General features: G+C 45.6%; 1 protein-coding gene across 1 annotated transcript; it reads left to right on the top strand.

Annotated features, from left to right (window-relative positions):
• The first annotated feature begins 42,115 nt into the window (after positions 1–42,115).
• On the top strand, positions 42,116–119,529 carry GINS2 (GINS complex subunit 2). Its single transcript, XM_069636415.1, has 5 exons — positions 42,116–42,343; positions 60,534–60,648; positions 106,275–106,374; positions 107,774–107,900; positions 118,789–119,529. The coding sequence occupies exons 1-5, from the start codon at positions 42,254–42,256 to the stop codon at positions 118,912–118,914; spliced, it is 558 nt and encodes a 185-aa protein (XP_069492516.1). The 5' UTR covers positions 42,116–42,253; the 3' UTR covers positions 118,915–119,529.
• Positions 119,530–144,179: the final 24,650 nt, after the last annotated feature.

Below are 144,179 nucleotides of genomic sequence, written 5' to 3'. Positions count from 1 at the left end.
TTGTTTGGTATGCAGCTAATACGGGTTTGCGGGTCGGAATGCTACAGAACGGTAAAGGATGCCGGTATTTACATACCGGCATCGTTTTTCCCTTACCGGCATACCTCGTAATGAGGGCCTGCAACCATGTATTATAAAGAATAAATACGCCCTACTGCATATAAAAAGACATTGCTAGTCGTTCAATGCCCTTGTGACTTGCAATGAACAAGCCCAGGCGTGTGAAAGCGACTTCAATGGTTATTTGGCATAGTATAAAAACATTCACATGACATAACATATGGTGTTATGGGTACCTCATATACTATTGCTCTTACTTCCTCCTGATGCCCCTCCCTCAGAAAATCCCTGAGGCAGGGCTATCAAATCAAAGACTTGACAAGGCCTTGCGGGAGGCGCTCATTTAATCCAACTACAGGGCTCTTGCTGAAAAGGCCAGCTAGCCTGGTGGCTACTGGCACCGAGCATGCCTTCATGGACGGTGACCATGGGGTATTGAGTCAGGTGGTGCCACCTGCCCACCCTCCCCTGCAGCTTCCCAGCCCTCCACGCTCCTGCTCCGGGACCATAAACAACGTCTGTCAGAGTGAAGCCTTTTGAGTCTGTTGCTCAGCCTTGGGTTGGAACGCATACCAGGATCCCTCGCCCTATAGGAAACAGTGCCTTGACACGTGGAACGCACCAGAAACCTGCAGCAGGCGGAAGTGTGAAAACAGATGGGATTCAAACTCTTAGCGACAGCAGCAGATGGCAAAAGGCACACAGTGTATTCGCGCCATGTCACCGCCGCTTACTGAACGTCTGTCGTCGCCGTTCTCCTGCTGTCTGCCACAGGAATATGCCTCCTCGGGGAGAGGACGGAATTGTCGTTTAAGTGGAATTTCATCATTTTGCTTTTTCTTTTTTTTAAACGGTGAGCAAAATCTGGTTTATCATCTGTGAAACGGGCACTTTCGTGGACACAGGAGTAAACTGGGTACCATAAAATTGGGTAATAATAAAAGCTATTGTTGGAGCGCTTCGAAAATGATAGAATCAAGCATGAAGCTCTATATAAAACATGACATTAGTATGATCATTAAAACATAGACCCGTTTCTCAGTGACTGCGCAGGCGCAGCATTATTACACAGGTGTCCTGCATTTACCCAGGGACCAGTGGACCCCGTGAGGCAAAAAGTGGGGCACTCCTGGCCGCCCCCTCTTGACTTCTTTGCAGAAAGAAAACAATAATAGACAAACCCAACAGTTTTGGCTTTTGCCTAGGCATGGAATAGGCATTCAGGTCCGGTGCCATAACTAGGCAAGGTTTGCCTATATGTGCAAAATGTTAGAGCGTCAAAATGCTGCTTTGACTCACACCACGTTTGTGCTGTCTTGCCTTGCCTGTGATAGCACCGGCCCTGACCCTGTACACTGTCTGCAGGCTGGCGCTGGCAGAGACCAGGCCTTGCTGTGAAGGTTGGGGTCGGGTCAGGCATGTGTCACGTGTGGCAGCGCTGGCTGGCACCTGTGTATTACGAACAGAGCACCCCACGTGCCCCGCTGCTCTGTCTGTCTTCTGTGCGCCATTAGAAGTAAGTAACGGGCATCCCACAATATTCAAAGGGACGTTGTGGGGAAAGCGGTGTAGGCAGCTGCTGATCAAGAAGAGTTTCCGGCTAGTGCCTTGGCAGAAGGAGCAGATTTATCAGGTGAGACAAGCCAGCCCTTCCCCCCAGCTCTGTGTCACACCCATGCCGCTGTTGCTGTTGATACCCCTCTCTACGGTGCTTGCGCAGTTTCTGTGCATACCTGTTACTTGTAATAATGCCTCTATTCGTCCGCCAAAATGAATCTCCCCGCCCCCATTGACTAGAGTGACCAGACGTCCCGGTTTTCCCGGGACAGTCCGCGGAAATCATCCTGCGTCCCGGGGTCCCCGTAGTTTTTTCATTTTAGAAACCCCGTCCGGGGTTTGCAGGGTTGGGTGGCGACGGCAATTAAAATTGAAAATTCTTTTCATATCACTTTCCTAATTTTGAAGTTGAAGGAGTGACTCGAACCCCCAACCTTTCAGGTACAAGTCACAACACTTACTGACTGTCCCACAGAGACTGGCTTGAACAGGAGTGTACATCAAGCCAAGTGATATCAATTAGAGCAAACACTTGTGTTAAATTAACATGCCAAGATTCACAGACAAAATTGCACAAATGAGATCATATACATTTTATAGAAAGGAGAAGTGCTGGAAATATGGTTGGGGGTGGTTGTGGGGGCGTGTTGTGGGAGGGGCGGTAATTGGTGAGCTGCAATGGGGTAGTCCCTCTTTTATGTTGTTGGTCGTCCCGGTTTTTCGTTTTGGAAATCTGGTCACCCTACCATTGACCCCTCCCATCAGTGTGTACATGTTTACCCCCCTCTGGATAGTGCCCCAGTTCCCGCGTGGTGGTTGACTTGACCCCTGTACTTGGACTGGCTCCTCTGATTTGATCGTATTTTAGGCCTTTTGTGTGCAGCGGACCAGCACCCCATGCATTCCGGGACCCCATGGGCTCATGAAGCGCCCTTAAAACTGTGTTTGGAAACACCAGTGCTGATCCTTAACCAGATAAATTCCAAATCCTCAGCAGAGCAGGGATCAGAGTCCATCATATCTGTGACCTTAGGCGAAGCACCAAGGGCAGCCACACATTTTACATACGTGAGAAGGTAAGCGTCTGGTTGAGAATACACATGAGTATGGCTTTTTGACTTTGAAGGATACATGCCTACTCAGAAGGTTTGTTGGTGGGCTTTTCAGGGGTGCTTGTCTCTGGGCCAATAAGAAGTACCCGTCTTGCATTGCTCATAGTAAGTATACACAGAACACAGGAACTGGCAAGACCACCCTCAGGTGAAGAAATCACTGCAAGTCTGGCTAAAGTCATAGAGCTCACACTTTTCCACTCCCCTCATTCTGTATTAGAGGACAGCCTCAGCTGCCCAGCAGCACCTCCAAGGGCTGTCATTTGAGATTGTTGTAGTTGTGGCCTTGAAGTGATGCCTATGGAGCATCAAAAATCGAAGTAAACTTAAAAAGACATAAATAACTACCGGGAGCCTAGGCTTCCATAAATGTAGCGTCGGGAATTGCAAGACTCAGTGATTTGGTGGTGATTTACAGAGTGGCCAGTGATCACAAGTCTTCAATCGCCTGGTGATTTGTTTGGTAGCAATTTCTAAATGAGTTTGTGAGTAGTGCATTTGCTAAATGGAGGGTCTACTTTTCCAAAATAGCCACTACAACCGTTGAACAAGTATTGGCAATGCCAAAAGTTTTGACTTTTGTGTAGGATAGCGATAGGTGTTTGCCAGGTACTAACTGGCCATTATTGGCAGCTGCTGTAAAATGTTGTGAATACCTGAGCATATAACAGTAGTAGTGCCTGGCAAATGATTATTTAATATCTATTAGCAGGCCAAACCTGTTGTCTTTGGCAATGCTTCCTTTTAACAGAACATCAGTGAAGGACATGCACACTGCATATAAATCAAGTGGCTGAAGGCACACTTGGTTAACACATTTTTATTACACCAGTAGTGCATGCAAAGATCCAATAAAGCCATTAATTTGCAGAAGATTCAATTGAAATAACTCTGACAGGCATTTCAACCAAAGGTTAATGCTACTTTTTGATAAACATAGCACAAAGAGATCCCAAGAGAATGTGCTTATAGTGGGTAGAGGCAGAAAGCTGATGAATGGCGATGGGGATTAGCATGGCTATTGGCAGTTAATAGGTAGACAAATAACCAAACAACACCTACACCGTTTGTGTCCCTGAACACATCCCATCACCCTCCTAGCGGTACTCCTATGCAATAGTTTCCACATATAGGTGGTGCTTGGTATCACCTACTAGGAAAAACTAAAAATGCCAATGTCGTCTCTGTTGGCACACCAATAAGCAAACCCTGTGGCCTAAATAAACTCAATTTAAACTAACTCAACTGTTTTTGCACTCTGGTGCATCAGTGCAGAGGGTCTTCTAGGGAAAATGCCACTCCATTTTCCCGTCTTCTCAATCTGCCACTGCTTGCAAGCACAAGATCCAGAACCACCGTCCACATCCGTACATGCCTAGATTTGAGGTGTGTGCTACACAATTACAGTATTCACTGTGGTGTTTTATCAGGTGTTTCCATCAATTACATTATAGCTGCAATCCTGGTTTTTCCACTGTCGGTTTCCCAGTGTAATGGCAGGAACAAGGATGACTCTTAATCACACATGCCTTTAATAAATGTATGCTGCCGCTATGCAAAATATGGTGGCCCATTAAAGACCAGCAGACTGGTGCCTCAGAGTGGGCACACCATGCCTGGGAAAAGACTGGCCAAGGGTGGCTCCCTCCATAATCAACGTGGTGCCATCTCCCACTCTGCCACTGTTGTGATGAGGGGCTGGTTGCTAGAGTGTTTAAGTGTGTGATATTATGATCTTTTGTCTACCTTTTATTAAATATTGTGCCCTCTTGTGCCTGTCACTTTTATCTTTCAGGGTGTGTCCGAGGGATGTAATAGAGGGTTTTGGCCCTTGCATGTGGTGAGAAGAGTGGTAATATGCTACCCTCTGCTGGGAAAGACCGCACTCCTTACTTGTCACTCTGGAGGGGCGTGATTTGTTGTTCTGGTTTTGGCACCCATTGCCTTACCTGTTTACCAGGCCACTATGAACTCCTTGGCCATCCCATGGCCAGGCACGAGGCTCTGGACCTTACCGTAGCAATTGGGGTATCAGGGGTATTATGACAGAGCTATTCAGTGTGGTCATGCCTCTCATGTAGGAATGTTTCGCACAGAATTGCCTTGGGTGATTTTGGCTTGTGGGTGGCTTACCCCTCAGATGCTGTGGCAACAGCTGTAATTCACAGTGTGGGTATTATGCCAGTCTCTTGATAGTTCTGACCTATATGAGAGACACTGCATGCTACGCAAATGAGGTGGTAGGTCTCAAGTTCACTGTATCTGACATTATGTTATGGAGCTGACTTTGTTCTACTGAGAACAGACATCGACACATTATTCCTCCTTTACCTTGGAGGACAGACTCCATGACAACAGAGTGATGTGTGATCTTGTGCTTCGTGCTGGCGTCACCTTTCCAGGCCACCTCTGGAAACTTTGCCTGTAATGGATTCTGAAAGTTTCCTGGTATTCCAGTGTCCTACACATGTCGAGACATGAATTCTGACAGAAGGATCCTTGAAGCTGTAGGGCACAGAATGAGGTTGACCTGCTATTTAGAAAAAGTGTCATAAATGCACAGATTGCAGTGTGAGGGCAGAGTAAGTCAACCTGAGGACATCCTTCACAATGAGTGCTTGAGGCAGGTGGCCCTCCAGGTTCATCCTGGTTATCTCTCCACCATCTCATCATTAGTTTTGGCTATTAGGTGGAACTGAAAGTGCCACCTATAAGCTGAAACTATTGTCATGGGGAGGGATGATACAGGAGATGGGATTCAGGGAGGAAGATATTTTGGGACTTGCAATCTGTGCAGGTACACACAATTAAAGGGTTATCTTTATGAAGATAGTGACATGTTCTTAACATTAACATATCCAACAAAAGTGCATAACAAGGAGCTGGAAGTTTTGACACAATCTCCATGCCTAACTTAGTTTATTACACAACTTCTTTCAGTGTGTGTCTGAAAGTGGAGAAAGTACATTGGTGTTAAAATGAATTGTTTAAGGCTTGTATTATTTTGCATTCTGGGAATATATAGGAACCTACAAATTGAAAACCTAAAATATTTGCACCAAATAAATCTTTGCAGGTGTGTGGCCAAGTGCTTAAAAAGCACAGTGGTTTAACATCACTGCTTCACTGTTTACCCAAAGTGTGTGATCCTGGACAACAAATGTAATCTCCCTCTGGCATAACTGTGCACAGGTGTCTAGTATGTATTACAAAAATCGTTTTCCTACTGCCTGTATTGGCTTAATATAATTTACAGAAAGGATTAGATCCACATGCTCAGCATTACATTTGTTGTTGTGAGAGGTAGCCCAACGTATATGGGTAGCAACCTCGTCTGTTTCCTCCACCCTCCCATTACTGTTTTTTCCTCCCCACCACCCCTCCAGCACTATCTGAAATGTCGTCAGGCCTAGTATGATAGTCGCTTGTTTTGTTCTTCCCTTCCCTTTCTGCACCCCTCTCCCTCACCTTTTGTTTTTCTCCGGCTCTACCAGAAATGTCGTCAGGCCTAGTACGGTAGTCGCCTGTCTGTTTCCATTTCCTTCCCACTCTCCCCCTCCCTTCCTTATCTATGTCTTAGCTCTTGCACCATCTGAAATGTCGTCAGGCCGAGTACGATAGTTAATTTCACATCCTTTCTGTTCATGGCCTGTAAGAATGTGGTTGTATTTTCCCTTGATCCCTCCCTTGCCTTGAAGCGCTTTGAAACACATTGTGTATAGGCGCTATATAAATAAACGATCATATCATATCATACCCCTAATCATGCTCACACCAGATTACAGTTCACCCCTCTAGGAATTAAGGCTAAGAGTCTTTGGGCCTCATTACACGGTAGGCGGTAAGGGTTAACGGTCACCGGTAATGGTACCGGTGACCGTTAACCCTTACGCCTTACTACGAGGTCCCTTAGCGGGTTGGTGCTTTAACGCCTGCTTTTAGCAGGCGTTAAAAACCAACCCGCTAAGGGACCTTGGTGCTAATTACGGCACCGCAAATTTGCGGTACCATAATTAGCACCTTCCCCATTCCCATTATGCCCTATGGGGCAAAAATGGGAATGGGGAAGGGCAATGGTGGAAGGGAGAATTACTGCCCCGCCAACCTTGGAATAGGGCGGTAATTCCCCTTTCCACCAAGGCGGTGCCGGTATTTTACCGGCATGGACCAAGGTGCTATTAGCACCTTGGTCCACCGCCTACCATGTAATGAGGGCCTTTATCTTTCAAGGATAACAAGTTTAATCTTTGCAGAAATGCAGATGGTGGGGGGGCAAATAACTGCTCCCCAACCAGCATTCTGTCCCTCTTCCGTGGCTGGCTCCTGCAGACTGGTGCCAAGGAGGAGCCTTAAATACTGTTTAACTTGGATACTGGATACTGGCATGGCTCATCCAAAACTGCATATGAGGAAGAACCAACAGCCTAATTACCTCTCTCTTAGTTTGCTGACTGAGCCGGACCGTGGGGTGTGGTGTGCTTTATCTATTACATAGATTAAAGTACGAAGGCATGATCATGCCAAACTCTTAAGCACATTAAAACAAATTTTATTCATTGCACAAAATCTTATAATGACAAAAATAAAACAACAGGAGAAAACACATAAATTTAATTTCAATGGGTGCTTTCCACAAGGCACACACATGCAAAAATATACACCTTTTGATTAAATGATTCTCAAAAACCCGTTGTCAAGCAACAGGCAAAGTGGGGTTAGTATGTGACAGATAAGTATTGTCAAATTACTACTGTAAAGCATATCATCTTTGTTGTCATATTACAGTAATTTCCTTTCACAGGAAAAACATGATAGTAAGAGACAGCTATTATAGTCTTAATATTTGCTAGACAGATCTTTTTATGCCTAATGGATGTCTACATATGTTTCGGCTGGAGATGTATTTCGACACCATCCCTGGTGTCTCACTTTTTGGTAATATGTAATAGATTAAGCACACCAATCCTCACCGTCCGGCTCAGTCGGTAAACTAAGAGAGAGGTAATTAGGCTGTTGGTTCTTCCTCATCTGCATACACTTCCCGTTTGCAGCCTAATCCCCCTTCACCAAAAAATTGCGAGTTACCCATTAGATATCCTCATCCAAAACTGTCCTTCTTCCCTTACAAGGGATGCTGCAGTCTTCGTTCCTGCTTGGCCGGGTTTCCATTTAGGACAAACTACTTCGCATATTGCTAGCTATGCAAGAATACATTGTAGCTCCTGTTTATCATCATTTTGCTATAATAGAAACATTTATATATACACACATTTTCCCATCATACTCTACATACTTCACTCAATATACTCATATTTTATCTGGTCCAGTAATTCCCCTTAAAACCTTATTTTCTCATGATGTTGCATTGTGTGCATGAGCATGTACACTCCCCTATTCTTAGTCTGCATGGGCTTTCGATGGAGAGGAAACAGCTGCTCAGCCACTTCGTGTGCTCTGCCAGAGCTAGCCTCGGTGACGCAACACTGCATGCCCAGCGATCCATTTATAGCGCAGGCCACAGCGCAGGCCACATTCCTTGTGGCACAGAGTCGACTGCTTTTTACTGTGCTTTGAGAAAAACTAAATACACTTTAACATTTTACAAATGTGTTCAGCTAATGGTTATTTACACCTTATATTTAAATACTAACTATCTTAATTTAGTAGCTGGCCACGTCTGTGTGTGATTATTTTTGCATGAAAAAAGCTTTCTCAGTGCTCTAGTGCTTAGAGAAGTCTTGCCTAATTGTAAAGTGCTTGGGGGGTGCAGAAAGGTGCTAGCTCCTTCCCAATATTTGCTACATTATCATTGACTTGTTTAATCAACCTGTATTTATGAAACACAGAGGTTTTAATTTGACTTCCGAAACCTAACACTGAGTAAATCTGAGGGCTGGGAAAGAGCAATAGGATCCATCTACAGCAGAAGACGTGAGCAATGTGTTAGGTGGAGGTAATGGGTTTGCAGCAATCGGTAACACAATGAAGATGGTTGGTTGAGAACGGTTAGGATCTGGAGTGGAGTGGGTGGGGGAAGTGGGGGTGCGCAATCTGACAGTTTGCCTAGGGTAGCAAAATTCCGGGCACTGGCCCTTTAGGCATTTGCCAGACAGTGCCATAATCGTGCTACCTGGCCCTAAAATGACAACAGCTAGAAAATGATATGATTCCCTTGGCATACGATAGCGGATTGTGGCCAGTGCCTATCTAATACCTATACACAAGCCACAACTGTTCGTTTTGTCAATGCTTTATTTTAACAAGAGTTCAGGAGCCCAGTGCAAGGAACAGATATAAATCAAGTGACTGAAAGCACCCTTTGTTAGGACATGTTTGTTCATTCACAGCTGGATTTAAGCCATTCACTTTCAGAAGACTGTGTGGAAGGAACGCTGTCAGGCCAAAATTTGATGTTACTGCCTGATAGAACGAGCTCAAAGAGATCACAGGAGGATGTGTTTTGGCAGGTAGTGGGTGGGAATGGCCACAGGAATGAGTATCGACCTAGGTGGTTAATGGTTGGGAAAATAACCAAACGTGAAGAAGCTGTGAGTCCCTCATCACAGGCCCTCTTCCTTCTAGTTGTACTCCAGTGCAATCTTTTGATTTATAGGTGGACAACCCAATTTCCAAAACAACGGAATCCTCAAGTAGCAAACTAGAAGAGGCCTGAGCCACAAGCTCGATGGCGGCTCGCCTGGGAGGAGTTTACATGCATTTGGGAAGCATGAAGAGGGCCTGGGAAGACATGAAACTACCCGCCATGCACTATTCTTTGGCAAGGGAAGTAGTGTTACATAGTAAAGTAGTGAGAAGCATAACATTATTCGAAGGACTGCAAGGGCTGTGGGCAAGCTGAACAGGTCGCTGGTGTTGAAATAAATATTGAATTGCACAGGCAAGGTGGGCCTGGTCACCTTGGTCGGTCATCACCAAAACCTCTCAGTAAATTGGGAGTACATCCGAGTACCCACCATACATGCCTTTAGCGCGCTGCTCATATTCAACACACACTCTGCATAGGTCGTAGCAGCTACTACTATGCTCACCATAGGTTTATCCAACAGGAACCACATTCCACATATACCACATTCCACATATTGCAATGTGCCAGGCCAAGATGTGCCAAAGAACAATTGTATTGTATTTATTCCCAATGATATACACATTCACACAAACCAAACAGAAGTGTTAATGCATACACGAAAAGTGCATGAAGTGCAAGAAATCACAAAAAATACTAACAGTGCCAATGCATCATATAAAAGTTCAAATGTAAACGCTTGATGCGTATAAACATAGCAGCGTAGGTGCAATCAAGAGATGGCAAACTCACACCCCTGGATACACAACTAACCAGAGGCCACTGCTCAGCTTGGAGCTTCAAAGCATGTTATGTTGACCGGTGCCTGTAAAGCGCAATTTCACCATTCCCATGGCTTCATGGCGCACGGCAGCCGTCACCGAGGCTGCTTCCTCTCATTGCTGCTATAGTCTATGGTTTGAATGCAACCCCGCTCTTTGTTTTTTTAGTATTTTTACATATTGTATGTATGTATTGGGGGTTCATTTTGCACTCCCCTTAGAGCAAGCACTCCAGAGCAGAGATAGGAAGAGGGGAAGTGGCTCTGGGGGGATGGGAGGAAACAAGGAGGTCACATCAGCATAGGGATACTGCTGAGTGGGACTAGGGAGAGATGAGATGGGGGGGGCGAATCACAGATAAACCTGGGCAGCGCTCTAGGATACCAAACAGTTTTAACAGCAGACAGGCAAGTGCCAAATAGTGAGGCTGTTCAAGTGCAGCTAAGTGTCAACGCTAAGGCAAGTGCTTCGATTATAGATCCGGGGAGGGGAGGAGGGCCAGTCAAGTCTGCCCACTGTGACCATATTTGGAAAGTCGTTGTTTTTATCAGTGATTTCCTGAACGTTGCTTCGTTGGCCATATGGATCCTCAGGATGAACCATTCTAGAACTTGAGGCCCAGAGCAGGAATATTCCATTCACCGATTGGTTATTTTCCGAACTTGCTGATGCACGCCAGCTGTGTCATGGATGATGCCAGGGCCTTGGCTGGCATGCATGGTTTGAACATTATTAGACATGTGGATCCACTGTCTCTCCAAACCCACTGGGCAGCACATAGCACCTCGACATTGATCCTTTTCTCCACTGGACGCCAGTAGAGGGATTCAAGGCAGGGGTGGTGGGCCCTCAATTGTTTATGTCCGTGGTTAGTCTGGCTGCTCGATTCTGGATGAGTTGTTGTTGGTGGAGTATCGTAATTCCCCCATCGCAATATTATAGATAGGAGAGGTGTAAGGGTGTTCCACTGATGGGATAATGTCCTACACAAGGTAAAGCTGGCAATCACCCTTTTCCGCATAGCTTGTTGACATGAGGTTTATGGGGTAGAATTGAGTCAAAAATAACTAGCAGGTTTTTCAGTAGAAGTGGACCTATTCTAGTCAGTTAATGAAAATGGAGCACGTCAGTAGTATAAAGACCAGATAAGATGAATTCCGTTTATTTTTAATTGTGGAAGCTGGTTGTCATCCATTCTTGGATTTTTGAAACGTGAGTTATAATCAAAGCTGATAATGTTTGTTGTCAGGTCTGGGTGCATCAGATTTGAACATAATTTCCATAGCACTAGTAAGGCATTGATAATGTTTCCAGGTGGTTAACCTGGGATTAAATGCAGACATTAAATAACTACAGGGAGATGGAAGATCTCTGGAGTTGGATTCATTAACTGGAGTTAAATTGGCCAATTTTGACTGACTTAATAGAACCTGAAAGATGGAAACAAGGCTGTTCCTGCTTTTCCCAGCCCTGTGTGAAGGCAGTTTATGAGGATGAAGTCATCAAACATGCTGTATGCTTCATAGAAGTCAAAAAGGATGAGGGCTGCGGTTTGATTGTTGTCCAAGGATAATAGGTGATTTTCTCTGAAATCCAAGAGAGTAGATTTGGTGCCCCTTGAAAAGGTGAAAACAACCCGGTCACTATGACAGACCTCCTTCTACACCCCGATAAAGAAAACACACTGGTATCCCCTGAGCTGTCGTCGTCCCAATAGGCAGACCTCAGAGACTTATTGGCTCAATTCCCACAGGTACCTGCAGAGGAACCAGGGTGAGTTAAAACGTTTTCCACTGTATTAGAATACCAGCTGTGATAACAATTAACTTAAAACCGTATTGAATACCCGAGGTGAGCAGAAATATAATTGAAAAAGATGTTGAGGAAATGCCTAGAGAGGACATCATTGAACCACCAGAAAGTCCCTGGTCCTCCCCCATTGTATTGGTTATGAATCCAGATAAATCATGCCAATTTTACATTGATTTTAGAAAACCTAACCCTATATCCACATTTGATAACAACCTGATGCCTCAGATCAATGATCTAATTGAGAAACTATGCTTGACGAAGTACATATCAACTATAGGCTGGTCCCACTAAATCCATCAGACTGAGAGAAGACCACGTTTTCCACCCCTCAAGGACTGTTCACTTCCTGTTCATAGTGTTACCTTTCAGTCTGCATGGAGCACCTGCCATGTTCCAATGCCGGATGGTTAGAGTTCTAAAACCGTACACAGCATTTTGTGGGAGATATTCGGATGAAATTGTAATCCATAGCAATACTTGGCACAGCATGTTTACCATCTATATGAGATTACTAGAGATTTGAGGAGATGTGGACGAACTGGCAACCCCCAGAATTGTCACCTGGCCCAATCAGCAGTTACATATCTGGGCTTTTTTCTGGCCAATGGCCTGATCCAGCCACAGAATGAAAAAGTCAAGGCAGTCGATCAAACCCCACCACCAAAGACCAAGAGGGAACTTCGCACGTCCAGAGTTTTTTCTTTTTATTGTTATTGGTTTTACATGCAAACCATGCACAAAATAAAAAGACATTAAGTGCAATATTGCAAATTAACTGCTCAATAAAAATACATGTTATACATTAAACATTAATGCTTAAAACACCATTCAAATTTAATTGTAATAATCATATTGATCCCTGCTAAAATGATTGCCATCCTGCGGTTCCTTCTCCACCATCCTATTAAGAGACCTGTGGCGACAAGGAATGAAGAGACTGATCAAGTGGTGCCATAGTGGTTGCTATAGACGTTTATTAAATAATAAACCAAATCTATCTATCCCTAACTCTAAGGGGATTTCCCTACCTAAATTAAAGAAGCTCAGTGCTCGCCAAGAAGTCTGTGTGCATCAAAACAAAAAGGCACCATCCAGGTCACAAAGGCTCCTAATCCCTGCCACTCCAACAAAACACCATAAAGTCTAGCTACTGTTCGTAATCCAGGGGAATGACTCCCTTCTCATGGATATAAAGCATCCAAATTCCTCTCAGGTTATTCAAAGCAAAAGTTCCACAAAGGTTCTGAGTTCTCCATAACACAACATACAGTAAACAGATGTGTAAAGTTCTCGTGGGGCTAGGAGAATGTCCTTCACAGTTTTTAATAAGGTTTGTAGCTCCCTTAGGGTGGTTTTCACAACCTGTAGGTTTTGTACAATTCTTGATCTGCCCCTACTGGGAGGATGAAGCTGTTCCTGGAGTCCTTCTCGACTTTCCAGCACCCGACATGTGTGGAACTGGCCTGGGATCTGTATCACAAAATAGTTTATGGTTTTCTCAATTTCTATATAGCTAACAGTCTCATAACTTCCCTGCCACCTCCCAGGCTTGTAGGTGTTCCTGTTGCCTTCTCCCAGGTAACTCTTCACCGGTTTCGCCAGGGGTCGCGGGTCCACACTTCCTAGTTCAACTTCTTCTTTTAGTACTCATCCATATCTCTCCTCTCTCCACCTCGAGTAATTAGGGACCTCATTGGCATAGCTGTCGGACCCCTTTGTCCCACTATAACAGGTAACGCCTCCTCCACGGTTTCTTGCTCTCTCCTCAGGCCCAGCTCCAGCAGGGGGGCAAGGGAGACCAGCCCCCCCCCCCAGAGCCAGCCTCTGGCCCCCCTAGATAAAAGGCCATGTCAGTGGTGTTATACATCACTGGTAACCATGGGAGTGGGGGGTGGATGTCACAGGCCCGGCTCCAGACATTTTCATCTGGGTGGGCCAGGGTTGTGATCAGGGGGGCCTCATTCCATTGGGTGTGGGACTAGGAGTACCCTAAAAAGGTGCGGGCATAGATCCAGATTTCCCAGACATGTGATCCAGCAGATAACGACTTCCCAGATCTGCAAAAAGACATTTGCACCCCTCTATAAAAAACTGTACATACCAAAAGAGAAGCAAGGAAAATAGTGTTGCAACATCAATCTACCTATCGTCCCTTCCCATATGCTCTCCCCTTTCTGTTATATCTGATCCTCCCTCACCTTTCATCATCCAGTCACCTTCCTTCAGCCCTAACCACTGTTCCCATTTACCTCCCCTCACACCTATTCACACCAGCACCCAGCATGCCTTTCCTGGACTGGCTTGGGAGAATTGAGGGTGATGCCTCCTCCTCCTTCTCTGAGAGGACTGAGCAGTGAGGCCCCCAGTCTTTGTACCATCTCAGATGTTGTCCGCCCAACAATACCTTCCTGAGCACTGTGGCTACTCCCAGCAGGCCCCGGAGGAGATGATTGTGGTCCCTCCATCTTGTTGTGAAAGATAGACCCCCACCCCCTACAAAATTAAATTTATTTCAAACTTCTTTACATTTCAACATACCATGTCCAATCAATACAGGTAATCTTGTTGATCGTAACAATATTTCAAGCACAATAACATATCCTCCAATAACATGCACATGTGTACAATCCTCCCTTCACTCACCCATTCCACAACCCCCCTCCTTTCCAACAGAACCCCTACAGTAGTCCCATTCTGAATGTCTCCCATCAATGGTTTATGTACAAAATGACATTTTAAACACATTTTATTTGTTGTTACTTTTTTACAGCACATTTTAATTGAGCTGAGAGTGCAAGGGAGTGTTAGGGCTGTAAGGGCTGCATCAGGAGGCAGACAGTGCTGGTTGATGGGTTAGCGGCCTCCTGGTATTGCTCCTGGTGGGGCGTGCCCCTGTACATCATTGCCTGGTACATACTGTTAACATACTGTTTATAATATGCAATTGTCCATGATGACTCTTTGTTTGATGTGTTTACTTTGATTTGCTATTGAATGACACAATTGTGTTCAATAAATGTGGGCCTGATTTTTTGAAAGCTAAATATCTGTGTATGCTAATCCCTGTGCTGCCCATCCATTAAACCGTGAGTGAGGCTTTTTGGAATAGCGTATAAAGTGAACTGAATCACTTCTAGTGGCACCTCATTTTAACAGGTAAGGCATAGTGAAGTTGAAAAATATGCCCAGGTTCACACACTTTTGTCAAGTGGTAAAGCCATAATTTGAGCATAGCCTGAAATTTAGACACTTGATCACACACTTGATCACACATCTTCAGAGCTCAACTTACAAATATGTGTTGAGGTTTGGCTTTGAATACCTAAAATAATTATGGATGGCTCCCAGAATTGTTTACTACTTACACTTCTGGCATATGTTGCACGGCGCTTACTATAATTCATGCATGTCCGCTCATGCTCCCTTGTGCACCTGAAGCAGCCCTCTCTAACATCATGCGAGAAAGGGTTACATTGCGTGTTCATACTAAATAGGTCTCCAGTGTGTTCATTATCATGTTAAATTGCCACACGACGCACAAGGTGAACATTTGTACCGAGCGTTCTACAACAAAATTCTATTTCAAAGTGCCACAAGCCGAAATGGGAACGCAGGTTTGTGAAAAATAATTCAGGAACGGTAAATTACATTCATGCTCCAACTAGGCCTTGTGCCAATCATCCGTGCTAGTGCATAGTGGATGGACGGAGGAGCCTATGGGTGTACAAGTGCAGGAGGAGGGTGTTAAAATGGATTTCTAAACTCTGAACGGATGGGCAGATTTTTAGGAGGCCACCCTCGGTTCAGTGAAACAGGGTAAATTTCAGGACAAGCCAGACCAATCTAGGTAGCTTGGCAGGCGGTCAAGACTAAGGGCGTCATTACATGGAAGGCGGTAAGGGTTAACGGTCACCAGTAATGCTACCAGTGACTGTTAACCCTTACCGCCTTACTACGAGTTCCCTTTGCGGGACTCGACTTTAACGGCTGGTTTTACCAGCCGTTAAAGTAGGGTGCCGCAAAGGGACCTTTGGGGCTAATTACGGTACCGCAATCTGCGGTACCGTAATTAGCGCCTTCCCCATTCCCATTATGCCCTATGGGGGCAAAAATGGGAATGGGGAAGGGCCTTGGTGAATGGGGAATTACCGCCCCCGCTCACCTTGAAGTAGGGCGGTAATTCCACCATCCACCAATGCGGACACAGTAAAATACCGGCGGCAACCATGGAGAGTGATCAGAAGCCCACAATGAGAACACAAAGCAACGAACCACAAATTTCTCTTAGAGAAGTGTATATGAAAAATATCTATACATTTATTGTCGATTGGACCAATAGACACAAGTAAATTTTAGTTATGCGAAAACAGTTACCACACACAATACTTTACTATACAGCATATGTACAATACGTTTCCTAATGTGACAAATGAACACAGCCACAACCTGTAAAGAGAAGGGTTGGTTAACACACTAGGAGCATTAGACAATTCTTCGCAGTCGGTCCCTAACTTTCTACTCAAGCCCTAAGAAGTGGGGAGCCTTGTGCTCAACAGTACAGTTGTACATAAAAGCGCATGATCATGCATTTGAAGCAAAAAGCAGGTCTTCTTTGGAAGGATGTAGCACGTCAGGAAGGGGCTTGAGGCCATGAAGAATTGGTTCCCACTATTCAAGTAAGATGTGCCCTTGGCGGCAGAACAGTTTTCAAAAGGTGAGAATAGCTAGGGAGCGCAGGCTAACCCAGCCAATATCGAATACCTTCATGGGATATTTGTGTGTAAAAGGAATTGGTTGTGCCAGGGGGAAACCAGCAAGTGATGCAAGTACTCACTGATTCTCAGCACAGTTCGGACCAAATTTTGCCAGTTTAGTCTAGGTCGCTAGTAGGTTTCAGTAGTATTGACTCGGAGGATGGGCCAGGGAACCTGTGGGAAACATGAGGATCAGACCAGCGGAACTGCGACAGTTGGGTCATTACAAGTGAAGGGAAAGAGGTGTAGAAGGGTACAGTTTTTACCAGTTTGCAGAACTGTAAAGGGTGCTCCAGAGGTCTGACAGGGGAATGGAACCTTTTGGGGTGGCAGGCACCTGCGGGCGAGAGAGACCTGCCACCCACTCTCAGATTGGAGACGTTTTTGACTGTCATGGAGTTGGAATTAGAGGAGCGTAGGGCTGTTGAGGGTACTATTTAGGGAAGGAAAGTAGGAGATTGTGTGGTCTCAGGACAACAGTACCAAAAGCAACCACAGACATGTGTCTTCTAGACAGAGGATAAGCAATATAAATGAAGGAAAGGTAAAAGATATACATAAATGCATCATAAACCCGATGATATTGGCGTAAATAAATACTTTTTAATACATTATCTAGTTTTGAAATTGCAAGTGTAATACCATTAGATTATTTCTGTACAATGTCCAAACATTGGGGAACATATCGAAAATTTGATTGTGAGCAAATTTTGAAGACAGTTACAAATAATTTAAATCTGGAAGTCAACCTATCAACAAGTTCCAGTTTTGGTGAACAAGGCTCGTTTGCAATGTTCTGTGGCATTGCATGTGTCCTGGGAATAAAATCAGGAACCATTCCATGAGTATGCATGGCCAACACAGTCACTGTCAGATCTTTCACAAATTCAAAATCCCTATCCTGGTAGATTGGCTTGGCCACCCATTGTTTGCTTCGTTTTGTAAAGGCCATGAGGTAACAAAGCATCCTGAAAGTTCCTGCTGTTTTCGCTTGTTCCCTTGCAACATTCTTGTTGTGTGCAAGTACAGCTAGTCTTGTTCTGGCCTCCATAACGTCTATGCTGAAATGCAACCTTTTGGGCCTGTACTCTAGGCACACATTATGGAACACCTCCAAATCTCCAGTAGGACAGAATTCGGTGAGTCCCTTCAGGTCTTCTGAAAGCGTTTTATCATACATGATCTTCTCAAGTGCTTTGTGTGGAGGGGAACATGGCACCAACCACTTCTTCTTGTGTTCATGCTCCTTCGAGAAAGGTCCATGTGCACATTCATGGAAATATTGGTTTTCTCTCCATGATTGTATGTTGGAACAATGGTGCATCAATGAACGCCATTTTCCAAGTAGAATTTCTACAGATCCATCACATGTTTTGAATCTCCACCAAAGATGGTTGCTGATAGACTGAGGCCACTTTAAAATGTTTTCCAGTCCCTTTTGCTTTACCAGAAACTGTGATTTTTGTATTTATTGATTTGGCAACGTGCCATACATCAAATTAATGCTAAATGTGCAGAAACTGCTCTCGCATTGCCTTGCCTATTGAAACGTGCCTGTCAGTGGTTATCAGGTCTATTTGCATTCCCCTGGATTCCAGATGTTCAATGGATTTAATGAAACCATGTTTCTCCATGGCCACAGACGATGTACATTCAGACACCTGCAGGATGATCAAACTCACCATATTTTTACTTTTCATGTCTAGAAAGTGGTAAGTGAAAATCCTGGACTGTCACACTGTCTGTTGTCAGCTAGCCTGACACTTTTGCCAGAGAATGTACTGTCCATTGACATCTGTTTGAGTTTCCAGGCATGACTAATAGCGGGGAATAAGAATTCCCTCTGATATTTGTAGTACTGGGTTTTAGCTAGGAACTCAAGTCCCACAAACTGACAGAAATTGGAAATTTTACTGAAAGTCGATCGGCTGAACAGTAAAGGTGCTGAACAAAGTACATTTCCAGCTGGCACTTTACCAAGCATTGGTTGAGCAGACCATGCAAATGTGTTATGGAGGTGGACACAGCTGGCCTGGATTTTCAGGTTGGTGCCTTGTAATACACGAGAGAAATTCACCAATGGCTCCCCGCATATGCTCCCTCTTAATTTATTATCACATTTTATCATTTGTACAATCTCTAGCAGGCAGTAGTCGAATACAATGGGCCTCATTACGACCCTGGCGTTAACCATGGCGCTATTAGGGCTATGGTTGACGCCAGTATTTTACCAACTCCGCCATGGTGAATGGTGGAATTACCGCCCCATTCCAAGGTTGGCGGGGCGGTAATTACCCATTCACCATTGGGCCTTCCCCATTCCCATTTTTGCCCCCATAGGGCTCAATGGGAATGGGGAAGGCGGTAATTACGGTACCACAAATTGCGGTACCGTAATTACCTCGAAAGTCCCTTTGCGGGTTCCTTCCTTAACGGCTGGTGAAACCAGCCGTTAAGTTCGGGACCCGCAAAGGGACCTCGTAATTAGGCAGCAAGGGTTTATCGGCGCCAACACCTTTTACGGCGCCATTAACCCCTTACCGCCTGGGTCGGAATGAGGCCCAATATATTTTTGCTCCTTTAATAGCCAATCATCCTGCAGTACTGTGTTTTGCGACACGACGGTGGTAGACAATTCCCCCAAACTATGCATACTGAAGTCGAGATCTTGAGCAAATTGGTCAGGCAATTGCATTGATGCTTCAGGCTCTGTTAGTTCAGGCTGTGAAATATTTGCTTGAATTGGAGAAACAGGTAACATTCAGTGTTTGGTGGGTGGAACATTTTTAGAGGGTGTAGATTGTGTCAAATGGTTTACAAGCAATTGCAATGCATCTTCATTGTCTTCAGTTTCATCTGGGCGATTTTCCACACAGTAGCAATGGTCCATGGTAACTTTGCATAGTTCGCAGGTGAGATGCCATTCATTTTCCGGCCACTGGGCATATGCTTCACAAGTCTGAATATTGGCTGGACCACGCTGTGCCTCAAAAAGTAGTTGCTCCATTGTAAAATCCGTTTGGCAAGCAACATCTTTGGTTTCAATTGTTGTCTGAGTCTTTATACTCCTCTTCCTCCTGCGCCTATAACATATTTATAGAAAAACATGCTCAATGCATAGCACACATACAGAAGATAGGATTTTCCAACTAAAAACATAACATTACTAAAACATCAGCTTATAAACTTCTCCAAAACAAACTGGTTTGTTCTTTACCCGTGTTTACTTAATTTGCTTAGAAACCGTGGACTTTGCTTTGCTGACCGCAACATCAAGCTGAGTAAAGAGTGTTTTTATATGGTTAAAATCAAGCAAATTTCTTTTTGAATCAAACAAAAATATGTACATATCTACAAACAGAACCAACGTGACAGACTTCAAAACATTACAACATTATAAAAATGTAATCCCAATCCAATGTGATGCTCAATTGTATTTCATATTAGGTCCATGTGCCTCTTCAAATTCGACATCTTCAGTACATTCCTTGGAGAGAAGAATCATAAAAGAAGTTAAATGTCAATCGAACTTAAATGGTAAATCTTTCATCGCACAGAGCACTTCCTCACAAAGTAGTTTAAAATGATTTCTTACCTTATAATATAAGGTTTGTTGTTGCAACACAAATAGAATATTCATATGAACATACGCTCGAAACCTGTGTCTGTCGTTTGGTCATGATATACATTTCAGATTTCACCTGATACCCTTCGGAGATGACACCTTGATCTGAGATCACCCTGCAAATCATAGTGATTATAATGTTGCCTTCAAAAGTAGTTTGCTTTGTAATGTTTCCTTTCAAATCTATTCTGCATTAGGGAGGAAGTGTAATGTTAGAACCAAAATTTGAAAGGTTTCAAACAGTGCAATATTACATGCATTTCAGTCTCATGGTATATCCTTTGTAGGATTTACTTTCATTGTAGCAAAGAAACTGTAAGTATGCATACCTCTTACTCTGGAACTGTTGCAAAGGAGGAAGTGATTGTAGTCAAAGTTCCAGCATCCCCCTATAACGTAGTACTTATTTTAATACGGATGTAAAAGCAAAATTCAACTGAAAACATGAGATGCAGGCGATGGTACATACAGGAAGACACCCATACATGCCACTTTGTGTAAATAACGAAAACTACCCATAATAATTTTGAATATGTTTAAATTCCAAGCATAACACATGCATGTATTGTTCCTTCGCATATAAAGGACTAGTACAACATAATTACTTGATAGGCCAGTGAGGTTGATGTTAACTCCGGAAATGTAATTGATGAAGAATCTTGCTCCTTAATTTTCAGTACATTGGCCCTCATTACAAGTCTGGCAGTAACTGTGCCGTTAAAACCGGCAGGTTGCCACCGGACTTGTAAACAGTTACCGGCACCTAGCTTCCCGGTAACACTGGGACATTACAAGTCCCGGTGGACCGGGACCTAGGTTCCGGTAATATGCTCTTCCCCATTGTCATAGAGTCCAATAGGACTCTATGGGAATGGAGACCACGGAAACACCTGCAATGGCGGTGCCAGTGCTTCCGTGAAAGTCTGTGGGCGGGTGCCGGTCTGCCCAGCAAGTCAGATCTCCCGGGAGGGCACCCGTCAACCAGCCTTGTACTTTGCCGGTCCGGAAACTATGGTGCCGGTAAGCTTACCGGCACCGTTGTAATGAGGGCCATTGACAGAAAAGAGTACAATGGAAAAGGTACATTAGTATTAGAAATGTGGCCACATCCAACGCTCTAAAATATCACTTTGTGCATGTCAGTTGGGCTCATTATTGGGATACTAGACATGTCGGCGGTTTCGTCACTGCTGAGTGTCCATCAGTGAGCTCTACGTAAAGGACATGTCAACCAACACATTTCACAAAGATTAGGTGACTTTTAAAGGGCACAATGGAAGATTTTACTACGTGTCACATTTCACTGATTTATTAGAGTGTCCCGAAAGCGGGGATAGAGAAAGTAGTCTAAAGTGAAACATTTTAAAGGTTGGGTAATTCTGATAACTAGGGAAACTTGAGTAATACAACATTGATGGAAATAAACACTGAAAACTCTAAACCGTTCATGAAGTTACCTTTTCAATACACTATAACGATACATGAAGGCATTCTTGAAAAGTCTGTAAGATCTGAAAAAAGTATATAATTTATTATTACAAATAATAATGTATGAATGTGAATAAAGCAAGTATTACAAAGTTTTGTTTGTACATTATTGTTTTAAAGAAAGAAAGAAAACCTGTGTAACCTTGTCGAATCAACAGAGCAATCACTTTCTTAGAGAATTGATTGTTACACCGCAAATTGTAACATATTACTCATCCATTGAATGAACTTTCAAGCACCAAAAGAAAACATGCTTTCAAACATGGACCACCAAACATTCCATTCTGTTACAGTGCACAGTGATGCAATGTGCTATTTACCGAGATCAAAATACATCAAACATTAGCTAATGGTGAAGACTTTGAGATAAATTAAAATTAGAATTCTGTGTACATTAGATGGAAATCAATAGAAACATTCAGAGCAGCGATCTATGAACATACAGAACCAAATAGGTGACCTACCCTTACTCGGATGAACAAATGAGCCGATTCAGCAAGCCGGGGAACAAGTAGCCGTGGAACAGGTATCCAGGGAACAGGTAGCTCAATTGTGGATGCAGAGATGTGCTCCTGGTTAATGTAAAGGTGTTTATAAAGGCTTAGAAAAGTGGGTGTGTATGTGAATGTGTGATGTGTTCGTTCACACCCACTCAGCCTCGATGCCATGTTTCACATTTGCCATAAACACCCACCCAGCCCCCTTGCAAGTGCACAGGCATAGGCCTGCTCGACACCGCCTATAGGGCAATGTGGCCAGGGTTGAACTACAAATGCAAAATGCTTGTGTATGCCATTTATTTTTATCAATGTGGCCACCTTTTTGGGGTAATGTGGCCCAGTTTGATGAGTTACTTCAATATGCCGCTAGTAGTAGTGAACACTGTTGGTGAATATATATATATTTTTAATGCACAATTTGCATCACTTTTCATCAAATTACTCCCTTTGGGTAATATTCAAACAGTGTCTGAAAAGGAATGCATAGCGACTTCCAACTGTGGCCCAAGTTTTCATTGGTGCCCGAGACAATCTTATGGCCCAGTACGACCCTGTTCATAGGTGCCAACTGCCATTGATAATAGGGAGGAGGTTGGATGGGGACGAGGTGAGCGCGAAATGCCCAGAACAATGCTCAACTGATAAAAACATATGTTGAGTGCAGGGACGGGGTCTTGAAGAGGGGAGCCTGGAGACAACTGGGTGTGGCCCGGCCATGTGAACAACGGATATCACAGATTATGGGACGCATTCTTTGAGGATAGTCACAGCCACATCAGCATGGCATCGAAGCATGGGGACACAAGTAGTCAACAAGATAGGAGGTTGGAAATCCCATTGTTTCACATGATATATAAGACCAGAGCTAACATAAGCAATCTCTTTTAACAGATAAGAGAAACCCTATAAATCTGCATTTATCGTGGGGCATTCCTTTGTGGTTAGGACAGGGAAGTGGACCGAAGAGACAAGAAGCTAACTACCATTTAAAAACACGATCACATCCTGGTGGGAGCATAGTCTATTCTGACCCAGAGCATTTCTACAAAAATGGAACACACCTATCAGTAAATGTGATGGAATTATTCCATACAGGGATTTTAAAAATACTAGCAACAAGGGGATGCAAATAGATCTGTAGGAGAGCAAGGGTCTTTTGGAAAAACCTGAGTGGCCCTGGACCCACTTAGGTGTGGCGGCATGGGCCTGGAAGGAAGCTGCCTGCAAGCGCAAGATCCTCACCAGACAAGATGCAGGTCCCCAACACACAGACCTGAGAGCCTACATTGGGGCACTCGGTGAGCTAAGGAGGTCCAGTTCCTGTTTCCCGGTCAAGTGCCCAAAAAAGTACAGAACTATGATAACGCTGTACACCTGTTGATTTGTGAAATAAACACACTAATCATGTTTGGTTTATTATTGTTATGTTTAATAAAAGCCACAGACTTCTATTGCCAACACAAAAACAAAGAGTGCATAATGTTGTATGATGCGTAATGTATATTTTCAATGCTACACAGAGGCTAGCTATTCAACAGCTTGTGGCACCTTGGGCGTCCATACCTACCCAGTTGCCTTGTGAGCGCATGCTCTTAGGTGCAAACTGCCATGGATACTGGGGAGGAAGGGAGAGGGATGGATGGACTTGAATAGGGGAGTCTGGAGACACTGTATCTGGGGAGGCCATGTGAACAATGGTCACTGTGCGGAAGATCCCTTTGAAGTGTACATGCTGTTTGGCACCTTGAGCGTTCCACCCTCCCAGCCCCCTTGTGAGGGCATGGCCAGAGGTGCAAACTGCTAATGATACTGGAGGGGGGATGGATGGGCATGAGGTGAGCGCAAAAAGCCTGGAGCAATGTTCGAGGGACACATACATATGTTGATTGCAGGGACGGGGTCTTGCAGAGGGGAGTCTGGAGACACAGTGTCTGGGGAGGCCATGTGAACAAGTCACCATGCAGAAGATCCCTTTGTAGTGTACATGGTGTTTGGCACCTTGAGCGTTCCCATCCTCCCAGTCCCCTTGCGAGCAGATGGCCAGATGTGCAAACTGCCATTGATACTGGAGGGGGACTGGGTAGGCAGGCATGAGGTGTGCGCAAAAGGCCGGGAACAATGCTGAAGGGACACATACTTATGTTGATTGCAGGGACGGGGTCTTGAAGAGGGGAGACTGGAGGATCTCTTTGAGTTGTACATGGTGTTTGGCACCTTGAGCATACCAACCCACCCACTACTGGTGGTAGGTATACTGGAGGGGGGATGGATGGCGATGAGGTGAGCACAAAAGGGCACCAACCATTCTTTCATGACCCCTCATAGGCGATTGGGCGTGTTCTTGACTCACTGAAAAATTCAAATAATGAAATAATGAAACCCCAATGCAATCCTATGGGGAAAGTCCTTCCCTCCTAGGTGCATACATGCCAACATTCCGATGCAACTGGGAGGGAGATTCCGTCTGATAAATCGGGAGACAAAAATGCATTGCTCTTAACGTTTTGTCACCCCATGGTGGGTGAAAACACCTGATTTTCCTTTTGGCGGGTGAAAGTCCATTCATTTATATAGAGGGGTAAGGAGCTTGGCGGGTGAGAGATCTGTTTTCAGGGCGGGTGACACCCACCAAAAGCGTGTGAGTTGAGAGGTATGAAAATGTTACCCTAGGAATGTATTGGGGAAAGAATTATTTAAGGCGGTAGAAAGTGAAAAATAGCTATATTTTTGACGCAAAAATCGGGAGCCTCCCACCTAAATCGGGAGGGTTGGAATGTCAGACATGCCAACAAAGCCCCAGAGCCCCAGACTGGAAGACCCACCAGCGCATGCCAGTCCAAGCAGCCACCATTACCCCTAATGTTTCACATACCAGAGCTCCTGTACCCTACTGTCTAACCCTGAGCACCGCAGGCAGTGCATTGCTGCTCATCTACCCTCCAAAATGACATGTGGGACCCCACTAACTCCACAAGATGAGCAACCCTGCGTTACCCCAACCTGCCCGCGCAGCGAAATCAATACAATTACAGATGCCTCCACCTTACACAATGACGCCCCAGGCCACGAAAGGGCCTAGATGGACTGAATGGATGGAGGATTTTCAGCATTTTGTGAGAGGGTCGGGAGATGGCGACTGACCCAAACTTAGAGACATTTTTCTCAACCTGGTGGGGGGCGAGATCAAGACTATTGTAAAAACAATCCCTGCAGCTGAATAGAACAAGTTCGCAGACCTAATCAAAGCACTGGATAAGCTCCTCATAATTGAAGTAAATAGGGACTACAAAAGATACTTATTCAACCAATGCTCACAAAAACCACATGCGACAATAGATGAATTCATTACTCGCTTAGGGGTGAAGGGCGCACATTGCCCGTTTGACCCATACTCCCTTGAAGAAGCAATAAGGCTAAGGGTCATAGAAGGCTGCCTCTCACCCCACTCAAAAAATAATTACTGAAGAAGCCGCTCACCATTCCAGAAGTCAGCGAGCTCGCCCGCATGTACGAGAGGGTTGACGCCCAAGCTGCCTCCATGAGCGGCGCCAGCAATCCCAAGCAAGAGGCTGCTGAACTCATAGCAGCCATACAGCCACCTCGCCAGGGTGACAGAGGACAGCAGCCATACAGATCACCAACATCACAAGTACCGCGTCAACAGAGACAATGTTACCGCTGCGGAATGATGTTTCCACATTCTGGGGCATGCCCAGCTCTATCACAACGGTGCTCCAACTACGGGAGAGAAGGACATTTTCACTCAGCGTGCAGGGAGGGGATACCATTTCCCCCGACACGACCACAAGCGCCCGCCAGGACACTTTTTCGGCCACGCCCCAGCAATACAGACAGCCAAGGTACTACCAGCAGAACCCACAGTGGTTTGTAAGAGTCATTGACGAGTACCAAGGGTATGACTACCCACATACCCCTGAACACACAGACCAACCACGATACCTAACATATGAATACAATAATCCGCCAGAAGATTATGGCGAGGACAGTTATTACCAGGATGCTCAGGAGACCCACTACAACACATACCACGACCAACATAATCAGGACGAGTATGTCAACCTCATACTCGACAACGAGGAAGCCAGAGAAGCTCCCAAAATTCCCATCAAGATGGAAAACAACCTATTTCAGTTCATGGTGGACTCTGGCGCCACAGTCAACATCATGGGCGAACAGGACTATGCCAAGATGGCAAACCCACCAACGCTAGAGCCGTCACATTCGCGGATTTTCCAGTGGGGAGCCACCACCCCGTTGCAGACGATTGGATACTTCACACTCCACCTCCTCCTGAACGGACGGCAGGTGGACACCACCATCCATGTAATTCGCTTGCTTACAAGAAGTCGGTGCCTACACAGTTACCACACAGCCTCCCGTTTAGGACTGATCGAAATACATGTAAAAGCCAGAGACACCGTCACTGCAACGTCAGACAAACAAAGCTGGAAGTGCCTCATTGGGCCATCACATGTGGGCAATCCCAGCAGCTCATCACGCAAGAGGACATCACACAAAACTTTCCAAAGATTTCTTCAGGTTTGGGGAAACTCAAAGGTCCCCCCATCAGACTTCACATAGACCCCGCGGTAAGACCAGTACCGCAACATCCCAGAAGGGTCGGGTTCCATCTACAGGAAGCAGTATCGAAGGCACTTCAACAGCTACTCGACGATGACATCCTCGAACCAGCGACAGGGCCAACACCCTGGGTCCCCCCCTCATGATCGTCCCCAAGGAAGGGGGCAAAATACGTCTATGTGTGGACATGAGGGTAGCCAACACTGCCATCAACGCAAGAGACACCCAGGTCCATGCATCGAGGACATAATCGTGCAGCTGAACAACGCCCAAATGTTCTCAAAACTCGACCTAATCCAGGGCTACCATCAATTGGAACTGCACGCTGATTCCAGAGCAATCACGACCTTCGCAACACATGATGGGCTATTCAGATCCCAGAGGTTAAATTTTGGGATCTCGCCTGCCGCCAAGGAGACCATTCGCCAAATCATTAGACCCATACAAAGTGCTTTGAATTACAGCGATGACATTCTCATCTTCGGGTCGTCAAAAGAACCTAATGACAGGGCTCTCGATGCCACCTGTTAAGCACTGCAAGCCGCTGGCCTCACGCTGAACATCGCCAAATGCTGGTTCAGCAAAGCTAAGCTCAAGTTTTTCAGCCACATTTTCTCCGGCAAAGGGATGATGCCGGACCCGGAAAAAGTCGACACCATCACCAGTCTCAGCGAACCACAACAGGCGGTTTATAGTCATAAAGTCGAATTAAATAATGTTGAAAGTCATAAAGTTGAAAAAATAATGTCGAAAATAAAAATTTGAATGTCTTTTTTCGAACCCCCCCTTTTTTTCTTTACCTTTTTTTTACATGCGGAACCCAAAAAAAAACATAAATAAAAAAAGAAAGCATTCAAATGTTTTTTTTTTTTACATTACGTTTTTCGACTTTTTTGAAATTCAACATCATTTTTTCGACATTATGACTGCATACCACAACAGGCTGCAGATGTCCGCTCCTTACTGCGCGAGGTATATAGCTCATTATGCTTCCCTCACGGAGCCGCTCCGAAGACTTCTGCAAAAGGATGCCATTTTTGCATGGACGCCAGCATGTCAGCGCTCCTTCACGGACATCAAGCATGCCCTCACCGAGGCCCATCGACTTGCCTACTTCAATCCACCATGGCACACAGAAGTAATAGTGGATGCAAGTCCAGTTGGCCTCGGTGCCATCCTGGCTCCGACCAGCGGCGCTGATGTCAACCCCAGGCACGTGGTGACGTACGCAAGCAGAGCACTGTCAATGCCGGAAATAGCCTACTCCCAGGCAGAAAAAAAAAGTTTGGCCGCGATTTGCGCATGTGAACATTTTCACAACTTCCTGATTGGTAAGAAATTCACCTTAATTACGGATCATCAGGCCATCCTCTCCCTGTTTGGCAACCCTCACACCAAGATGCCCCCGAGGATTGCGTGATGGGGGATACGCCTCCAGGATTATGACTATGACATTCTTCACCGGCCCGGGGGCGACCTAAACCCTGCCGATTACTTGTCACGACACCCAGTTGGGGCCCCAGTCACACGCAAAGGGGATGTCGCATATGCGCAATACATTGCATCAAACTCGTTACCACCAGCTCTGTCGCTTGAGATGGTCGCTGACGCATCTGCTGTAGACCCCACGACCGCCCTCGCGATCAGCCTCATAGCGACCAGCAAATGGAGAGACTACTGGGGAGCCATGCTGGCCCACCTGGGGGTGAGCAAACAGGAAATAGAAAGACTAGCCAGAGTGCACAACGAACTCACTGTGAAAGACAACAACATCCTACTCAGAGGCTGCCGAATTGTCACCCCAGCCACGCTAAGGAACAAGGTGCTCCAAACCGCATATGAAGGGCACAGGGGGGCCGAAAATACAAAAAAACAACTAAGATGCCATGTTTGGTTGCCATTCCTAGATGCCATAGTCGATGAATGGGTTAAGAACTGCCACGCCTGCCAATGCACCTCACCTGCTGAAACCCCTGCCCCGCTACAACACACGCAGATACCTGATTAACCATGGGAAGGGTAGCCATGGCATTCTACAGACCCACAGAATCGGGCGACTACCTCTTACTCCTGATAGACGAACACTCTCGGTTTCCAATAGTAAAGACGTCGCCTCCACAGCTTTTTCCCACGTAGCGTCTGTGCTAGAAGAAATACTCAGCGAATGGGAGATTCCCAGAGTAATCAAGTCTGACAATGGACTACCATTCTGTGGGCACGAGTTCGGGACATTAGCGAAGCACCTAGGTTTCAAGCATATGAAAATCACCCCCGCTATCCGCAAGCAAATGGGATGGCGAAGAGATTCATGGCGTCGATCAAAAAGACAATTTAGAGAGCGAAGATCGAAGCAGTCAACACGCATCAGGCGCTATGTCGACTCCTCAGAGACTACCGAAACACGCCACACAAGGCCACGAACAAGACGCCTGCGAAGCTCATGTTTCGCTACGAAGTACGGACCTGCATCCCACAGAACCCAATGGCCTCCGCGCCTTCTGAGAGTGAGGTGCTCCAAAGAGATGCCGAAGGGAAAGAAAGGGCCAAACGGGACACCGATACCAGGCGCAAAGCGACGCCAAAGGACTTTCAAATAGGTGACGAGGTTCTAGTACAACAACCAATGGTACGCAAGACAGACCCGCGGTTTGATCCAAACCCCATGCAAGTCACTGACATAAAAGGGATGATGGTTACAGCTCAAAACCAGGACAAAGCCACCACGAGGAACTGCCAGCAGTTCAAACACTATGTCAAGAGAGAGGATCCCGAAGTGCCAGGGAGACCCATTACCTCAGAGCCGCAGGTTCCGAGAGACGACTCGTGGACCTCACCTGAAGGTGATCCCAGAGGGATGGAGAACGGCGCAGAACCACAGGGCACGGTGGAGACACAAGTGCACAAGAGGCCACGTTGGATAATCAAGAAACCGATGTGTTTGGTCGAGGAATGCTAAGCTGACGCTTGGACATATTTGTCTGGGGGTGGTGTTACCTGACCACTGCAGGGTTAACGCTAACCCCACCCGCTGTAGAGGCGGGCTTCGCATGACGTAGTTGGGAAGTTGGGGGATTGTGTGAAAGGCGCAAAAGCGTCAGTTAAGATGTGAAGTTAAGAGAATAAAGTTGTACAAGAGAATCCTCCATGTGTATGTGTCCTCCTTCACAGAGACAAATCAACAGTTGACATCTATGCATTTTACAGGAAATGCCTGGGCTGGCTCAGTGTCACGAATGACATGGGACTTCCCGGCAGGTATGCAAGGGAGCCAAGGACCGCAGGAGAGAGACAAATCAAAGACCAGTTGGATGATGGACCAGAGAAGCCAAGGATCTAAAGAGCCAATGATTTGCTTTTATAAGTCACTCACGTACAAGAAATGAAAATAAACACTGGTTGTTAGAAAAATAAAATGCAAAATTAATGTTTTTAGTTGTACCATATTAAGTTTGTGTTCTCTCTATGTATATTTGCGTTATTGTTATTTTACTTATCCAACTTATCCACGGTGTTTTAAAGGTGCACTTGTTTTCCCAGCTTATTTGGCGGGGAGTCATCTTGTTTTGAACAGGCATTCAGCTTATTTTTTCACTCTGACCTGGCAACACTGCTTAAGAGCCTTGGGGAGTGTAGCAGTTACTGTGGCGCTGCCCCTTTTGCAGGGACACACACGCGGCGGCGTGACGTTGCTCGCCGCCGCGTGCAGCATAAATAAAGGGGGCGTTCCCGGACTTGGGCAGAGCGACCGGGAAGTCCGAACAGCAAGGACGTGTGTGGTGTGGTCCTTGCCAGGTTGGGGACTTACGGGCATCGCATGGGGGGTCTGAACCAACCCCCAACATTGGCGACGGGTGGATGATGATGCCTGGGCCCGGCGGTGACGAAGCTGTATAATTTTTTCCCTTAAACGGAATCAACTGACATTTTGTTTCGTGCCGTGGCCGTGCATCGCACACGCGGCTGGCGGCCATTTTGTCAATGAGGCCGTGGAACTTCACTGAGCTCCGGTTTGGGCGGTGAGTGGCATCCAGGCCTAATTTTTGGACACACTGCTAGCAGGCAGTTATGCCTACATGCCCATGCCCGATTTTTGACTTTTTTTCTCAAAATGTGGGTCTCCTACGTCGAGTGTAAACAAGGAGAGGGGCTATAATGGCTGGGCCTGTATAGCCCAGTTCTCTTTCTTGGCTCAATTTTTGGGACTTCTACACCCACTGGGTGCTACTGCAGCTGGGGTTAAGGTGCTTCTTCATCCCCTTCATCATCAGTGAGGACTGCTGCAGTGGTGGACCCTCCATTTTGTTTCTTCTTCTGGTTCTTCATCAGGTCCAGTTGCTGTGTGGGCACATGAGGCAGCCTGGAGAAAGAGGCATCGCACCATCATCATCTTCCCCCAGGTTGGACTTTTCATTTTCCTGGGTGTCATGAACCATCGTCTACGTCCCTTCTGGATCTCCTGGTCCCTGACTCGCAGGGGATTGAATGCAGTGATCCTTCCAACATGGCCACCCGGAACAGAACGCTCCTGGCCAGTCTATACGTTCCACGCTGCTCATCTTACAAGAGAGACACGCCCCTGCTGCTCAGCGCATCTCAACGCTACCGCTACCTGTAGTCGGACGTGTTTAGCCAGAGTTCGATCGGGGCTCTCGCTTCTATCCCTATTTCCAGTTCCTTGAATCCTGTCCTGTTCTTTTCCCTCTCCAAAACTCCTGAAACTCTTCCGCACTCGGGTCACGGACCTCCAAGTCTCCGAGCGTACTTATTTACATCCTGGTATTACCCTGGACTTACGAAGACTCCTGGAAGCTGAACCGATATCCTCACACTGGATGCCGAGGACCAGCGTTCGGGCCTATACAAATCCCGGGCCGTGAAGAAGAAGAAAACCCAGAAGGTCGCAAGTACACAACAAAGACAGGTGAGAAGGGGAGAGACTTGTGACAGATTGAGACGCCTTAAAAACGAAACAGAAACAGAGATGGAAGCCGCAGTTCAAGACCTCATGCGAGGTATGCAGGAATTAACTACATAGGTACAGAAACTCAAGGCAGAGAACGCTGCACTAAAACAGCTAGTTCTATCACGTGATTCTGCAACCAAAGAAAGTGTGATATTGGGAGGAATAGTGGACAAGTATGATGGTTCTTCCAAGACCCTCCGCGCCTTCCTTGATTCATGTTTAGTTCACTTCACCTTCAAGCCCTACTATTTCTCCACTCCTAGAGCAAAGGTGGGCTTTATGATCTCCCACCTCACTGCTAATGCATTGACTTGGGCAACCCCCCTGGTCAATTCAAGCAATGCCCTCTTGGATAACTATGATGGCTTTGTGAGAGCCCTTAAAGAAATGTTTGATCGCCCAGAACAGGTGTATGGTGCTCAAGAGAGACTACTCGAGCTTCAACAAGGGTCCCAGGATATGCTCACCTATGTTACTTCTTTCAAACAACTCGTGAAAGAAGCAGATTGGTCCCCAGAGGCCAGCTTTACTCTCTTCTGAAGGGGATTAAACGAAGAAATAAAAGATGAGCTAGCAAGGGTTGCCCGCCTAAGCTCCTTCCAGGCTCTTATGGACCTCTCGTTGCAAATAGATTTCCAAATCCAAGAAAGAAGAGCAGAGAAAAGGAAATCTAAGGCGACTTTCCAAAAGACCACTATGGAACCTGGTCCTAGAGCTGAGCCTACTGTTCCTCCTACCCCAGACACAGAACCTATGCAACTAGGAGCCTTCCGTGGTCCCATTACCCCTCAAGAAAGGATGCGGCAGATCCATACTGGTCTGTGCATGTATGCGCCTCCGATAAACATCTAGTCAGAGAATGTCCTATTGCCCCTCCACGGCGTTCGGGAATCTTGTGGTTCTTCAGGCCCTTCTATCACCTTTCAAGACAGAATCCTACCCCATCCTGGCCTTAATTGACTGCAGAGTTATGGGCGTTTTTCTAGATCAAGATTGGGCCACTGCCCACAACATTCCACACAAAAGCCGAGCAACAATGCAACCAGTAGAGGCAATTGATGGGAGACCTCTTTCTTCAGGACCCATAACCCTTCAGACTAAAGAGATTCTACTCTCTATTAATCACCATCAAGAAAGGATGAGATTTGACCTAATTAAATCAGCCCATTATCCGATGGTTCTTGGAATGCCCTGGCTACAAAGGCATAATCCTTACATCAATTGGGCAGCAGGTTCCCTGTTCCTAGGATCCGAATATTGTATGGCTCACTGCTTATCCCAGGATACCTTACCGAAGCCCTCTGAAGACTTCCCAGAGAGCCAACAAGGTCCGGTTACCGTTTCTAATATCATCCAGATTCCCAAGGTCTACCAACCCTTTTCTGATGTCTTTTCGACCGCTATAGTTCAAGCTCTCTCTCTTCACAGGCCAGAGGATTGTGCCATCGATACAGAACCCTCATCAGTGATTCCTTTTGGCAGAATGTTTATATTATCAGAACCTGAAGAGAAGGCTCTCCGTGAATACATGAATACTAACCTGGAAAATGGCACCATACGCCCATCCAAATCTCCAGCGGGTGCTTCATTGTTCTTCGTTCCCAAGAAAGACACCAAGGAACTCAGACCATGTTTGGACTACCGTGGGTTAAATCAGTGCACTCTCAAGGACCGTTACCCCTTGCCCCTCATCTCGGATATCCTAGAAGCAGTCAGAGGTGCAGTAATCTTTACAAAATTAGACCTAAGGGGTGCCTACCATCTCATTCGTATAAAGGAAGGTGACGAATGGAAAACAGCCTTTAGAACCCCCTTCGGCCATTTTGAGTACCTGGTCATGCCCTTCGGTCTTGCTAATGCCCCAGCAGTCTTCCAACATTTCATGGATCGAGTGTTCTCTGATATGTTGTTCATCTTCGTTATAGTATGTCTAGACGATATACTGATATATTCAAGGGACCATCGAAAACATGAGGTACACGTGAAGGCAGTCTTGCAACGTCTACGAGAACATAAGCTCCTGGCCAAGCCTGAGAAGTGTCTTTTTCATGTTTCAACTGTTCACTATCTCAGTTTTGTCCTTAGCCCTAAAGGGATTGGTATGGATTCTTCAAAGGTAGACTTCATTTTGTCCTGGCCTACTCCTACCACCGTGAAACAGATACAATCCTTCCTAGGACTTGCACATTTTTATCGTAAATTCATACCAACCTTTTCTGAGATTGTGCACCCTATCGTCTCCTTATTGAAGAAAGACACCCCCTACTTCTGGACCACAGCCCAAGAAGCGGCCTTTCACCGCCTGAAGTCGGAGTTTACACAAGCCCCCATCCTAGCCCAACCTGACATAGAGCGACCCTTTCTTGTTGAAACTGATGCTTCCAACTACGCCATTGGTGCCGTCCTAAAACAAGAATTGGGCGACAATTTAGAGCACCCTATTGCCTATCTTTCTCGCACTCTAACACCCAGTGAAACCCATTACTCCGTTCTGGAAAAGGAATTGCTTGCCATTCGTCAAGCCTTTACTGATTGGCGCCATCTTCTCCTGGGAGCCAAAAACCCAGTGCAGGTCCGAACGGATCATCAAAATCTTCAAGTCCTACAATCCCTGGAATGCAGAAACAGTCGTCAGGCCCGTTGGGCCTTCTTTTTTGCTCAATATCAGTTTCAAATCCATCAAGTTCCTGGAACAGATAACATAATTGCTGGTGCCCTATCCAGACGTCCTGACTACGAAAAAACTGAGGATCCGACCTTTCCAAGGATGTTTCCCCCCACAATCTTTGTGGCCCAAGCTCTCACCCTCCTGGAAAGCATCCAAGGCCAAACTCGAAATTTGGACATCTGGAAGGAGCACAAGAGAAATAACAGATGGAATCTCACAACAAAGGATGGGTATCTATTCAAGGACAATCGCTTAGTCACCCCAACTGCCGGGCTGAGAAAAAGGATCACAAGTCTCTGTCATGATACCTTACTTTCGGGACATCGTGGAATTACCCACACTCTCCATATAGTACAAAGACAGTTTTGGTGACCGAAGAAGAAGGATGACATTAGGATCCATGTCCAAACATGCGCAGTTTGCAATCAGAACAAACACGATAATAGGAGGCCGGCCAGACTCCTACTCCAACCAGCAATACCAACAAGACCCTGGGAAATCATTGCCACTGATTTTATCGTGGAATAACCACCCTCTAGAGGCTACACGACAATCATGGTTACCATTGATTTATTTACTCACATGGCTCATTTTACACCCTTATCCAAACTGCCGTCCTCATCTGACCTTGCCGGAATCTTCCTGGAACATATATTCCGACTTCATGGGCTGCATTCCAAGATCATTTCAGACCGAGGACCCCAGTACATATCACAGTTTTGGAAGCAAGTGTGTCGTATTTTGGGAATCCAACGTGCCTTATCATCTGGCTACCATCCACAAACCAATGGAGCCACTGAGCGTGTGAACCAGACTCTCGAACAATACCTTTGTTGCTTTGCCACCAAAGTACAAGACGATTGGTCAGTCCTAATTCCTATGGCCGAATTCGCTTATAACAATTCAGATCATTCAGCTATCAAGACCAGTCCCTTCTTCTGTAGTCATGGATTTCATCCATCGGTGCTACCTTCCGTACTCCCTCACCCTACCCCAGTGCCTGCAGTAGACTCCTGGATCAGGAACCTCATCACAGTACACAAGGAGGTTAAGGAATATCTGGAAAAGGCCCGAAAAAATGTCAAACATTATGCTGACTCCAAAAGAAGACCTGGACCTTCATATTCAGTAGGAGATAAGGTTTGGTTTTCTTTGAAGCTTCTTCCTCGACATCTGCGCTCTAATAAACTGGCTCCCAGATGTTATGGTCCTTTTTCTATACAGGAGATCATCAATCCAGTAGCCTTTCGACTTCGATTGCCTGAGTCCTGGAAAAGAATCCATCTAGTATTTCACACTTCTCTGTTAAAACCATACATTCAGTCATCCCGAACGGCTCCTAGATCCACCCATGTTATCGTAAATGATCAACTGGAGTACGAGGTTTCCAGGATTTGTGACTCAAGATATCGACATGGTCAACTACAATATCTGGTTGAGTGGAAAGGTTACCCATCCAGTGAGCATAGCTGGGAACCTGTGTCAAACATGAATGCTCCCAGACTGGTTCGACGATTTCATCTGATCCATCCGGGCAAACCCAGAGGAGCTAGGTTTCAGAGGAGGCATGCTGTCATGAACCGTCATCTACGTCCCTTCTGGACCTCCTGGTCCCTGACTCGCAGGGGATTGAATGCAGTGATCCTTCCAACATGGCTGCCCGGAACAAAATGCTCCTGGCCAGTCTATACGTTCCACGCTGCTCATCGTACAAGAGAGACACGCCCCCGCGGCTCTGCGCGTCTCAACGCTACTGCTACCTGTAGTTGGACGTGTTTAGCCGGAGTTCGATCCGGGCTCTCGCTTCTATCCCTATTTCCAGTTCCTTGAATCCCGTCCTGTTCCTTTTCCCTCTCCAAAACTCCTGAAACCCTTCCGCGCTCGAGTCACAGACCTCCGTGTCTCCGAGCGTACTTATTTACATTCTGGTATTAACCTGGATTTACGAAGACTCCTGGAAGCTGAACTGATATCCTCACACTGGACGCCGAGGACCAGCGTTTGGGTTTATACAAATCCCGGGCCGTGAAGAAGAAGAAATCCCAGAAGGTCGCAAGTACACCACAAAGACAGGTGAAAAGGGGAGAGACTTGTGACACTGGGTGGGGCATCAGAACTGTGCTGTGGTGGTGGGCGATTGAGTTGCGGCCCCCAAGGTCCAAGGTGGGGGTGCCTGTGCACTCAAGCCCATGAGTGATTCTGAAGATCAAGACGGTGGGCTCCTAGCAGCCCAACAGCTCCCCCAGGACAGCGGACAAGTAGCGGCTCAACAACAAGTCCCTCTAGCTCCAGCAGGGGGACAGGTCCCAGTGCCCCCGTTGCAGCCACAGATAGCACCTCCACAGCAACTCCCTCAGGTTCAAGCAGGTGGTCAAGCTCCTTTGCCTCAGGCGCCGCCACTGGTGCAGCAGATTGCTCAGCAAGGGCCTCCCATCATGGCACAGGCACGTGCCTAGGCGGCCCTACAGCCCATCCCTGAGTTCGACGTATCGGGCCCGCCATCCAGCATTGGGCCCAGGTGGAAGAGGTGGGTCGACCGCCTCGACATGTACTTTAGGGCTGCACAAGTGGCAGATGATGACAGCAGCCTAGCAACTATGCTATATTCGGCAGGGCGTTCGGTCCAAGAGATTTTTGAGGCGCTTCCACCAAGAGATGCCTCCTATGACGCAGCTAAGACTGCCCTCCAGGCTCACTTTCTACCTCTCGCCAACTCGGACTATGAAAGGTTTGTGATGCTGTCGGCAAAATAAAAGGAAGATGAGACGCTGGACACCTTTTATGGACGCCTATGGTGCCTCTCGCTGGCATGTGCATGAGGAGACGCAGAGGACATGATACGAACTATGCTGATCGAGGCCTGCTCCTCGGGCAAACTCAGAAGGCAGGTCCTGAGAGTGCCGGGAATCACTCTGCCCCGCATGCTCGAGCTGGGCCAGTGCCATGAGGTGGCGGAGGCTCGGGCAGCCAGGATGGAGGCGGGGTCCCGCTCAGTCAAGTCTGAGGAGGTGTGTGCCATGTGGTGGGGTGGCAGAGGAGTCAGAAGATTTGGGGCAGGCCCCTGTGACAGAGCAGGAAGAGCGGGTGAATCGTGCCAGAAGTGTGGTAGGTGCGTACTGCCTGACCATTTCTCGAGGGTGTGCAAGGCAGCCCTGCCCGTAATGGTGCCGAGAGACCCGGCCCGGTCCGGGTTCCAGCGCCAAAGCCGCCTGCCAAATGTGGCTCAAGTGGACCAGGGTGAGGAAGATGCCCAGGTGGAGGAGGCAGAGGAGGAAGAGGAAGAGAACGTTTTCTTTGTCTCCAGTGTGGGAATCCTGAGAGGAAAGAACCGGAGACAACCGAGGTGTGTGGTGGAGGTCAACAACTTGCCAGTCCCGGTCCTGGTAGATACGGGGGCATCGGTCAATATGATGGCCCGGGGACATTATGATGCCATGGACTCGCCCCCCAAGCTACTAACACCGAAGGCTCGCATATTTGAGTTTGGGGGACTGGAACCGATCCCACTGGATGGGGCCTTTGTGGCGAAGGTGGGGCACGAGGGCTCGCAGATCAAAGCCCGATTCTACGTAACGCCAGTAAGCAATAACACTCTGCTGAGCTGTGCCGCCGCTGAGGCTCTTGGAATTGTTAGCTTTGCGTACTCGGTATACCTCGAGGACATTAACGACCTGCTCGAGAAGTATGCCGCTCTCTTCAACGGGATTGGGCGGATGACTGGTGACCCCGTGAGGTTGCATATTGATGACTCTGTGCAGCCCATCGCCCTGAAACACCGCAGGGTGCCGTTCCATCTCTGTGAACAGGTGGACAAGGAACTGGACAACCTGGTGGACCTCGACATCATTGAGAAAGTGGAGGGCCCAACCCCCTGGGTGTGCCCGATTGTCGTGGCTAGGAAGCCCAAGCAACCTGACTATGTCCGCATCTGTGTAGATATGAGGCTGGCAAACAAGGCCATTAAGAGGGAGAGGCATTTTAGCCGTACTATCGATGACATTATTGCAGAAGTGCAGGGGGCTCGCTTATTTTCCAAGCTGGACCTCGGGCCGGCTACCATCAGGTGGTCCTCCATCCTGAATCAAGGTACATCACCACATTCACCACCCACCGGGGACTATACCGCTACAAAAGACTAAGATTCGGAGTGTCCTTGGCAGCGGAAGTCTTTCAGAATATCATCCGAGGCGCCCTCGCAGATCTGGAGGGCGTACTAAACATCAGTGATGATATCTTGGTGTTTGCAAAGGCTGAGGTGGATCATCTGAGGAAGCTGGCAAAGACATTCGAGAGATTGCAGTCACTGGGACTCACCCTTCATAGGGCCAAGAGCGAATTCCTGTGCCCCTCCATCGTATTCTTCGGATTTGTATGCAAAGAGGGAGGGGTATTGCCGGACCCCAAGAAGGTTCAGGACATCAAGAAGGCGCAGCCGCCCGAGTCAGTGTCCGATGTGAGGAGCTTCCTCGGTATGGTCACTTACTGTGGGCGGTTCATTCAAAACCTCGCCTCCAGGTCTGAACCTCTCAGGGCACTAACAAACAAGGAATCCACCTGGCACTGGGACCCACTTGAACAGGTGGCGTTGGAAGACTTCAAGGGTGCGCTGGCGGCTGAGGACACAATGGCGTTTTTCAATCCTGCTTTGCCATCGGAGATCATCGTGGATGCCAGTCCTTTTGGCCTGGGCGCCGTACTGACTCAGGTAGATTGTGATGGGGGTGTCCGGCCAGTGGCATACCAGCAAGGCGCTGTCCGAGACTGAGCAAAGGTATTCACAGATTGAGCGTGAGGCACTGGCGGTTCTCTGGGGCTGCAGGCACTTCCGGCTGTATGTCCTGGGACGGCCGGTGACGGTCGTGACTGACCATAAGCCCCTGCTTCCCATTCTGGCAGGGTCATCATCGAAGCCACCAGTGAGGATCGAGAGGTGGATGCTCGCTCTTCTGGAGTATGGAGTCACCTTGGTGTACAGACCAGGGGCCAACAACGTAGCGGACTACCTCTCCCGGCAACCGGGAGTGCGTGGGGGAGTGGAATATGACACCTGTTCAGAAGAGGCTGATGATCATATCCGAATGGTAGTGGAGGTGGCCACTCCCAACGCCATGCCCCTGGTAGAGCTAGAAGCGGCAGCTGCCGAAGATGAATGCTTTCAAATCCTAAAGCTTTCCATGCAACAGGGGTTGTGGAAGTCAGTGCTAGAATCTTTGGCAGGGCGGACTCAGGAAGCCAAGACAGGACTGGAGCAGCTGTGGAAGGTCAGGGAGGGACTGTCATTCTCGGCATCGGGCCTGCTGCTCCGAGGTGACCGGATAGTAGTCCCCCAGTCGAAGGTGAAGGACGTGATCAATCTAGCCCATCATGGACACCAGAGCGCTGCGAAGACCAAGGCCAGGCTGCGGCTGAAGGTTTGGTTCCCGGAACTAGAGCGGAAGGTCGACGACTTTGTAGCGGCCTGTGTTTGGTGTCAAGCGGCATCCCCATTACAGAGGGAACCTGCCATTGAGGCGATGCCCCGGGGCACGTGACCTTGGGAAGTGGTCCATGCTGACTTTGGATCGACTACCATGGGCACCCACTTTCTGGTAATGGTCGACGAGTACTCGAGATATCCGGAGGTGGAGTTTGTGGAGTCTGTGGCGTTCGAACATGTGGTGGTGGCCGTGGAGAAAATGTTTGCGGCCCATGGGTTCCCCGCACGCTGTGCTCTGATAACAGGGCGCCCGTCCAGAGTGAAGGGTTCTCGGAGCTGATGGAGAGCTGCGGAGTACAACACCGGAAGATAACCCCGTTGTGGCCCAGGGCGAATGGAGAGGCTGAAAGGCTAATGCGGACACTCAACAAGACCTTCAGGATCGCCCAAGGACAGAGACAGTCCCTCCAGAGAGCTCTTGATCAGTTTCTGCGAGTGTACTGCACCACCCTGCATGCTTCCACGGGCGTGGCTCCGGCGGAGGCGTTGTTCAGGCGATGCCCACGGGGTCTGCTTCCCGAGGTTGGGGAGAAGGAACCGGGGGTGATTGACAACCAAAAGGTCGAGGCGGACCGGCGGGTGAGGATCGAGCAAGAGAACTTGCGAAGGGGGCTTTGCCCGCAGCAGCTGGACCCCGGGGACGAAGTGCTCATCCGCAATCGACACCCCCACGGGAAACTCTCCCTCCCCTATAAGCCAGAGCCGTTGGACGTTGTGGCCGTCAAGGGGTCCATAGTAACTGCCTCTGACGGAAGGTCTGCCATCACCAGGAATGTCAGCTTCTTTAAGAAGCTGGGGGATCCCCGAACTGAACCACCTCTGGAGCCTGACTTGGTGGAGATACCGGACGATGGAGGAGGCCCTCCCAGCACTCCAGAATCCCCTGTCTGGGGGGCGTCTTCAGAAAGATTACCCGTGCCGGAGGTACAGACATGCCAACCCTCCCGATTTAGGCGGGAGACTCCCGATTTTGAACTGAAAAATATTGGAAAATATTGCTATTTTTCACATTCTCCCACCTAAAATAATTCTAGCTCCAATGCATGCCTATGGGAAAATTAATTTCTCCCGAATTCTTTTTTGAAATCTCCCTCCTAGGTACCCCCAGAGGGCTGGGCGAGGGAAACCCGCTTAGCTCAGCGATTACGTGCTGGGACAATTGTCTGATCTACCTGAGTCCGGGGATTGTTGAGTAAGGGGACCCGGGTGGTTGATAATAAAGGGGCCAATGGGGAAACTGTATTGATCGGTTTTGTTAATAATTTTGTGTGGTTTGCAGTGTGTATTATTACAGTATTTTGTGTGTCCTCCTGAAAAAGGAGGAGTGTGGTGCTGCCCCTTTTGCAGGGACGCGCACGCGGCGGCGTGACGTTGCACGCCGCCGCGTGCTGCATAAATAAAGGGGGCTTTTCCGGACGCGGGCAGAGCGACCGGGAAGCCCGAACAGCAAGGACGTGTGTGGTGTGGTCCTTGCCAGGTTGGGGGCTTACGGGCATCGCATGGGGGGTCCAAAGCTCTCAACCATTTGCCTCGCAAAGGTGGGTGAAATCACCCGATTTTGTTTTTGGCAGGTGAGACGCCCATTGGAATGAATGGGAGTGCAGGAGGCTTGGCGGGTGAGTCAACCCTTTGCAAGGCGGGTGGCGAGAGCTATGGTGGTCTGAACCATTCACCAACAGTTACTGTATTTTTTTTTTTTAAGGTGATGCTGTTCTCAGAATTAACGACCCAGAAGCATCAGAAGAGCCTTCGGTTTTGACATAGACTTCAAGAGGCCAAGAAAGCCCACGTGTCAGCTGCAAACTAAGCTAACTTTACGATAAAAGGAAATGGACTGGTCTTCTTACAACTGTCCTGGGGCTATGGTTCCGATAACATAACCAGCAGATGAATACGTTCGTTTATTTCAATCTGTATAACATAGTGGCATAAACCATGAAGATTGGGATGATAAAAATTAGGAAACACTAAAATCTAGATTTGTAACGTCTAAGAAAGTATAAGAAATCGGTATTCTTTTGCACTGTTTGCATAGTCTTTACTTTACAAAACAAATTACAAACGTTTTGTTCCGAATAATGTTCTCCTTCGACTAGCCTGAGAAAGGACCCTTCTGCAATGGCCGACGCGTTGGGCGATATAGCTTTAGTCCATCTTTTATGTTATGGTTTGTTTTACCGACCTCCTGATGTCTGTTGTGCTTTGTTTTTAAATGCGGTTGCGCTTCTTTCCCGCGAATTTTATTCTGTAGCAGGCAGCACTCCGGTGCACATGGACCCCTCCGAAGTGGAGTTTCTGGCAGAGAAGGAGCCAGTGACCATCATCCCCAACTTTAGTCTGGATAAAGTGTATCTGATTGGGGTGAGAAAACAGCACTTGGGACAGCTTTTGAAAAGTTGTGTGGCGGGCGCTTCGAATTTGGGTGCCAAGCAGGGGTTTCCGTTTCTATTCGTTTGAACCAGACATCTTGTCTATTGTTTTGAAATGCGCGTATCTCTCTTTAAGTCTTCTCTAAATGGAATGAATAGAAGATTGACGGAAACTGATATCGGCTGCAAAGGGGGGTATAGATGAACGAGTTGGAGGGTTGTATCAGTAGGAATTGGCTACAAATAGAACTTTCAATAGCCCCTTAATGGATGCGACTGTTTATTACCCTACTCGATGTTTTTCATTTCACCTGTCTAGAAAAGAAGCCTCATGTTTGTACCCTTTACATATATGCAACGTGCCCCATTCTGGATATCATAGTCCAGTCTTAATGTTGCATCCTGGGATTTATAGTCCTAGTTTTATAATAGGAAAATCCACAAGAAGTACCAGAATACAAAGTTAAAAATCAATACTTGACTTCCATCTCCCGAATGGCACCAATGCCTTTACTACCATTGTTAGTCAAAAAGGACTCATCTTCCACAGTTGCTCATAGCAACAACACATAAGCTGCACCAACAACACATGAGGACTGTCATTGATCCGATACTCGCACCAGAGCTCAGCACCCGTTGTACACTGAGTTGAAGCTGCCAACAGAACACCACTCCTCTCACTATCCTACTCCATCTTCACCTTACTAACCCATCCCACCTTCTCATTTGCAGATCCGTCGGAGCACCTGGGGACCAACTCTGTTGGTGATGGTGCACGGTACAAATATCTTTTAACATAGCGCTTGTGTATATATTATGTTACTGGGATTTATACCGCACCTGCTGCAAGTATGATCTCCATACTCTTCCTAGCTTTTCATGGGAGGTGGGGGGTCTTCTTGGCACAGTATCTGCCACTGGCGAGGGGTCTATGCAAGCACAGTAAAGCATGTATGGTGAACAGCTTGGTTTCTTGGAGAGAGGGATATTGTATAGCCCAGGGGTCTGCAACCTGCTAACCCGAATTATAGTTCAAAACATCCAGCGAGCCAAAAGTCGCAGAACCCTGCGCTAGCCCTATAGCATAATGCTCAAAATCGGTGTGCAGAGGTACCCCAGCAGGTACCTGAAAATGCCATAAAAGGCTGCAATGCAGATAACCAAACATGATGTGCTCAGGTACTGCGTCCTATTTATATCAGCGGGGGTGGGGGGGCGGTGTTAACAAAAAGTGCAACAAGGGACTGATGTGAAGACTAACTCCTTCATACAGTTAAGAACTGGGACGATGGAGAGGACGTGGTGGAGGCAATAGCTCCTTATATGGATTCTTTTTATGTATATTTTGGCAAGGGACAGAATAGGGGCCTTTTTGCTTCTAAACTTGGACGGAGAGTCAAAGTGTAAAGTCACAAATGCTGACGGAAGGCCCCGGCCAGGCAAAATAGTTGCCCCTTCACTGTTTCCGTGCCGCACAACTACATTTTTTGGTATCATTTTCAAAGCTCACTGCTCATCAAAAGTGTAAAGCTCAAGTTTCCCATTGCTATGCACGAGGATGACCGGTAGTCCCGTTTTTGCTTTTAATTCTGGGACTTGTGGATTTGTCAATTAGAAATTAAGGGAAACTACAAGTCCCAGGATTCAAAGGAATTAAACATGACTGCATAACCTTCTGAAGCATGGCTTGGCGAATCTTGTGTTCCCAGAGCTTTGTGTGTATTTTTGATCTTGTTTATTTATTTGTTTGCACCCCTGTGGATGATCTGTGAACTGAAGTGGCTTTTAGCACCAGACCTGCAGAGTTCTTGGCACTAGCTGGGGTACCCGGCGTAGCCCGTGTCCTGATCGAGTGGTGTGTTCCCTGGAGGATGTTGCTGTTGTCCTCATGTCAGCAAGTGTTGCTTCAGTTTGCTCTGGCATCTCATTTACCCTGGAGAAAGTTGCTCTTGTCCTCTGGTCGGCAAGTTGTGCTGCTGTTTGTTGTGTTTCAGAAGCTCTTGATATTGATTTTCGCTTTGCATCAGATGGAGCTTTTCGTTTTTTGTGCGGTATGGATCAGTCACTTAATGGCTTCAGCACATTTGAGAAAATGTCCAAGAAAGATTGATTGTGCTAACTTCTTGTGAATTAATAAGTATCAAAGTGTTTTTTTTTTTTAAATTCCCTTTTAAAAATGCCTTGAGCACTTCCGAACTGTATACAGCAGTAATACATTTCAAAGGCATAACCAACACATTGAACATTTTGCTTCAGACACTTTTCCAAATGTTGCATCCTTCCAGTACCTACTGTAGTGAATCGGGGTGACCATCAGTAAATTAGGGTGTCTACGGAGTGAATTTTTTGCATCCAAACATAGACTACAATCTTGCTCCTGACAAAAGAGGAATCCATGAAAAATTTGGTAGGCGTGGTTGAACAGTGTGGATTTGTATAGCTGGACAAACATACATTCAGCTCTATATATAAAGACAACAACAAAGAAATTGTTTTTAACAAGAACTTCCAAAATCTGAAGACTCTGGTCTAGAAAGTTAATGGGAAATAGATCATCAGCTGCTGACTGGCGTTATAGTAAAGCTAAAATCACCCTTTAGTTCCTGCAAGCGGTAAAGCTGTAGCCTCACGTGTGCCTGCTTTGTTTTTGTATATATTAGCACTCTGCACACCCACCCACTCTGCAAATCCATGCTTCAGTGATTCGCACCATTTTAGTGATTGCGTGCCTTTCATAGCCACTGGACCTCCAAAGACAGAGGTGCTTTTAAGGCACTCTTCTTGCTGATGTCCTGAGGCACATTCACACCTGCCTTTGTTGTGCCTCCCCTCCCTTAGCACCCGGGCAGCCTCTCGCTCGGCCCGCCCTTATAAATAGGACTTTGTACAATCACCACCTGAGCAGTCCTGGAGTGACTGTTTTGTCTGGAAGGTGACATATTGTTCCTCTGCCTGGGGTATTCAGACCTTAGTCTGCAGAAGAAAGAGTTGGAAGAGGATGGGAAAGTGAATTCAAACAAACAGTTAATAGGAGGGGGTGATCTAGAGCGGAAAAAGGAATCTGATGGATTGAATGTCCGTTGCTCAGTTAGGTCTGTATTGCAAAAAGGAAGAATATTCTAAATATGTTTGAAATTCTGCAAACTTTATGATGGCAGCTTTGCTGAGCAATATGTAGCCCGTGGCCCCAAGGGGCACAGCTAGTAGGGGTTGGGCTTGCCCCCTAAGGTTACATCTAGGAATAAAGATGCAGACACCAGAATAATGCATATATTTAATTAAATGTGTACTGTGGGTCTTCTTTTTTTGTGCATGCTGTGTGTGTGTTTTAGGGCTAAACCACCCAGCTCAACATGGGACTGGTGGAATATCAAGAAAAAAAGAAAGTAGTACAAAGGAACGGAACTCCCCGGACCAAGAATGTGCTGGGCAGCAGAGGGAAGAATCCATGGAGAATTTAAGAGAGTGATTGTTAGATACAGTCAGAAAGCAGTAAAGGCCTGAAGAGGAGGCTGGGTGGAGGACACTTACCTCGGAGGCCGCTACCTTGAGTGCTCCACCCAACCATCGGGGTGCCGTCTGTGTTTGTGGCAGACCCCCACAGAGAGAACATTTGAGCTGCTGGTTAGGGGTAGTGTGGCCGTCCACAGGGCCTTGGTGGCTGTCTGCCCTCCCAGAGATCCGACCAGACTGGTCTATGAAGATTCAAGGGCCCAGGCAGCGTGTGTGGGGCTGCCCGGGAATGTGGGGCGGTGAGTTAAGTCCCGGGCTGATTTGTTGGATAGCCCGGGGAAAGAAAGGCCCAAGGCTGCCATGCGGAGCAGCCCGGGTGAAGACCAGAGGCCACGGACGTGTGGCGTTGACAGTGGCAGCACCCCCTGTGGCCATGCGGATTGAAGCAGGAATGGTGTCCTCAGTGGTGACGTGGGCAGCCCCCATGCCAGTGGGCCACCCAGAAGATTATTAAAAAGTTGCAGGCGCGGCAGTCATCGTGGGTGGGTCCCCCATTCTATAGGTCCCACCCAGAAGTTTAATCGCGGATGCGGGTGCAGCGATAAACACTGGTGGATCCCAAGAGCGCAGGGGGCCGCCAGAGAACATTAATCATGGGTGGCCCCATGTGGTGGACGCGACCACCCTGAAGAAAGCACAGGAAGGGCCAGTCCTCCATTTCAGCAGGTGCCAAGGCCCATTTCAGCCAACTTCTCAGCCAGCCCTTCGACGTGCTAGAGCCATCTGGACAGACCGACCCATCAAATGTACTAAGAAGGGGATGACTGACTAAAGCAGTCACCCCCACTGTGACATCATGTGTTATGTTGTATGTCTATTTATATGTACGTGTGTAAATATAATATGAAATCGGGAATACAGTTTTTTGCGTGAGGCCGTGTAGGGAGATGGGACCTCCCAAAGAGGCCATCCTCTGGCCTTGCGCTCCGTGTGGGTGGTAACTGAAGTTAGGGAAGGAGTTTGTTGTGCCATGCTCACTCTATGGGTCCCTGGGACCCCTCGGAGGTAGGTTGAGCTGGCATAGCAGGTCCATGTCTATTTGGTTCTCACACTAGGGGAAAGGTAGGATGGGAAATAGGAATGTTAAGTGTTTTAATAAGGGGTCCGTGTTGGGGTCACTATAAAATCCCCTCTGGTGTCTGTGTCCCTTAGTTATCCAAGAACACGCAGTGTAGTCCATCTCATGTTAACAGCAATTTTATTTAGCTGGTGCAGCTCCCACTCCCTCCCCAGCAGACCTGGTGGTGGTGTCCGTGGGGACTGTCCTGACCTAGGCTGGCAATGGGTGCTCCCTGGCTTGGGTTATGCTGGAAAACGAACGGGGAGCTACTAATAGGTAGAACATAAAGCCTATTGTTTGGTTGCCTGATGGGCTCAAGAAGTGCTTAAGGAGCTCAGTTGAATTGTACTGGCTTGCATCCAGGGTTGGTAATCTGTACCATTTCCATAGGCCAAACGCTGGACTAGTAATTCAGTGAGCTGTCAATCCCTGGAGTCCAAGTGACGACCAATCCAGAATAGACTGTGTGAAAGGTGAATTCCGGTTGGAGGACAAAAGGCTAGTGTGAGTTGCTGCAGATAAGGTTTCCAGGTATTTTGCAAGGCTGATGGGTGTGAGGAGAAGGCAAAATGTCCTTGTCCCTGAATCTTGAACTCCGCTCATGCTGATTAAATGTGATATTGGTTAGGGCAGGTGTAAATGCCTCGATTACTTTCCGGTTGGCTTCATAGCAACACGTCCATGTCACTAACGTAAGAGGGGGGTCTGGCTCACCAGGCAGAAGCTATTATCCCAGAATGTATCTCAAGTTCGTTGGTCCTCTGTCCCGTATAGCTGGAGAGTAAAACTCCCTTCCCTAACATAGGACCTTCTCGCATTTTTACCAAGCTTCCAAGGTGTGGTCCTTCCTGTCCTTGGTGGGAGAGGAAGGTCTCGGTAATTATTATCTGCAGGGCTACCAGAGACCTTAATCTCAAAAGAACTGCCCAAGCTCTGTATGCTGCACACAATGTGGAACCGCTTTATTAGATTGGAACTGAAGTTTCTTTATGGTGTGGTGGCCTTCAGAACACCCTGGCCCCTCCACCTGCAACCTGTGCTGGTTTGCGATGTCAGTGATTTGCTCATGCAGCTGCCAGGCAAACATCCTGCTGCAGTGGTACTCCCTCTGCCTCTCCTGCGGCCACACTTTGACCTGCCCTAGATGCAGTCTAGCATTTACGATCAATATTGAAACTTTGCAGTGTTCAAAACTTTGCTGCCAGACTCCTACATGATCACACCAAACCAGTCTAGTGATCTTCTGATTTTCAGATGGCAAGGCGTTTTCCTCTGATGAATGGCACACATGATATACGTTGGGAGGACCTGTCTTCTTTTAGAAGATGAACATTCCAAAATGGAACCTTAAAGCGGCAGGGTGCTGCAACCCTGGATGTGTTATTTTTATGATTTTTTTTTTTAGTAATTTTTTATTTTTTTTATTTTTGGCAAATCGTCAGTGATGGTGTACTTGCATTGACTTCTGTTAGGTTATTTAGAACAATGACTGGAGTTCTGGGGCACAAACCCTAGAGGACCTAGAAGTTTCAATGCAGCAGTCTAACCCAACTCTCCCTTGGTAGCAACACTGGGGAGTATAAATTACACGAAGGAGATGAGGATCTTGGTGGACAGTTACTTACACAGTGGTTAGTCATGCAATAGGTTGTCCACACAGGTAAGCATGCAAATGTATTTTTTAATAACTCGTGTGCATTAAGCTAGAATACATTACAAGGTAAGAAAAACCATATACACAAGAAAAACCATATACACCTATGTACAGTTTTGGCTAGGTGTCCAGTTGGGACAACCATCACACTTCAGTTTTGTTACAGGTAAATTGAACACTCACACATTTATAAAAATGGAGGCAAAGATGTTGTGTGTTATCAAAAGCCTTATAAATTATAATGCCACACCAGCCCATTTACTAAACCTGACGAGTCCAACCTTAACCTAAAAGCAAGTGTTCTGCAAATAACTTGCTAAAACTCCCTAAACCGTAGTCCGTGTTCCTATGGGGAAAAAACTGGGCTCAATTAAGAGTTTTAGTGACTCTTTTTGGAATACCTCAAAAATAGGGTGGGGCTGCTTCCAGTATTGGATGTCTGATAAGTCTAGGCCGTTGGGGACATTTGTTCTCACCCTCGGTTACAGCGTAGTGGGTCTGAGTCGCAGGTATAGTTGCTTCTTCGGACCCGGATGACTGCTGGGTCTAGTGGTTCCGGTCTCGGTGATCTAAAGGTTCCAAAGATCACCAGACTATTAAACAAGGGTTTCTGCTTCTGATCCCATGGCAATGGAAGACAACAAGGATGCTGCGGATGGTATAAACAGATGGAGTAGGGCAACAAAAGCGCTGCCGGCACGAGACAAAAGATAACCAGACTCTGGCACTATCAAGGGCCCTCTTCTCGGCAGATGGCAGCAGCAAAGCTACAATGTCCATGTTCAGTGACAAGGGTGCAGTTCCAGACTGCACGAGATCCAAGTAACGAGAAGTCCCTACTCTGGACGATGTGTGCCACCTACATGCCCACAACCTTTGTGCGCCCCATTAGGACAATGTCTGTGATGGAGGAGACCAAACTAGTTGGGGCAACCAGTTCAATATTTGTAGCCCCTATGCACGATCTCCCCTATTGATGAAGGGGAAGAGCTTTACCTTTATAGTAGCTGATTTGGACAAAGGTTTGCCTAGCAGCAGTCTTCCGGGATCCCAATCACTGCTCTCGTTCTTCAGATCCCTGTCCCTAGTGGTCAACTAAAGGAATGGCTCTAGATACTCTCAAGCTCTGGGTGGCTGTCTAATCATGGACACCTCTCTGGTACAGTCCAGATCTCTCACAAGGTTTGGGATGTGGTTTGGGATGTGTATTGAAGCAGTCTGGAGCAGGTTGCTTTATCTCTCATTCTCATTGCAGCTGGCTGCCCATAACAATCAAAGCCAGCCCAAATGTGGATCTCTTGAATGCTCGGCTAACCCTTCACTTAAATCCTAATGAAGTGAGCTCCCTCTACATCACCACTGCCTCCAGCGATGCTTAATAATGTAATTTTGTGTATTTAATTAAAAGTCCTCTTTAGTTAAAAGCACTTGTGTCCCATAGATTAATGGTTCCCTTTTGTAAGGGACCCTTTTTCTTATATATGTTTTGTTCGTTTTGTCCCTGGTAAATATCCTGGTTTTTACACTCTTGTAAACTGGCTCGCTACTTGTTCTTGTCTTTTTGCTCTTGTACAGACACCCTTCGTAGGAATGCTTCTACCATCTATAAATGTTATTGCAAGTCATTTCTGATCGAATTTGTCCTCCATGTTCTTCTAAAAAATAAAAATACAAGAACACTGATCTCTCTTCTGATTCTACTGTTTGGTGGTTGCTCTTGGTTGCGTGTTCAGGAGCTCTAAAAGCAATAGAAAGACACTGGCAAGTATCAGGCGTTGGAGGTAAGGCTGGAGACAAAAGTGGTCTGCATAGAAACCTACTGGCATGGGAGCAGTGACAGGAATTTAGGCCCTCGGGCTAAGGACTGGCTCTGGGCTTTTCCCTAAGCCTCCCACTTTGTGGCTGGGTTTTAACCCTGTTTGACAAAACCAGAGAATTGGCCTTGCCATTTTCCGCTTTCCGCCAACTATGTGATTTAGGGGATGCCATTCCTCTAAATGCCTCATTAAATATAGATGTCATTACTTGTGGCCACTTTTTTTAAAAGTACTTGCTCATTTCTTGTGGTAATCCCTGCAGGTATACTGCTTTACCCAAATTGATCAACTCCTTTTTCGTTTAGTAACCTATAAGCCTCTCGCTGCCACCTACGTCAGTGCTTTCCTATCGCTTACACCTACGTCAGTGATTCCGACAGACTCACCAACATCCTCTTCATCATTCCTTCCCCCGACCTATGGACTCTTCATATAGTTCTGCTCTCTCTACTCCTCCTCACACTTTAATGGTGACACCCATTGGGAGGTCCTTCTTGCTTCCTCCTCGACCTCGATGGTGGTCATAAATGTCTATCCCTAATAGTGCTGCTTGGTACAAGGGCCTCAATCCAACCTCCTTCTTTTTGATGGGCTCATCTCTTGCCTCATAAACGTTCCACATTCCTCCACACTGGCACCCTTGCCAACTGCACCTACGGCCTCTCTTGCTCCTTTTACGTCTTCTACTATCCTGGCTCCCTTGACCAGACACTAGGCACAGACCTCCTAGTCGGCCTATTCCATGCTGGTGCCCTTGGGCTCCCTTGCCCTCTGAGGCCCCTCCTTCACTGGCGCCCTTTCCATCTATTACTGTCCCAGCTCCCTTGCCTGCACTCCCTTCAGCCCATCTGTCATCTGTTGCCTGGGACCTCTGTGCCCCCTCCCAGCCCCGTAAGTCCTTCAAAAATGGCAATCTCCTCTACGTTGCCACACTTGACTCTCGCTCTGCAGTCAAGCGACATCTGCTACCTCCTTGAACACCTGGACTTTGATGATCTTGCCCTCACTGAGACCTGGTTTAAGGACATCTATGTCACAAGTTTTGACACTTCTCCCTGAAGGCTACAAGATCTTCTCTGAGCCCAGGATTAACAGGCTGGGAGAGGGAGTTGCCCTGATCTTTCCAGAGTGGATCCCTGCCTCTCCTCTCCCTGCCGGGCCAGTCCACGCGCTTCCTCTCAGAATGGGCTGAAATAGCATCTTCTCTTTCCTCCTGCTGGGGGATCTCCGCATCCACCTTGACTCTCCTGACTCTTCAGTAACTTTTTCGCAACCTAGGACTCTTCAGTAACTTTTTCGCAACCTAATGTGACTCCCTCTGTCCCTCTCCATTCTACCCTCTGGTCCGACGCACACGGCTGGCCACACCTTGGATGCTCTAATCTCCACAGACCTCCCTCTCACTACATCACTCTCTTCTCTCCTCTCACTTGAAGCTTTCTTCGCCTTTAACACTGGTACACCCTGCACTGCCTCCCACCTACAAGGTCTTAAGTGTCCATTGCTGCCTTTGCTTCTACCTACTCCTGTGGCTGACTCCCACCCTGACGCAGCCTGTTCTAACTTTCACCTTTCCATCTCCAATACTCTCCACATGTTTGCTCCTGTCATGAGTCCGACTGAAGCCTCCCAAAAAGTGCAACTCTTGGTACGACTCTGATTTGGCAGACCTTAAACGCAAGTGCAGGGCAGCGGAACGGAAATGGGGATCTTCAGGTGCACCCTCTGAACTGGCCTGCCGCCTTCTGAAAATGCAATATAGACTCTGCATCCGGGTCAAGAAAAGAGTCCATATTCAAGCCTGCATCTCCGCAGCATCCAACAACACAGCCAAACTTTCCAAAGTCTCTAAGGAGCTGGCCAACCCTACTGCAGCCTCATCCTCTATTTCACCCACCCTTTACGGGGCCCTGGCACCGCACTTCACCACCAAAACACATGACATCCTGTCCTCTCCCTCCTCCGCGCCCACTCATGCACCATCATCTCTTGGGCGCCTTTTTCTGCCCTCACCACGCCCCCTCCTCTCTCCTCCCTCTCCCCTGTCACATCTGAGGAGGTTTCTAGACCAGTCCGGTCTATGAAGGCCTCTTCCAAAAAGGTGGACCCTTGCCCTTCCAAGCCCATCAAGGACAACATTGACTCTCTCTCGCTCCAGCCTTGGCAGACCTCTGCAACCTCTCATTCGCCACTGGAGTTTTCCCCACTTCTCTCCAGATTCTCTTGTGAACACCCTCTTCTCAAAAAACCCTCTGCCGACCCCTCTATACCAGCAAACTGTCGCACTATGTCCATCACTCCTTTCCTGGGCAAACTCTCAGATTACTCTCCACACCAAATCTGTTTGTTGTCTCCATGACCACCAGTCTAGCTTCAGAGCATCCAGAGGCATGGAAACTGCACTTCTGAACACCCATGAAGACCTGCTCGCAAACCTTGACTCTAAATCTGTCTTCATGCTCCTTGGCTTTTCCTCTGCTTTGGATACAGTAAACCACAACGTCGTGATCTCCCGGCTCTGAAACCCTGGGCATCCCAGTTCAGGCCATGGAGTGGCTTGCGCCCTTTCTCTCTGTTCTTCCCAGGTGGAAATTGGGTCTTTTCTCTCAGCTATCACTCTCTTTCCGCTTGTGGTGTACCCCACGGATATAATCGATCCCCCTGGTTCTTCAACGTCTACGTGGCCACTTTGGCCCACATGATCTCTGCCTTCACCTCCAACCTTCAGTGTTATGCGGAAAACACACAGCTCTTTCAGGCTTCCCTCAGCCTCTTCTTCCTGCTCACTCATTCCAGACAGTCTGTCCACAATTCAGTCCTTGTGTGCTGCTAATGATCTCTGCCTTAATGCCAGAAAGACTGAGATCGTCCTCATTGGGACACCCGCTCCCACTTTCCCACTCTGGCCGGCCTCCCTAGGTCCTGCGCCTCCACCCACTGGTGAGGCAAGACATCTCGGGGTCATCTTCAACTCCACTCTCTCCTTTTCTTCTCACATCTGACATATCCAAAGAAACTCACTACCAGCTGCACCTCCTCAGAGGTATTCTACCTTTTTCTCACCTTCCCCCAGAGACTCACTGTCTGAGCCCCAGTCCTCTCCACACTAGACTATGGCAACAGTCTTTCTCAATGTTCCTACTTCTTCTCTCCAACTTATCCAGAACAGAATTGCGGCTTCAAGCCCATGGACTGCATCTCTCCGGCACTGAAATCTCTCCACTGGCTCCCCGTGGCTGCAAGCTCAAGTCGCTCTGCATAGTCCACAAGGCTTTCTGAGGCCGTGGCCCCCACTATCTACCACGCTCTCTTCCCAAATACTCTCCTTCTAGATCCCTCCGCTTGGCCTCTTCCAACTCTGCGAACCGTTTTTCCAAACAGAGATTTGTGGGTAGATCCTTATCCTCTGCAGGTGCCTCCCTCTGGAACAGCCTCCCTGCTTCTCTCCGTCTTGAACCGGACCTCCAAGTTCCAGAAACTCCTCAAGACCTTCTGTTTCTCTTCCTCGTTCTCTATCCTTCTCCCCTGCTAACCACCTCTCTCCTTGCTTCCTTCTCTCCTTCTCTTCCCCAACCGGCTTAGCCTGCTGACTGGTCGTTTGGTGCACCCCCAGAGCCCTACAGGTCCCAGGCTCCCCTGCCAGTCCTGCACTTTCCTCTGCACTTTGTTAGGCGCTATTGCATTATGCTCCATGAGTGGGGCAACTACTCTGCACTTAACTCTGGCCGCTGCTGGACAGGGCGCACTTCTCCCCTCTCCCTCCTCAGCACTTCCTTTCTCTGCGCACTTGCACAACCGTAAATGTTCTAGGCCTAGCAAGTCTCTGTCCGGTCCTCCCTCTGTCTCCCCTCCCTAGCCTGGCCTATTAATGTAGTTTTTTTCCCCGCACATTCCTTCCACCCATCCCACACCCCCCCCTTTTTTTTCCCCTCACTCTTTTATCACACTCTTATACTATATGCCTCTGGCCTAGTTTGCTAATCAATGTTGTTGGATCATTCGGAGTCTTCAAGGCCTAAGAATTACTGTAATCCCTTGTTCCCTTCCCGCTTTGAAGCACTTCGCCTGTGTATAAGCGCTTTATAAATAATTACAATTACCGGGAGTTGAGGCCGAGTTGTGATAAGCCCAGACTTTTTTTCTAGTTGGAGTCCTCCCTGTATAAGTTGGCATGAAATCAAAATGTACATGTTGCATAATAGCAGGATTCTAGAACATGCTTTGTTTAACTGGGATTCTTCTTTACTGAAATATTTAGAATTCTGCATTTTTATATTGTGGCAGTATTTCAACCACTCTACTGAAAATATTAAATGTAACACATTCTTGCTTTTCCTGAAGCTTTGTTTTCTGAAAAGCTTGTGACAAACGTTTTTTATTTTCATTCTATCTTGTATTTCAATTGTTCTTCTGTTCTATGGTGCTTTCCAGCAGCTTAATGTATTTTATTAAGAATATCTGTCTTGGCAGCTATTTTATATTTGGAAAATGAAAATTCACAGCTGTCTTTAGAGTATTCCAGATACCCTCTATAGGTATGCAGCCCGTGCTAGACCTGTAATATTCCTAAATCGTGCCTATTTTCTCTCCCGACAAAAGATTTTCTGCATGTTGTCCTAAGGTGTCTGGGTTAAAGTTTTATATAGAGACAAACTCATCGGAACCAGTATGCTATTTGAGCGAATTCAGGGGAGACCTGAACCCTCACTGATTTGATCCTGCATTATATTACCCACAAGGAAATGATTTAATTTTGGATCTGATACAAAGAGATCTCAAGTATAAAGGATGGATGTTTGCATATTTAGCAAAATCATCTAATGTTCTTGATGCTTTCATATAAATCGCCTGCTACCAATACTAGATCAGGATACATAACCAGTTGTCAGTGGTCAGCCAGTACTAGCTGAATGTAGGAATTTCTGATGTTCCTTGCCCCGCATGTCATTTATCAGTATAGCTGTGCTGGTGTCCCAGATTCATGTTAGTGATGCCATGTCACAACAAGAACACTTGACTTTACCACAAATTAAACATGTTAAGAGCATTGCCCACCCCAACACTGGGGTAAAACCAGAGGACCCGCTCCCACCGCAGCCAGAAACTCCGTACACAACGTGTTCATACCCAGGCTCACATTGAGTTGGAGAACGAGGAGGCTTTCACAATAGATATGAGCCCATTCACATACAAAGCAGGGTTCGAAATTGCTAGGAGCTGGGAGCTATTTAGCTCCTGATTATAGCCAAGGGGAGCCAGGTTAGCTTGAAGCCAACCACTACCAAGAGCTCTTTTTGACTCCTGCGGCAAGTGGTGCCACACAAACCTAACTGTGATATTAACTGTTTGTTTGGGAATGTATATTGAGGAGAATATCTCCCCTAATAGACATTTAGAGCTTATTAGATAATATAAAATGGACTAAAAGTTAGCATTTGAATCTTGCACAAAGTTAGATTTGCTGCACGTTACGTACAGTCCTGGTTCCCCACGGGTATCTCCTGCCTAATTGATTATGCCCCATCACCAGGAACAAAAAGCAGCTGCTGGGTATCAAATCACAATTTCGATACCTGCAACGTGGTTGAAGGTTTTGCCCACTTGACTCCTTCCCTTACACCACCCTCCTAAGGCACTGTATAATGTGCGATGCCACTATTTTTCTGATCAGTTAAAAAGCCTGAACCTATGGATTGGAACTGATTGACACCCAAACCTGGAAATAGTTGTGGTGCTGCGGGTTGATTTTGGCAGTCATTGTTAAAATTACACTGTCTCTGGCAATTTAACCGATCGGATTCGAATTAGGGTTGCAGAGTTCGAAATTGAGATTCAATGACCAGTAGCTAAAACCAGTTCCTGGGTTTCTGACATCACGCAGTAGGCAGGAGCTACCGCAGGGGAACCAGAAGCTACCGGAGATGCTCCATTGAACTTTTTGTGCATTTTCTGTGAACCATTGTGTTTGTGTATTAGATGTGTTCTAATTCTTTTTTATTAACATTCTCAAAAACTCAGTTAATGCCAATGTTCGAAAGGCACCAGGTAGTCTTGGGAGCCAGAAGTAGCTCCTGGTAGCTGTTGGTTTCAAGCTAACCAGGCTCTACTATTCTAGAAGCAGGAGCTAAAGAACTGAATAGCTCCCACCTCCCCTCCATTTCGAACCCTGAGGTTGCGTTCACTGTCATCCATCGTGAATTGGAATTAGCTGAACCTATACTTAATCTGTTTTACTACTAATAATCATACCAAACTTATTCCATAAATTAGCGAGGATGATACTACAACAGGAAAATGTTTTGTGTTTACAATCGTATAGGGAGACCTGTGAAGGTTATCCCCAGGAGTTGAATATTGAAACATACTTCCTCCTTGAGAGTTATTCTGTAGTCCAGAGGAAATGGTGTGATTGAAACCTGGTCACATCTCACAAAATGGCGACTATTTAATGAATGCATGAAATATCCCTCTTATGCTGGTCCCCGCGTTAAAAAATGTCTGTTCCCTTTATCACTATTGGTATTTTAGATTTTGTCTTAATGTTTCCAACAACTTAGATGTTGTTGGACCTATAAGAAAGTTGCAGTCAGTGGAGCAATCTTGTAGCTTATGTAAATCGCATATGATCTGAAACATTTTGTGATTGCTTCCGAGGCCTTTGGAAATATGAGACAATGGCACTTCTTACACTTTGCCCATAATGAATTCTCTAGGATGCAAAGAATTATGGGCACGATGTATGTATTGTAAACAGCAATTAACATTAGCCGAGTTGCCTTTTTATGGAAAATATATAAAATCCCTGGGGAGAATGGAAAGTCTGTAGTACACATCTACGCAGCCTCAGATTTATGATGCACCCATCACTTTTTAAGCATGTCACCCTTTTCAGATTCTTGAAGCATAAAGCACTTTACAACATGCAACACTTTCTTAGACCAGAGAAGTACGTGGCACTTTCCCTCGACCTGTTTTAACGAGCTGTCATGTATTGTATAAATGATGGAATCCAAATGAAATTGGCTTTAGGTGGCAGCAATGATTTTAATTTTCCTTAGGAATTGAGTATTGTATGACATTTGAAGATTTGCCATGTTTTTCTTTTTTCATGGTTAAGCTTAATGCATGTTGTGAATTGTTTTTCCTTTTTATAGGTGTATAATAGTTTAGATTGTGAAAGGTTTAAGCAAACTGTCATTTAGGCAGCCCTAAAAATCCCATCGAGTGGGGTCCCCGAACATAATTCATAATTGAAAAGACTGTGTGGAGTTTCACTCGAATAGACTTGACATCATTTTACAACCAGTCCTTTGTGTCCGCACAGTACAGGACTACATTTGCATTTAGTTCCATCTCAGTGTTCTGAAAATGACATTTACTTACTGTAGGTGAAACCACTTGCTCGTTCAGAGGATTACAGGTAACATTACTTATCTGGCATCTATCCACCTATGCTATTTTCCAAGGTTTTTGGGGTAGAAAAGGCAGCCCGTTCTTTGTTTACATAGGCTAGGAGTGAGGCTCAAACATGCTTCTCGAATACCTACCTTTCAAGCAACTTGGGTGACACAAAATGTACTAGGTTTCCACAGACAACTTATGCCGTATACTTGTACAATTCAGGCTTCCCAACAAAGAAAGGGTGAGACTGACATTCGGGTCCTCTCAGTTAAGCAGTTGCAGCCCACTATCTCTACCAGACTAACTGGCCGTCTATTAACTGATATCCTATTAATCGACAGGATGTCCTATTAATAGAGGTACAACTGCATCACAAAAACATTTAAAGGTTTATTTTATGGAGTAGAGCTGGGCAGGTGTGATGGGGTAGTAAAACTTAGCATTGATGACCCTCTCCGTGCTCAGACTCCTGGCAGGAGTATTTTAATTGTTTACCCACAATTCTAAGTTGGCTACAGTAAACCCAGAGGGGCAGTTTCTTTGTCTATCCCCTCACCCTAGATAGGTGGCATATTTAAGGCAGAGGCACAGAATAAGGGACATTTTCCTTTGGTTGGATGGATTTGAGAGTTCTTAAATAGCAGACTTAAAATATAAATAGATGTTTGGACCACTATTTTCTTGTGTTGAAAAAGAGTTTATTACTCGTTCTGATGGAGAGGGTAGTGGCGGAAAATCATCTGTGTTCAGGTTATAGCTCATGTGGAGCCCCGGTTAGGGAAACATGAGCACAAGGATAACCTTTGCTATCTTGTGGCAATTAGGAGCTAACCCTTTCACACTCGCATCCTTTGCATCAATTTACCCTGCGTCATCCTAGTTCATCCAGGTGCACTCTTGATGTCCTGTGGCCTGGGCACTCCTTCCTCCCTCCTACCCAAGGCAATTGGAATAGTCCTGTTCTCTGCCATCTTGATGTACTCATCACCTTTACCAGACCCACCTCGAAAAATATATCTTACCCACCAGTTGTTCACAGTGCAACTAATTTAGCCACACTTCATTACCCACGGGTGTGCAGAATTGGGCGCTGTGGAGTCTTTCGAGTGTCGCGCAGTGATGCTATTGTGGAGGTCTGTGGGGGGGTGGTGTGGGGTCGTTCTGCAGCTCTTCTGTTGAATTGCTCTACTCTGGCACGCTACTGACTTGGAAGACCTGACTTCCTTGGGTGTATCGTGTGTTCTCATTTAGGCACAAATGGACAATACAAACCATAGAGTACCATCTAGACACCTGTTCTGATTGACATGGGCTGTGTCTTGCCGGAGCCAACCCCCACCGTCCCCCCCCCCCACCCCTCTGCTCTACTTGGGCTAGCAAAGTTATGTATAAAATGGCGTTGCCGTGTAAAAAAAGAAAGATCACCTGTGGAGCAAAAAATAGCAGCATTTTTAGCAGCTTTTAAATTAATATGCATACCCACAATTCACTGCTCGGTCGGTCTGAGCTTGAGGTAAACTTCCACCTATGGCTGCTGGGTGGTGCTTTGACAGGTGAGGCTTGTTAAAAGAAATTACTTTTATACTCTAGTTAGGAAAGTAGTACAGCTTTTCCTCCTCTCATCCAACTTTGTGCGACCTAGTGTTTCAGATACTATTTCGATGTAGCAGTGTTTTTAAAAAAGTTTTTATATAAAGGTTGCAGTAATATATATATTTTAATTCTAAAACCGATATCTTTTTGTAATCCATATTTCTTTGAACTTGGATATCTTTTTGTAATCCATATTTCTTTGCACTTAGGTATTGTAACACATTAAAGTTGTCGTACCTTTAAAAATCCTCTTCACAGCTGTCCATAATATCAGAGCTCCATCCTGTGTTTTGAATATATCCATGGAGCTGCGTGGGTGTAAGCACAGGGGCAGAGTCTTGTGTCTATTTTCTATTTTTTTTTTATTGGTAGCCTTTCTACTCCCCTTTTTGTTTTTGGGATTTTTTTTTTGGTAGGGTGGCGACCCATCTTTAGCTTGCTGATGTTATTTCTGTACATACTCTCACAAAGATTCTATATAATGGCCATACACAAACATTAGGGGAAAAAAACAGTAATGCAACTATTGGGGCTGTTCTTCGGAATAAACTGCTGTCGGTACTTTGCGAGATTGCCTGTGACATTTTCCCACATGCCCTTTTGCAGCCAAACGATCGTTCTGCACAGAGGCCTGCGAGGTCTGCAGCGCATATGTTCACATGTGCAAACTAGCTGACCTGCCCAGCGAGCATAACACTGTGCCCCTGATTGGGGTGATCTTGAGGACACTAGTTTTTTACGGTGGTTAAACTGCTCTTTCTCAAAGACCGGGGGGGGGTGCCCTGGTGCAAACCTGGAAATGAACCCACACGTTCCAGCCTTTGGCGGTAGGCCATGCCCCACCCGTGTGGGCCCTTCACCCAGCTCTTCACATTCTGCAGTTCACATAGTAGCTGTGTTGACCCCTGAAGAAACTCCTCTATTTAGCGAAGATGAGGAATCTCTGCTCGTGCATTGAGTATTGTGTTCTCCGATACCATGTTTTTGCAGTAAGCGCAAAACGTAGTAAAATGGTTCAAGTATTTGAACATTCTGAGCATCGTGCGCAAAATGTTGACTACAGTCTGGGTTATTTGTTCTTGTGGGGTGACCGTGAAGTCATGGCTGATGATCATCATAGCATGTTTTCTTTAATGTGTTTTAGGGAGATTTGGGCCCTTTTAATCCCGGTTTACCAGTGGATGTTCCTGTTTGGTTGGCTATTAATCTGAAACAGCGACAGAAGTGCCGGATCATTCCACCAGAATGGATGGACATCGGTATGTAAAAATGTTTCTTCCGCAAGGAACGTCAATATTGTTTTTATTTCCTCTCTCCACTCTTCCTCCCACCACCTTTTGCACCTATCTTCTGGGCTGCCAAAGTAGACGGTTTGGACCTCCAGTTAAGGCGCTCCTTACATGCTTTTTCAGCTCTCAAATTTATGACTCACCTCTGTGAGCTTCCCAGCCTGTAAGGTGGCAGCCACCCAACCCATCTAAAACAAATTAATCTACTGACACGAACAACCCAGCTTACCATTGCCTGGTCTGATTTCATCATCACTACTCTAAAATTCTGTAGCTTGAGTGGGTCAAATGCATCACAGCTTTCTTTGCCCAAGCGAAAACTGACACCCTCCAAGTCCAGATCAATAGGTCCACTGACTGCACTCACCCACGTGTCTCGCTTTCTTTCTAATATCTGTTAATCACAGCAAACTTTCTTCCATTCTTATCCTCCTCGATTTCTTGGCTGGGTTTGACTCTGTCGCTCATCTTTCTCTTCTGCGCTTTATTGTACCATGACATCCAGGAAAAGTTCCTCACCTGACTTGTCCCTACACCTTTGTCCACTCCTTCTCCATCTCCTGCGACACGATTGTCCTCTGCAGGTTGGACTACTACCCCAGGCTCCTTATGTAATTTACCCCTCTATTGACACTTAATTAGGTACTTATCTTTGCTTTCTGTATTTACATTTTTATAAAGCGCGAACCAAGGGCATCTTGATGCTGAAGGAGAGACCGATGAAAGATAAAAGATATTATGCGCTAAACAGTGAAGTCTTGCTTCCTGAATCTGAGAAGAATGGAAACCTCGCGCAGTGGCTGAAAAAGGGAGTTCCAAAGCCTAGGCGCCAAGACAGAAAATGAGCGGCCTCCCATTCTAATCTTACAAAAGCGTGGGACCTTTGGGAGGTTTTTGGCATTTGAGCGTAACCTACGAGATGGTGCATAGGCCGTACGTTTGGAGCTCAGAAAGGAAGGTCCTGTTGAGTGGACAGCATGGTGGACAATACATAAGATCTTTAAATCTATCCGCTTTCTAACTGGCAGCCACTGGAGCTCAGTAAGGAGCTTGGCCGACTGAGCCAGTTTTGCAGCACCTAGTGCTACCCGGGCTGCTGTGGGCTGGAGAATTTGGAGTCTCTGAAGTAAAAAATCTGGCTGCCCTAAATAGATTCCGTTGCAATAATCCGTCGAGCCCATAATTGCAGAAGTAATGACTTGGGCACAACATATAGGTGGAAGAAAAGGCAAAACATGTCTAACACTTTCAGTCTAAAGAACCCTGCACTACAGACTGAAGCGACCTGGGCCTCACAAGAGCTAGAGGGAGAACATTTAGGGCCTGATTCATGGAACATTTTCCTAATCCCAAGACTTTCACCAGAGTGTCAGGGGCCGGGCTAGCACCAAGCGACTCGGGCCAAAATTGCAAGTTCCAAAAAGGCCCAGGATTGGATGTGCCAATCACCATGACTTCGGTCTTGGTGCCATTCAATTTTAGTAGATTATCCGCCATCCTTAGTGCTGAGAGGCACTCCTTAAGTTTGGGTGAGGGGGAGGGGGGGTTTGAGGACAGTGAGCCGGTGCAGAAAATCAGCCGAGTGTCGTTCCGCAAATGTATAGAATCGAACACATACGAAGAAATTAAGTGTGCAAGAGGACGTAAATCGAGGGACACCACAAGATATGACCGTGGGGGGTAGATGTGAACGGGAAAAGAGACTGCATCCGTTCTTTAAGAAAAGAGGTGACCCATTATAAAGGGGCACCTACTAAACCTCTTAGTTTAAGACGTTGGACATGAACGTCATGGTCCATCGTATCGAATGCCTCTCCTTAGTATCCTTGACCCTCTCCTACAGCAGGCCCTTTGCCTCCATGCAAAGTGGCTCTCTGTGTAGTACTGTTGACCATTCAAATGATTTCTTCTCTTCTTTAAAGGCATACATGGATTATCCCACCTGCTGATCCCTCTATTCTACCAGCTCCGTCATCCGCTACCCTCCTCCTCCAAAATCTGCCATCCCAAGCACTACGCCACCTTTGTTTGTTGCTCATCCACTCTGAACCTTCTCCCATTCTTTTACCCTCTTTGCTCCCTACCACTGGAACTCCTTACTCCAGAGATTGGGAGTACAGCACCTGTTCAGATGACTGCTTCAAAAAAGCAACACCACACTTTTTTCATTTGTTTTGGTGTCAGATTGTCCAAGGTCTGGGTAAAAGACGGTGCATATTGTCATTTTAAACTGCTAGCTGACGTTGTGACCTTTGCATCATGTTATGTCCTGTGTGCACATTTTTGAACTGGTCCTGCAAGAAGAAGCCTTCACAATGTTCTGCATCCGTGTTCTGTTCTCATACATAGATCAAATGGTTGTTACTAACGTTCCTGGATAAATTAATTATTCCTACTGAATATGTATGAAAATGATCCTTCGGGTACATGAAAGGATGGGAAAACACAACTGGGGAAATTTTACAGGAAGACTGGGAAAGGCTTTGGAGTGACCTCCCCTAACTCACACGGGCAATACAAATAAGAGAAATTTGGTACAAGCCCATGGTTCAGTGGCACTAAACTCTGCATGACTACATAAAATCAGAGCAGACTCATCTCAAAGTTGCTGGAGAGAGTGCAGGGTGTGGGTTACGGGTGACTGTGCCCATATTTGGTGGAACTGTCAGTCCTAACGGAGTTCTGGGTTGCAGTGAATGAAGATCTTCGGCACTCGGATTAAAAGGGATATCCGAGTGTGATGCTGGAAATGCATCTGAGGGACAGGGCCTCTGAATCCTTGTCCTTTTTCTGTTTTTACCGTGTGTTCTGTCATGTTTTCTGCCCAGGAGTCCATGAGGGACTCCTGGCAGTGCAGCTCTCTTTTGGTTTGGTGAACAGACCCATGGGATACCCTTATGGCACCCATGGGTAGGGGTACAACCCTGTGCCCCTAGTGTATGTTTTTGGGCACCTGTGGGTGGCCCACAGAGCAGGGTATGGGCTGGTGGCAGCTCCATGCTGAACTTGACAGGTGCTCTAGGTATCCTCCATTTTGGGATACCCAGGCCCTGCCATTGGGATCAGTTGATTCCTGATAGAGACAAGATGGCCCCTGCGGCCTCTTGCTTTCTATTGCCTGTTGTCTTGTTTTTCCCAAAGTCCTGGGAAGCCCTGACTCTGTCCCTTCCCCCTGACTGGCTGTTGGGTGGAAGATCCATCTATGGTGTTGTTGTGAAGGCCCAGCTAGACTGACTGGAGCCTTCCCAGTGACTGTATGTTATGGGTACCTCCTGTGGGTGGGACCTGGGTGAATGGAGTGGGTGACCAATATACACTCCTTGTTGTGGTTGTCTGGTTTCTGGCATATGAGACAAAGACTGAGACAGCCCTGCCCGAAACTGGCCTGAATGCAGTGTGTAGTGTTGAATGGCTGGGTACTTGTCCCAATCCACATTCCTTGTTGTGAGTGTCTGAAAGGGAGGAGTGTGGCCTGAATGCACTGTGTGCCTGATTGGCTGACTGACTGCATGAATGCCCTTCTGTGTGATTGGCTGCTGTGTGTGTGCCAGCAGTGTGGATGAGAGACAGAATAGTATATCTGGGGACCTCTCACCACTGGAAATTGTTCAGAAGCGTTCAGAAGCTGAGTCTCCACTCAAGAGTAACTGGATTTGCTGATCCTCGATGTCCAGCTGGAAGAAGAAGACTTGCTGCTGCATTTGCTTCGACAGATCTGAAGGTTGCCGAATTCGTCGAGGACTGATCCGAGAGAGGACCTGGTAAGGCGCCCTCTTCCCGTGCTCCGAGGGACCATCGAGCACTGCTGAATCTTCGCCGAAGCGCTCTGGAAGTCAGACCCTCGAAAGGCTGCCGACCAGAGACGGGACCGCCGAGGAGATCGAAGTGAAGCACCCGGACCTCGACGCTGTCGAAGTCCATTGCCGTCGACCAGGGTTCGCAGGTCTGTGTAACCGCTGGAGGCCCGTCGAAGTTGTGTTGCCCAGCCGTGGGAACCACTTGACGCCGTGCCGCCGATGACCGGAGCCGTCCGCTCCTTTGCCTAAGAACATTCAATCGAAGGACTCCATCGACCGCATCGTCGACCGCTTATCCTGCCGGAGAAAGTCGAGGACGACCAACGCGCCGAGGAGAAACCTGCCGGTGGGTTTCCCGCCACCCAACGACCTCAAAAGACTCGGACGACCCGACGCCCTTGCTGGGCTCCCGTCTCTACAATCTTTGCGGTCCAGAACTATTGTCATCGAGGTGCCCCGCACACCTTCGCCTTGCAGGACCCCGACGCCGACGAGCACCGCTCGGGCGGAGCTGCCGCCTCTTCGACATCGTTCTACCTCGTTGTCGACGGACGTTCGACGCCCCGTGCCTCCCGCTTGAAAGGGAAGGCATTCAAGAAGGGCCGTCGATTCCCCGTCGCCGAACCCCGAGGTCTTCGACGCTTCTCGACGCCTCTCGACGATCCGTGACTCCTGCTTTAAAGGGGGTCATTCAAGAAGGATCTGTCGACGCCTCTTCGAAGAACTCGACTCCACCAGGTACATTGGGGGGGTAAAAACATTGCAGGAGAGAATAAGACTATTGAACAATATATGGACTGGGCTTGTGTCATATCCCTTTATTTTACAGGTTGCCCAGGTGGGGGGATCTCCACACAGAACTGTGTCCAGTAGCGAGGGCCAGTATTCTGCCTATTGTTTCAACCCTCTGTTATCTCTCCTCTCTCTATTGCTGGTTACCTTCTTATTGATCTGTGTGCCATTTTAACAGTATTGTGAATGCACTTTAATGAGGTCTAATATTAGTGGTACCACTTTAGAATTGTAGATATTTACCATTATTGATCTTCCTGAGCACAAAGTGCGTTATTGTGATAAGTGTACATAACCTTTGAATATTAATTATATAAAGACTGTGTTTTCAGTAATACAGTGTGTGGACATTCCTTTGTGGGGGCTTGGGGGATACACTGTACTTAAGAACCAGCCTGCATCACCTCCTGAGAAGCTAGGCCTTGATTGCTCGTCCATAGCTACCGTAATCGAGAATCTTGGCTGGGGTCTTCTGTGCCTCTCCTCTACCATATAGAGAGCGGAAGTACCGACCCCCCCCCCAGCGGTCTTGACACGCTGGTGGCAGCGGTGGGATGCTTATGGTTTTAAGACTCAGTGTATAACCGTGCCACTTACAAAATATCCGCACTTTATTAGATTAAGGTTTGGGTGTGTACCAAATAACTGCATTACAGGCAATGGAGCCCATTGCAAATGGTAAATTGACTCGGATGAGCTTAGAGGCTCTCCAGAGTGCTTGTGAAGCCAGGGAGTTAGACTTTGTGGATAAGTCTAGGGCTGAGCTGATAGCTGCCCTGGTGGACTACCAGACTGATGGTGAAACCCTTGATGAAGGGGGGGGATGCAACCAGTGAGGACTCTGCCCCTGGGGTTGTTGCTGAATCTTTTTCTGGGAATGCCACCATTCCTGCTGCCTCTGTTCCAAACCCCAGCAATTCCATGGAACTTGAGTTATTAAGGATGAAATTGGCCTTTGAATATCGCAAGTTGGAAGTAGAAGCTGAGCTTAAGAAAGAGGAGCTGGCACAGCAAGTGGAACTCAAGAATAGGGATCTTGCGCTCAAAGACAAGGACACTGAATGTCAGAGAATCCAGCTAGAGAGAGCTAGAGTGGAGACTTCAGCTAGACCAATTGAGAGTGGCAGGTCCCCAGCCACCAAGTTTATGAAAGATTTGGTTGGTGTGTTTGTGGAGGGTTCAGATATCCTCCAATGGATTGAAGCGTTTGAAATGGCTTGTGCAATTCATGATGTAGATAAAAGAGATTGGGCTAAGTGTTTGTTAAGCAGAGTGCCTCAAACTGGATATGACTGTATTCTGAAGCTGAGTGTGGAAGAAAGGGGTCAGTATGAGTGTATGAAGTCTGCTTTGATTGCCAAGTTTGGCAAGACACCTACCCAATACCTTAAAAGGTTCAGGGATTTTAAGAAAAGAGAGAATGTGTCTTGGGTTGACTGGGTGAGTACTGCGCACATGAACATGATGGGGTGGATTGATGGTTACAAGGTGAAAACTTTTGTTGAGTTGTCCCACCTCTTGTTTTTTGAGCATTTTTCTGAAGCCTGTTCACCAGAGCTGCGTCAGTATGTGGCTGACCAGAACATTTTGGACCCCTTTAAGCTGGCTAGGTTGGCTGACAAGTGGGTCTCCCACCGGGTGTCCCCTAAGGACTCCAGTGGGAAGGACAAGGACAAAGAAAAGGGGACCTCTCAGAAAGCTGAGGAGTCCCAAAAGCAATCACAGTCGGGTAAACCAAAACCTTCCTCTCCGAAGACCCAAAAATCTAGTGGGGATAAGTCCTCTGTGGGTGGGAATAAGAGTAGTGGTCCACCTGCTGCAAAGCAGGTTCCCAGCGGTTCCAGTACCGTACCCCGCACTCCTGGCACTTGTTGGGATTGTGGGGCTCTGGATCACAAAAGGGGTGACCCCAAGTGTAAAGGTAAGGCACTTGGAGTACAGGCTGTCAGCCTGACCTACCCTTACCCCGTGTCTGAGGTGGAGGCCACTGTCCTCCCCTCCTCTACAGGAATCACATTTGGTGCTCCGGTAGAGATTTCCTTAGTGTCCCTTGGGGCCTGGGACCAGTACGCAGAAGTACTGGCAACTATCCCGCAGAACACCCGTAGGTTTTTGAGAAGTGTCCTCTTGAATGACCAGCCTTCTACTGGTTTGAGAGACACTGGGGCAAGCATGACAGTGGTGGACAGGACCCTGCTCAAGCCAGAGGACTATGTAGGTGCTCCTCCGAGAACCACCAGGTTAGCTGGTGGGCCTCCCAAATTATCGCCTGTAGCCCTAGTCACACTCATGATTGGAGACAAAACAGCAAAGCTTCCTGTCCTGGTTCAGGACAATGTCCCTGCTAACATTCTGTTAGGAAATGATCTAGTAGAGTTGGGGTTGATCTCGGATGGTCTTCCCCGGACTGCTGCTGCAGTCACTAGGTCACAGGTGACACCGGGTCTGGCTGTGAGTCCGGTACCCGAGCCAAAGGCGAGGCCTAAGGCACGAAGAAGGAAGACCAAGAAGGCCGCCTCTGTGGAGGGAGCACCTTCTCTTCCTGCTGCACCCATTGGGATCCATGCTCCGGACGGGCTGGGTCCAGTGGAAAACCCAAACTCAACTCCTGTGGGAGAAGAGACAGAAGACTCTCCTGTGGGAGAGGTTCTCAACCCGGAGGATCATCCCGACCTTCAATGCTTGTTAGCTGAAGGGGGACCCTCCCGGGCAGACTTCTGTAAGGGACAGAGAGAGTGCCACTCTCTCGAGGGACTGAGGAAACAGGCCCTGTCCCAGGCACAAGGAGAAGTGCCTAAGACATTCCGGATTTATTGGGAGGGTGAGCTCCTTGTTAGTGAGCCCACTAAGCCGGAACCTGGTGCCCGCAAGAGGTTGGTGGTACCCCAGGTTTACAGGCCCTTCCTACTGCAGTTGGCGCATGAGGTGCCCTTGGCTGGTCATCTTGGGACTAAGAAGACTAAGCAGAGGCTCTCTGCCCATTTCTACTGGCCACGGATGGGAGTAGAGGTGGAGTCCCACTGCAAGACCTGCCCCACTTGTCAGTTGTCTGGCAAGACTGGAGGCAGGGTCATTGCCCCACTGCAGCCATTACCAGTGGTTGGCACACCATTTGAGAGGGTGGGCATCGACATCGTCGGTCCCCTTGACCCTCCCACTTCAGGTGGACATCGGTTCATCCTGGTCTTGGTAGATCATGCCACCAGGTACCCTGAGGCAATACCCCTTCGGACTGTTACTGCCAAGGTGGTTGCCAGGGCTCTCCTGGGCATTTTCACCCGTGTTGGATTCCCCAAGGAGGTTGTCTCTGACAGAGGATCCAACTTCATGTCTAGTTACATGAAAACCATGTGGAAAGAGTGCGGGGTAACCTACAAGTTCTCCACCTCTTACCACCCTCAGACCAATGGTCTGGTTGAGAGATTTAACAAAACTCTCAAGGGCATGATAGGTGCTTTGGAAGAGCCCCTAAGGAGGAAATGGGATCTCCTCCTGCCATGCCTGCTGTTTGCTTACAGAGAGGTACCTCAAGAGGGTGTTGGTTTCAGCCCCTTTGAGTTACTCTTTGGACATCCTGTGAGGGGGCCCCTCGCCTTGATCAGAGAAGGCTTGGAAGCCACCCCTCCCGGTCCCGCCAAGCAAGTGGGGGACTATGTGTTAGGCCTCCGGCGGAGGATGACACAAATGATGGGTCAGGCAACAGCAAATCTCAAGGCCAGCCAGGAATTGAACAAGTACTGGCATGACCTGAAAGCTTCGCAAGTGGATTGGACTCCGGGACAGGAAATCCTTGTGATGGAGCCTACCAAGCCTAGAGCTTTGGCAGACAAGTGGACTGGACCCTTCAGGATCATCTCCAAGATGGGCGAAGTCAATTATCTGGTTGACATGGGAGCCTCTGGGGTAGCCCCCCAGGTATTCCATGTCAACAGGCTCAAGCCTTTCCACAGGCGAGCAGAGGTCTCATGTCTCTTGCTAGCTTCAGGGCAAGAGGAGGATGAGAGTGAGCCCCTTCCTGATTTGCTGCATAGCAACCCTCAGGATGGCTCAGTGGAGGGAGTACAACTCTCTCCAGATTTGACAACAGAGCAGCAGAGGGCCTGCAGGGCTTTGCTCCAGCAGTATGCCTCTCTGTTTTCACTGACACCGGGCCTTACACCGTGGTGTAAGCACGAAATTGACACTGGTGACAGTGTGCCTGTCAAAAGCAGGAGCTATCGTATGTCAGATACCGTCAAAAACCACATCCAGGCTGAGGTCGCCAAGATGTTGGATCTGGGTGTTATTGAACCCTCAACCAGTCCCTGGTCCAGTCCAGTGGTCCTTGTCCCCAAGGCAAGTTCCCAGGCGGGTACCAAGGATTGGAGGTTCTGTGTGGACTACCGAGGAGTCAATGCCGTCACCAAAACTGACGCACACCCATTGCCCCGGGCTGATGAGCTCGTGGACACTATAGGTGCTGCCAAATTTGTGAGCACCTTTGACCTTACCTCAGGCTATTGGCAAATAGCTCTGACGGACCATGCCAAGGAAAAGACGGCATTCTCCACACCTGAGGGACTCTACCAGTTTAGGGTCATGCCCTTTGGGTTGAAGAATGCCCCTGCCACCTTCCAGAGATTGGTCAATCATGCGCTCAGTGGGCTGGAAGCCTTTTGTGTGGCTTACTTAGACGACGTTGCCGTCTACAGTTCCACCTGGGAAGAGCATTTGACACATCTGGATAAGGTGTTGCAGGCCTTGAAAAGGGCTAACCTCACTATCAAGGCTACCAAGTGCCAGATAGCTCAGGGGAAAGTTACCTATCTTGGTCATGAGGTAGGAGGGGGTCAAATCCAACCTCTCTCCAGTAAAGTACGGGATGTACAGAACTGGGAGACTCCCACTACTCAAACCAAGGTGAGAGCCTTTTTGGGCCTCACTGGGTACTATCGCAATTTCATGGCAGACTATGGAACCATAGCTGCACCCCTGACAGCTCTAACTTCACCCAAACAGCCTAGGAAGGTTAATTGGACTGAAGACTGTCGGAGGGCCTTTGATGGCTTGAAAGAAAGTCTGTGTAGGGCACCTGTGTTGAGTGCGCCTGACTACAGCCGACCCTTTATCGTCCAGACGGATGCCTGCGACACCGGAATTGGAGCTGTCTTGTCCCAGTTAGATGACAAAGGGAGAGAACATCCTATCATATTCATCAGTAGACAACTCACGGGTAGAGAACTCAGGTGGGCTACTGTTGAAAAGGAATGTTTTAGTATAGTTTGGAGCCTTAGGCGTTTTAGGCCCTACCTTACGGGGTCCACCTTCAAGGTCCAAACAGATCATAAGCCCCTGAAGTGGCTTATGCAGATGAAGGGTGAGAATCCGAAATTGCTCAGGTGGTCGATTAGCCTACAAGGGCTAGACTTCACCATAGAGCACAGACCAGGGAAGAGTCACGATAATGCAGATGGCCTTTCCAGAAGGTATGTTGACCGTCTGGATGAGGGTGTCTATCCCGTGGGAGATTAGACACCCTCCACCTCAGTCTGGGGGGGGGCGACTGTGATGCTGGAAATGCATCTGAGGGACAGGGCCTCTGAATCCTTGTCCTTTTTCTGTTTTTACCGTGTGTTCTGTCATGTTTTCTGCCCAGGAGTCCATGAGGGACTCCTGGCAGTGCAGCTCTCTCTTTTGGTTTGGTGAACAGACCCATGGGATACCCTTATGGCACCCATGGGTAGGGGTACAACCCTGTGCCCCTAGTGTATGTTTTTGGGCACCTGTGGGTGGCCCACAGAGCAGGGTATGGGCTGGTGGCAGCTCCATGCTGAACTTGACAGGTGCTCTAGGTATCCTCCATTTTGGGATACCCAGGCCCTGCCATTGGGATCAGTTGATTCCTGATAGAGACAAGATGGCCCCTGCGGCCTCTTGCTTTCTATTGCCTGTTGTCTTGTTTTTCCCAAAGTCCTGGGAAGCCCTGACTCTGTCCCTTCCCCCTGACTGGCTGTTGGGTGGAAGTTCCATCTATGGTGTTGTTGTGAAGGCCCAGCTAGACTGACTGGAGCCTTCCCAGTGACTGTATGTTATGGGTACCTCCTGTGGGTGGGACCTGGGTGAATGGAGTGGGTGACCAATATACACTCCTTGTTGTGGTTGTCTGGTTTCTGGCATATGAGACAAAGACTGAGACAGCCCTGCCCGAAACTGGCCTGAATGCAGTGTGTAGTGTTGAATGGCTGGGTACTTGTCCCAATCCACATTCCTTGTTGTGAGTGTCTGAAAGGGAGGAGTGTGGCCTGAATGCACTGTGTGCCTGATTGGCTGACTGACTGCATGAATGCCCTTCTGTGTGATTGGCTGCTGTGTGTGTGCCAGCAGTGTGGATGAGAGACAGAATAGTATATCTGGGGACCTCTCACCACTGGAAATTGTTCAGAAGCGTTCAGAAGCTGAGTCTCCACTCAAGAGTAACTGGATTTGCTGATCCTCGATGTCCAGCTGGAAGAAGAAGACTTGCTGCTGCATTTGCTTCGACAGATCTGAAGGTTGCCGAATTCGTCGAGGACTGATCCGAGAGAGGACCTGGTAAGGCGCCCTCTTCCCGTGCTCCGAGGGACCATCGAGCACCGCTGAATCTTCGCCGAAGCGCTCTGGAAGTCAGACCCTCGAAAGGCTGCCGACCCGAGACGGGACCGCCGAGGAGATCGAAGTGAAGCACCCGGACCTCGACGCTGTCGAAGTCCATTGCCGTCGACCAGGGTTCGCAGGTCTGTGTAACCGCTGGAGGCCCGTCGAAGTTGTGTTGCCCAGCCGTGGGAACCACTTGACGCCGTGCCGCCGATGACCGGAGCCGTCCGCTCCTTTGCCTAAGAACATTCAATCGAAGGACTCCATCGACCGCATCGTCGACCGCTTATCCTGCCGGAGAAAGTCGAGGACGACCAACGCGCCGAGGAGAAACCTGCCGGTGGGTTTCCCGCCACCCAACGACCTCAAAAGACTCGGACGACCCGACGCCCTTGCTGGGCTCCCGTCTCTACAATCTTTGCGGTCCAGAACTATTGTCATCGAGGTGCCCCGCACACCTTCGCCTTGCAGGACGCCGACGCCCCGACGCCGACGAGCACCGCTCGGGCGGAGCTGCCGCCTCTTCGACATCGTTCTACCTCGTTGTCGACGGACGTTCGACGCCCCGTGCCTCCCGCTTGAAAGGGAAGGCATTCAAGAAGGGCCGTCGATTCCCCGTCGCCGAACCCCGAGGTCTTCGACGCTTCTCGACGCCTCTCGACGATCCGTGACTCCTGCTTTAAAGGGGGTCATTCAAGAAGGATCTGTCGACGCCTCTTCGAAGAACTCGACTCCACCAGGTACATTGGGGGGGTAAAAACATTGCAGGAGAGAATAAGACTATTGAACAATATATGGACTGGGCTTGTGTCATATCCCTTTATTTTACAGGTTGCCCAGGTGGGGGGATCTCCACACAGAACTGTGTCCAGTAGCGAGGGCCAGTATTCTGCCTATTGTTTCAACCCTCTGTTATCTCTCCTCTCTCTATTGCTGGTTACCTTCTTATTGATCTGTGTGCCATTTTAACAGTATTGTGAATGCACTTTAATGAGGTCTAATATTAGTGGTACCACTTTAGAATTGTAGATATTTACCATTATTGATCTTCCTGAGCACAAAGTGCGTTATTGTGATAAGTGTACATAACCTTTGAATATTAATTATATAAAGACTGTGTTTTCAGTAATACAGTGTGTGGACATTCCTTTGTGGGGGCTTGGGGGATACACTGTACTTAAGAACCAGCCTGCATCACCTCCTGAGAAGCTAGGCCTTGATTGCTCGTCCATAGCTACCGTAATCGAGAATCTTGGCTGGGGTCTTCTGTGCCTCTCCTCTACCATATAGAGAGCGGAAGTACAGACCCCCCCCCAGCGGTCTTGACACCGAGTATGCTTGTTGGGTCTTTATGATTCAGAGAGTGGGTCATGGCCAAGGCGCAAGGCATATACAATAGTGAATCTGGTGGCTCCCATAGCACAGAAATGCATCGCACAAGTCTGGAGCGATCGAATGGGTCATGTATTCACTCCAGGGGGATTACGCCAAGTTTGTGACTGAATGGGAATTTTTCATAACCTTCCTACATGACTATTTTAATGAACCATATTGCCTTCAGAGATTACGCATTTTGTGAATTAACTGAACTAGTAACCCACAAGACTGGCCTATGCAGCAGCCGCAGCTCTTGCGGAAAGTGGGGTGTCCAGGGAGGTCTATGGGGGGGGCACTAGGGGTTGTGGGGTGGGAGTTCTGGGAAGGAAGGAGAAAAGGGCTATTAAGTTTGTTTTTCTAATATGCAAAGCAAACCTAAGTTTTAAAAAAAAACTTAGGTGATTCATCTCAAGCAATACTTGATATTTAGTTATGCCAGTAAAGCATTGTTTTGTATTCTGTTAATCCCACATGCCAATTGGCAACTTCTTAGCTCTGATCAGAAACAGCAATGATTGCAGGAAAAAAAAACTTTCTGTAGCATTGCAAATACCCCTGCTCTTGGCTACATTACACCACTCTGCAGTGTTGAATTTATCAAACTGCTTTACAGAACAGCCAGGCTCACATTATTCAGGCCAATGCCCACTTGACAGAAAAGCTAAAGGAAAGTGGGTCAGCAGTTACTCTAGCGACATCGGTCAATGCCCACTAGTACACACTCCCATTTGCACACCTTCTAGTTTCTGCTTTGTATCTGGCATGCTCCTTAATACATGATAACCCCCCCCCCCCCCCCTCCTCCACTCCACCTGCCCCCGGACCCCCCGCAACCACACCTCAACCCAGCACCTCTGAATCTCAATTTAACAAAAACGAATCTGCTGCTCACTATCCTAACAGCAGTATACCATCTCCACCCCCAGGTGCATAGCTCTTCAGTGGTGTTCCATATCACATACCACCTCACCCTTCTTCCTTTGCAGTTGCCATCCCTCCAGTCCCAACTTCCTCACATCCTGAAAAGCATTGGCCTCTTCAAACTAGGGCTTTAAATTGACACACCAAATCGCAAAATACATGCTCTCTACTTGTCAAGTTCTGGCAAATATATAATTTTGAATTTAACTTTATTAATAGCGATAATTCAAGGTTTAGGTCAATATTACATATTGCTGGGTGTGTATCTCAAGCTCGGTCTACTTCGGTATGCACCTCTCACACATTTGTTCTTTTCGATTGTGTCTGAGGCATTCTTTTTTTGCCTTTCTTCCAGCTCCGTTCTGTCAGACTTTAAGCAGTACAGCTATTCTACTGTAATGGATAAGATGAACCTTTTCTCTGCTGTGAATAGTTAACTCCTACACTACAGGACGAGGCACTAATTGGATTTAGACAATTTGTCCACTTCTATTGAGGGTTTCTCGTTGCTTCAGACCACAAAGGTATTCAAAGTTTCGATGTTTCCAGCGCTCTGGCACTTTGGGATCAGTAGGATGCTTAAGGCCACTTATGCTATTCAAGGACCTTCATCTATAGTCCTATGAAGCAAGATCCATATAGAAGTATTGATGAAGACTTAACTATACTGTTTTTCGCCATGAGACATGAACTTTTGTGATGGGATGTTTGGCTTCTTGTTAGATTGAAAAGGGAAATGACATCCGCAAGTTTATAGGGTTGCCATGTAAGCCTAACACTGAAGATTAAATGTTCAGCCCTTAAGTGTAAACTAACTGTGCAGTCATTGTACATGATCATACAAAAACCTTTTTATTTGAGAAAATAATTTTGCAGTTCAGTATGGGCCATATGTCACACTTTTTAAAAAATTGTTTTTAAAAAATCTAGCGATTGTGCAAAACAGCTGAATTTTCTTCTTATTAAAGTTGCCTATGTTGGTCTATCCTGAGTCTGAGCGGTCTTTGTAAAACTGTAGTTATGGTTCAAGACTATTTCATCAGCCGCATGCATGGTCTGGCCCATTTTAGAAAACATCTGAGCTGTGACATACAACAAGAATGTTAAATTAAAATGGGCTGCCATCAATCTGGCCTTGATTGGTACCATTAAAGTGCAACCTTAATAGTGCTTAGTTAATGGCTGGTCTCCATCCTTTGGCCTCTGCTTTCAGCGCCATGGCAAGTCCCTCATCTGCTCTTCATCTGGAGAAGGCTGCAAGACCCCGTCCTAAAGACTGCAATGAAGTCCATGGATGCGTAAAGTCGCGTTCCTTCACGAGGGGCAAAGAACCCGAAAGCTAGGTAATGAAGCCTGTTGTTCTATACCAGCCAACCCATACCTTTTCCAAATCCCTCCGTCTATTTTCCGTATTCCCATTCATGGTTTCATCACCTATAGTACCCTTTATAGGTCTTTCCTTTAAGCGGTGACTCTAATTTCCTGCAAAATCAACACCATCTCTAACCAGAGAAATATTGATTGGCTCATCATTCTTCAAGGCTGCGTTTCTTATTGTATTGATTTCATGTGCACGGCCACATTGAAAGCAGTTATTTTGGGAATACCAAGTGTATTGTTCAACTACAAAATCTGAGGAAATGATTAGTGAGTGACTTTTTGCAAAGAAGATTCTGTAGACATGTTGGCAAGAAACTATGTTTAGACCAATTTAAATGCTATTAAGCCATCGCAGAAATGAGAATTGAGCCTTGCCGAGGATGCAACCGCAAAGTTCCTACTTGGCACACAGTGTTGCCTGTCCTCTTGGCACTTAAAGAAAAGCGAATAACCAGCAGAGGGTCTGCGGTGGCTCTCAGCCTGCTTCCTGCCGTCTAACTTCAAAGAAGACCATAACTGACAGTCTCCCAAAGGTGCTTAGGCAGCTTCAACAAAGGTACAATGCACACTGTGGGCCAGTTGAATAGAGCATTCAGAACCTTGTAAAGGGAGTAGAAGGGGCAAATCAGAAGGGCTAGGAGGCTAGAGGAAGTGTGCAAATCACAGGTGGCTAAGCTACAAGATGGCTAAATAATTGCTGCAAGTCGCTGACGGCTGCCCTCACTATAGCCTCCAGTCCTCCAAGTCTCACAAATATGCTTTTGGCTTCATAACCCTTCACATCCATCGTCTTCCCTACTACTCAGAGTAGGTCACAACCATACCAGTCTAATGGGAGTTGAGCTAAACATCTGTTAAAAGCTGAGGGATGGAGATATGGAAATGTGATGGTGATGTACGATGTCACACTATCTGCACGGGCATGCTTAGCTGGCAGGAGGGATGAGAAAGCCCTTCAGAAACTGGCAATGCTGGTCTTCTCTGGGGGGTCATAAAGGTAACAACGAAAGTAAAGCTCAAACAATAAATACCATTACTAGAGGAAAGAAGCTGGAAATGAAAGTACCTTCAAGGACCAAATGAAGTGAATAAATCTATGTAGGAGGGTGTGACTGGCATGGAACCTGGGGAGAAATGGCATGCGCTCTACTTGATTGATGACGACCAATGAGCCATCCGGGCCCCCTAAACCATGCAAGCGATAGAAGATGCCATCTTAAAAGACGTGGAGCTATGGAGCCAAGCTACTGGTGGTTGATGTGCGATAAACTGGAAGAGTGTGTGTAAATCACTGCAAAAAAATGGAAACCTAAAAAAAAATCAAAACAAATCGAGGGGCAATAAAGATGAGGGGCAACACTGCCCATGTTGAGGGAAACCATGGTTACCTGAAAAGACCAGTAAGCCTCGGTCACTGAGCTTTCCAAACCAAGCAAATGCTCATAGCGGAGAGCTGCTTGACAGTTTATTCCTCACAGAAGTTTTGACTCGGATATAGCGAAGACGCCAACCTCCCTGGCAAGGCCTAAAGAATGGTGCTGCACGTCTTTCTTCCTTGTCACAGGTATACAGACACTCCACTGTACAAACATTTCTTTTAATTCTTTATCCTGTCTCTGCAGACAGGGACAATGTTGTTTAGCTGGGCAAGATGCTGTGTGCATTGGCACTCCAAGCTTTCCCCCACCTTGCCATGTAAGGTGGGTAACTTGAGGCCTTCATATTCCAGTCTTTCCGTCATCGTGCTGGTCGAGGATTCCCAGGTTGAGAGTATTGTTTCTGCAGACCCCCGAGGCAGAGTGGAGTCAGCAGTCTCTAGATGCACAATAAGTTATGGGACTTGGGGGCATCATGGCTCGCCATGCAGAGCAGTGATCTTGCTTATTGACGTTCCACTGAGCTGCCACCTCGTTTCCTGGCAGCCCTTCTCCTTTAAGTTGGTAGTGCGGCCCACCTGAGAACGTGGTTTCACTGACTCCATGCATGTATGAAACTGGCGAAGATGATTTCATGTCTTTTGTGTGACATTCTATGAGCAGTCTGGTAAAGGGGACATGGCAAGAGGAAGCATATTGATATTTCTTCATCAGAAATGGATCTCTGGAACCCACTCCAAGGTGGCTGGACGAAATGTGCATAGAAGGCTTCAATCCTCACCTCACGCACTCTAAAATCGTTAGGTTTCATTATGGATCACATCTATCCTCCAGAAAATGTGTTGCTTTAAAAAATGGCTCAAATGGCTTTGTATTCTGGCCTTCCTCCTGCCCAAGAACTCCAGAATGGGGGTGCCAGCTATAGCGATCTTGCACCCTAAGATCTACCGCTGCCCTCCTTCTAGTGATACCAAACACCATCTCAGTCAGGTTAGGAGGATCATCATTCTCCGCCTTGGCCTCCGGTTCTATGGAACTCGCTTCCACCACACATTCGACACACCGAAGACTACCGGTCTTTCCGCAAATTACTGAAAACGTGGCTCTTGCCCTAAAGAATCGACGCCTAGAGCAAATTGAATGAATAACCACAATAAACAGAAATCCAAAGTTGTTTGAACAAAGCAAAACAAAAGAGCAAAGGGAGTCGATAGAACAGATAGACTAAAATGGATAGTGTAACTAAAATGGATAGACTTGAGTGAAACTGATAGAGTAAATGAAATAGATGGAACAGACAGAGTAGATGGAACAGATTGAATAAATGCAACAGATAGAGGGGATGCAACGGATAGAGGGGATGGAACCGATGAAGCGTATGGAATAGATGAAGTGTATGAATCAGACGAAATGGATGAAAGAATAGAGTAGATGGATCGAATAGAATGGACGGAACGGATTAAGTGAGGTGGATGGAACGGACCGGGCAGATGGAACGGACGGGGCGGATGGAACAGAACAAGGACTGGATGAAGTGGATGGAGTTGATATAGTGGGTGGAACGCTTGGAGCAGATAGTACGATTGAAGTGGATTGAACAGATGAAATGGATGGATCGGACAGAGTGGGTGGAACGGATGAAGTTGGTGGAACGAATGAGGGGATAGAACCGATGGAAATGAATGAGTGGACGGAGTGGATAGAACGGACAGTGGATGGGAGTGGATGGAAAAGATAGTCGATGAAGGATAAAGTGGATGAAATGGACAGTGGATGGAAAAAGAAGGGAACAGATTGAATGGATGGAACAAATGCAGAACGGATGGAGTATATGGAAAAGATGGAGAGGATTGAGTGGCTAGAGCGGATGGAGTGGAGAGAACAGTTGGAGTGGATGGAAACGATGATGTGGATGGAGCGGTTAGAGCGGATGGAACAGATGGAGTAGATGGAAAGGATGCAATGGATGAAAGGATTGAACGGATGGAAAAGGTGGATGGAGCAGATGGAAAGGATAGAGTGAATGGAGTGGATGGAAAGAACAGAGTAGATGAATGGATATATCTCTTTTCTCCTATTCATGATATATATATATATATATATGGTATGTACCTGTATCCCCATGGTATCTGTATCGCATGTTCACCCTATCCATCCGGTCGTCTTATATACGTATGCCGCTATGTATGGCCCCTGTCCTACTCTCGTGCTTGGTCACGGACACTTTGCTCATAACCACCATATCACACTATTACGCTTACTCTCTCCTATACACCATCATTCAACTAGAACACAGCTATGCTATGACGCATTCGGCCTAGCTGTTCTCATACTCGCATGACCCCACGAACACCTCATCATCCTAATAAAACACAGCTAGCTGAGCACATTCCAGCTATCTTAGGCGTCTCCTCAGGCCTAACGCAGCCATAATTCCGTGAGTGTCCACTGCCAGACTGAACACCTCCAACTAATTTCCTCAGCGCCACACCTACCGCTAAGAAGCAGCTATCATGCAATAGCCACACCAGCTGCACACATATCCAATGCACCCACGCACCATACGACCCTCTCTCGCTCTGACTTGAACTGTGGTTCCCGAGGGCGTTCAACCTACCAACGCTTTGAGGTTATACCAATGATACATAAAACGCTATATAAATGCCAAGTAACATACCATAACATATTGACATGAGTAACCAGGGCTTGCCTCCTCGGCGGCTCTAGGAAATGTGCCTACATCCCCATCACCTTGTGTGAATATCATTGGCTCTCCAGCCTGTCTGTGATCTGGTTCAAAACTGCGTGCCTCGCCTACAAGGAAACCCCTGCCTGTACACCAGCCTACCTGACTGCCAAACAAAAATTGTCAGGTGGCACACGATCATCTTACAATAAGACCACTACCAGACCGGAAATTAGACTTGTTTCAAAGGAAAAAACAAGTAAACAGTCCTTCGTCTGCTATGGTCCCGTCCTCTGAAACGCCATCTAGTTGGCAATTTGGAGTAGTGCTCCAATTCTCCTTCATTTGAGGAAAACCTGACCTTTTCACATTTCACAAACACCTTGGTGTAACTTATATTATGGTTAACTCATGCACACCCCCAACCATATATTGATAAATTAACTATTGCTTATGTTTACTTGATCACTTGTTACATTTTTGCTACCAGGCTTTCAGTGTGAGCGGGACCCATCACCCTTACCCTCTCCTTAAGATTGCTCTCCTATGATGATGCTGAAACAATAATGGAATCAACGGTGGAAATCCTTGGACAAAGGAACATTGGCATATGCCCAATCCTATGTGAGCCATGTTATCAGGCTTTCTACACAAGTGCAACCTGGTCTATCGAAATGTTGTGCGTAATGCCAGCAGCTGGAATGCTTGGACTTTCTGCTTTGTTTATGCATCAAGAATAGGATTCTGAGAGAATGGAAGGATCCAAAGAATTTTTATGGCCCAGATGTATTTTAGAAAGATATGCTTGGTGAGGAATGGGGGAATTTGTCCTAGAATTCACTTGGATTCCCTATTGGCTAGCATAAGAGGGACACTCTCAAATCTAAAGATTAATCCACTTAATGAGATCCTGTTAATAAGAAGGTCGAAGTGGTGCTTACCAAGAAAAAGACAGGGTCCATATTTTACTACAGAGAGCCAGTGCATGCACCAGTCATAGGCCTTTGCTGTATATCCTGGACCTCTATAAAGAAGGGACTGAATGTTTCAGCCTTGCTAGACGACCTGCATAAGATGGCTGAAGTGGTTACAGATCGTTTTCAACTAAGTCACACCCTCTTCTTTGTCATGTGGGATACACATGTTCACGCCAACCACTTAAATCCAGATCTAGCCCAGAAGAGCAGATTCTACAAGATTCCTTTTGAAGACCTCAATCTGTTTGGTGACAACCTGTCAGATCAGATTCACATGTCTTTAAAGAGTGCAAAAAGTTTTACTGCTCTCAGAAAAAAGTCCAGATTTCCCATGGCATCTCGCATCATTCTGGTTCTTGGTTCCAGGCTCCATATTTGGTCCCTTATTTCTCATTTGAATCGAATCCCGAAGATTCTTTCCATCTCAAATTCTTTGAAAGAAGATGTGCAGTGGTGGTAGGCTCACTTACCTTGGCTGAAGATACCGTCACCACAACCTAACTGTGCCACAAGAGAGATTAATCTCCAAATTACAGCATTCAGCAACTCTGGCTGGATGCCCTAACTAAGAGTGGCTAAAGTAGGAAAACCTTCTGTCGACACGCCTTTGTTGCTTAAAAATTAAAGCATGCCAAAGCCAAGGTATCCCAGAATCTGCCAGGGAGTGGGGGACACAGGAGATCTTATTTCTACTGTTGGATCAGTGTGCCCTCGTTCCACAATTAAGTCATGGATGGAGGGGGAATATTTCCAGCTATGCTAGGGACGACTATCTAACATGCCTCCAAAGAACACTCATACAGGAATGGCGTGAAAGCGACTACTTACGATGAGAACTAGTATATCAAACCTCATTGAATACGTGAAATCGAACTAGAGACCAAAACAACCCTGAGATAGACTAGCTTGCGTCTGAGTGAGGAGCGCGGTTTTACAGTGAGGACAACCCACCACCACCCACACAGCCATTGGAAATAAAGAAATCTAGTTCCGTATGCTGTGGACTGGCCAGGCCCCACCTACTGCAGACTGGCCGAAGAACTAGAGGCCAGCACCTCAGCAGAATTACAAAGCTGGAGGTTTGGTCAGTTGCAGATTTTCCCTCTGTAATGTCCACCTCCACAGACGTATGAAAAGTATGTCTGTGGACATTCACAACGTTTTTTGCAGATTTAGACTTCCTCGTGGTTGCCCTGGAAAGCGCAAAGGAAATGCCCAAAAGATGACCAAAAAGCGTGATTTTATGGTTTGTCACCAACTGCTTCTTTGGTGAAGTTCTAAATTTGGTTTCTACCTGCTTATTGGCTATTCTTTACCGTGGATCACCATTTGCTTATCTATTTCAATGCTGGTCTCTACTACTTTATTTGCATTCTAGTCCCCTGTTCCTTCGCACCCGCTTGTATGCTGTGGGGGTCATTCTACCTCGCATACCCCTGTTGCTTTCTGCCTTCACCCTACCATCGGCCCAAGATTTCCAAGCACACTTTTCTAAACCCTGCCTCTCCTTTTCACTCCTATCAACACTACCTATCCCATCTCAATCCCACACACCACCCACAAAGAGTCCTGGTCACTAATCCTTCTCCAACTTAATCTATCACTCTTATCACCATTGTAACTATTCACTTTTCCTCATCATCCCCTTCCACCACACTGACACTTTGATATTGGAATGTGCAAAAGTTTTACAATAAAGGTTGCTTCCCCTCTGACCGGTCTGACTCTCAAAATCTTTTATTCTGTCATTGTAAATCATGTAGATTGCCTCCAACGACACTGCCACCCTTTCACTTTACACAGTCTCCTCCATCCTCATTCACTCCACCATCCCCCCTGCTTGACAAAGTGAGGAGGTGGAGTAGTTGGCCTCATCATCCATGGGGCTTACCAGACTGCTTCCTACATCAGTCTTTTGCCCTCCCTCCTTCAAATTCACTGCCACTCAGCTCTTCTCTCATACCCCATTCACCAGCCTCCCTTATTAATGGGTCACTTGGGCACCCTTCCTTGACCTTCACATTCTACTTGACTCCCTTCCTGTACAAGTCTGGATTTCTCTCACAGGGGACTTCGACCTCCCCAAAATCCCCCTTGCCCCTCGAAGCTTGACCCACTCATTTCTCATTGCACAACCTTCCCGCTTTCACCCACTTCCTCAGCCTTCTCTCTTCCTCCCTCCCTCATCTGACCTTCATATTGACCCCTCCATGTCAGATCACATCAGTCCCTGCACTGATCTCCCTCTAATTTTATATGCAAGTTTAGTCCTGCCAACTTAGCCCTGAATCTGGCAGATGTCGCCAGGCCACATCTATGGAGCAATCATTCTAAAGGGAGCTCAGGGCTAGTTTGAAACAATTAATCATCCTTGCACCACATGCATCTTCTCACCCCTCAATTCCAATGAGATCAGCCATCTCAAAACCATCATGTGGCTTCACCTCATGCGATGTACCATATCTTGAAACCTTACACTCCTAGCAGCATACAAAAATGCTCTTCTTGAACTGGCCTCTTCCCTAGACTTTGCTATATTGAACTAATTCACCCCTCCTGATAGCCTTTCCTGGCCATGGAACTCCCATGCCCTAGAACATCCTCTGCCCTGCCACAGAATTCGAACTTGCATGCTGACTACTGCCCTCTCTCGTCCCACTATTCCAAAATCTTGGAATATGTGGTCTTTAACAGAATCGCCATCTATATTGAAACTGATTTTTGGTCCCCTCCAATTTGGATTCCGCAGGAGCAATTGCACTGAAATGGCTTTTACCCATGCCACTGACTAACCTTCCTCTGCTCACCACTCGAAGATTGCCTCCATCATCTTTCTTCTGAAGCTATTTGCAGCCTTCAGCACAGTTGAAGACCCTCTCCCTTGCAAACAGTCTCTATCCTTGGGCTCAGGGCACAGCTGTCACCTGTATTGCCTTCCACCTCGCTCACTGCCCTTTTTAATACCTTGAACAATACAGCAACTTCAATACTACTACTCCATTTGCAGGTGTGTTCAGCAAGGTTTGGACCAGGACCCTCTCTTTCCCGCTTTAGGCCTTCCCCTTTGGCTTCGCCTACCACCACTTTGGCAGACCATACCCAAATGATCTGCTCTTTGAACTCTCCCTTAGGATCTCCAACTGCCGCACTGCTTCGCTGGCACCTGTCACTGCAGGTCTCTTTTAATGCCTTACACTAAGCTCTTCAAGACAAACGTCCTCCATCTCCTTGCCCCCATGCGCCCTACCCCCTTGCACATAATCTTGGGTCCTCTTTGACACCTACCAGCACTTAATTACTTCCACAGCCACTGTTGTCAGAAACGTTCTTACGATCTTAAGATCGTCCCCTCTCGCCAGTGATCGAAGTGGGTGGGAGCGGTGCTCCGCTCCATTAAAAAAATATATATATATTTTTTTAAATTAAGTTTCACCATTCATATATTTTCATTTTAAAAACGAACTGTTCCAGTAGGGTTTTGTTTTCAAATCAGTGTAGGAAGAAGCTGGAACGTTCACTTCAAATTATGTCCCCCCCCCTCCTGTCGGCTCTTTCTCCCTCCTTCCCCCCCTTTACTGGAAGCCTCTTATGACAAAACCTTATGACTCACTAATTCAAAACAGCACTCAAATCTCTCCTCCTGCACCTTGCTTGGGCACCCAATGTCTCGCTATCCTTCTTCTCCCCTTCCCCCCCCCCTCCTCTCCCAGAACCTTCCATACTTCGCAGCACTGCATTCGTTTCACCCTGCCCGGCTTATCCTCCTTCAGAGTATGAATAATTGCCTTGCCCCACATGTCTGTCCCTGAAATGTTCCAATCCCCCCATCACCACTAGTTCATCTGCCAACCACCTAATGCTTGCAGATTCATTTGTAAGGCACTCAACTTCAGGATTGCCTGTCCTCCTTTTGATACGGTTTCTTTCAAAACACATTCCATCTAAATAAATAGAAATCCTTAAAACTGCAAAACCTTTCAATGTAGGGATGTGAATTTACCTGTAAAATTACCCTTCAATGCCTCTTGACAGAGCCAACAAGGACCCAGTTTTGGAGTGTCTTAAAAGAGGAACCGGGGAAGAAAAAACTGTGCAGAGCTTCATAATTGAGCTACCCTTATGAACATCATAAGAACTATTATATCAAAGCCACAGTAAATTGTGCGACAAGAGAGCTTACTCTATTCTTGGGGGAAAAGTCACAGCCCCTTCTCTCTTTTGTGATATAGTTGGGCATCGCAGGATGCTGTGGACTAGGAGTTTAGGAACTGAAAGTGATCTTTCTCCAGGCCTTGAATGCCACACCCTTCTCCCCTCTCCCACGTTCTTTTCCTTTACCCCTTCTTCCCAAGGATTGCAGTCTGGGAGTTCCTTTGCCGGTAACTGCAACATTCAACACCTTGTAACCTCGACTGATCTGGCTGCCAGGCTTAACCTGTTGTTAATGCTAGCCCCATCACGCCTTTCACTCTTCCAAGACTATTCTCTCGTGCCTGCTCATGAGAAGGATAGATTACTGCTCCAGCCTCCACATGCGACTCCCCTCACTCTTTTGGTCGTCTCAACATTGTATTGAACGTTGACTGTTCTCTCTACAGCCTCCTGTGATTCTTGCCTGCCTCCCTGCACAGCCTTCACGCTAGTTGGGTATACATGCAGAATCGCCCCTTATGCAAATTGCTTCCTTCCATCCATCATCTCTTCCCCCAAATATATATACACCCACTGAAACTCCTCTTCCCCAAACCCTATGCTCTGCAGCTGTACTCCGCCTAACTGTCCACTGTGTGCAGCCTCTGTATTTTGCTTCTTCGTCCCTCCACATCAGTTAATGGCATTCCTGACTGGCTTGGTATTGACCCAAAACTTTTCACCAACATGATCCTGATTAATATTCAGTAATGCATTTGATAACAATGAATCCTTAACATACTAGATTGTTACCGGGAGCCTCTCAATGATCGCTCAAGGTTTCAACTTCCTTCACATAACTCTCAAGGTTTCAACTTCCTTCACATAACTATGTACCACATAAGGCAAAAATAGACCATATGAATTTCATTCCTTGACTTTTCTGGAGCTTACAACAGAGTGGACCGTGCCAGATTATGGCGGAAGAACTAGATTCAATAGACATGGACTATCTCTTCGAGACAGTGGTTTCCTAGGGAGAATCGAAGCCCTTTATGAAACCTTTTCAATGAAGATGTTACTTTCCTGTGTTTTGGTTGTCTAGGAATGTTCAATTTTCTTTTTCTTCCCATATCTGTATTTCATTTTGGTCTTGTCTCAAGCTACAGAGGGCAAACTCTTAATTTCCAATGCCACTATGTGACGCCAGTACAATCTTGTAATTTATTTCCCCCACCAGTGGTGTACATGCTATTTCCCTTTTGTGTTCACTTTCACATATTGTTCCAGGGGTGTACACTTTTTATATTCCTGTTGTGTTCATGTTGGCATGCAATCGTTGACTACATCCCCTCTGTCCTTATTCCACTTCTCTCCTCCGCCTTCGATGCGGTAAACCACACCATCCTACTCAATCTTCTCCGTGACAACCTTGGCATCACTGATCAGGCTCTGGCTTGGCTTACCTCCTTTCTCTCTGATCGACCCTCCCAGGTACAACTTGGGTCTTTCCTCTCCTCTATCTCCTTCTCTACCTGTGGTGTTCCTCGGGGGTCTAATCTCTCGCCCTGGCTTTTCAATCAATACTTGGCAACCCTTGCCTACTGCATTTCCATCTTGTGCTCCAACTTCCAATGCTATGCTGACGACACACGACTCATTTTTAGGCTTTCCTCCGCCACCTCCTCTCCCTCCCTCATCTCTGACTGTCTAATCGCCATTCCAAATTGGTGTGCCTCCAGCGATCTCTGTTTAAATGCTAATAAAAATGAGATCATCCTCATCGGCACACCCTCTCCTTCCTTCCCCCTTACTCTCTGGCCTGCCGCTCTCGGCCCTCCTCCTGCACCTACCTGCGAAGCAAAGAACCTCAGGGTCATCTGATTCCACACTTTCCTTCTCACACATCTCTGAAGTTTCACAAAAATCTAACTTCTTACTACACCTGCTCAGAGGTACCTTTCCCTTCCTCTCCTTCCCACAGAAGCTCACTGTCTCCCAAGCTCTGATTCTCTCCAAGCTGGACTACCGTAACAGCCTCTTCCTAAAGCTACCCGCCTCCACCCTCTGCCCTCTACAGCTAATCCAGAACAGAACTGCAAGACTTGTCCTTGGCCTCAAGCCCTGGGATCGTATCTCTCCAGCACTGAAATCCCTCCATTGGCTCCCAGTGGATGCATACCTTCAACTATCCCTACGTAAATGCCTCCCTTCTCGAGTCCTTCGCTCCTCTACTTCAAACTCCCTCAGGGTCAGCCACTTTTCTAAGAAACATGCAGGGGGCAGATCTCTGTCCTCGGCCGGAGCCTCCCTTTGGAACGGCCTCCCTGCCACCCTGAAACTGGAGGAAAACCATCTACGATTCCGGAAGCTCCTTAAAACCTTCCTCTTCACATCTGCCTTTGACACACTCTCCTCCCCTGCTGATCTGCCTTCTCTTCTCAGCACTGCCTCTCCTGCCAACGGGCCCCCTTGGCCCAGTCAGCTACCCTCTGGCATTGCCTCCCGGTCACCCATGCACTGGGGCCTGTTATCTGTACCCTCACAGGTCCCCCCACTCCTCTCCTGCACTTATCAGATGCTACCCAATCTGACTTGCCCTGCACTGCTCCCTTCACTGGCTGCCCTTATCACTGCTCTTATCACCTTATTTATTCACTTATTGATCCACTAACCTATTATCCAATGCCTTGCACTTCTTGCCCCCCCTTTGTCTGTTGCACTTTCCCCCTTTCCCATGCACTTGCACGTTCTCAATGTCACTGGGCCCAGTAAGATCGTTTGTTTTTGATTTCTCCCCTGCTCCCCCTCCCTTTGCCGGGTCGCGCTCTGAAACACCTGTGTATGGGCGCGATATAAATAAAATATCATATCATATATAATCGTTTTAAATAGAGCTCTTGTTAAATGTCCCTTTTGATTATTTTTACTTTCACATGCCCCTTCTTACAAATGCAATCTTGATGATACCTTCATGGAACCCAAAGGGCCTTATCCCAGCACAGAAAGGCAAGACATTGTATGATGTGGTCCTTATTCAGGAGAACTACATGCTGCACTATAAAGTAGATTATTCTTTGTTTTCCTGACCTCACGGATTTTATGTATTTATTTATTTTATTGAGCATTTGTTAGGCGCCTATACAACCGAATTGTGTTTCAAAGCACCACATGGCTAAATGGGAAGGTAACCGGGGAAAGAATAACCTTGGCAAAACAGTGACTATACAGTTCTGGTCCTACTAGGCCTTGTGGCATTTGGATGTTAAAGTGCGATGAAGAAAAGTGCAGGAGATGGCGGATAGAAATGGGCGGGGGGGTTGGGGGGAGTGGACAAGTGCTGGTGGAGGGCCCGGGAGGGCAGTGCAAAGGGAAGCTGAGGAGGAGGCCTCAGGCTAAGTGCTAGTGCAGGTGACTCCCAGGGTGGGAAGCAGAGCCGCCAGACAGGGGCAGGGCAGTGGACGATCAGGGGGGTTGGGGGGGGGGGGGATGCTGATATTGACTGAGAAGAAGGGCCTGGTATCCTGTGAGATTCATTAATCCGTTTCTGTAGATTCTGGTCTGTCAATCTTCTGTAGTCTGTGATTCACAACAAATCGTGATGTCATGCTAGTGTATACACCATGCTAGACCATCTTGATCTATGTACTGAAGATAAGAGCATTTTTTTTTTTTTTTTGGAATGCTGAGCACATTGCTGCTAACACATACAAGTTTTGTAGAGCACACTTAGAAGGACCTCAAACGTAATAGAAGCCGGAAATTACCTTTCAGTTGAAGGTTAGTTCTTCTTTTGGGATGTCTTTTAAATGTGACTTTGGAATTACGAGTTATTCCAGACACATTAAGAAAAGAAACATGAAAGGAAACGGAATAGGATGAGCTTGAATTGAGTCTTAAGAAATTACACTATGCTAATAAGCCATTAGAGGAGATCACAGCATTGTTTATTGGTCAAGCAAAAACTTCCTATTGATTCCGTTGATGTTTGTTGAACAATTCATGGCTTCTGGGATTACAGTGAAACTGCTGTCATCCAGAACAAATGGATAAAAGAGAGAGGTGAATTCTGTCATTGATGAATGATGCCCTGTGCCGACCTCCCACATCCACGCCAACCCTGTCATCCTTAGGTTTTTATTGGGTTTTTTATATTGGTCTGCATTGGATTGGGTGTAAACTGCAAGTTTCAAATTTGAGCATTTAATATAGAAATAAATTAGTACCCGACGGAGGAATGGGAGGTGGGGTCTCCTGGCCATTCGGGAAGCTCTGAATGCTGGCTATACCACATGGCATCGTCCCTGTTCTGAGCGTCTTTAGCAGCAGGAGGCTACCATCTTCCCCACCGGGCAGCGGAGTACTCGGTGTCCTGGTGCCTCAGCCCCGTTTCACCTCGCCACTGACTCCTCTCCCCATCCCTGCCCCCACTCACATGTGGTTGCCTCGTCCCTCGCATGCCCTGGAACACTCGCTGTTCCAGACCTTCCCCTCCATGCCAATGGCAGACCTAGAAAGGGAGAAGGGACTACCTGTAGTTCCCTTCTCCCAAGTCCAGTGTAGTTTAGAGAACCAGCAACCATACCATTTATCTACTAAACAAAACACAATTGGCACCCTGGAAAACATGCTGGGATGCTAATAGCAATATACCCCTACATGGGAGGGCATTACTAGTCGGGTAACTGTGGCCTGGGGTTAACTATCTGGTAATGCCCTCCCATGCATATTGCTTACAAAATATTAATATAGATATACCTTTCTTTGAATCAATGCATTTTGTAAGTTTGAAATTCGAAAACATTGTAAGCTGAATATAGGCAGCAATCCTGATAAGTCTGGCATGGATAAAATCGCAGTTACATTTTATAAGGGGGGTCAACCATATTTTTTGTTAGATTAGCTTTGCTCGTATTATGGGAAGATTTTCCTTTTTGCTACTTTGTATCTTACTTTGTGAGACCCACCTCACCCCCTTTCTTTTGTTTGCTGTATTTTTTTTCTTTTGGATTTTACTTGCTAACCTGATTTTTCTGGGATGCTCCCAATGGCTACCAGGCCCTGGGGTACTCTAGTAGGTCCTTTCCTGTACCCGGGCAAGTCCCTTCACCCATGCAGTGGGTTTGCTGTAGTCTGTTATGTTTGGCATTTTTATAGCGCTCTATATCATTAATATGACCTCCAAGCGCTGGTAGGTTGAACACCCTGAGGGACCGTAGTCCAGGTCAGTTGAGAGTGAGGTGTCATAGGGTGGTTGGGTGCACCAGTTATGTGTGCAGCTGATGTAGTTGCTTGATGGTAGCTGCATCCTAGCATTAGGTGTGGTGGAAATGATATCAGTTGAATGTGTGCAGACTGGAGGGTGGACTCCAAGACTGGGGTCTGGCTGCATTAGGCCTGTGTAGGACGCTTATGTGTTCAGCTAGGCCAGTTTTTCATGGGATGTAGCTGCATTTTATTAGAATGATGAGGTGTTCATGGGATAATGTTTGTATGTGAGCAGCTAGGTGGAAATTGATCGAGGGGTATAGCTGTACTCTAATTGTGTGTTGATGTAGAGTAGAGAATAAACAGTGATGTGGGAGGTTAGTGTTTGGGTGGAGTTGTAATCCAAGGAGTTCGCTATTCCGGATTTTGATCGTGCATTTGCTTAATGACTTATAAGCGTATTCATTGGTGTAATTGCTCGAGATCTCATTCAGCATTTGTCAACGGGTTGCAAGGACTCGGTCGCCTCAAATGGTCATGGTCGGCATTACAGAAAGCAACAAGTTTTTAGAGCTTTGCGGAAGGTCATATAGTCTTAGATGTGTCGAATATGTGGGGGAGTGAGTTCCACCGAGTTGGGCCAAGTTTGAGAAGGCGGATCATCTGATCCTGATAGAGATTTGACTCGCTAGAAGGAGGGCAGTGCTTGATCTTAGGGTGCGATGTGGGAAGTAAGGTTTTTTCTTTTCTTGTTGGTACATTGTGACGGCTTTGTGCACTGCTCCGAGTTATGCATAGGGTCTTGAAGGTGGCCCTTCGTTGGACTGGGAGCCAGTGGAGGATTTGGAGAGCAGGCGAGATGTGGTCTCTTTGTACGAGGGCAAAGAGCAGTTTTGCGGCAGCGTTTTGAGCTCTTTGTAGTTTGTTGAGTTGGTATGCCGGAGCTCCTAGGTAAAGGGGAATTGGCGTAGTCTAGTCATGACATCATAATAGACATAACTGCGGCAAGTCTGTTTGGGTAGGAGAGGTAGGGAAAGATGCGTCTGAGAAGTTTGGGGTGGTAGTGACAGCATTTTGACATGTTGTTGATCTGATGGGAGAGGGTTGGGCCTGCGTCCATAGTGGAGCCTAGGTTTTTGACTATATAGCAGAGGGGCGGGGAGCCGAGGAATGGGGGCCACGGGCGCAGATGGTGGCAGAAGGGCAGTATTGCCACACACCATGATTTTGGTTTTTATCATGGTTCAAAAGGAGGTGGTTTATTGTCATCCAACGGTTAATATCGTGGAGACAGGCTTCAAGGTCGGGATGGGGGTTGGTGCCTAACTTGGGGATTTTTAAGATAATTTGGGTATCGTCAGTGTAGTAGTAACAGGAGATGTTGTGCGTTCGGATGACTCCTGTAGAGTGGTCATATAGAGGTTGAACAGGAGAGCTGATGGGCATGTGCCAGTGTTCACCGAACGAGCAGTTGAGACAAAAGGGGAGAGGAGGGTTATTTTCTTTTTCTGTTGCTGATGGGGGCAATCCATTTGAGACCAGTGCCACGGATTCGTAGGGAGTGAAGGCAGTCAAGGAGGGTTGAGTGGTTAACTGTGTCGAAGGCTGCAGAGAAATCTAGGAGAATCCGTGCTGTGCATCCTTCAGTGTCTGCAGTGACCTTGAGATCATCTCAGATCGAGATCTGTGGTTTCTGTTCCATGTTGCGGTCTGAAGCCTGACTGTGCGGGGTCGATGAGACAATTGGATTCTACAAAGGAGTTGAGCTGGGAGAGTGCTGTCCGGGCAATGAGTTTCACAAGAAATCTGTTATGTTGGAGATCGGCCTGTAATTCTTGGGGTCAAGGAGGTAGACGGATGCTTTTTTTACAAGTGGCTTGACATGCGCTATTTTGAAGGCATAAGGGAAGATGCCAGAGGTGAGGAAGTCATTTAGTATGGATCTCGCATGTTCTCCTCGCAGTCTGGTAGCAGTGTATTACTGTGAAGTAGCCGCCTCCTTCTGTGTAGTGGTCAAAATGGCTACCTTTTTTGTTTTTAAGCCCTACAACGCAAACCACTGACTTTGTTGGTTGTCTTCTTCATGATTCTAGCTGATAATGACCACATATGGTCATTGTATTTCACAGGTTCTGTTAAGAGATCAGTCGGGATGAGGAAATGGGAACTTAGCCCAAGCATTCCTAATCAACAACCTTGTTTGAATGTCACTGATGTAGCTTGGCTGGATCTCCAGGATTGGATGGCTCCCAAAACATTTAATTCTACACACCTGTCCAGTAGGAGGGATGGATATCCCCCCAGCTTTGCAGTTGTGTAGACTTGTAGGGTAGCTGGAGCCATTCTTCAGTCGACCAATGGACCTTTAATCAGAGGAAGCAAAGAGGGCAATGAGGGAGTCTGTGGGGACCATCTGGAAACTTTGGTTCTGAATGCTGTTGTCCTCCTTGAAGAGAAGTTCTGCCTTCCATCGACCAGGTAATCCAGCCAGAGATGATCCCCGCTCTTGAATTGGCAGGAACAGTCAATTTGCCGTCCTTGACTTGCTGGGGCTCCCCTGAATCTCTTTGACTAAAGGAGATCTTGTTCTCAAAGGGGCTCCTGTTTTGCTAGAACTGCTGGTGTTGCATGCTACTCTCCTATTGTGCTAATTCATGAGGGACGTCCTGCCCTTCGGTAGTTTCATTGGGACCGGTGTGGCTGATGGTCCTAAGGCCTTTGTCTGCTTCAGAGTTTCTTCTGCTGCCTTGTTGCGTGTTGCCTGAAGTCTGCTCTCCTACTTCTGCATCTGCTGTGCCCCTTCTTTCGCCATAGGTTGCCTGTAAGGGGCTATCCATCCTGGTTCGTAAAGTTCTAGCCAAGTCAACTTCTGATAGTCCGTTGGTAACCAGAGACTGGAACCGACATCGGAGTCGCAAGTCCAAAGTCTGAACGACACTAACCACTGTGCCTTCACTATAGCAGTCGTCTGTGCAAGTACTCATCCCAAGGTCCTTGTACCTTCCTGAAGTCATGGGTCGACTATTGTTGGACCACTGAGGTTTGCATGCATATCGCTTTCAACAGGCCCTTTGACCCCGCAGCATTTCTTGACTGGGCTCGAGGCCTTGTGTTGCAGCTATCCCTCTCCTGGCTTTGGTGGTGGAAGCTGGGCTAGAAATTATTCTATGGGGTCCTCGCGCCACTCAGCTAGGTGTCTTCCTACATCTTGTGGCAGAAACGTGCAACTGAGGAATTGGGTACCCAGTAAAAAGGTTGCCTGTAAAATGGTCACCAGAGGGTGAACTGTTGCCAAATTTGCACCCCCAAGAAAATCAAGCACTTGCCCCAAATAGTCTGACATACTCGTCCTAGAATATGTGGGGAAAGGCTTTTAGGGGTGCAGGAAAAACTGTTGCTTACCTCGCGACTTTTTCGCAGGCGACATTATAACATAGACCCAGGACTTAAGTTTGTAACAGATATAACTGCAACTTAACCCCTATTTCCTATGTGAAGACGTTTCCTAACTTCTCATGCTCCCTAAAGTTACAAAGCGTGCCAGTGAAACCTGATATAATTCAGGGACTTGAGTTTGGCCTTCTACATTTACATTTGGTTGAATGTTGCATATTTCCCCTATATTTTAAGGCAGTATTTTGCATCTACCACTTTTTTTTTCCCACTTTACAACTGCAATTATTGTGCAACATTGGAATTGCTGTTCCTGTCTTGGTTGCAGGTGTATTTCTGTTGTTGCTTTGTACACTTTTACTGTTAATTGATCTACAAACTCTTTTTCGTAAGTAGAGCATATATTTTTCAGAGAATACTTTACTTGGTCTGTGAATGATCTGTACCTTTTGCTTGCTCCTGCTTTTAATAGGAGTGCAACCTTACTGCTCAGCCACATTTACAATGAGTTTTTAGATGAACTTGGTGGAAAGCCCTGATCATGGGCACAGTTACAGGAACGTCATATGGGGGCTTCCAGGGGTCGCAACTTTGACCGATTGGGCTCCCTTACCCCTAAAAAAACCCAAAAAAACACTTCAGCGGCTGAGCCACTGATTTAGTCTGTTCTTATAAACTCCTCAACTCAGACATTAATCCTTCTGAGGTTGATAAATGAGTACCAACACAGGTTGGGTGATACACAATAGGTTATTTATAACGCGCTTAATACCCAGAGGTTTCGAAGCGCAGACCCGGGGATCGAACATGTGTTGCTTCGTGTCGTCTTGCTTCCAAGGCGAGCATGCTGCCCCAGAGCTATCCTCCCGAGACTGTATGCATATTTGTTTTATATAAAGCGATTAACGCGTAGGTTCTTTATAATAGTACATCATTATCAGTTGACCTTGGATGTCTGCTTGGATTCACAGTAATTTGGTAATATGGGCCTATACACACCAATATTAACGATACATATGATGATCCATTCATGGATGAAATGCATGTCACATTATAGTGTTTTTTTTTCTTTTTTTAATTTTTTTTTCAACAGTTTTGAAACGTAAACAAAGCAAATAAGGGAAATTAAACGAGTGCTTGTTAATAGCGGCCACTGCACATCCCACCTATAAACGCACACAAACGCTTCCAATTCAGTGAAAAGAGAGGCGAGAAATATGCAAACCAGAAAAGGCAACAGTCCCACAGCGGCCAGGCATTTATCCCATTTTTGACCGGCTCTTTCATTCTTGAACCCCCTCAACAAGATCATATTTGCCACCTAAGTCAACAGCTCTAACCTTTTCCCAAATGTACCTAAAATTCTTATGGGCCAGCCTCCATCACTTTCTTTGTTGATTGGGCAATTACTCTGGTGCCTGGACATCCACACAATCGTTTGCAAGTGACCTCTTCCAATGTCAATCCCAGAACTCCATGGATAGGTTTCAGGACCTTGCTCTAAGTCTTTTGTATTGGTGAGCAACCCCATATCTTGTGAATGAGCCCTCCGCTGCAACACCTCAAGAGGCATCAAGGAGCTGTAGCCCAAGTGTAAACAATAGTATCTCTGGAGAAGCCTTTGTGCTAGGTCTGGTGTTGGCATCTCTGGGCCTTGCCGATCAAGTACCCAGAATGTCCGCCCACAGTTCCCACAGAATCTGCTCCTTGATGTATTGTTCCAAAGCTGCTGTAAGGGTGTCATGTCATGGCTGTTTGAAGAAGAGCTTGTGCCTAGGAGATTGCTTTTTTTCTTGATCCCAAATGACCTCGTAGTTATACAGGGAGTACCCGTTTTCAGAGGTTTGTGCTGTATGCATCAAAGGCAATGTTGCAACCGCAAGTATTTCCAGACGCCTTCTCTAGCTAAGCTACTGTGGCTTTTTAAGTTTTCAAAGGATTCCATTTGGCTGTCCTTAAAGCACTAGTCAATGCGTCTGAAGCCCTTGATGTCCAAAGAAGGTGGCTAGGAGGGCTCGCCGTCGCCAACAATCGTAGTGCGTGCCGGATGAGGACTGTACTAGACTAGCTGCACCCCCATATGAACATTCCACTCCAAACCTCCCTTCAGTGAGACTGTCTTGCATAAGGAAAGGAGTGGCAGTGGTTTATGAAATTTTTGTGAGCCCACATTATCGTCTTCTGGCCCCTTTTTTCTTTTCTGCGGTAACTAGACAAGTCGGGTTGCCAGAAATAATAGCTTTGTGTTTGGGGCTTGTAGGCTCCACTTTTTGTCTTGCCTGTTTAAAACTTCACACCCCTAATGTGTGCCCTTTTGGCTCTGCCACACCAATATCAGAAGACCTCTCGATAGCTTTTGAAAGAGGGAAGACTGATGGGAGCGAGGAGGACACTATTTTAAAAGTAGAAATTCTGCCCATTAGCAATAACTGGGTACTCTAGGAACCCCACATTAGTTTTCATTGTCAACCATGTCCTCCGTAACTTGATACCCAATTTTTCTTGCCCACAGGTGTTTCTCATTCTCCACTGAGTTTCTCTAATGTCTCGGAACAAGGTCTCCTATGCAAGAATGAAAAGTATTAGATCTAGCGGGCAACCCTTTTGTGGTCCCATTTCCAAGATGATAAAGGTATGGATAGGCAATGAACTGCAGTCACCACCAGCGTTTCATGGAGCTCTTTGACCCACTTTATATATTGGCTGTTGAAACCAAATTCTTTTGAAACCTGAAGCGGATGGAGCCATTGGCCTCTAATGAATACAGTGTTGGTGTTTGGTGCCCAATAGGCCCTGCTGCGCTGTTAATGGCATGTGCAAAACTCCCTGGTCTTGACAAGCTGTACAAAGTGAAGTCCACTTTTTTGGGATTAATTATCTCTTGGATACATTTCTGCACCCAATCCTAGTAAATTCTTTCCAAAGTCTTAGAGTTCAGATTCAAGAGGGAAATCGAGCAGTAACTTCCACATGCCAAACAGTCCTTTGTTGCTTTGCGTAATCAGTTATGGTTGGTTGCTTGTTTCATCATTTCTGCTAACCTATCCTGTGCAAAGAACAAGAGGCGTGGTCTTGAGTTCCACAAAGATTTCCCGGGTAAGGAAACGTCCCAATTTATGAGATCCAATACCGCATTTGTCACTACTTATTCTGTGAATGGACAGGCTGTCTTGGAGGCCCCTATTCGGGTCAACCTAGGAATAGTAATGGTCGAGGGGGGGTGTCGGGAGGGAGAAGGGATTTATATTGGATACGTCTCCTGGATGGTTGGCTGAGTATAATTGCTTGTAGAATCATCTGAAGGAATTCTTAATCTTTTCCTGGTCAGTGATCATTCTGCCTTGGGTGGTCTTATTTTACTGCCTTATCACCTTATTCATGAAACATGCAACCCACCTTCGTATGCAGAAAAAGAATAGCATGTCGATGTCCAAGATTCCCGTTCATTAGATTCAGTTTGTATTTAGCTTTGCTCCATTTTTTGTGTTGTTCATGTAGGGTTATCCCAATATCGTGAAAGGAACCTGATGGCATTCTCCGCTGTCTTTCTGATTCTTGTCTGTTCTTTAGAGACCGTCTCGATAGCCACACCCCCAAAAAAACAGCCTTTGCTGCTTCCCACAGGATCTGTGGAGGGAATTCTCCATTGCCATTAAGCGGTATGTAAAACACTGCGGTCTGCTTCAGTTTTTTACTTTTTCTAATTTTAATAAACCGGAGGATTCTAATCTGGCCCAACAGTGGGAAGCTAACCTCAACCCAAGGTCAAAGAAAATGATTGAACTTTTAGTTGTCTCGGGCGGATAGCTTGGGAGGGCAATGCGCTCGCCTTAGAAGCAAGACGATGTGGAGCAACACAGGTTTGAACCCCGGGTCCGCGCTTAGAAACCTCTGGGTATTAAGCGCATTATAAATAACCAATTAAAACATACTGATGCGGAGCATAACTAGTGGAGGGTGAGATGGAAATAATTGAGAGAGAGATCAAAGAGATGGAGGCATTTGAAACTACTAACGACAAATTTTAAGAAATTGGATCTAATAGTCAACTTTACCTCATCTTGGTGTACCTTAAGGAAAGTCTCAAGGGATGATCAAGGCTATGGGTTGGATGGGGTGTACACCTTCCAACCTAAATATGATGAAAGGGCAGGTGCTGTATCCAGAAGCAGCACACCTGGCTCATCACCTGCCAGCTTGTATGCTGACGGTGATGGAGAGGGACAATTAACAAATGTTAGTAATCGGAATACTGAGATTCCCAAAATCTTTTTTTTTAAAAATAAGACTATCGCAAAGGCAACCGTACACTTATCAAACAAGTACGTTTCCAAGATCCAGCGCATACAGATATTACAGGACCCACTCTGGTGTGTGGGGGGGGGTGTGTTTCCAACGAGAAGGAAGACGATGTAACAAGTCAACAAGGAAACAGGATGGGTATGAACCCGATCAGAAGCCAGGAAGGATATGACGGCAAACGGATAAGGGAAGGGGTTAATTTGGTCCTCAATTTGTCAAGTAGAGCTCTAGATGAAATAGAACTGAGGGTTCTCAATCAGGGTTTATCTTTTGCAACAATGAAGGATTGTGATTATATCAATACACCGATGACACCGATACATTTATTAGAAAACTTAAACTCGAGAAATATTTTTATAATTCAGTTTGGAAGTGTAAAGATAAATGCCCCCCCCCACCTCACCAGAAACTTAGTACACTTGCAATCAGGGATGTACAAAACACTGCATTGGCAGTGTCTTTGGTAGATAATTGAAAGTACATTAATGAATCAACACATTTCATCAAGCTGTAATTAATGACATCGCAAACTAATAGCAAACACGAGGGGAAGAGAGGGGAAGCCCATTTGGCTTCAGTCTCAATCATGAAGAAACACTAACTCTTAAGCTATAATGATTTGATCATAAAGAGACGGATAAAAGGGGCAATATTGTCATTCTTAACAAGAGTGACTATATTAAAATGGCTAAGATTCACCCCGACAACGTTTTTGTGATCAGAAAAATAACCAAGATTTTGTGAAAAGGACAATTTTAGAATATAAAGAGCTTATTGTCCAATGGCACCAGACACAACTGATCACTGATGGTGAAAGGGATTTTCTCATGTGTGAGAAACCTCGTATTCCAACAATATACTTTCTCCCTAAGGTTCATAAGGCGTAGGTTGATTTGCCTGATGTTCGTCCGATCATTGGTGGCAATGGTTGGATAACTGAAAATGGATAGACCTCATGTTGCGACCTAAAGTATTGAACCTTTATTCATATGTAAGAGACACAATGCAGCTTTTGGAAATTCTAAAAGGTATGGAATGAACTGATTTTGGTAACAATAGACGTTGGGGCACTTTATACGTCTATAGACCAACAATTGGCATTGAAAACAATAGATTACCTTTACAACAGCAAACCGGCTTCTTTCTTGAAGCACATAGCAATGATTAAAGAATGTGTGGCATTTACTTTGGATCACAACATTTTTCTTTGATTATGCCTTGTACAAACAGACCAAGGACGTTGCGATGGGGGCATGTTGCGTACCTTCCCTAGCCAACCTTTTTTATGGGTGAATTTGAATATAGAGATATACTGAAGTACCCAGAAGTGATAAATACAGTACTTGTATTGGCTAGATACATTGATGACATTTTGCTAATATGCAAAGGGACTGATGATGAGCTAATGACATTCAATGAATATCTTAAGATTGATCAATTTGGCATGGACTTGATTTAGGAAATGAGTACTCAACTCATCACATTCTTGGATGTACACATTAATATTGAGGATAGGGAGTTATGCATGAAGACGTTTAGGAAAGAAACTGAAGTTAACTCGATTTTACATTCTACGAGTTGTCACAAGAAAAGTGTGATAGACAACATACTGAAAGGTGAATTCCTACATGCTAAACACAATTGCAGTAGATTGAGCATTTACAGCACCGAAAAGATCTTGATCGAAAAAGATTCCTGGAAAGGGATATTCTACAAATATTATTGATGCTAAGAAACAAGCTGATAATGTGGATAGAACTATGACATTTACTCCTAGAATAAGATCTCAGAAAGCTAACAGGACCAGAATGATCACCCTATCTTCAAGGAGTAACAAGCAAATATACGACCTGTTAAAAAAAAAAAAAAAAAAAAAAAAAAAAACTGTCCCATTTTGCTTCTAGATGAAGATTTGAGAGTGTATTAAAGATCAACATGACTTTGTATATACAAGAGCCCCTATGTTGAACTATTGAGTCCTAGGTTTATCACCAGTAAGCTGGATCTATCGCAAAGAGGTGCTGTAAGTGGAAAGCCGGTGAAGGGCTTCTTGAAGTGTATGAACTGCCCTATGTGCAAACATGCCCTGAATAATTTACAAACATTGACATATTCAAAGGGTACAAATAGAGGACATCATCAATTGTAGAACCAAGTATGCAATATACATGGTGATTTGTGGCTGTAACAAATTGGATGTGGGGTCTTCTATTAGAGAATGTGTTTCCTATCAGAGAACACTTGAATAGGTCTATACATCCTGAGAAAAGATTGCCGCTTCAAGAACACTGGGCTTTGGAACACCAGATGGACAAAAAGGATCAGGTCAGATTTTTCGGAGTGAAACCTATTCGTATGAGCAACGGAGAACTGATCCTGAGACAGGAGGAGGCGCAAACTATCTGTAGATTATGAACAGATGGGCTCAACAAGGATGAGTTGCAGGTTTTATTATAAATAAGGATGGTCTTTCTGGCTAAGTTTGTTTGTACAAACATTTGTGTACTGACAAATTAGTGACCTGGTTAATGGGTAAATGCTGGGGTTGAATGTCTAGCCCAAGATCGGTAACTATATGAAAGCGAGGAGACAAGGTTTACCTCTTATAAAGATTTTACAGTGGGACATAGTTATATTCCACTATATATAGTCATTTGAGTGCCCATCCCAACACAGGCTGGAGAGTACCTCCCAATGGACACTAGCAATATAACGCAGTAATCTATAATTTGGTGCATTTTGAGATTTACTAGTAATATGGGGCTTAAGACCGTTCATGTGGTCGGTTCGGACTAAGTCAAAAAGCTTCATTATGTTGCTGATATATGATTTTAACCTCTGATTAGAATTAGTCACTTGACAATTGCATTTGAATTTAGTTAAGCCAATTAAATGGAATACGATAATTTTCAGCTATCAATTAAAACATATTCCTTTTCACTAATATCACCAATTGTTACCATAGGCATTGGTATGTAACACATCAGACGACATGGGTACTAATCAATACCACTCTTGTATAGGACTTGCCAATTCAATAAATATGTACTCTACGCCTAATTCCTAGCCATATGTATGAGGAACAAAGGTGATGTTAACACACTTTGGCCTACCATTCACTAATGGTTTATTGAAAATATTTTGGATTATCCAATTAATATAACCAATTCTCAAACCGTGTTTGCAAATGTTTTTGGCAAGAATAACTAAGGTCTTTCTGCTTAACATGGTAATGTTTTGACCTAGTCGGGCCGAGCAAACGGGTCAAGATGGCCGAAATATCTGTATAACGTAATCGCGCAGTGACGACATAACTGATGACATCACCACGCTACAGTACATCACAACGGGACACTATAAACATTGGGCACAAGATGGCGGCAGCGATCCTACACTCAGGGCGCCACCTCTTGTGAAGCAATGTGTTGAAATTTGGTAAGTGCAGAAATTGGATCAATACACTTTTTGAATATCCAATCATGGAATAAATATTTAATTGTCTTTTGAGTTTGCTAAAATTGGTCCACCTTATTTTAGATTCCACATCTGGCCCTAAAGTGGAAACCAGGTCAAGACTCAATGCTACGTACAAGGACTATGATGAATGAGTATATGTTATTTCATGGCTATTTTTGTGAAACAAGACCAGTATCGGAGCGCACATAATCACCAAGCATATGGAGATGCCTTTTATTTGTAGATAGGAATTCCTGGAAACCTGTGATGTAGAACAGATCAGCAATTGAATGATGCACAAGGGTGCCATTCAGGATTGGCCATTGATCACCGGTAGACACCTACGTGTATATATACAATTTGAGTATACAGACGCATAGATTTTTGGGAAACTTCAATTTTTTTTCTGAACAAGTAACTTAACCAGAATCTTACTAATAGAGATTTGCCTTATGCTCTAGGTTGTGAAATAGATCTACACCATCCAGAGCTTTGCACATTGAATGAGTGGAATGAATATATATTGTGAATCCTAGTCAAGATATTTAAGGACCGATTGGTAGCTAGGTAACATGCATTCAGAAGGACTATTTGAACTCCAAACTTGGCGTACAATAATAGATGGGCACTGTCCATTGAGATGTATTTTATTTTTAATATAATGGGACTACACTTATAACAAAGCATGCTGTCCGCTTTTGGGAGGTACAGGCCAATAGAGTGATGGTTTGGGTCATCAAGTTAATATGCAATTACTGACCAATGATAATTACAGTTTTGATGGAGTTTAATAACAGTATGGTGTGGTAATTTTGTGATCTAAAAATGGATTGCTTCCCTCCTTCTCTTTTCTCATAACATTATTTGTGATTCTCTCCCTCACTTTATAGATATTATTCATAAAAGGAGTGTGGATTGAGAAAGGGCATAATGTACAATTGTTTATAATTATTGTACAATTGTTTATAATTATATCTATGTGCAACCAGGAATGTACGATCGGGAGAACTGTAAAATTGTATTGTGGTGATGGAACTGTACTAATGTGGTCTGAGACTGTATGTAAATTTGCTGTTTGATATCTGGTCTTGCTGATGGACTGATGTATAGTGGACAAACATTAGCACATGCTCCTAGTTAATGTAGGTCATTTGTGCTATTACTCAGATGTATGAGTGTACTATTTTGGTTTACATAATATGAATTGATGTGTAAATATGAGTATTTGGTTATTCCGGTATGTGTTCAGATTTTGGAGCTCACTTTTTTATTTGATTTAAGAATAAAAATATCATTTTGAACCACAGCACATCTCCCATTTTTGAGATTTCATTCCGTATAAACAAATTAACATATTGAGAACGGGGTTCAAGCACCGAGACCATGCCGGACACTATGGCGCGGCCCGGTGGAGGTGATGTGCCTTTGTGTATTTTAGGAAGGCTGTAGAAAACTGGGATTCTAAGAAATTTCATTGTAAGGAATTCTGCTTCTCTGGGGCTAATGTAGCCATCTACCAAGGCTTCCTCGATAATTGGTGCGATCAAAGAATGGAGCTGTTTGGTTGGATTGAAAGCTAGTTGTTTGTAGCTAGAGCGGTCAGTTTGCCATAACAGTACCGTACTATCCTAGTAGGTATTCATGACCACTGCAGCTATTTTGAGAACTGTTCTTGTTCTAATTCTGGAACTGTGCATCTCTCTTGGAGTGTCTGAATCTGGGACCCTGTTATGCACATTGTTGGTAATACTAGTCTGTCGTATATGGATATGTTTTAGCATATAAAATGTGGCAATGTCGGTTTTCAGTTGCAGTATTTTTATGCTCAAATAGACCTCTCAAAACTTTCCTTGCAGCATCTAAATCTGCTAGTCTCTTGGCGTAATTGCCTAGTAACAATTGCTCTTTTATTTTGTCCAGTTTTTCTTGGATTTCACATATCGTGGTGTCCAATAAACCTTTAGCTGTGTTGATGGATTATTAGCCAATCTCGTGCACTTGTTTGCTATAAAACTGCAATCTTTCTGAAGTTTGGTGTCCTCTAGAATGATCCGTGGTTTGATCTGGATAATCAATCCACTGGGTGCAGTACGAGTTGTCAAATGTTCTGTCATGGGAGCTCCGTACGTATTAGCTTCTTTCTCAAAATGTCTAATTCGTTCAAATTGTCATTGTCCATAGCAGACTGTATTCCTGAAGTAGTAACTGGGATGGAAGGGTTGGATAAGATCCCTTCAACTAGATCCTCTGCAAACGTCAAGTAGTTTTGCTCCACCATACTCTTTACTGCCGCTATCTGGGCATTTTTTTTATTAAATGGGGGAGAGAGTAAGTGCAATTTAATATTGAGAAGGTGTTTTACTGTTCCTTAGGAGCCTATATCAAAGTATATAGGTAATGGGCTGTGCCTGCTCCAAAAGAGGTGCCTCTTCCTATTCAAAGGGATACCTATCTCTAATCCCAACAAGGTATGGTTTGGTCGAAGGTCAGGGCCTTTATTTCAGTTGTTGGTCATTCTGTATAAACCCCTAGTGCGTTGTCCATCTCCCTTTGGATGTCTGCCACTATAACTCTGTGAAAGGTTTCTATTGCTCGATCTTGTGAAAACGCCTAGATTTGTCCAGATTTTGTTTTGGTTAGTTTAGAATCCGCTAAGTTATCTGGTTGGATTTCTAGATCTTTTATAATCTGTATGCTACATACAGTATTGTCCTGGTCCAAAGCAAGAAGTAGTTTGGGGTCATTGATGCCTTTCATTTGAATGTACTGGGTGTAACCCCTATGTTCTCAGCCTCTGTCACTGCAGTTCTATTGTGAAAAATGTGTTTGAGTTTTAAACAAAGGAATTTCTTTTGCACCTACTAACATAGATTGAACACGGACCTTTTTTTTAATATAAAAGGAAATTAAAATAAAAAGAATTCACAATAGAACTAGAAGCTCAGAACATAAGGGTCTTAAAAGACCTATGTAGAGCGGCCACTTTGAGCACGCTCCATACACTTACCAAGCATTACTGCCTGGCGGAAGATGCCAGAAGGGAATCGGCAGGTTGACAGGCGACCTGTACCTCAGCACCTGTTTGTGTAAGGTAGGAGCATCCACCTTCCCTGCATCCTCAATATAAAGGTTCTCGTCACCTTCTGTTGACCCTCTACCTTAGGCCCTTCAAACCCGCTCCTGCCTTTCCCGTCACTCTCTGGCCGACCTCTCTTGGCCCTGTTCCTGCTCCCACCCACGTGGCTGAAAACCTCTGGGTCATCTTCTACTCAACACACTCCTTCTCTCCTCACATCTCCGACGTCTCTAAGAAGTCACACTACCAGCTACACCTCCTCAGAGGTATTCTTCCTTTCATCTCCTTCCTCCAGAAGCTCGCTGTCTCCAGAGCGCTGGTTCTCTCTAGGCTGGACTATTGCAACAGCCTCTTTCTTAATCTGCCGGCTACCACTCCCCGCCCTCTGCAACTCATCCAGAACAGGACTGCAAGACTTGTCTTTGGCCTCAAGCCCAGGGATTGTATCTCTAGGACTGAAATCTCTGCAGTGGCTGTGAGGATTAAGTTAAAAACCCCCTGCATTGTCCACAAGGCCTTCTGGGGCCTCGGGCCTCAATACCTTCAACTCTCTCTTCCTAAAAATCTTCCTCCTCGAGCTCTTCGCTCATCCGTCCCCAACTCCCTCAGGGTCAGTCGCTTCTGGCCTAGCAGTTTGGGCAGGGCTGCTCCCATTGGTGGCAGTACCTGACTGATCTGCATATGGTTGGACCCCTTTTGCAATGGCACAGACGGGCTAAAGAACGGTGAGGAGGAAGGTTGCCCAGAGCAATGCCAGTGGCTTTGATTTATTCAAAACCTTCCACCCATCACTTTTTTGGTTTCAGCTTCTCCAAGCAACGAGTTAGGGGTAGATCTTTCTTTGGCTGGGGCCTCCCTCTGGAACAGCCTCCCTGCCTCCCTGAAACTTCAGGAGAACCATCTCCGGATCCGGAAGCATCTCAAAACCTTCCTCTTTGCTTCTGCTTTCTCTCCTCCTCTCCCCTGATGAATTCATGGCTTAAAATGTACTGGTTACCTGGCCACCCTCTGATCTCGGGCCCAGGTCCCCTCCCCTGCCAGTTACACACCTGCACTGCCTCCCTGGCAACCCCCGCACTTGGGTACTGTTTTCTGTATCCCTACAGTTCCCTCCCCACCCTCAGCACTTGACACCTGATGTCTGCACTTGCCACCAGCTGGTACTTTTCCTCTTCCCCCTTTCCCTGCACTTGCGCGATGTGAATGACCATCTGGCCTAGTAGGATCGCTGTCTGTCTTCCCTTTGTTCACCCTCCCTTGCTGTGTCGCGCCTTGAAACACTTGTGTATAGGCGCGTTATAAATGCCATATCATATAGCATATCAATCCAGACCGTGAAGGGGACTACCCATAAGATTACAATTGGCAAAGTTTCTATCTGCGTCCTTATCAAATATGGGTAGCATGAAAGTGAGTTTGAACATGCCCATTAGATCGTATAGCTTCTTTTTTGTTAATACATTTAAATGTTTCACTGTAAGTTGTCATTATCTAATCTTTGGGCATGCCATAAACCTGTATTTTCCAGTGATTTCCTGTTTCTTGAATCAAATGTCATGAATAGATGATTACTGCAAGTACCATTCCCACAGATCCCACCTACCCCCCAAATCCCCCTGCCCTCCTCCTTTGATACGCCTGTTCCTTCTCTGGTTTATTGAATCTATGACTTTACATGAAATTGTGGATGTTCTTAGCTCTGAGCATCGGAAAGAAATGTATGCTCCACATGAAAGCTGGTGGAGGGCATTATTTTATTATCTGCAAGACAAAAGGAATAAGTGGAGCTCTGCTTTTACTGCTCTGTACATTTGAACCCCTATTGCTCTCTAGGTTTATATTACCATGGCTTAGTGATCATTAACTCTTGTCGAGTAATAAATAGTGTAATATGTACACATCCACAAAGCACCTTTTTAAAAGAAAAAACAAAAAAAAATACCTATGGGGACCGAAGATCATGGGTTTGCATACCAAAATCAATGCTTGTTCAAATTTGAATGTGTAACACAAAAATGAGGAACTGCTAAATTGATGGATTCCTAGGTGTGGCGAGATTGTTTCTAAAAAGCATTGTCCCTTTTTCCAACTCCTTATGCTTTTGCTTTGTAGAAAAACTAGAAGAGATTCGTGATCGAGAGCGCAGGGAGGATACTTTCACACCAATGCCTAGCCTGTACTACATGGAACTGACTCAGCTATTGCTAAACCAGTAAGTAGGCTATCCACCACGTCTGTTAGGTATCTATTGCACATTTAGAGGGCTTTTTCTTTTGTAAATCAGTGTATCACAATTGGCTTTGGTTACAATGTCTCATTGCTTCCTCTGTGCTCTGTTAATAGACCATTTTAGCAGGTAATGCCCCAGGGCTCTATAGTTTGCTAGGGTCTTAACGTAGGCCTCCAGGCATAACCTGCCCCTCCTGCAAGGTGCTTATTGCTATTATACCCCGGCTCTTAAGACCGAGGTACTAAAAGCAATTTTTTTCAGTTGTGACATGCTCGGGCCATCAAGGAAGGGGAAGCGAAGTCCGTTCTCCCTTTCCATGGCGGCCATTAAAGAAATAGGAAAAAGGTAAACAAAATGCCCACCATGGAAAGGAAGAAGGGACTACATGTAGTCCCTTCTTCCTTTCCATGGTGGCGTGTCGCAGATCGGGAGTGGACCTGTTGGTGACTGTGTTCCCGCGCGTCCTCTCCCGAAAAGGAGGATCCAATGGGGAGTGGGGGTGGGGTGGCATTTGTGGATTGGGGGGAGGGGTTGGAGAGGGGAGCACTTGCCTTGTTCCCAGGCGGGGAAGATGGCGGCCTGCAGCCCTGAGGAGGCTCAGGGCGGCAGGATTACTGTGGTATGAAGTCTTTATAACAAATGAAATTTATTTAAAGGCCCTAGACAACACTTTACCCAAATATTCTAGGACTGGAGTTGGTATATAAAATTACACCAGTCCAAAAATATGTTGGAGGATGTTTGGTGCATTTGAATAAAATAATGAAAATATCAAACACTGTAGTTATTTTTTCATTTGTTATAAACCCATGAAACTGATTACCGTCTGGTGATACCCCCGATCTGCGCCTCTAAATTGGTTGGAAGGCTGCCCCCTCTGTCCCGGCTGGGTATTAATTTATTAAACACAATGTGATAACATGTTAATGGTCCATGGCTGGTGAGAGATTAAAATTGAGTATTCCCTACTAATGCTTTTTTCCTAATAGGGGTTGGCCTAGCATGGACCAGCAAGTGGTCCCAAAGAAATTGATAAATAAACGCTCTGCTTTAAAAAAAAAAAAAAAATATATATATATATATATATATATATATATAGTCCCTAGAGTCAGTTCTTAAATTCAACTGAGAGGGTTTGTACACAGAGCCGTTTTAGTGGTGCTAAAATTAAGTGTTCCAAATTACTTGCATGGCTAAGTGAAAGATTCCTGGTTTAGCATCTGTCCTTCACCTGGGGACAGGCAAGTTAGTGGCCTTGATTCAAAGCTTCAAAAGCTACTGTTTTTCTGCAACTTGCTCAGTATAAAGACTATTTGTTGTGATGTAAGACTTGTGAAAACAAAAACCTTGCTAACGCCTTTTGGGGTGTTCACCATTGCAGTGCCTCGGACAATATCCCAAAAGCAGATGAAATTCGGACTCTGATCAAGGACACATGGGACACGCGGATTGCAAAGCTCCGGTTGTCTGCAGACACTTTTGTCAAGGAGCAAGAAGCACATGCTAAGGTACTTTGGGACACCCCATATTTGGTGCAGAGCAAGAGAGGCCCAGATCACTTCTCTACCTACCAGGGGGAAAACGAAGGCTCGGCATGTAGAGGGCATACAATTGGGAGTGCAGCATTGCTTTAGGGTGTTTTGGAGGCAATATACATGGATAGTAGACTGGTGTCTCAAAACGCAAAGCTCAATTTCTTGTTATCCTAACGTCTAGCTCATTGGGAGTACGAAGGAACTGGACAATATAACCGCATGTTGATACGTTCGGATCTCCCACCCAAAATGGTTTAGTTGGTGATAAAATGTACTGTGTACCCATAGAAAGATGGATATTGGCCTTCTTTTTGTATGTTAATTGCTAGGATCGCACTGTATTTTATTGGTTTGTATGAAGGTGTTTGTGGAACTGTTACTTTGCTCTACAGAGCTAAGCATACTGTTGCTATTTCCCAGAGTTGTCCTGCTTGCTTCTCTCTCCTGAACATGTGGGATCAATAGACTGGTGAACTGTGTACCCTAATTTCGGTTGAATTCTTTTAGTGGTGGTCCCAGCCACCTGAAAGTACTAGGTTGAAAAGATGTATGTCGCATGGCAAGTGGAGGGGGATTAAATGCATTCGGGATGGGATTTGAATATCCTACATAGAAGTACATAAACAGGATACATTTCTATGACATGGAAAATAAAAACACATGAATGACTTGCATTAGAAGATGCCAAACCAAAGGAGCATAGGTTCAGGCCTGCCTTTGATTTCTTATGTATTGTCACATTGTGCTTTTGCAAACTCCTCACATGGTTCTGTATGCTTTAGAATTTTAAATGTTGTTTTTTTAGGTCCATAAAGGGTTGGTTGTAGTTTTATTAGTTTTATAAAATGCATTTAGGTGGCCCTTAATGAACCCATGTATTGAGAGATGAACATTCCATGTAACAATTGCCATTTGAGAATTGTACTGCGTCCCCTGGTGTATTCTGAGGATCACTTGATTTAAATATCTACATTAAAATATGAAGCTGTCAATCCTGGAATCGTGCAGAAGACAAACCAAGTGAATATTTGCTGTCTCCCTTGACACCACACTGTATAGGACTGTGACATTTGTCCACATTTCAATGGCAAGACCTTCAGGGAACAGCATAGGGGTCTTTTTTGCCAGAAAAATGACAAGTCGTATTGTGGATCAGAAGCTAAATCTACTAAAAGCACCACTTCTGCTTTCCTGAACTCTGAAAATGCTTTTGCAGAATAGGCAGTGACTTACAAATGATCCAGGTCAGTGAAGGGAACTTCCATATCCGAGTAAAAACAGGCCCGTTCTAAAATTGTTTCTAACCCTACATTGAATGCGACGGTACCTTTTTGATGGTCATTCATCATTGTTCGGTCTACTATAGTGGGAATGACCACTTGGAAGTCCATGCAAACAGCCTATGAAATTGAAATGCAATAAAGACCTCTCTAGGAAGCATTGCGACTTCCCATCGGTAAGACACGAGCATCTAGCAGCTCTGCCGCCTACTCGAACCAATCATCGATGACTAAACAGCATCTGTCAGTGAGGACTTCCGTGCTGTCACAGTGAACAACTGAGGAATTTGCTGGCCGACACTACTAAATGTACTTCATTGGTACAGTCAATAGTCTCATAATTGATGGCGACCATTTAATCTTCAATATTTCTCATTAGCGGCTCAATCCACTGCAACCTTACGGTCTCTGGTGCGGCATCGATGGGCAGGATGCCGTTTACATTATGGAATGAAAAGGATCATAAAGTGTTGCTCATGTGCCTACCTCCTGTTTTCCAAGTGGAACTGCAGCAGTAATCCTTGGTGATGCTGGCAAATGCAACTTGTAATATTTCCTCTGGTAAAACCTCAGATGAGAACACCAGCTTGACCACTTGGTGGAGATGCGCATCTCATTTTTGACTATTCCCGTGGATGCAAAGTCGAGGAGGTCAATTCCGTAAAATGGATTACGAAGAGGACTTGCTGCAGAGCTGGTACGTACCCCCTCATTCTACACTAACGAGTCAAACCTCCACCATTGCCTCAACCAGAATCACCACAAGTCCAATTCTCCTTTATTCAGGAGTTGCCATGGTTATTGACTTTGGTCATCAGTCTAGATAAACTGCCACTGCTGCAATCTGGCATACAATCTCAGTGGTTGGCAGTCCTGACACTTTCCGCTACTCTTCATTCACTGCATCATCATCCACTACCTGTTTTTACTACCTCAGTCACATGGACCCTTCAGAGGTACCAAAGGCTTGTTCAGTGAAAGAGTTTGCTTTTGCCACACCATGGGTCATTACGACCCTGGCGCTTTGGGGTTTAACAGTGCCGTAAAAGGCTGCAGCGCCGTTAACCCCTTAGCGCCTAATTACAAGGTCCCTTTGCGGGACCCGACCTGAATGGCTGGTCTGGACCAGCTGTTAAAGTAGGGACCCGCAATGGGACCTTCGAGGTAATTACAGTACCGTAATTACCGCCTTCCCCAGTCCCATTGAGCCCTATGGGGCAAAAATGGGAATGGGGAAGGGCCAATGTTCAATGGGGAATTGCCGCCCCGCCAACCTTGGAATGGGGTGGTAATTCCCCATTGAACATTGGCGGACTTGTTACAACACCGGCAGCAACCATGGTGCTAATAGCGCCATGGGTTACTGCCAGTGTTGTAATGAGGGCCCATGACTCCTCCTAAGAAGATCCCCAGAGGAGTCAAACTGAGTGAATGGACCTTCCAGAGGCTTTGTTTCTTTGCCCTCCACCTCGCGATTCCACCACAGACGTGTGGCGATTTAGTTGTACCAAAGGTGGGCCCTTCTGGTGGTGCACTCATGGGTTTGTCCAGGCCATGATGGGTAGATTTGTTCTAATCTACCCTGTTTTGGGAAGTTTTGGTACAGTGTAATTCAATAAGGTGCACATCAACCTATGTAACCTGCTTCATTAGTTCAATGGAATCTTGTTTTGACTCATACAGAACGTATGCATTGCACTAATTAATACGGTGCTGAATATATTATGTGTTGAAAGTAATATACTTTTATTAATATTGTCTGGCATTCTTTTGTTGATTCATGTAATATAAATTAAATTATCAAGTAACAGCAAGCGATTTTTCCCATAGGAGTGCCCTGTTTTTTCCTTAATTGATTTCGAGGAACACCTATTTTGCATGATTGGTACAAAGCCTGCTCTCTTTGGACATAATGTTTCTGCAGATAGAATTTTTTACATGTCGATCCGACAGCACATTTGGTAATATGGTCTCCTGATGTTTGTTTCTAGCCTACAAAGCGCTCCTTCGGTGCATGAGCCATGAAATCATTTCGTTCAAAGATAACTTCTCCAAAGATGTCGATGACAGGCTCCCAAGATCTGAAACTCATGTGTGTAATTGAGGATTTTCCTGTCAAAGAGAAAATGATCATGGGTACTTCGACACATTCATGAAGAAGCAGACCTTCAAGATGGTTACCCTTCAAAGCATTTTACCACACTTGCTAAAGGGTGATTTTCTGGGCCGTTTATCTACAGGATACATGCATCCACATTTCCACACACAGCAAACATAGAAGGGATTTCTAATATAACATTAACTTAGACAAGTCAGGTGAGGGTAGATCATACTCTGAGGAAAATGCCAGGAAACATCTATTGGAATTCAAAAATACATGGGACTTGGTAGATATATGGAGGGAATTACATTTAACAGATAAACAATATACCTTTTAGAGCCCCACCACACAAGACTTCTATAGTTCGGAGAAGCTCAATCCTCACATTGATGCAATCTGCCTAAATAATGGTTATTTCTAAAGTAGGGAAAATCAGATTGGGCAAATCATAGGCAGATTTCATTGTTAAATGAAGATATTAAATGTAGACCCGTAATTACTCATGATTTTGCTGAATTGAATTGGGGGGGGGGGCAAGACAGTGTTTTGGAGGGAAGTAATAGCTCAGATAATGTGAGGCAATTGATGAATGTAATATACTTACATAGAAATCCGGAGAAGCTAAAGTGTGTATAAATGTAGAGAAAGCCTTTTATCGAATTAGTTGGCCCCATTTGTGTAAAGTATTGTGCAAGGTTGAAAGTGGTCATTCCTTTTTAAGTACGTTTGATGCCTTATACAAGAAAGCTGATACCAGAATCTCAGTAAATGGTACAATTTCTGCAATTAAGAGGGGCACAAGACGGTGATGTTCTTTATCTCCTCTTATTTGATGTATTCATTGAACCGGTCTATTCAGAATTGAAACGATCGATTATAGGAGTAGATTGTGGGGACTACACATTAAAAAATCCTCATTTTATGCAGATGACTTGTTGGTTCCCTTGCCTGATCTTGAAAATTTGTTTCAGAAATTGATTGCACTTTTAGATAGATTTGGAAAGATCAGTGATTTTAAGGTTAATATATGACAAAAACCAACATTTTCCCAGTAAACCCATCATGTCATAGAGGATTGTTTCAGAATACTACACTGGGCTGAGAGTTCAAATACTTGGAAGTCCATGTGTTCAGAGACATTGGTCGGATTCTATCATATGCAATTAAAATTAACACATTCAGAGTTTGTGTAAAAAAAAAAAAAAAAAAAAAAAAAAAAAAAAATGGGACAGACTTAAACTTACTCTTTGGGGGAAAATCGGGGTAGTTAAGATTACTATTGCTGAAGGTGGTGTATCTTTTTAACAGGCTCGCACTTCCATTTTCTAACCCCTTACTGTCCACCATTCACAACGTTTTTAATACATGTTTGTGGCGAGAGGGGAACAAAGCACCAATCGCTCTAAAAATATTGCAAAGCCCTGTTGCAATTGGAGGTTTTGGATTTCCTAAATTAAAAGAATAGCACAAGGCATACTTGCTTCGTACTATTCATTAGCGTTCAACTGCTCCTTCTTAAATGTCCTACTTTGGTAAAAATAGAGCACTTGTATTCATCCAATCCATTTTAAAATGCTCTTTATACGTGGATAACACATTGTGAATTGTAGTTACACCACTGTCGAATGTCATAAAAGAATGGAAGGATAGTATTATTTGTAGTGGGGTGAAAAAGTATCTCCGATCCTTGTCTTTGGAAAAACACAGTTTTACAGATACATAATTAAATGATTTCTTGGAAGACTTAGTGGAATGCTGGTATATGGACCTTAGATCAGGTTCTAGATTGTAATAAATTAATGGAATTTTGTTTCTTGAAATCTAAATACAAATGTGCGGTTCAGGAAACTCTGCAGAATGGACAACTACTAAATGTATTAATATCCTCTTTACGACACTGATTGCTAGTATAGATGATCCACCGGAAATTGAGGCCCATCTTCTGAATCAAAACGCCGGATGGAGGAGGGCAAAAACAAATGGAAAATTGAGTTAAGGAGGACTATATCGGATACAAACTTGACTCCAATTTGTTCTGGATTAATCCGCTGGAAAATAGACGTTGATTTGAGGTGCACAAAGTAAAGGGTAATGCATTACATGTACTGGCTACCTTGGAAGATGTGGCATAGTAAACTGCTGGCAACAACAATTGCTAGGCTTGTAAGAATGCTGTGGTACGAGTGGTCTTGTAGCAAAGTCATTTTTTTAATGACGTTTTAAAATGTATAGCTCTAATGTTTCTTCTTTCTTTTCAATTTCCTCTATTTATTGCGTACTAGGTTTGGTGCCACAAGTCCAGAGATTGAATGTTTGTAAAATAAAATGTGTATAGGGCACTCATCATGGCAAAGAAATCAGATTTTAAGATTTTGAAACCGCCCAACTCATGAGGACTGGATTAATAGTTTTTTACTCATTCTGTTAGGGAAAAGGTATTCTTTCCAAGGCGGGATATGGAGAAATGTCAGATTCTTTTAATGAATTGTATAGATGATATCGGATCAAACGTTTTTTTTTGTTCTTCTCTCCTTTCCCATTGTATAAATTACTATGTATAGGTTTTGTAATATTGTCATATTTAAAAATCGCTTTAAACATATTTTATTTCAAAGCTCCTGAGCTTTTGACTAGGAATACAATACCAATTCAAGACGCTGCCTTTTCTTTCTGTAACCAGTTCCTTGTGCCTTCATGAGTAGCCTAGTACCAGTAGCGCCCATCTCGGGAGAAGGGGACATTGTTTGCACTCTAACAGATTAACTAGAATCCCACTGTCTGCGCCCCAAGCTCAAGTTAGAAGACATCTATGGCAGTAGGCGCTATACATGTGACCTACAATGACATATAATAAGCCTTTTGGCATCTTTTCAGTATCTCTTCACAACTCATCCTCTCGGACATTATATTTTCTGATAGGGAGTTCGGCATTGAGCAGGTCCTAGTTTCACCGGCATAAAAGAGAACTTTGTCCTTTCTGGAAAAAAGTGCACCTTTGTCCATTGAAAGAAAGATCACTGTTAGACTAGATAAGTTTCTTCATGGGATGCTGTCTTCCTGCATTCCGTATGTAAATGCAGGTTACATTTTATGCAGATTCAACAATTTCCCTATGAGCATTGTAAGTCTTATAATCCAGGGAGGACATTTTAAATTTTTTGGCCTGACTTTCCAAGCCCTTCCTGGTGTATTGACTGTGGCCATCTTGTACGACAGTCCTTACTTCAAGAACAATTAAGTTGATGGTAGCAACCACTGGGGGGCACATCCATTATGGACCACGTTGCAACACCGGGTACCTTTCAATCCCGTTACCAAAACCAGGCTCTCTTAATAGCTGTTTTCAATTCCCTGCTCAAAGATCTATTTTAACTTTTGCTCCAATTCTTGTGATCTGCTGGATTCTGATAAAAATGCAACAGGGGGATGCAAGTTCACCCTGATGGCACTAACGGGAGCCTGGTAATTCTGGCTTCTAGACCCGCATCACCTACCAGAAGAAAACCTGATGGTCTTCTGCCATCCCACACCTTCTGTACAAGGATCGAGCAGTTTCATCCATCGGGACAGAGCACCTTTTAATCCTGAGAGTATGGCTTCTGACTTTGTGAAATTCAAACACTTGAATCTCACTGATAATTGCATGGAGATTCTCCATGCAGTCGGTGTCTTTGGTCTGAAACTGAGTGCAAATGAATTTCTTTTATGGTGCAAAGAGAAGGGTTATTCCCATTTTAAAATACTTACTTCCACCCAAATTGGTCTCATGGAAAATGTAATTCATGGTGGCTGTCGCGTTTAAAGGAAGTATAGTGGAAATCTACCTGCAGACCAAACGTGTCTCCAGTTCTAAAAGGAGAACTAATCCTAGATTTTGATCTGAAATGCTTACTTTAATTTCCACTTAAATCCATAGCTTTACTGACCACCTTTGAAAATACTTCTTCCCAAGTGGAGAGGTTTCTACAGCATCGCAAAATAGTCTGTTTTCAGCATAGCTGTCAAGGACTGTAGCATGTAAAAGCATGACTTGGTTAGGTGGGTCACAGTTTGCATCGCTCTGTGCCCTAACATAGCTAAATGGTTTCTATCTGCATTCACCTTTGACCTAGAACAGGGCGATCCCTGGTGGCAAGCTGATTGTATCCAAGTCGTGAACGCCACAGCAGAGGTGGGCGGTGAGGGGGCCAGTCGCAAAAACCAGAGAACAGCGTCGGTGCAAGGGGAGGCCATAAGCCCTCTTCCCACCTCTGTCTACTGTTGGTTACAACACCTGCAGTAAGAGGTATGGCTGTTGGACACGATGGAGAAATGTCCTAGAGGCTGGTAGTCTGGCCAGACACCAGCGTGTCATTAATTTTTAGAGGAAACCCTGTAATGCATGCCTCGGATGTGGGAGCCTCGATGGTTGTAGGAGAAGAGAAATATGCAATATGGCCCAACTGTTACCAGAAATGGGCAAAACAGGGAGGAATGAAGACAAAGATCAGCGAGGCTCTTACTAGCCGCTATCTTGCTGGTTGCGTTTAGTTGCAAAATCCACTTCAAATTCTTGTGCACCAAAAGGGTGTAATATCTCCTGATTAGTTTGGCTAGGTTATTTATGGAAGTTTTACAATTATGCTGGTACTACTAATGCATTACGTGTTGCCACCATAGCAGATTCTAGTTCAAAATTAGCACAAATGTTTGTGAGCTATAGATTTACAGTCCGCTGGTGTAACTACTTTCCAGTCAGCTAAAATGTTTGAAAGGCTATCCACAAATCATAATCCAGGTCCCTTGAGGATTCTTGTACAGTTCTTTAATGTAATCTTCATATTTGGGCACCTTTGCTGCCGTGCTGCCCTCTTTCATATAAACATTTTTCCCTGATGAGCTGCCTTTTCCGAACGTGGCCTGTCGGGATGAGCATTCGGAAAATGGGCAGAACGTTCGGTGGCGGACGGAGGAGGTTGGAGTGGGTGTTTTTAGGGGTGAAGGTTGGGCTGAGTAGAGGGCTTTGATGTGGGTGTCGGTAGTGGGATGGTGGGGCAACTGGCAGACCGGAGATGGAGGGGGTGTCCCTTGCATTTGAGGGGAAAATTGGGTGTAAAGAGGTAGGCTGTGGTGTTGGCCCCCGCATGAAAGAAGGAGTGGGAGTCCTGGACACATTTGTTTTCCCCGCAGTACTGAAAGCCAGACACGGTCAACAAGGTTTCGGCAAAAGTGCCCTGCATGGAAAACACAATGATCCTTTCCGCTTAATGTAATGAGCAAGATCTCGGGCGTATGCTTAATTCTGCCTTCATGGAAGTAATGGTTCGAATTATCAAGAAACTGAACCATACCCTTACAATATCATATAAGCCGATCACACTGTTGGACTCCCCTACCTAACTATTTGGGAAGTTAAGCATGCTTGATTGGTTGTATAAAAATGCAAGGGATCTTAGACGATGGTCCTCTCTGATGTCCTGAATGGGTGACCACCATAGATGTGTTTCTGAATCTTCAGTTGGTGTGTAACAAGAATTGGAAGGAAGTCAACAATGCAAACAATGTCCGATCAGTGGCCATGGATTGTGTAAATGGAGTACTTGAAAGTACCAGAGCCTATTCTAATTACTGCTGGACAACGTGCAACCCCTTTTCCATCACGAGAGGCGTTTGCCATGGCTGCACTATTGCGTCAACCTTTGGGACAAAACTGAGATTCTGGTGGTGGGTCCCCCCAGGTTTTCTTTATTTGGACTTTTTCGTTTTTACCTTCCTCCTTTGGCCCTTGTCCTAGCCCAGTTCCTCTGGTAAGGAATCTAGGGGTTAATGTTTCTTCCCCTCTCTCACAAGCCCGGGGTGGCATCAGTCTGCCAGACATGCTACTATAAATATAAGGGTCCTGCACAGAGTTTGGGCTTTCTTCCTCCCCATCTTCACGCACTGGCTGTTGCTGCGCTGGTTGTGAGGGCTCGTGATTATTGTAACACTCTCTATCTGGCACAACCTCTTTATTTGATCCGTCATCTACAAGTGCTTCACAGTTCTGTCGCCAGGCTGGTGACCCACATCCCTTACTGCGCATCCATTTCTCCTGCTCTAAGGCAGCTTCACTGCCTCCCTGTGGCCCAGAGGGTGCAGAGCAAATTCCACACTATGCCCCCAATCGGCCACTTTGTTCCTGTTTGCTGTGCACCATCTCTGTCCCCTGGGTACGGCTTTCCTGTGTGGGGGGACGCGCCTTCTCAGTGGCGGATGCTGGAATTCACTCCCTATTCATCTTTGGGAAACGGCAGATCATTTGTATTTTCGTTGGTTACTGAAGACTCCTTCCTCTCTTTGTATAAACCCTGAGGTTGTTCGCACTCCTCTTAGTTCTTTGAATGTTCCTGCTTTAGTGCCAGGATGCCTTCGGGCAAACGTTGTGCTCGATCATCATAATCATCAACCTTCTTTTAACATTAACATCAACTCTGTGGGACCATTAGTGAAGTTGGTCACCAAAGACACTCGCGGAATAGGGAATCCCATTCTTGCTGTATCCTCTTATATGGGCGATGCTGTGCTATTGCCAAAGTCTGTGAAAGCCCTGCCGTCTTCATCGATTGATTAGTGGAGGCATGCATGAATGCACATTTTCTTTTAATGTTGAGACGTTTTATGTGATGATCAGGAAAAGCAAACCATGCTTTCTTTATAAATGGTCACTGATGCAGCACACTCTTGGTTTTAGCAACAGATTGTTTCTCTGGTCATTGTGGGTGCCTAGCATAGAATCCAATTATTTAAGTAATACAAAGCCAAGGCCCAAGTAATTGCCAACGTATGGCTCTGGAGTATGGGGTTGCCAAAATCCCCATGGTTTACAGGTCCTTGAAAATAGAATTCTTTGTCATTTGTTAGAAGACCTAAAACGGAGTGGATAGGCTACCTAAAGTCTGCCTACACGGTTTTTCTTTAACTGCTGTGTTTGTAAACTGTAACAATAAACCCCAGCCTGCAAATCTGAGATACCAAAGCTAGGCGAGAACTAGAGTTACAGGTAAGTAACATCTGTCTTATTGCATGCTACAAAACAGCCTAATGGGAAGCCGTCGCAACTCACCAATGCTTCACAAAGTATGCATCAAAACACTGATTCATCTCGATAAGTGTACTGCAAAATAACAAGCCATTTACATTTCCTAGTGCTTAGACAGTGCTCCATAAATTGGTGGTGAAAATAACCACATCAGTTCTTCTTTTTGATATCTTATTAAATTAGGATATTTGTATATTGGCATTGTGTACTTTGATGGGAGGGATCGTGGGGGGGGCATTGAGAATGGATGATGGTAGCATAGAAATTATAACATGAAAATGTAAGTGATTATCAGATGCGACTCTCAGTCAAGAAAGTTGGCCTCCTGGCTGTCACTGTAGTGTCAGTCTAGTATACTTTATTTCCCCTCACCTGTTCCTGATCTATGTGCAGAACCTAAAGCGTCTGTTTTTTTTCCTTTAGCTGGACAACCTGACATTGATGGAAATTAACACCATTGGGACATTTTTCACAGAATCTTTGAATCACATGTACAAACTTCGGACCACCCTCCTTCCCAGAGAGGAGGCTCCTTCCCAGGATTACTAGTCCTTGAAGCTCAGAACATTTACCCTCTTTGGAACGCGTTTGAAAAATTACCGTTAGGGGAGCTGGGATGTGCAGCTTCCTGGTCATTGCTGGGCCGCGTTGGTCACGCTGAGGGGAGGCTCGAGTACAATGGCCTTAAACATGCAAGTGATACCAGCTGATTCTACTCTGCATGTCATTCATCCCGCCGCCGTCTGATTTGAAATCTGGCATGTGCGAACTGCAGTTAGTTTACTACGATATCAATATCACATGTGTAAATTTGAATCGTAGCTGAACAGAAATCCCAGCACTTGATTTTAGCATGTTTACATTTGGTAGTAGACATTTTGTCTGTCTTCTGTGTGTGCTCGTCAATAACCATATCCAGTCAATTAAATATCTTAACATGGTTTTCTGTATTGTTTGTCAAGAAATGCTTGTGCCAAAAATCGATTTCCATTTGCGAATTACAAGCATTTTGGCGATTGACCGTACACAATCATCCTGTTTCTAGTTTTAAAATAGGTGATCAATCATTCATTCTATGGTGTATTTTCGTATGCCTATTTATGAGTGAATAAGTCTGATATGAATGTAGTTCAGATCATAAAATAAATGTTTTGATACATGAAATTCTTCAGTAGTGTTATATTGTTGATGTATCAGAGGTTTCATTAATTCGCAAAGCACATTTAGCTTTTTCATTTGCTTAAAAATAGGGACCTGCCTTTTCTGAAGCAGATGTGTAGAAAAATAGAAAATCTAAGAGTGTCTTGTCCCAAAAATAAAATGCAAGCATGTCCCACTTGCCCGTCGACTGTCTGATGAAATTGCATCTATTCCACAAATTAAAAAAAGCAAAATTAAGATTTGAAGTCTGAATCTTGTGGGGCAGCCCAAGAAAAGACAAAGGGCCTCATGACAAGTTTGCTGGTCTTGAATTAAGGGTGCCGGTAAACGCACCGGCACCCTTGTTTCCAGACCGGCAAACTGCGTGTTTGCTTGCCGGAGCCTCTGTGCCAGACGGGTCTGACCCTGCCGAGCGCAACAGTCGCAGTAAACAAATGACTTCACTGAAGCACTGGCAACGTGAAGAACGGTGCCGGTGCTTCCGTGTCCCCACTCCCATAAAGTCCTATGGGCCTCTATGGGAATGGGGATTAACAAATTTACCGGACCCGGCCGCCAGACTCGTAATGAGCTGGTGGCACTGGGAAGTTGAGCGCTGGTAAATTTTTATGGGTTCGGCAGCAACCCACAGGTAGCACCAGCAGGGTTACCGCCACACCGGTAATGAGGCCCAAAGTACTTGTGAAACATTTTGAAATATAAGGAAGGACACAGATTGGTTGGTGAAATCAAATGAATGTCTGCTCATCTAGCACTGTACACCTCTTACTGAGTGTTTCCTTTAATACATTTTGCAAAAAGGAATGCTATTGCCAAACTCTATTCTTCATACTCTTGAGTTTAAAACTCTTTTTTTCTGTCCACTTATTTAATGCTATTGGGTTTTATATAGAGTAGCTGCTTCTAAGTGCATAGTCTTAGCATTTAATACTGTGCACACAAATCTAATGACTGTTATCATCCATATGGTATCGAAAGGATGAAAAACTCAATCGTCCCTGTTGAGGTTTGAATCTGCGACCGGTTACATTTAGGTACCTGCAGCAAATGCATTAACCCAGTGAGCCCTGTTATGGCAAAAAGTTAACTGGGCACCTGGTTTAATGAATGCGCGCGCACACACTCTGGTTTTGAATGATCTCAGCTTCGCCAGCTTTTTTCACTGTTTTTGACCAGTGAGAGCGCCCTCTGCCATCAGTAACACATTCATGCATTTCTTAGGATTTGTATAAAATATATGTATAATTGGCTCGACAAGCTGTCACTTGAGTGAAACCACAGCTCACTCTTTCATCCATCACTTTGCAGACAGGTCTGTATCGAGTGGTATTTCTTGCTGTAGCGCAACTGGGATTTTGCCATATATGTATATATTGAGATGCTTTTGTGAGCTGAATGTTTAACTGGGAGCTTGGAATGTATATAGGCTGCTTGTTCTGTCCTGGATGGACCCTTCTAGTGTTACTGCTCCACTTATTCCCTTTTAACCTTCCTGCATCCATCCTGACTGCCCCAGCCATGCAGCTTCAATTTGTAAACGGCTCTTTTGTTCCAAGGATGCTTGTGTTTCTTGGGGTGACTGGTTGTTTTTATTTTCTGTATTTCAAGCGGGGGATGTTTACTTTCGAAGAACCTGTAGCAAAAACATTTTCCATGTAGACCAAATCTCCCTGCAAATCTATAGTCTGCAGCATCCCGGTTTTGGTCCTGTATCATGGGAACAACACATTGAAGGCATTGCTCAGTGTTACAGTGTGGTTGCACTGATTGCAGTAAACTCGGTGGATGGAATGGACGAACGGATTGCTCTGCCATCTCGTGGGATGTTGAACTTCCAGGAGGTTTCCCTTTTTCTGTGTCTTTAGGGTGACTGTGCTTAACATCTAAAAGCTCTACCCAGTTGGCATTGGAAGCCACAATAACATGAAGACATTTCTGTTCCATGTTGTAACGTTTGCAGTATCCCAATAAGCTTTTCTTGCATGAGTATTACTCACCACTCCGAAATAGGCCAAAGATGCAGAGGAGTGACCTTGGAGATGATGATGATGATGATGGTGGTACAAGAATCGATATTCAGCCTTCCATCCCAGCTCCACTGAGTACAAGACTCAGGCTTCCTCAAAGAGGGGCTCTTTTCTACAATGTACCTCTCTGCTGTTTCAGTTGGGACAGACAGAGGTATCAATTGAATAGAAAAGTGGGGAGAACACACACCGCCAATACCAATGCTGCAAAGGAATACAAAGATATTAGACAGTGTTGAAGTTGAGGCAAATAATCAGAAAATTTGAATTAAATGGGAAACTACCTAGATGGGTATTGGAGTGGAGCTTCCCCGGGGTGGATGTACAAGGAATATAACACAAAATGAGTGGGAATGGTCTAAAGAGCCTTTAAAGTATCAGTTCCAATATATATATATATATATATATATATATTATATATATATATATATATCGAATTGGAAGGAAACAACTAACCTGAATAAGGATATTTTGAGGAAAGGAATCCAGGACACAGAAGACAACGAAAGGAGAAAATAACAAACAGGAATGTTAGTATAGGGAAGTAGCCCCGAACGGCACAAGGGTCGCACTAGTGCCTGGTTGGTGCATTTTCAGCAGAGCGTTTATATGCACTTGAAGACAAGTTCACAGGATAGCACTCAATGTCCCAGAATCCAACAGGAGACACATATCCAAACAAGTCGTGGAGAGAAATAGTAGTAGAAATGGGAATTGCCAATTAAGTATGTACCTGAGCAAACATGTATCCAGAGTAGATGTAGAATAAGTTCCGGATAGTTGACAGCTTTGGTTCCGTATGCAGAAGCGGCAACCTGGAGTGAAGTACTGCAAGAGACAGAAGGGAGCCGGATCCAATAACGTTCCGAGTCAAAAGCCAGACGATCACGACAAGAATAAGGAGGAGACAAGCCAATCCAATAGTCAGGCAAGGGTCAAAACCAGGAGTTCAGATGAGGAATCGTGTGGGAAGACACGAAGAAGTAACGGACGTAACCGCGAGTAGCTTGTAACGCTAATTAGCAGCAACGAGCCCCTTGGAAGACGGTGGTTTTATAGCCGTAAGGGGGCGTGTCTTGCCGTACGTCTTCCACGTACAAGACGTGTCAGCTGACCCGGAGTCGTCATAGTTTGTACAAGCGTCATGGCAGCCTGTATCTGGTCCATAGAGGAGCTTGTAAAGAAGTCGTATTCTGTAAGGAGGCCCGCGGGGAAGCCTGAAGTGTAACAGTGAGATTTGACTGCTAAATTGGGGCTTGCTTGGTACCTTTTTGAATGGAGATCTTTTTTTTCTAATTTCTTTATTTGCAAAGCCATGTGATACATCCAACATGGATCACCTCCAGTTTTCAACTGTTACCTGTTATGCCAATTGCTTACTTATCTGACGCAACATACTCAAAATTGTACAGACCATCCTTCCCTAAAACTACAGTAGGCTATGGTCTCTATCCCTGGTGGGGAGCATAGTAGGTCAACTTCCAGGAAAGCCTAGCTGCTGTGAGACCATTATAGTGGTGATGTATATATGCATGTCGGGAATGGGATTCCCAAAGTAACTGAACTTGGATGTTCAACACAGATTTATTCACACAAACATTGGCACCCCAAATTACACATCGTCAGTCTTGCGGCTATTCATGGGGAAGGCCTCCTGGCCCTTGCAAACCATCAGAGCTTCTGTTTCTTCGCCTAGCTAGTTGCTGGCTCTCTAGTGATGCTGTACCACAAGTGCTACCTCTCACTAAGTTCAAGAAAGAACGTTCACCAATACCGTCTAACCAATTGCACTTTTCTTCCAGCATCCTGCTCTACCAATCACCATCCCCTTTGTCATGCAACCGATGGGCAAGCTCTGTCCCTTGCTCAACTCTTAAGGTGTCAACCCAGCGTCTCCTTGGTGAGCCTTTTCTGGCCCCCTTACCTGCAACACATCGTTTTAGACCATTAAGGCTTAACCTGGTTCATGCTGGCACCCAGAACCTTCCTGCGCTTGGTGTTTGGAGAGGGGCCCTGTGCTTTCGCCTCGTGTCTCCTTACAGCCTCGTCTCCTGATGTCCCCCTTCTCGTGATGTTACCACCTCCTTCTGTATTCCCAGCGCCTTCGGATATTATTATTTATTCAGATTTGTAGAGCGCGCGTCAGCCCGGGGGCATCGTGGCGCTTGTTACAGACATATCTTTGTTGCATATATTACAATATTGATATAAAATATTGACATGTACATTATTTACAGTGGCAAATATGAAATTTGTACAGATTGCAACGCAGTATATTTACATGGATTTGCGAAGGTCACTTATTATTGTGCATGCAAAGAGGTGTTCAGTTTCCTGCAAAAAATCGGGAGTGAGTTTTCCGCTCTAAAGTCGGCAGGAAGAGCGTTCCAGATCTTGGCGGCAATGTAGGGGAAGCTAAGGCCACCGGCTTTCGCTTTTTTGATGCGTGGGATGCAGAGTAAGTTGGTGTATTGCGTCCTTATGGGACGGGAGGAGGGTGGTTTGGAAATGGTCTCTGATAGGACGGGGCGGTGAGAGAGAGGCATTTGTGAGTAGGGGTGAGGATTTTGAGTGTGAACCGCTCTTTGACCGGGAGCCATTGGGCTGAGTGTCTGGCATGGGAGATATGCTCTCTTCTTGGGATGCTAAGAGCGGCCCGCAGGGCGTTGTTCTGTGTGACTTGGAGTCTGTTCAGATTTTTTGCTGATGTGCCCGCTAGAAGGGCATTGCAGTAGTCCAGCTTGGCTCCTATGTTTGCTCTGGCTATGGAGAAGCAGTTAGGTTTGGAGAGGTATGGCTTGATGGCGTTTGAGTTTAATGGTATGCGCGGAAGAGGAGGTGATTGGGCTGACTTGTCTGGTCATAGATAGAGAGGAGTCTATGCATACCCCCCAGTGTCTTTACAGCTGTGGAGACGGGGATGGCGGAGTTGTCAATGGAGAAGTTGGCGTACAGTGTGTCCAGTTTGTCTAGGGTGCTCTGTTGACCTAGTATCATGATTTCAGTCTCGTCTCCATTGAGGCAGAGGCCATTGACTGCCACCCAGGCTTGGATGATGGAGTAGATCGAAAGGAGTGCCTTAGCGTCTTCGTGGTATGAGCCTGAGAGGGGTAGAAGTACTTGCGTGTCGTCCGCGTAAGTGATACCGTATGAGTCGAGTTTGTCGAAAAGAGGTTTGGTGAACAAGTTGTAAAGTGTGGGTGCAGTGCAGGATCCTTGAGGGACCCCGCAGTGGATTGTCGTGGGAGTGGCGTTGGCAATGTCTGAGAAGACTTTCATGGCTCTATCCTCTAGGAAGGAGGTGACCCATAGAGCTGATTCTTTAGAAAAGTTGGCTGAGTGTGTGAGGTGTGAGGTGAGGGTCTTGTGGTCAACCAGATCGAAAGCTGCTGAGAGATCTAGAAGGAGCAAAAGAGCTGGCTTGCCCTTGTCCATGATTTGGGTGATCTGACTCTTCAGATCCACCAAGGCTATTTCTGTGCCTTGTCCTTTCCGGAAGCCTGATTGCCTAGTCCCGAGGATGGAGTGGGTTTCCAGAAAGTGCTGGATTTGGCAATGTGCAGCTTTGTCCAGTAATTTCAGGAGGAAGGGCACTGTGGTTCTTGGTCTGTAGTTGTTATGTTGTAGGGGGTCGAGGGTAGGTTTTTTTTTTTTTTAGGAGGGGACAGACCCAAGGCTCTTTGAGGCTAGCGGGGATAATACCTGTTTTAAAAGACGCATTGATAAAAGCCGTAAAGAGCGGCGCAAAGCAGTCTGCGCAGTCTTTGACGAGTTTTGGTGGGCAAATATCGCCTTTGCAGGCAGAGGGTTTGAGGTTTTTTAGTAGATTGAGAACTTCTGTTTCAGTGACTTCCCTGAAAGAGAAGTCCGGTATAGTGATATATGATATGGCATTTGTAACGCGCCTATACACAAGTGTTTCAAGGCGTGACCGGGCGGGGGGGACGGGGGAGACAGACAACGATCCTACTAGGCCAGGTGTCATTCAGATCGCGCAAGGGTAGAGGGGAAGGGAAAAGTGCAATGGCTAAGGGAGAGGGGAAAGTGCAGTACAGGGTTATAAGCAAAAAACATTATAAATAACAAGGGCCAGCTGGTGGCAAGTGCGGGGGAGGTGCAGACAAGTGCTAAGGAAGGGGGGCTGTAGGGATACAGACACAGTTCCGCAGTGCAGGGGATGCCTGGGAGGCAGTGCAGGGGAGAGTGGCTGGGCAGGGACCGAGAACGGTGAGTGGCCCAGTTGCAGATTCAGTGCAGTTTCAGTAATTTTAGCAGGGGAGAGAAAGCGGAGGCAAAGAGGAAGGTTTTGAGGTGCTTCCGGAACCAGAGATGGTTCGCCTCAAAGAGGGCTTGGGCGAGAAAGGTGTGGCTTTAGTAGGCTTGGTACCTGTCTGTTGAGGTAATGCTTTGCAGTGGTCTTTGATTTTCTTTTGGAGAAGGTCGATTTTGTGTAGCATGGCAGCTTGAATGCTGGTACACCAGGCTTCATCTTTGATTATTTCATCTTGTGTATTGGGGGGGGAGATGAGCTTGTTAAAAATGGCGAAAATCTCTTTAGAGTGCGATTTGGCGTGTGTTGAAGGCGTTGGCTTTGGCAGCAGTGATGGCTGTTTTGTATTGGTTGGAGATTACGTTGAAAAGGTTTTTGGTGCTGCTGCAAGGGTTGGTTTGCCAGTTTTTTTTAGAGCTGCTCTTTTGTGGGTTCGCATTGAATGCAGTTCTTCAGTGAACCAGAAGTTGGTGTGTAGTGATTTCTTTTCTTTTTTCTATTTGAGTGGTGCTATTTCATAGATGGCTTTAGTGACTACATCTTTGTAGATGTCTGACAGAATATTGGGATCATTATCAAAAGGGGGTGCTAGTTTGGGGGTGTTGAGGTAGGGGCGCAGGAGTTCCTTTGAGTTTTTTTAGAACTTCTGACTTGTGCAGCGATGGCAGGGGTCAGAGTTTTGTGGTTTTTGGTGGTTGGAATCGAAAATTCGATGCAGTTGTGGTCGGTCCATGGCAGAGGTGAGTTAGGTGATAGTGGAGAAATTGTTATGGTCTGCGATCCAGTCTAGGGTGCGGCCTTTGGCGTGGGTGGGACCTTCAATATTTTGGGTGAAGCCTAGGTCATTAAGTTCTTTGGAGAAGGCGACTGCAGATTTGTCTTTAGGATCATTGCATCCTATGTTAAGATCTCCTAGAAGAAGGGTTTTGGTGGAGCTCTTGGTGTTATTGCTGAGGATGTGGATGATGTTTTCCTGAGGGTCGGGGGTGAGGCCTGGGGGGGGCCATATAGTAGGTGAATGTTGATAGTGCTCTTGGGTGACAGAGTGAGTTTGGTCGATAAGAGGTCAGAGTTGTTGGTCGAGGAGTCGGAGCTGGAGGTTCTCCTTGTATATGATGGCTACTCCGCCTCCTATTCGTTCAGGTCTGTCATGTCTGAGTATGGTGAATCCAGGTGGTAGTGCAAGTGCGACGGCTGGGCCTTACAATCACCTTGCCAATACCACTGCCTCCTGATGTTGCCTACTGCTGTCACTACCACCTCCTTGTCAACTCCTCCTGCTATCGCCGCCTCCTTGATGCCACCTCCCTGTCCCTACCACCCATGCCTCCAGATAAGTGTCATACCAAGCCTCTTAACAAGATTTTAATGTGTAAATACAACAACTTTTATCTTTCTATGCCTACCATTTACACACCACTTGAAGGGAGAATGCAAATGGCAGGTGACTTGACGGAAACAAGAACACATCTTTTGATTCTTAACTGCATGGATGAAAGTGCAGGCCATAAAGGAGTGATTCAGACCTTTTCTCTCTAAGCTCGGTCCACCGAGCCTATCGGAAATGCCACACAGTAAGATGAGGAATGGTTTCTTTCTGTTCAACCTCTGCTGTGTTTTGTGTCTAGCTGCTCATGGAGAGGAGCATTATATATGCATATTTATTTTACTTGCATTTTAGGGTTGAAGCAGTAATAAGACACAAAACATTGTTACGATTTGGAAGGGTCGTTTTAACAAATTAAGCTTTTCATTGCATGAAGTATTTTTCAGAGTTTGTGAGCATTTATCATACAGCTTGTATCTATGTGGTGTGTTCATACACATTAATGTGGAAAAAGCATTCCACAAATGTAATTACTTGTTAGAATCCAGACATCTTTGCTACACAACTGTTTTGGTTATGTGTTCAATTAAATGTCAGCTTTGGTAATGTTCTGGTTGCCTGTTGCATACTTTTTACACTCTTGCTTATGCAAATTATTTGTACTCCTCCAATTTAATTTACACTCTATTTAAAACAGTATGTAAAATACTCCCACCTCAAAACCTTATCTGGGGCACGGATGAGTATACAATGTCTAGTTTAAACGTCCATCGAACCATATCTTAGTGTGGTAAATGGTACTTTAAATTGTCAGCAGAAGCAGGGCCCTTGTTGTCATTCCACCAATCACAGGGGTCACAGCTTCTCAAATCTTCAAAACTATGCTTAAAACTGGACTACAGCCTGTGCAAATGCTGTTGCAAAACAATGGAATGGTTACATTTACAAATGAAATAGAAAGTCATGAAACCCTGTCTCTGTAGAGGTACTCCAGATAGGTTTTTAAAATGTGTATGAAAAACTTTCTGCAGGATTCCTCCAACTTCTAAGCACTGTGATTATTATTAGATTGGTCAGTGGTCAGCAGGAAAACCAGTCTCTCGCTGAGTATTTTGAACTACAATACTCTGATGATGGAGATTACGATGGTCCTGGGTACAACGGTGGTCTAGTGCCGCTGGGGAGAAAAGCTAAAAAGCTTACCTAGTCCCGAGGGTCTTTGGTCTGATGTACTCAGTTGTCTAGTGGCTTGTGCTATTGTGAGATGATGTTCAGATTAAGACATGGAAACACAATTTTCTTTACAGCAAAGACAATACATTTTTTTAAACATTCATGTTTTCTGCAGTCAAAACACTTTCCAAAACTAACATGGCAGAGGTAGGGTCATGGCCCCTCACTAACCAATGAGGAGCTGTCCATTAGTATAAAAAAAAAGTGGATTTACTGCATTGTCTTCTGCAGCTGCATGAAAATGTCTGCCAGCCACAACAAGCTCCAAACAAGGAAGGGGACCCATCCTTTCAACAAGCGAGAACGTAACCTGGATAGTTCTTCACCCATGTAATCATCCTACAGAGTTTTGCCAATGTGAGCATCAGATGACCAAGGAAAATACTCACCTCTCTTTAATAGAATCTAAAGCAAAACCAAACGTTGATGGCTGGAAGGTTTTGAATAAATCCATAACCACAGGCACTCTGGGCAACCCCACAGACTGTTGTTTTTCAGCCTGCCAAGCCATTACACAAGGGGAAAGACAATATGCAAATCGGGCTTGGTCCCACCAGAGAAGGGGCAGTCCAGCCTGAACTGCTAAGTCGCATCCCTTCTGCATGAGACCACAATCATCCCCAGACGTGCTTCAGCCTTGTTGGACGTCCTCAGTGAAGAGTAGGTTGGGTCTCTAGGGCCAGCAAGCTCGGGACCCACTTCTGGGCATACCCATCCCACTTGGGGTGACTAAAGCAAAACCAGCCTGCCAAGCCTTTACAGAAGGGGAAAGACGAAATGTGGTCCCACACCAGAAGGGGTAGTCCAGCATGAACGATGGTCTGGAGGGTTGCCCAGAGCAATGTCAGAGGTTATTATTTTTAAACCTCCCAGCCTTCACCTTTTGTTTGTTTTTTGTTTTGCTTTAATAGAATCTAGACCACCTCTAACAATAATTCAGGAGATTTGGGGGGACACATGCAAGAATGACCGATGAAACTGGGCTATGGGGTTGGTGATAGGACATCAACCGCTGCGAGGTCAGCAGTTACTGGAGAGCAAACGCTTTCTGTTCCTCACATTTGCAAATGGTGAACCATAGTTTCTGTTCCTTCGGGAATGAAAGGTAAGAAACTGGCTGCAGTTTTCTGCCTTGGGTAAATCAAACCACCTTTCCGTGTCTGATCTTGATTGCTGGGGTAATCTTATTTCATATACTCATTTCAGCACTCCTCGGCGCTCTCATCCACCTGCCCGACCCCTTCCTGCTTGTTGCTGGTTGCCCCCCTTCTCCCCACTGCCTACCCTGCCCACAGCCCTCCTGATTGGGCCGTAGGGCCCACTGCCCTTCCACTGAGGGTCTAGCCCACTCGACACCGCTACGCAGCCACTTGGCTGCAGTGTTCATCCTTGGGTAAGCCAATCCCCCTTGCCTGTGCCTGATCTTGATTGCTGGGGTCAAAAGGGTTTAATTTACTCATTTCAGCGCTCCCATCCACCTCCCCAGACCCTTACTGCCGGCTTCCTGGTTTCTCCCCCTGCGTCAAACCCTGCCTACATCCCTCCTGATTGGGCTGTAGGACCCACTTCCACTGAGGGCAGCCCCTGCATGGGCAGCCACCGGCTATGGGGCACAGGGCAAAGGGCATCTCCCGAAGAAGCAGCTTCACTCTGTTTTTTCCCGGGAAGCCTGCTGCAGTCAACCAGCAGCGACTGATAAGTTAAGTGTGGTCTGGTGGGGAGTACAGTCATTACTGTACTCCTGTAAAGCCCCACCACTCATATTACCTACTAAATTCTAGACCATTTGTGTTGGTCATACCTCCCATCTAGCCTATTTTCCCGAATTGTATGAGGGAGTCCTATTCTGCATTCTGTCACAATCCTGTTTCACATCCTGCAGAATTGTATGAGATGGTTATGTTTTGATATGCACCTATTTCTGTGAACTAATCATATTTTGCGTTGATAAAAACAAAGGTCTGCTATTGGTCTGCTTGGAGGCGACTCTATTAGTTCCTTGTTTAGTTTTTTTACTACTAAGTTTCTTTTGTACTGATCAATTATTAATCCAAATCTCGTCGCGTCTCACCAGAGTATGGCTGTAGTTTTAATAGCATATTAGTGTGTGCCCTTTGGATGATGTTTGCGTTTTTCAAATTCGGGCATGTTTCCTTGGGTATGGATTCAAAACATGGGTAACTATATTATAACATTGACCCAAGATATAAACAAACATAATTTTTTTATCAAAAATGGACATTATATATGTGAGAAATTGAAAAAATATATAAACAGAAAATATAAAATACAAAATACATGACGGACAAATAGGGTTGGTGTAGGGGAGGAATTGAGGGAGTTTAGAGAGAAAAGAAGGAAGAAAATAAACAATTAACTTTGATTATACCTTAGTGAGTGTCAATGGTTTAACAATTTAGTTATGGCTAAAATGGTTTGATTCATCAGCATTCGATGTTAGTACTTTGCAAAATTCATCTACTTAGCAGTTAGCTTGTATTGGGTTGATAATAGATATCTGGAAGAAAACAATACATTCAATTTTGCTTCAAATATATGTTCCACGATTAGTGGTCTGTTCAAAAAGATTAGTTTGGGTTTAAGAGTCACTATTATTATACATTTAAAAAAGAGTCCCCTAGAAGTAATCTTTAAAGTTGCCATATATTACACATTATCAACAAGTCCAACCCTTTTCCTATGAGACAATTTGGAAATAAAATTACAAAATGAGGCCAACGGTGCAGAGGTCCACTCTCTGCAGAGTTCCTTGTAGGCCAGCCCACCCCTGATTACCACTACCACTCTTGGTACATAACCACAAGACCCCGCAAATAAAGAGGGAAAACGCGGACTCCCAGGAAGGAAAACATAACAGTGACCTAGAACACACCCAGACACAAAGGAAAACCCAAGGAGCAACACAAGAAAAATCCCAAATTCGCAAAGACTGCCTTGGGCACAAAACCAAAGAACCACACCATTATAAAATATCAAACCTCAGAACCACAGGAAGTCATTCGTAACCATGAGAGATCCTGTGCTAAGAAGATGCCATGCCAGAGGAGAGGACGACTCGTGCGAAACCACAGAGAAAGGATACGTAAAATGGAATTGCACCAGGTCACCACACTAGCAAAAACCAACAAAGCAACACAACACACGGTCACGAGTCCGACAGTAAAAAGAACCACCCCGAAAACGAGACGGGGAATTCGGTACAGTGATTTCTAACTCACAACAGCAACTTGCCAGAGCAGCAACCACCTACCAGAAACATTAGACGCATCAGCAGGATATCGGGTTTCCAAAGGGAAAAGGCGGATACGATAGGAAACTATACCTTCACTCCATACATCACTAAAACCCAAAGGGACTCTTGTAGTATGTTGTTCTATGCTTGCGGCGGCGTCCCTGCCTGCGTGAGAGGTTCTAGGAATGTTTGGTTATGAGTGGGGATTCTGATGAGGTCGGTTGAGGGAGTGAGGGTGCAGGGCAGGAGGGTGAGAGCTGCAGTGCAGGGCGCCGGGTTATTTCTAATGTAAATAAACTACTTTACTTACCGTCGGTCTCAAGTGGATACTTCAGTTGGCGACGAGGATCCCGGCGTCCTACGAGCCCACGAAGCAACGAAGGAGAGGGACGAGAGCAGCTGCTCCGAATGAACTCTCGCCTCGCGTTTGTTTGTGCTGATAGTCCGTTGCTTATTAAAAGGGATATGGGCACAATTTTATAGTGGATGTCGCTGCGGGAGTGAATTAATTGGCCCATCAAAGAGACGCTTTGGAGTCAATAGGGCGCCAGTTGGAGCGCTTTAGAGTAAAGGACCCTTCTAAAAGGATCACGTGACACGACTCCGGATACTGCCAGGAAGTCGGGCGAAGTTGGAGGGGACAGATTAACCTCTTCATCTTCGTCCCAGTGTGAGAAGAAAAACAAACATGTATATATACTTTTGTTTTCTGAAACTCTCATAGAGATAAAGATGAATTAAAGGCGAGCTGAACAGTGAAGAAGTGCACTTGGCAGTGAAAGCTCACAAGTTAAGTTGATTTTACATTGGACTTAAGAGGCATTTGTTTTGGATATGCAAGGCATCAGCATTCAGCCACCAGCGAGCTTCCTTCCAACAACGGGTCAACCTGTTTCTTGGTCTGAGTGGAAAGAATTCTGGTTGAATTATGTTCAGACGGTTGAACAGGAAGGACTCACGTCCCACAAAAAGAAGTTATTGCTACTTCATGCATTGGGGCTGGAAGGCCAAATGAAGTTCAGAAAGTTGCCAGAGTTACCGGGAGTTGAAGCTGGCGATGCTGATGAACATGAAAAGGCCATAAGGCAGTTAGACAAATACTATGCTCCAGAGACGAATGTAGCTATAAACAGGTATTACTTCTATACAAGAATACAAAAGTAGCATGAGTCAATTGAAGAATGTGTGTTGGCACAGAGTTTTATCGCGCACATGTCATTTTGGTACTGGTATCACTCTGGATGAATTGATCAGAGCCCAAATCATTATCCATTCAAAGGACAGTTTGGTCCAAGACAGGTTATAGATGGCGGGTAACCCGTCCCTGCCAGAAACTATCGCCATAGCTAAACGAATTGAACACAGTCAACTGTGCTCCAGAGAAATGAAGAGCAAGAAACAAGAGGCTGCTCATAACAGCAGCAACAAAGCAGTAAAGTCGCATCAGAAGCAGAGGAACAAAGCATGGTCAGCGCGTTAAGAATTGAGGAACGGATGGACACCTCTACTGTCAAAAGTAACAGGTATAGGGGATTTGAAAATAAAGGAAACTCATATAGACGAAGAAAATGGATGAATAACGAACCCAGGTCGTTGAACACACAGTCTAGAGAAGGGGACAGATGCTATAATTGTGGCAGGTTTGGCCATTATGCGTACGCTAAGCAGTGCCCAGCTATAGGGCAGGTGTGTGGAAATTGTGGAATTAAAGGCCATTTTGATGTCACCTGCAGACGGAAGAAAAGAGTTTCAGCCATTCAGGATGAGGAAGAGGAATCGGATGAGGAAAGGGTGTTTATGATTCATGAACCACCAGGAGGAGAATTCAAATGCCCGAGTTGTGAGGTAATATTTGACAATTAGAAACTCAAGGTGAAAGTGGATAGCTGTTCACTGTGGACAATCATTACTAAGAAAACTTGGCGAAACTTAGTAGCTTGTGGTCTTAAAAGTGATTTAAAAGCATCTGACATAAGGAATCACAGGTTTTGAAGGGTCGAAGATCAAGATGATTGGTTGGTTCTAATGTATCATCCAGTTCAAGGACAGACCAGCACAAGTGAAGGTCTATGTGGCTGAAAAGGGAGGCAAATCTGGCTTAGCACGTTCTGGTGGAAACTTAATGTTTCAGTGGTGTGTGTGCATTTACTGGCACGCTGTGGGTCTATCTAAATCTGTAGTCCAACAATGGACGGAGACCAGAAGTGTGGTCATTAAATAACAAACCACTCAGATATCTGTTGGGGTTTTTATGCTAGTCATAAGCATGACGTGTATTTGAAGAACTTGATGTTTCGAGCAGTAGGCAACTAATATAAAGAAAACAGTTGCAGGAGGCTCAATCAAAGGTTTTTAGGAAACCCCATTTTGGAGGGAATTCTTTCTCGATCCTTGAACTATTGGTGTTGAAGGAATCCACTTTTCTAACAAAAATTCCCCTGATGAATGTTCTGTCATTGAAGACATTGTGAACAGAAACATGTTGGGATTTTATTTTCTGAGAACATGTTGAAAAATGTATTCTTTATGTACGGTCTTGGTTGTATGTTGTAAATTCTGTTATGTGATGTATTTATGATTTACACAGGTGATTTCCTTTAATTGAAGGTTGTTCAAGGGATACAAATGGGTGGTTGTATGTTTTTATAAAAATTTATGAATTCTTTTTACACTGAAAAAATATATTTTTTTAAGAAAAGAACAATTTTTTTGAATAAATTGAATTGAAATTTAATAGCATATTGAGGTTGTGTAGGACATTCATTTTTTCAGTTTGTTCTGTGCTATATGAATTTACCTCTATTATTAGGCCAATGAGATGATGGTGTTCTAACTATACTGTACCTTCCTCCTTTGTGTATTTAATAAGCTGAAAAGGGAGTAAACAAAATTGGCTGGAGAGATCAAGCTGGGTTAAGAATCGGATTGGATCCCAGTGAAGATGAGCAGATTCTAATTGTTAATAGTAGTCAAGGTCAAACAGTGAAGCCCAATTGAAGTTGGGCTTGTTTAAGAATTTTGCACACAGAATTCATCTCAAAAAGGGAGCAGTGCCAATTAAACACTCGGAAGTCCAGACCCATCCCATTTGCCATAGCCGACGAGGTTGAACAAGAGTTGGCGATATTGGAATCCGAAGGAGTTATAGAAAAGATTGAATCTTCGGAGTGGGTGAGCCCCATTGTGGTTGCACTTAAGAAGAATGGAAAACCAAGAATTTGCATGGATTTGAGGGATGTCAGCAAGAACATCATAATTGATACTTTTCCTCTTCCGATAATATCTGAAATGTTAAATCGTATTCGAAGTGCAGATTTATTTTCTACAATTGAGATTTCAAGTGCGTATCATCAGATATCCCTCACGGAAGACTGTAGAGACATCACGGAATTCATTACTCCACATGGGTTGTACAGAAACAAACGCATGCCTTTTGGTTTGGCATCCGCGGCAGCGGTATTTCAAAGGGTTATGATGCATGTTCTTAAGGGTTTGCAAGGAACGCTTGTATATCAGGATATTGTATTTGGCAAGGGCTCTGTAGAACATGATAAAAGGCTGAAGGAGGTATTGACAAGATTTGGAGAATATGGGGTTGAAAATTGAGCAGAGCAAATGTAAGTTCGGTATGAAAGAAGTGGAGTATTTGGGACACACGGTAAATGGTAGAGGATACAAACCAAATGGGGATGCCATGAAGGTGATTTAGGGACTTGCCTAATCCTAGTAACAAAGATGATCTTGGATCATTCCTAGGATTATGTGAGTATTGTAACAGATTCATAAGGAATTTTGCCAGTGTTTTACGGAGCCCTTGAGACAACTGTTAAAAGAAGATGCCAAGTTTGAATGGAGTGATGAATGTAATGCAGCAGTGAAATGCATAAAAGATGAGATTTGTAATTCTGCAGAGTTAGGGGGATTTGTGTTTGGGAATTTGACCAAGGTCACGGTTGATGCCAGTGGGAATGGAGTAGGTGCAGTATTGTCCCAAATTGATGAAAGTGGTAATGAGAAAATAATCAGTTATGCCTCCAGAGCTATTTCAGACACAGAAAGTAGGTATTCAGTGATAGAGAAAGAGTTGCTAGCTTGCTCTTGGGCTGTGAATTATTTTAGGAAATATTTGTGGGGCAGCAGATTCTTGATACAGACGGATCACAAACCCCTAATAGAGTTTCGTGCAGTGAAAGGGATGTGTACAGCTTCACCTAGGTTAAGCATCAAGCTGCAAGACTACCATTTTATGGTGAGATACGTGCCAGGGAAGAGAAATGTTATTGCTGATTATTTGTCACGATTACCCTTAAAGAACAATGAGACCGAGGTAGAAGGCAATGAAAAAATGGTGGCAGTTGTTCTTGAGGTTACTTCTAAAGAAACTTGGTTAAATGAATTCAGCAAAGATGATGTTTTGCAAGAAATCAAAAAATACACTGAATCAGGATGGCCTGAGAAGAGATTAATTGGTGAAGGGTGTGTGAGGTTCTGGGAAGTAAAGGATGAGTTGTCCATGGAAGATGGATTATTACTGAGGGGCGACAAGTTAATCCCTCCACTAGTGTTATGTGACGGACTCATTGAAAAGGCACACCAAGAACATCCTGGTATCACTGGAACCAAAAGCAATGTGAGGTCAAAATACTGGTGGCCAGGAATGGATTTGGCGATTGAGAGATTCGTTAGAAATTGTTGGCCATGTCAGAACAGCGATAAAAGTTGCAAATGTTTTAAATCAGAACCGATTAATGTAGATAAGGGGGAGGCACCATGGGAGAAGCTGGCCATTGATATTGTTGGACCTTACGTTAAGTTAATAGGTGAAAAGAGATTTTTGATAGTTGTGGTTGACTATTACTCAGGTTGGTTAGAGGTAAAAGTGGTTAGCAAAGTTGACTCTTTTGAAATAATCACATTTCTTAAGCAAATTTTCAGGAGAGAAGGGTTTCCTAAGGTGATCATTAGTGATAATGGTGTTCAGTTTTAAAGTAGAGAAGTTACGGAATTTGCCAGAGGGTTGGGAATTGAATGGAGATTTTCTGCATTATATAATCCCCAGACTAATGGGTTAGTTGAGAGGTGCAACAGGATGGTGGTAGAAACAACGGAGTTAGCATTGAGAAACAACATACCAGTGGAAGAGGCTCTGATGGAGAAGCTTTGGAGTGTGAGAATGTAGGTCAAAAGAGGGATGGAGGTATCTCTGTTTGAATTAATGAGAGGGAGAGCTCCCAACACGTTAATCGTGAATGGGTTAATCGCAGGGGGGGGTTTGGAAACCAAGACACAGAGAGTTGGTGAGCACCTGGAGAAGAGGTCTGGAGTGTTTCTAGGAGATTCTGAATCCAAAGTTAAGATTTTGCCAGGTGAATTTGTGAGGATAAAGTTAGGGCGCAGTGTGAGGAAGGGCGAATCTAAATATAGCAGCCCAGTTAAGGTGCTACAAGTGCTAAAAAGGGCGGTTAGAGTTAGTGGTGGTTCCGTATGGAATTTGGACAGAGTAAATGGTTGTGGGAAGGAGTGTGGCAGAGGTAGACGGTTAAAATATGACAGAAGAGCAGTTGATTTGTTTGGAGATGATGTTCTTATCCAAAATGGTGTGGAGAACATGAATGTTGATACTGGGTTGCAAGGTGATGTTGATGACTTGCAACAGAGAGGACATTTTGGTAATAATGCTGAAAATGGAGATGAGGATGACCTGCATCAGAGAAACAATTCAGGTACTAATGCTGAAAATAGAATTTTACGTAACTCAAGAGAGAAGAGATTACCATTTTGGTCCAGAGACTATGTTATGGAAAACTAATGCCATCGGAACAATGGAGAACTAGGTCATGAGAACTATCCATCTTTGCCTGAGGACCAATTATTATTCTTTAAAACTATCCTTTTCAGTTTCTTTGGGATTTGCACCTAAATTCAATGTATGCATATATTTGTAGCTCTTGTTTGTTAGCTTTGCTTCCTTATATTGTTTTAAATATTGTTCTAATATTCTGTAAAGGGGGGGTGATGTTGTATTATGTTGTTCTATGCTTGCGGCGGCGTCCCTGCTGCGCAAGAGGTTCTAGGAATGTTTGGTTATGAGTGGGGTTTCTGATGAGGTTGGTTGAGGGAGTGAGGGTGCAGAGCAGGAGGGCGAGAGCTGCAGTGCAAGGCGCCAGGTTATTTCTAATGTAAATAAACTACTTTACTTACCGTTGGTCTCGAGTGGATATTTCAGGGACCACCGGCAATACCAACCTGAAATGGAGGGGGGGGTTCAAAAGAAGATGTGAACCCAATACAAATACAAAACCTAACCGACCTACTTAAAGATGAAACGGACCTAACAGAACACAACCTACATATAATAATGAGCATCACCAAGACCACATAAAGACGCAAGCAAGAACAAAGCAGGCCACTATGAAGAAAAATATACACTGCAACCATCAACACCAGATCTATGTCCAAACATACAAAAGAGATCTACAACCTACTTTGAAATGGGGGAATCAACATCCTATTTGTCGCAGAAATCTGACGAGCTGAAAATGCAGCGGTCTACCTGACCATTTAAAATGCATACAGGCAAACAAAAAAGGAAAAAGATGAGGAGGGCTTGCAGTGGCTTGCAAAGAACACCTAAAAATATAAACGGCTGACGCACTGAACATCCCGAAGTGCAAATCCCTTGTCCTTCACCTGACCTCAGACCCACAAACAAAACTCACATTATACTCGTCTATTGACATATGAACTACAACACAACCTTCATAGACCCCTTTTGAAAGAAGCAGTCCCAAACCTGCTCATTAAACATGACTCATTCTCTGGGACTTCAACATATGGTTCGAAGAAGGGAATGCAAACTCGCAGAAAACCCTAACTAGGCAGTTTGAGACAATGAAACTGACAGATGGTGAAGGAGCGACCCACATAGCAGGGAATACTCCGGATGTAATCTTTGTCAATAAAGATCTGATCACAACCGCACCACCAATCCAAATGCTATGGAGCGACCACCTTATTATACCCTTTGTGATCCAAATACCATGAGAAGCTTCCAACAAGCACCAAAAGGACCCCCGATCTGGAAAAGAAACTGGAGAACATTCGGATGCAGTAACCAAGAAGAAAAACTAGAATCCTCAAAGCCATTGATTGCAACCCTGGGCGCAACTGACCTAGATGGAAAAAATAGACCTAATCCGGAAATGCTTTGCTGAAACAATAGACTGCATTGCCCTGGAAAAATCCCTAATCCCATCAAGAAAGAAAGCAGTTGCGAGATGGTTCACGCCCCACTTCAAAGAAATGAAAACAACAAACCGGAAACTAGAACAAGAATGGAGAAAGACTAGGACTAAGCCAAAAGAATAACATCGAAAACAAATCTGATCATACAAAGTAGAAATTCTCAAAGTGAAAAAGAAAAACGACTGGATCACAAAAGCCATCAACACTTAGAAAAAACTATTTGACATCGTAAACGAGATGAGAAATTCCCCCGGTGCAATACCACACTGGTGCTCTCGCAAAAACTATGCAGTGATCTCGCAGATCACTTTATGAATAACATCACCAACATACACCGGATCATACAAAGTAGACGATCAATCAGAGTGCTCACCACTTCCAACCAATCCCTGGACCACAGAACAGACTGAACAGTTTCACCCAAGTGCCAAGAGAAAACTTCCTCAGATTGGTGAACAAAAGCAACATGGCCGGCTCCCCAACTGACCCCTGTCCACCAGATATCTACATCGATCCTTTCACAGGGTACACCAACGGAATACTACTTAGACTTCAATCTGTCACTTTCAACAGGAAGAGTACTGCAAGCCTTCAAATCTGCCTACATCAAACCGCTCTTTAGATACAGGCGATATGGAAGACCTCTCAAACTACAGACATGGCTCAAACATTACTTGCACTGAAAACCCATTAGAGACCCATGTCTAGGAAAAAATACTGGAACGCATCGAAAAAAAACAATTATTGGACCAGGCAAAAGTAGGCTTCAGACCCATGGGGGGGGGACGGAGACGGCACTTCTCTCTATATATGACGCCCTAAAGACCAATGCAGACTCCAACATCAACTCTGCACGATACTACTCGACCTCTCTGCAGCATTTGACGCAATCAATCATAACCCCCCTCATCAAGAGACAGGAAGAAATGGAGATCACACAGTGCTGCTTTGGATTAAATCATTCTTGTCTGAAAGAACAGCAGCAGTATGGCTAAAACCATTCAAATCTGAACTGCAGGACACCCCTTGTTGGAGTTCAACAAGACTCCTTATTATCCCTGCTATTCTTCAACATCTATATGATGCCACTAATCAACCTCATCAAAAGACACAACTTCACATGCTACAACTACGCAGAGGATGCCCAAATCATCTAAAAAATCGGCAAGCAACAAGAGGCGAACCCCACGCTAACACTGTCTCAAAGAACTCTACAAATGGATGGACACTAATAACCTCAAAATGAACCCGTCAAAACAGAAATCATGATTACACTCAACAGCCAAGGAAAGAACCAGTACATCCTGTGACCCACAGAACTGGGAACGCCACCCACACTGTCCAAAACAGTCAAACTTTGGACAATGAGTTAACACTAGAACCTCAAGTAAGTGTGAGAATTAAAAAATGCTTCTTTAATCGATCAACATGATTCTACCCTTCCTCTCCTTGACACACAACTCTGGCCATTATCTCCCTCATGTCCAGGATAGACTATGCCAGCAGCGTATATCTCGGGATGCCATACTACTTACTGCGGAAACTGCAACAAATGCAGAATGCAGCTGCCAGACTTTTCTTCAAACTGACGAAGGGACCACTTCACACCAGCGCAAAGGATGCTATATTGGCTCACAGTCAAAAAACAATCCCCATTCATAACACCAAGAGCAATCCACGGCCAAGGAGTAGAATTCATACTAAAGATATTCACCATCTACAAGCCAACAAGAACACCTAGATCCAGCAACCACAATCACCTGGAACTAAACTCTACACAAGGAAAAAACATGGTGGATTAGCATTCTTTTGCATAGCCGTAAAACTATGGAACTCTTTCCCCCCCCCCCCACCCCTGAGAGTAATAGGAACTAAGGAGGATCATCTAAAATTCAGAAAACCTCTGAAATTATGGCTCTTAAACTCTGAATGGAATTAAAATGACATTTGTGCACCATGAAACAAACAGGAAAGGAGTGGGGAGTGAGCCGAACCAGAGTGGAGGTCAGTGGAGAAAAGAGAACCCTAACTTGGAAGGGTTGTTGGAGACCTGTGTATCTCATCCCGATGGAGGGCCAAATGTTGAAACGGGAGGGAAATGTTTCCCACTTAATTGGACCGTGGGTGTGAAACTCGTTACACACCAAGGAATGTGACTTGGTGTAGAAACCGCCAGCTCACAGACTGACTGTGGGGCACAGGTAACGCATCACTCCTGGTGGAGGTGGTTATTGCTACACACTAGTATGAACGACCAGGAAAGGGGAGATGGATTGCATTTAGTCAGAACTTTGGGGTTAGGAAATGTACTGCCACTAATTTACCGTACTAAAAAAACTCACCCTTCTGCATACACCTTCTCAAACTCTGAACTAAACGCAATCCGTGCTTAATTTGTGCCGGTGTTTGCTGGTGTTCAACACCTGCACTTGAGGCGGGACTGACCACTGGCACTTCTTTGGGCAGTTTAAGCCATCAAATAAATACTGCGATGACAGCTGTCAGAGCATTGAAAATGCACCAAGCTGTCTACTGCTGCAGAAGAGATGACCGTGCCTGCATACTGCATGGGGTACTCCCTACCTCCTCCCCCCCGCACCAAGCGGTCTACTGCTGCAGACGAGATGACCGAGCCTGCATACTACATGGGGTTCTCCCTACCCCTGAACCCCCCCCCCCGCGATCTGGAGCTGATCCCACCGCCAATTTGCCTGCCTGGGCATGCTGAATTTAATTGCAGCACAGCCCCGGACATTCATAAAATTTTGATTTAATTGTACTGGTTTGCTACAATATGACACGTGATGTGGTGGGCAGAGGAAGACGAGCATAGCACTCGGGCAGATTGAGAAGAAAAAAACTGATTATGATTGTCTATAGTCTGGCACGTGGCAGCCAGTAGTTTCACTGCACTGTGCCAGAATAGGAACTTGACGAGAAAAAAAACTCCACCCCTGCTGGCCTGTTGCCCTGTCCCTTACAAACATTAATCAGGTAACCGCATACACAAACGTTGAGATTATACGTCAGTCAGCCAATCACATTGATGTTCAAACGTTCTCCTACTCCTAGGTGGGGCTGGTTAGCATAGCTCTCAACCCGCACGCTTTTAGCGGGTGTCGCCCACCTTCTAAACAGCTGACTCACCCACCAAGCCTCCTGCACGCCCATTTGTTTCAATGGACTCTCACCCGCCATTGCAACACAAATGATTGAGAGCTATGGGTTAGCAGGGTCGGACTGGGATAAGAAATAGGCCCGGTCACCCAAAAGAAAGTGGCCCATCCCTCGCCTCAAAAAAGTGACCCACCCCTTGCCTCATGACCCTTGACCTCTGATGACATCACCAGAAGTGATGTCATTTGACCCCGCCCCAAAATGATATCCCGGGAAGTGATGAAACACAACCTTTCACCTCTTGACAAAACAGGAAGTGGCATCAAATAGCATTGTTTACACTAAATTACTGTGAATCCAAGCAGACGTCCAAGGCCAAATGATAATATTATTGTATAGCACTTAGGCATACAATATCGCCCAACCTGTGTTGGTACTCATTTATCGACCTAAAAAGATTGAAAGGCTATTTGAAGAAGAAAACATTTTTTGGAAAAAAACATTTTCAAATTTTTTTCTCCCAAATCGGCCCAGGCATAGCCAGAAACTGGCTCCCACTACAATCCGACCCTGTGGGTTAGTCATGTGTAGCCAAGCAGGGAACCACAGGGCCAGGCGTCTCCTACAGGGCTTTGCTTCCACCACTTTAGCTGGCCTGCTGCTACAATCACTGGATACTATTACTACCACCAAGCCTCATCTCGAGGTGAGAGTACTCCTTAACTGGTATGTGAAGTGCTGTTGTGTACAATTTGTGTATACACGTTGTTGAGTCAGTCAGCGGGGGACCTATGCTGCGCGGCACGGCAATGAGGACTCTCACACAGATGTTTGTCTCACAAGTCCCCGCTGCGCTCTGCCGGCCTCTTAATTTGCTCTGCGCGTTGTGACGTACAGCGTCACGGCGGCGGTCATATGACATAACACACATCACATAGTTGATGAAAACATACCAGCTGCATGATGTTTTCAAGTATTAGTGCGCATGATTTTCCTTTCAATCCGGTTTACTGCAGCACGAGTGTCTGTTTTAGTTTTCAAATGTTTAAGGATGCCTGCCCTGCTGTTTGGCCATGCATCTGTCTGTGTTTGTATGTACGTTTTGGCTTTGCTGTGTCGACTGCAGATCGCAGACAGTGCCCCTTTACAGCTGTACACTGTCATGGCTTTGGTGCATTGCTGAGTTCGCTACCATGATAAACGTTCAAAGTGCACACTCACTGCGGTCATCTGCAGCGATCTTTGAAAAGTTCCTATTTGTGCTTGAGGGGTATGGGTCCTGACATTCTTTTCTGATGTCTGTGCAGCAATTTATTGCTGCTTTTTTGTGCCTGTGAAATGATGGGGGCTGTGCCTGTCACTGCTCTGAGCTCACAGCCCTGAGGGGGAAGCTGGGAAGGAATAATGCATCAAACTGCATGTGGGATTTAAAATAATTTACGTCAGGGCGTTGCTAGGGGGGGCTAAAGGGGCTATAGCCCCCTGATCTTTTGGTTGTAGCCCCAGATAGCATCTCAGGAGCTATAGCCAAAAGACTAGCTAGCCCCCAGTCCCAACAGTTCCGACATCAGCTTAGCCCTGGGTCTTTTCCAGACCTAGCAACTCCCCTGATTTACGTGAATATCCTGCAGCTTCTGGGCTCATGGACATGGATTTGGGGGCGTTATAAAGGGAGCTTTCTTCGATCAAACACTCGGGTCTGCTTCAATGGACCATGCGTATACCCTAACTAGGCTGTGTATTGTCCAGATGATGTCTGGCAAACCACTGTTGAGGGGAGAAGGCCACTACCTACCAAGGACCATCCATTTCCTTGTCTAATCCTGCAGAAGTGCATACTGCAAGGGAAAAATCATGCAAGGCCAGTCGTGCACGCCCGCCTCAGCCTGGCACAGCCTTGTTCAGAGTTTCATTCATGAGGTGTGTTGGCAACAATGGCAAATTGAAGTAATCCATAAGGTGGTGTAATTTATTTAGCCTCTTGTTCGTTGCTCCGACATTTCTTTCCTTCATCATTTTGGGATTAATCATGACCACGACAGTTAAATTTTCTTTTCTTTTTTTCCCCAACTCTTTTTATTAGCATTTTTTTTTCCAACAAAACTAGAGCAAATGGACATAAATCGTAATTGCATATCAGTAAGGAAGACTGTAAAGGTATGCAAGTCTTGTACGGGAAGT

This window comes from Ambystoma mexicanum, chromosome 1q, assembly GCF_040938575.1.
Source record: "Ambystoma mexicanum isolate Mex_15411 chromosome 1q, UKY_AmexF1_1, whole genome shotgun sequence".
Classification (NCBI taxonomy): domain Eukaryota; kingdom Metazoa; phylum Chordata; class Amphibia; order Caudata; family Ambystomatidae; genus Ambystoma; species Ambystoma mexicanum.
Note: the sequence above shows the minus strand (reverse complement) of the source record. Positions and strands in the feature narration are given on the sequence as shown.

Bases quoted from the DNA above. Each gene is read 5' to 3' on its own strand.
- GINS2 (XM_069636415.1), top strand. From the start codon at position 42,254: ATGGACCCCTCCGAAGTGGAGTTTCTGGCAGAGAAGGAGCCAGTGACC. The intron at 42,344-60,533 runs GTGAGAAAACAG...AATGTGTTTTAG, and splicing joins ATAAAGTGTATCTGATTGGG to GGAGATTTGGGCCCTTTTAA. The intron at 106,375-107,773 runs GTAAGTAGGCTA...TCACCATTGCAG, and splicing joins ACTCAGCTATTGCTAAACCA to TGCCTCGGACAATATCCCAA.